At 36.2% G+C, this 144,179-nt stretch overlaps 3 protein-coding genes across 7 annotated transcripts in view; all 3 read left to right on the plus strand.

The window, feature by feature from the left end:
- The first annotated feature begins 39,726 nt into the window (after positions 1 to 39,726).
- On the plus strand, positions 39,727 to 62,999 carry SULT1E1 (sulfotransferase family 1E member 1). Its single transcript, XM_007086910.3, has 8 exons — positions 39,727 to 39,807; positions 46,530 to 46,694; positions 49,430 to 49,555; positions 50,696 to 50,793; positions 54,374 to 54,500; positions 56,395 to 56,489; positions 60,427 to 60,607; positions 62,526 to 62,999. Exons 2-8 carry the CDS (start codon positions 46,541 to 46,543, stop codon positions 62,636 to 62,638), a joined length of 894 nt encoding a protein of 297 aa, XP_007086972.1. The 5' UTR covers positions 39,727 to 39,807; positions 46,530 to 46,540; the 3' UTR covers positions 62,639 to 62,999.
- A 4,661-nt stretch (positions 63,000 to 67,660) lies between these two features.
- Positions 67,661 to 112,672, plus strand: LOC102969965 (sulfotransferase 1 family member D1). Of its 4 annotated transcripts, none has more exons than XM_042984418.1 (9): positions 80,559 to 80,861; positions 81,423 to 81,473; positions 89,554 to 89,711; positions 98,912 to 99,037; positions 99,845 to 99,942; positions 105,603 to 105,729; positions 107,092 to 107,186; positions 108,741 to 108,921; positions 112,357 to 112,672. In XM_042984418.1, exons 3-9 carry the CDS (start codon positions 89,564 to 89,566, stop codon positions 112,467 to 112,469), a joined length of 888 nt encoding a protein of 295 aa, XP_042840352.1. In that variant the 5' UTR covers positions 80,559 to 80,861; positions 81,423 to 81,473; positions 89,554 to 89,563; the 3' UTR covers positions 112,470 to 112,672. The 4 variants fall into 4 exon arrangements, with proteins under 4 accessions (XP_007086975.1, XP_042840352.1, XP_042840351.1 ...); XM_042984417.1 differs by having other exon boundaries at positions 81,395 to 81,473; positions 112,357 to 112,671; XM_007086913.3 differs by lacking the exons at positions 80,559 to 80,861; positions 81,423 to 81,473 and adding an exon at positions 67,661 to 67,942 and having other exon boundaries at positions 112,357 to 112,671.
- Positions 112,673 to 129,717: 17,045 nt separating this feature from the next.
- SULT1B1 (sulfotransferase family 1B member 1) overlaps positions 129,718 to 144,179 on the plus strand; it is a 25,296-nt gene continuing 10,834 nt past the window's right edge. Inside the window, exons 1-4 of one of the 2 annotated variants that reach the window (XM_042982737.1) lie at positions 129,718 to 129,751; positions 139,643 to 139,845; positions 140,368 to 140,496; positions 143,685 to 143,782. In XM_042982737.1, the coding sequence (XP_042838671.1) occupies positions 139,698 to 139,845; positions 140,368 to 140,496; positions 143,685 to 143,782 (375 nt within the window). In that variant the 5' untranslated portion in view covers positions 129,718 to 129,751; positions 139,643 to 139,697. Of the gene's footprint in view, positions 129,752 to 139,585; positions 139,846 to 140,367; positions 140,497 to 143,684; positions 143,783 to 144,179 lie in introns of those variants that run through there. The other variant, XM_007086908.3, reaches the window with a different exon arrangement.

The following is a 144,179-nucleotide window of genomic DNA, read 5'->3' on the forward strand; positions in this document are numbered from 1 at the left end:
ATTTCAGGAGTACATTAATTACTTTATGATCTCAAAATATGTTGTTTGTGGATCTTTCTTTATAAATTATATAAGTTTTATTTAAAAACATTAAAATATAGATATGATGATGAAAGGAGTTTATTTTTTTGGCATATAACCATTCATGAGTCTGAAATAATAAAAAAGGTTAAAATGAGGCATTAGGAAATGTAGATGTCACAGATAAAGTGCCTGGAAAATAAATACAATGCATTTCCTAGAAATGTTCTTAACTAACTGGCGATTATTTAAACAAAGGTAGACTTAGAACCGGGAAATTCTTTGCTAAGTACATTTCAGTGGCATGAGGTCTACAGTGTCAATATCTATTTTCAGCCAAGATTAATGTGTAAATCTGAATAAGAACATGCCGCTCTTTGAAACTAAAATATAGATGAATTAAACTGTAATCTAAAGGTAAAGTAATCACTTCACATGGGCTCTTTAAATTTGGAATCAAAATATTGGAGAGGAAAGGGCTAGAAAATTATTATCTAATTGAATTATATAGTGCAATAGAATTCAATTTTGATACTCATCAGCTAATACTGACATATCAGTTCTGACAGTTAAAAATATAATTTGGAAAACCTTATTAATACTTATCCTCCTCAGGATGTTGAGGCAAATTAAGGTCAGAAAAAAAAATTATGTTTAATTACTTAATATTTGAAAAAGAAATAGAGGCACAGAAAAATGTTGATCATGATAGATGATTAATAATGCTATGATGTCTCATGATATGAATGTGTGCACTGATCAATTGCTTACATAATGAGAAAAAAACACTTCCATTCTGAAAACATAATTCTAAAAGTGATATTTTTATATTTAATATTTATTAAACAAATGGGATTGTTAAATATGGTTGAAATTTCTAATTAGCAACCATTGATCATACCTTACCAGTAAGTATGTGACAAGTAAATGGCTAGCATGGAACCACAAAGCAGCTACTGAGGCCCCTGGCAGTCTCAATCAGAAACCAGTTTCACCTGGGGCACCTGAGTGGCTCAGTTGGTTAAGAGTCCCACTTCAGCTCAGGTTATGATCTCATGGTTTGTGAGTTCAAGCCCCAAGTCAGGCTCTGTGCTAACAGCTCAGAGCCTGGAACCTGCTTTGGATTCTATATCTCCCTCTCTCTGCCCCTCCCCCATTCACACTCTGTCTCTCTCTCTCAAAAATAAATAAACATTAAAAAATTAAAAAAAAAAACAAAACAAAACAAGAAATCAGTTTCACCAAGTTTTTGCTTTTGGACCCAGTTCTTCTATCTTAAAATGTATTTTTTTTCTGCTCTCATCGGCCCTTTCCCCTTACTATCCAGATGAAATTTGTACTATGCTTCATCCCTCCCCCCGCCAATTCAGCTGATGATCCCAAATCTTCCTTGATCTCTTGAGGCTTCATCCTCAAATTCCCCTTTTGTAACCACTTGTTTAAAGATCGGGTATTTGATTTTGTGAATAGCTAAATGGTGATGACATTCCTAAATATGCTTACATATGCCTTTTGGACTCAGACTCAAAAATCTCAAAGATGTGAATAGAGGGGAATTTAATATGTGAAAGGATTTGGGAATTTAGAAGAAAAGAACCTCAGAAATAAGATTTATAGGAGGAAAAGCAGGAGAGGAAATAAGGAAGATAAATTTTTGAGACTGGCTTATTTGGCACACTTTACAGTATCTGAGATGTCCAACTAGTATCCCAAAGGCAGAATAATTTATTTTGCTTGAAACATTTAAATGTTTGCAACATTAAAAAAAAAAACAAAACTTTCATACATAGTTCAGTAATTGTAGCCTTTCTTGATATATCAGATAACTTGACAAAACTGGTCTTCATTTTTACTGGGCTATATTGACAGAAATTGGGTTATATGTGCTTTATACAGGATATGCACTTTGATTTAACACACTTACAATTACACCCTTTTAAAGTATATGTAGCCTGCTTCATTCATTTCCTTTTGCTGTTAAACTGCCTAGCACCATAGAAATTAGAGTCTGCACAAAGCCCAACCACTAAAGTGTTATTTACTTAATATCTATTCAAAAATACTTGTTAATGATCCAGCGTGTGCAAAATATTATACTAGCTAATACAGCTAATACAGAGTAGGCAAAGATACTTTAAAATATGAGCTTTATCTTTATAAAGACCAGAGTGTAGGAAGGGAGGTAGATGAGCACAACATCAGCTGAAATAAAAGTAGAAAAAGATAAGCATTACAAGAGATGTTATCACTTCATAGAAGAGAGAAAATATATTTCTAGTTAGAATATCCAGGAAATCTTGATGAACAGAGTAGAGTCAGAACAGACACTTGATTGACAGATCGGTAGGTAGATATTTATATTGTGTTGAGAAGGTAAATCTTATGTCTCTATAAGACTGTTAGTATTAGGCATTAAAGTAATTTAGGTTTATTTATATGTATATATATGCATATAATTTGTATGTCTGTGTTATATATATATAACATTTGTATGGTCTTTATAGATATAGAGATTATATTGATAACAATCACTTGTGCTTGTGTGTGTGTATCAGAAATTTTATTAGCAAAATCCCTGAGATTTTTATTTTTATTTATTTATTTTTGTTGTTTTCTTATTTAAATTCTAGTTAGTTAACATATAGTGTAATATTGGTTTCAGGAGTAGAATTTTGTGGTTCATCACTTACAACACCCAGTACTCATTGCAAGTGCCCTCCTTAATACCCATCAACTATTTAGCCCAACCCCCCACCCACATCTCCTCCATCGACCCTCACTTTGTTCTCTATAGTTAAGATCTCTTATACTTTGCCTCCCTCTCTTTTTTTTTCCCCTTCCCTTATGTTCATATGTTTTGTTCCTTAAATTCCACACATGGTGAAATCATATGGTATTTGTCTTTCTCTGGTTGACTTATTTCATATAGCATAATACACTCTAGCTCCATTCACATCAATGTAAATGGCAAGATTTCATTCTTTTTGATGGCTGAGTAATACTCAATTATTGTGTGTGTGTGTGTGTGTGTGTGTGTGTGTATGTATATATGCCTATACATATATATACACACACATACCACTTCTTATTTATCCACTCCAGTCAATGAACATTTGGGCTCTTCCCATAATTTCACTGTTGTTGATAATGCTGTTATAAACACTGGGGTGCATGTGCCCCTTCAAATCTGTATTTTTGTATCCTTTGGGTAAATGCCCAGTTGTGCAATTTCTGGGTCATAGGGTAGTTCTCTTTTTAACTTTTTTGAGGAACTTCCATACTGTTCTCCAGAGTGGCTGCACAAGTTTGCATTCCCACCAACATTGTAAGAGGAATCCCCTTCTCTGCATCCTCATGAACATCTCTTGTTCCCTGTGTTGTTAATTTTAGCTATTCTGTCAGGTGTGAGGAGGTATCCCAGTGTGGTTTTGATTGGTATTTCCCTGATGATGAGTGGTGTTGAGCATCTTTTCACATGTCTGTTAGCCATCTGGATGACCTCTTTGAAAAAAGGCCTATTCATGTCTTCTGCCCATTTCTTCACTGAATTATTTGTTTTGGGGTGTTCAGTTTGATAAGTTCTTTATAGATTCTGGACACTAATCTTTTATCATATATGTCATTTGCAAATATCTTCTCCCATTCCGAAGTTTGCTTTTTAGTTTTGTTGACTGTTTCCTTCACTGTGCAGAGCTTTTTATCGTGATGAGGTCTCTATAGTTCATTTTTGCTTTTGTCTTCCTTGCCTCCGGCGACATGTCTAGTAAAAAGTCGCTCTGGTTAAGGTCAAAGACATTGCTGCCTGTGTTCTCCTGTAGGATTCTGATGGTTTCCTGTCTCACATTGAGGTCTTTAATCCATTTTGAATTAATTTTTGTGGATGGTGTAAGAAAGTGGTCCAGTTTCATTCTTCTGCATGTAGCTGTCCAGTTTTCCCAATACCTTTTGTTGAAGAGACTGTCTTTTTTCCATCGGATATTCTTTCCTGCTTTGTCGAAGATTAGTTGACCAAAAAGTTGTGGGTCCATTTCTGACTTCTCTAGTCTGAGAACCCATTTCTGCATTCTCTATCCTGCGGCAAAAGGTCAGAGTCCAGGTAGCTGCCCTCAGCAGCTGCCTCTGCTCCTATGCTAATGAATGGGGCAGCTCAACGGTACCCACCATCTCTTTTGTCCCTTTTCTAATTGCATCTTTTCCCAACTGCACTCTAGAAAGGGGAATAGTCTCTCCCAGTGTGAACCAGGGGATCCTCAGACCATGCTATATGCTCCCAGGCCTCTGCCCTCCTTCTCCCCAGGAGCATCTCTATGACCACCAGGCTTTGAGCTCCGCTGCATGTAAAAACTTGTGATAATCAGCTCCTCCATCGATGATTTTGGGGAGATGTTTTTCTTGTGCAACGCCCTGCACCCTGCTTTCTCTCTCTTTTTCCCTTTCTTCTGTCTCTGTCTCTCTCTCTTCTCTCTCCCTCATCCAGTCTCCCTCCCTCTGCAACACTGGCAATTCTTTTCTCCCCCAAATCACATCTGTGCACCTCCTACCTTCCACTATGTTGCCTCTTTTCTCCCACTAGTTGTGCAGTTTGTCTCTCAGTCCTCAGATAGATTTCCTGGGTGTTCAGAGTGATTTTATATTAATCTAGCTGTGTTCAAGGGAAAAAGCAAGCATAACCACTCCTACTACTCCAGCATCTTAACTCCCAGAAAGAACTCCAAGATTTTTGATAATTATATTATACTCCTTCCATGCACCTAAAAAAAAACTTAGATTGCTTACTATAATAATTATAGATATTTGTTGAATAATTAAATTCCAAGTACTGTACCTAAATTATGCCTTTAGAATTTTTTTTTAAATGCTTATGTATTTATTTTTGAGAGAGAGAGAAAGAGCATAAGCAGGGGAGGAGCAGAGAAAGAGGGAGACACAGTATCTAAAACAGGCTCCAAGCTGTCAGCACAGAGCCCGAAGTGAGGCTCGAATTCACAAACCGTGAGATCATGACCTGAGCCAAAGCAGGAAGCTCAACTGACTGAGCCACTCAGGTGCCCCTAAATTATGCCTTTTAATCCTTATAAGGACCTTATGAAATTATGTCTAGTGTATAGATGTAGAGTTTGAGTCTGAGAGAGGTTGAACAATTTGCCCATGACAAAATAGAAAGTGGCAATTTCAGGATTTGGACCCAGATATACAGTCTCAGAGCTAACACTACCGTGGTATTTAATGACTGTATTTGCAGTAGCAACTTTTTTTCATCAGTAGAAGGAGAAAATATTCAAACACAAAGCTATTACAACTGAACTACTCAAGGACACATACTTTTCTTATCCAGTTTGTTAATAGACATTGACCCTTCTTCTTAGAAATGAATAGTACTCCCCCCAACCCCCCTGAATTATTGGGTGACTGTGCTAAAAAACATACCAGACTTTGAAACATTCTGGGAACTATTTTGCCAAATATTAAATTATTCACTTGAAATAAAAAGAATTGCATCTTGATACAACTATATGGAGTGTTAAATAAATGGGAATTTAAGGAAGAAATAATGTATTATATTTATCAACTGGGTTAGCAAAACTGTATCTATTATGATACTATTATTAAAATTTTTATTTATTTATTTTAAGTAGTCTCTATACCCAATGGGGTTTAAATTCATGTCCCTGAGATCAAGAGTCACATGTTACTCCAACTGAGCCAGTCAGGCGCCCCCTTTATGATACTCTTCTTAACAATGAATGTTCCCAGGGGTCTAGGCCAAGGTGTATTTGATTCATCATGTTTTGGTAACCCTTACATTCCATTAAGTGCAAGTTACATCAGAGCTACTTTTTTAGTCTTGCAAATCAGTCTCCTCTCCATTCTCTTCAATGTAATCTTCACACCCATTCCATCTCCCTCCATTTGTTGGACTAACCTTGACTTTTTCATACTGCAGCTACAGTGAAGTTTCTAATCTTAAATATGAAACTGTCACTCTCCTGCCTAAACCCCTAAACCATCCATAATCCCTAAGACTATTTAGGTGCCTCTCCTCTGTATTCTTAACCTCTCATGCCTTCCTTATCACAACACTTACCTCACTACATTGGCCATTTACTTATTTTTTCCAGAACCGTAAATTCTTTGGAAGAAACAATAACAACAAAGGTTTCTTTATTCCATATTCTACTGCTAGGCCTTCAACAGTTTATTGAAATAATGTCCTACACTTACTCTGTTTACATTCTTACCTCCCACTCAGTTTTTTATGTACCATAATTTGCACTTTGCCTCATTATCCCCCAAAACTGCCTTCTCCAGGGTCACTAATGACCTCCTTCTGGCCAATTCCCAGTGGATACTCCTAGTCTATCCTGCTACCTTTCTGTGCAACATTTGATGCCACTGATTCTCTTATTTTCAAACAGCACTCTCTTCATATGTTATCCTTAAGAAAACATCCTTTTGATTTTCCTCTTCTCTCGCTGGTTTCTTTTGCTAGCTCTATTTCCTTAACCGTCCCTTATATATTGATATTTTCAGGGTTTTTTTTCTGAGCCATTATAGTAGATATTTCTTGTGTGTGAGTGGTACTCAACTTCTTTGGAATGCTACCTCTGTATTTTGCTGATTTCTCATATTATGACTCCTCATCTTCTGAAGGTAGAAACCTAAACCTAAAAATTTACTCTGTGAGCCTCCCTTGCTACTACAGTGAAGCATGTGACCTAGGTTCTGCCCATCACATCCACTCTCAAGGTACTATAATTGGAAATTCAGTGAACATGAAGAAGCAGGTATCTGGGGGAATTAACTTCTTAATATGATGGCTGAGGGCTCTAGCTCTTTTCTGGCAGACCTTCTGGTGTTTATTCTCCAGCATCATGTATACAAACTACCAGTCCTCAGGGGACTGGCATGATCTGTGTAAGCTTCAGTATTTCCTTACAAATACCTTGATTGTAGGTTTTAGCACTGTTCTGTCTAGTGCCAGGCCTGGATCTCTAAACCAAATTCTGTAAATTACTAAAAATCTTTCAGGGTGCTTGGGTGGCTCAGTCAGTTAAGCATCTGACTTCAGCTCAGGTCATGATCTCATGGTTTGTGGGTTCAAGCCCTGCATCGGGCCCTGTGCTGAGAGCTCAGAGCCTGGAACCTGCTTCAGAGTCTGTGTCTCCTTCTCTCTCTCCCCCTCCCCCGCTCACACTCTGTCTCTTTCTCTCTCTCTCTCTCTTAGAAATGAATAAACATTAAAAAAGTTAAAAAAAAAATCTTTCGGTGTATGTATCCCTTTCCTGCTTAAACACAGAATAGGTTTTTATGTCAGCAACTGAGAATAGTGATCAATACAGTCTTGGTTTTCTTTCTTCCTTCTCTCCTCCCTTCCCATCTTTCTTTCTTTTCCACCCTGCAATGACTCTAAAATGATCCCATGACTGCAATTTTTATTTTTATGTTAAAGACACCTGAATCATATGACCATGCAGACTTGTTTCATAAGCTCCATATCTGTATCTAAATTATGCTCTGTACCTCTCTGCTTCATTTGTTCATTCCACAAGTAAGAAATATGTGTTCACCACATGCCAACATCAGCCTAGGCTCTAGAAACCGAAAGATGAGTTAAAATCAGACTCAGTCTTGTCCTCATGAAACCTGACACTTAGTGGATCAGGAGACATGATCAGCATATATGTGGCAAAGTGCAATTTGGACAAGTGTCGCAAAGGAGAAGTGCATTGTGCTCTGGGTGCTGTGAAAGAAGTGCTTGATGTAGACAGGCGAGTAAAAGCATCTTTCCTTGACGAACTCACTTTTAAAGCTGCAGTCAAGAGAATGGGAGAGCTGAAATGAGTATCAAAGAGCATTTCTGGCAAAAACAGAACATGACATGCAGAACCTGTTGAGGGAAGATCAAGATGCAGTTGACTGAAACAACCTGCTGTTTGTTGAAGTGGAGCAGAAGGGGAGATGGGAAACAGGAAGGTGATATATGATATATGAACTTGGCCATTAAGGGATTTGTAGGCCAGTTTAAAGATCTGGACTTAACCCTGGGAACAGCAGGAAGCTATTGAAAGGTTTTAAGGAGGATTATGGTGGGAGGTGACAAGATCAGACGTATGTACTAAAAAGCTCACTCTGACTTCAGAGAAGAGAAGAGAATGCAGTAGCGGAAGAGTGAAAGCAGGTAGACCAGAAGTTACCCAAATAAGATATGATAATGTTAAATAAGAGGGTTGGTGGAGATGGAAAGAACTGGACAGATTAAAGAGACTTCATTATGTGTATTGAACTTTGCAGCAAGGATATAGAGGGTAAGGAAAATAACACATGCATGGATGTTAGTGCCCTTCACTGACACCGTGAACTCTGGAAAAGATCAGGAAAGCCTTACAGGCATGTCAAACCCAGTAAGCCTAAAAAGAGCATGTCGCCTTCTGCCTGATACTAGCTCTTGTTTCTCTGGATCATTCCCTCGATTGTTCAGTTCAGACACACCTCTGTCTCTTTTCCAGCCACCAATCTAGCATTAAATGGTTTTGAGTCTACCTACCAAATGTTCCATTTCTAGGTGAGCTGCCATCATCTCACTGGAAGAGTCATCTCTTCACTCTTGTCACCGCCTTGAATATTGTTTCTGTCTGCTCTGTGTTCCACACATTAGCCTAACAAGTCTCAGAAATGCAAAGCTGACTGTGGTGTCTGTCTTATTAAAACTCTTCTTTCCAATGGCTCCCCATTGTTTATAGGAAAATCATTAATCACCTAAACTCACCTATAAATCCCTGCATGATATGAGTGTTGCTGACTTCTTTAGCCCCACCTCTCACCAACCAGCATACTCATCCTTTTCTGAAGAATACAACCACTGAAAACTTCTTTTGTTTTCACGAATGCATGAAGCTCTTACCCCTCCATCCCTATGCATGTTATTTCCTTCACCTGGAATATTTCCATGTTATATACTTCCAATACATCCCTGCTCTTCCTGGCCTACCCCTGCTCTGTCACCACTTCCCCTCCACTATTTAAGTGACTTTTCTTTGAGGTCTTTTGGACAGTGTTTAATTTCCACATAATCAGCATTGTATTATATTGGCACCATGTTTTAAATTTCTACTTACACATTTATCTTCCCTTCTCGATTATGAATTATTTGAGGGCAAGGACAGACATCATTGTTTCATCAGCAACTTACAGCACTTAAAATATAAATGGAACTGAAATTGAATTAGCTATTCAACCCTAACCCCATAGCCTTGACATAAACTCAAGGAAACAAATAAAGACATGTATGTAGGTAATAACATTTATTTGAGTATTTTGAGGTCTAGTACCTAATGATTTTAAATATCTAGGATCTGATCCATTGATGATACAAATGTCTAGACAAATAAAATTAGTAATATTTTTTTTCAGCAAAGATAAAATAATTCTTATGATAGTCATATATTTGATTGTATGTATTCACGTATTTGATTATGTGTATTAAAGTATTTTGCTATGATCTTTAGTGTTTGACAGGTTACTTTTCAGAAAATTTTAATAAGTCTGCTTAATACTATTTCAGTCCAGATATCGAGTCCCTACCTGCCTAATTAAAGATAATTTATTGCAGGACCTATTTAGTTTTCCCTTTTATTTTATTTATTTATCTAAGCATATTATGTTGCTCTTTGGTGCCACCTAATAATCAAAGGTGATACTCCTTCTGAAAAGAAAGGAATCAAAATAAAAATAGATCTATTGTCCTTTCTCAAATCTATAGGGTAGAGAGGGGATTTAGTCTCCCTTGGTTGTCTCTGTGTGTGTGTAACAGAGACAGAGAAGACGAGGAGGATAAGGAAGTGGAAGGGAGAAGTGGCAGTACTTTGTAGTTTCCCTAGTCCATTAATTTATTTTTTTAAGTTATTTATTTATTTAGAGAGAGCATGAGTGGAGGAGAGGCAGAGAGAGGAGAGAGAGAGAATCTCAAGCAGGCTCCGCACTCTCAGTGCAGAGCTCCACGAGGAGGTCAAACTCACAAACCTTGAGATCATGACCTGAGCCAAAACCAAGAGTCAGACACTTAACTGATTGAGCCACTTAGGTGCCCCAGTCCATTTATTTAACGTTGGTTTGCTACCACAACTCTTTCCCAGACACAAAATTTAAATATTTTCATTTAGAATGGTTGGAAAACACCTAACCTGAAAAACAAAACTTGGAACCTCTTCAAGACTTGTAGCATCTTTCACAAAAGTGTGTGGAGTTAAAATAAATCTTGAAGTCTGGGTTTCCTCTTAGCTTTCAATGTTTCTTCTCTGATGCTTCCATTAAGAATCCTTAAGTTTTACCTCCTCCTACTGGAACTAAAGACAATATCACTTGTAACACCATCAGAAATTAAAATATCAGGGTGCCTGGTGGCCCAGTCAGGTAAGCCTTGGACTCTTAGTTTCAGCTCAGGTCATGATCTCAGAGTCGTTGGATTGAGTCCTGCATTGGGATCTGTGCTGACAGCATGGAGCTTGCTTAGGATTCTCTCTCTCTCTCTCTCTCTCTCTCTCTCTCTCTCTCTGCCCCTCCTTCACTTTCTCTCTCCCTCTTTCTCAAAAATAAATAGATAAAGTTAAAAAAGAAATCAAAACATTAGCAATTATTTTTTCTTTGAATATTTAATAAACCTCTGAAACTGTCAAATCTGATACTTATTTTCTCTAAGTACTAAATGGCTTAAGTTTAAAGACCATAGTCTTATTTAATTGCTTATTAAATTATTACATTTCTTAATGTTATAATATAGCATTCAGTAATCATTAATGAAATGTAATCAAAATCATGTTATTGATGTCTTCTTTTTATTTCTTGCTGATTAGAATCATATTTGTCAGGGATGTCTCCATTTCATGTATTTTTTAATTTACTGGCAAAAACAAAGGTGTTTGTAGATGTCTTCATCACTTTCATTTTATAAATCAGTTGTTCTTATTTGCAATATGGTTTATATATGTGATACTTTTATCTCAGTTCATTTTGCTTTGATTTCTTCAATTTTAATCTTTATTTTTTTTTAAAAAGTTGTTTGCTTTTGTTTTTCTGCTCTAACTACTCTTTCATTTTCTGCTTTTACTTGTATTTGAGTTCTGCATACACAGAGTTTATTCTGATATATTTTTCTTTTTCTAACTTTTAAGTTGAATTATTATCTCATTAATTGTCTAATAGCCTTTTAATCTTAGAACAGAAAATTCATATTTATGGAAAAATTGTGAACATAGATTTCTCATATACCGTATGCCCAATTTTCTCTTCTATTAACATCTTGTGTTCGTATCATGCATTTGTTACAGTGAATAAACTAGTATTGATACATTATTATTAACAGAAGTCCACATTTGATTCAGATTTTCTTAGTTTTTACTTAGTGTGTTTTTTTCTGTTCCAGAATTCTAGCTAAGGTACCAGATTACATTTAGTTCTTATGTCCTATGTCTATGGAAGAGCTATTCTGACAGGTCTTCTTGGCTGTAACAGTTTTTTCCTTTTTGATGACCTTGATAATTTTTAGGAGTAACTCTCAAGCTATTTGTAGAATGTCTCTCAATTGGCATTTGTCTGATGTTTCCTCATCATTAGAGTGGAGTCATGAGTTTTGGGAAGGAGCAGCACACAGGTCAAGTGCTATTTTCATTTCAGCATTTCAAGGATGTACACTACTAACATGATTTATCACTGTTGATGTTAACTTTAGCAAATACGACAACATGCTTTGGATCTCATCCCCTCCTGAGTTTCTGATTAGACTAGGGAAGACCAACAAGTTCCCAGGTGACCCTGACACTGATACTGCTAGTCGGGGGATCCCACTTTGAGAAATTTGTAAAGGAAAAGAATGAATTAAGGGCAGAGCCTGGCCCATAAAAGATAGTGAATTTTACTTCCTATACATTATGCCTCAATAAGCCTGACTTAAACAAACAAAATAAAAAAGAATTTTAGAATATTATTTAGTAACACAACTAGTATGAATTCTGGGACAATCATCATGGCTCTCTTACCTTATAGGTGAAGGATGTTGTGTGCATTCCTATCATTTCTGTGACTCTATTTCCTTACATACCAAATGTAGATGATAATTCTGTTTACTTGATAGAGTTTTCCGAGGGTTGAAATAGTACTTGGCATATGGTAACATTCAATCTATGTTAGCTAGTAATATAAATCGGTGGTAATGTCTCATAAAAATGAGAGGGAAAACTATTAGGTGAGTATGTTTTCCTAGTAAACCTCAGAAAAAGAATAAATCTGATATCTTTTTATTTTTCAAAGACAATCAGGGCTAGCAAAATGATAGGCCAGATTATTAACAATGGTTCTACTCTTAACGGAATGAGAGATCGTGATCTGAGGCAAAGTCAGATGCTTAACCAACTGAGCCACCTAGGTGCTCCTAGTCCACATATTTTATTATATAGAATAATTTTATTACATACAGTACAAATATTTCCTTAAAAATACTGACTTCTCTGTGTTTGATAACATGATTGAGATACTTATTTTTTATATTCAAGTCTTCTTATGATCTGATAATATTTTGTTTTAGTGTATCCTAGAAATGAAAATAAACAAAACAGTTTTAGGAAACATGTATTTCCACCCACTAATAGAGCACTAATATATTTATAAATCATACAAAATACATATCTTCAATGAAACCAGTTAATCACATTTTTACTAAGGTAATCCAAGAAATCTTTGATGGAAAAATAAAAATTGAACGGGAAAATTACGTTTAACTTATATTTCTAATGTCTTAAAAATAACATCAACTCTATAAATCACACTGTTCCCTTTCTAATCAGTCATGCTAGTAATAAAACACAGAAATGGCTCTGAACATGATAAATTGATTTATTGCATTTTAAACCATTTTCTTAAAATAAAGGGTAATTTAAATCCTATTTTACATCTTTACTTAAGATTATATTGCATTAATCTTAATGCATTAAAATGAATTTACATGAAAGATTAGTTATATCATGGCATAATGTCTAAGAAACATTCTTTTACATTCATATAACATGTTATGAATATTTCAAAATTCAGTTACATCTTCTAGTGTACACCAAGCCTTCCAATAAGAAGGACAAAATTTGGGGGAGGAGCCAAGATGGCGGAACAGCATGGAAGCTTTCTGTGTGTCTCCCATCCGTGAAATACACCCAGACCAACACTAAACCATCCTACACACCTAGAAAACCAATTGGAAGATTAACACAACAAACTGCACAACCTGAACCACAGAATTCAGCAGGTACGTGACACGAAGAGCTGAACTTGGGAAGCAAGAAGCCCCAAAAGTTAGGGAACCACTTTGCGAGAGGAGAGAGGACCGAGACTGGGGGGGGGGGGAGCATATGGGAAAAGCATCCCTCCCCAAAAGCAGCTGGAGAGAAAGTGGAAAATTGGAAACAGCCACAGGGACTAAACTAAAAAGGGAGAAAGGAGAAAGGAGAGGGTTTAAATTCCATTAAGACTGTAAACAAAGGGAGCACAAAGGCTGCAACCCCGCAGCTTGATACCTGGTGGTGCTCTGGTGGGAAAGGTGAATCCCCAGGAACAGAGTGGGGTCCAGGAGGTTCTTGGGCCACACGGGGAAAAGCGGTTCCACTGCTGGAAGGACATTTGGTAGAGACTGTTGAAGCCACCTGATCCCAGCAGACCCCAGAAGGCAGCCAGATTTGCTGGTCCTGGGACAAGGTTGTTGAGGGTGAAGCCTGGTGTCAGATGTGTGTTGCGATTTTCCATCGCCCCTGAAACGCTGAGGCTACACTGTCTCGCGATTTTTTGGGGGGGCGGGCTGGCACCTGGCTGCAGTCTCGGGGCACCAGCAACAGCAGGATCCAGCAGTCGTTCCTGGGTGCAGCTGACATTTGGCCATTGCTCATTCAGCCATCGCTGGGTGAGACCCTCCCGCAGAGGGGCGTAGCGGGTCAAAGCCGCAGTCCTTCTGAAGTAAGGGGCCGGGGAAAACAGCCGCATCTGAGACAAAACTTGGGAGAGAGGTACTGTCTGGGGCCTACTCACGGAGAATGGAAAAGCAGGGAGTGGACGAGAGCTGAAGACGGAAGACCAGTGCACGACTGCTCTTCCGGGAGAACAGACTAGGTGGCTGCATGGCACCATTTTTCACCTCTCCCGCGCATGCGCATGCGGACGGACGAACACTGCAACAATCCACCCCAGTAGGCTAGCAGCACCATCTAGGGGAGAGCGGAGCTGTTACACCGAGCCCTGCCCAACTAGGCCAACTTTGCTCTTCAAGAACTAACCTCACCGCCAGCTTAATCTATGGACTATAAAGAGCTACAAGGACTGACCTCTAGGGGAAAATAAAGCAATTTCAGTCCTACTTCAATCTATTAGCAGGTTCATCTGTTCAATTTTTTTTTCTTTCTTTCTCCTTTTCTCTTTAAAATTCTTTTCTTTTTCTTGAATAAAGAAAGAGAAAAAACTCATTTTTATTTTCAATTTTTATTAAAAATGTCTTTAATTTTTTACTATATTTTTTACTTTGTGTAAATTTTTTCAAATTCTACTTTACTTCCATCATTTTATTTTAGTCTGCTTCAGTGTACTCACCTTTTCAAATTTTCAAACAATTTCCTTTATTTTCTTTTTCTTTTTTTCTTTTTCATTTTTTTTCTTGAATGCAGAAAGAGAAAAACTTCATTTTTACTTTCAATTTCTTTTAAAAATATTTTTATTTAATTTTTATTACTTTATTTTTTGCTTTTATGTAAATTTTTTCAAATTCTATCTTACTCCCATCATTTTGTTTCAGTCTACTACAGTGTATTAACTTTTTCAAATTTTCAAATGATTTCTTTTTTTGTCTTTTCTTTTTTATTTTTTTATCTTTTTTCTTAAATACAGAAAATGAAAAAATTCATATTTCTTTTTAATTTTTATTAAAAATATTTTCTATAATTTTTTCTACCATATTCTCTACTTTTGTGTATTTTAGTCTACTTCAGTGTATTCATTTTTTCAAATTCTCAAACGATTTCCTTTTTTATTTTTCTCTCCCCCCACATTTTTTTTGGTTTGTTTGTTTCTCTAATCTGTCAAACCACTTTCTACACCCAAACCAAAACACACCTAGGATCTGACATCATCTATTCAATTTTTGTGTGGGTGTGTTTTTAATTTTTAATTTTAATATTTTTTCATTTTAATTTTTTAATTTTAATTTCTCTACCACATTAATTCCTTTTCTCCCTTCAAAATGACAAAACGAAGGAATTCACCCCAAAAGAAAGAGCACAAAAAAATGACAGCCAGGGATTTAACTAACACAGACACAAGCAAGATGTCTGAACCAGAATTTAGAATCATGAAAATAAGAATACTAGCTGGAGTCAGAAATAGATTAGAATCCCTTTCTTCAGAGATAAAAGAAGTAAAGAATAGCCAGAATGAAATTGAAAATACTATAAATGAGATGCAATAACGGATGGATGCAGTGGCGGCAAGGATGGATGAGGCAGAGCAGAATCAGCGATACAGAGGACAAACTTATAGAGAATAATGAAGCAGAGAAAAAGAGGGAGATTAAGGCAAAAAGCACAATTTAAGAATTAGATAAATCAGTGACTCATTAAAAAGGAACAGCATCAGAATCATAGGGGTCCCAGAGGAGGAAGAGAGAGAAATAGGTGTAGAAGGGTTATGTGAGCAAATCATAGTGGAAAACTTTCCTAACCTGGGGAAAGACACAGGCATCAAAATCCAGGAAGCACAGAGGACTCGCATTAGATTCAACAAAAACTGACTATGAACAAGGCATATCATAGTCAAATTCACAAAATACTCAGGCAAGGAGAGAATCATGAAAGCAGCAGGGGAAAAAGTCCCTAACCTACAAGGGAAGACAGATCAGGTTTGCAGCGGATCTATCCACAGAAACCTGGCAGGCCAGAAAGGAATGGCGGGATATATTCAGTGTGCTGAATCAGAAAACTATGCAGCCAAGAATTCTTTTTTTTTTTTTTTTTTTTTTTTTAATTTTATTTTTTTTTATTTTTTAATATATGAAATTTACTGTCAAATTGGTTTCCATACAACACCCAGTGCTCATCCCAAAAGGTGCCCTCCTCAATACCCATCACCCACCCTGCCCTCCCTCCCACCCTGCCCTCCCTCCCACCCCCCATCAACCCTCAGTTTGTTCTCAGTTTTTAACAGTCTCTAATGCTTTGGCTCTCTCCCACTCTAACCTCTTTTTTTTTTTTTTTTTTTTCCTTCCCCTCCCCCATGGGTTTCTGTTATGTTTCTCAGGATCCACATAAGAGTGAAACCATATGGTATCTGTCTTTCTCTGTATGGCTTATTTCACTTAGCATCACACTCTCCAGTTCCATCCATGTTGCTACAAAAGGCCATATTTCATTTTTTCTCATTGCCACGTAGTATTCCATTGTGTATATAAACCACAATTTCTTTATCCATTCATCAGTTGATGGACATTTAGGCTCTTTCCATAATTTGGCTATTGTTGAGAGTGCCGCTATAAACATTGGGGTACAGGTGCCCCTATGCATCAGTACTCCTGTATCCCTTGGATAAATTCCTAGCAGTGCTATTGCTGGGTCATAGGGTAGGTCTATTTTTAATTTTCTGAGGAACCTCCACACTGCTTTCCAGAGCGGCTGCACCAATTTGCATTCCCACCAACAGTGCAAGAGGGTTCCTGTTTCTCCACATCCTCTCCAGCATCTATAGTCTCCTGATTTCTTCATTTTTGCAGCCAAGAATTCTTTATCCAGCAAGGATGTCATTCAAAATAGAAGGAGAGATAAAAAGTTTCCCAGACAAACAAAAATTAAAGGAGTTAGTGACCACTAAACCAGCCCTGCAAGAAATATTAAGGGGGACTCTCTGAGGGGACAAAAGACGAAAAAAAATATATATATATATATAAATATATGTAATATATGTAATATATGTAATATATGTATATATATATATATATATATATATATATAGCAACAAAAGATTATAAAGGACCAGAGAACACCACCAGAAACTCCAACTCTATAAGCATCATAATGGCAATAAATTCGTATCTTTCAGTACTCACTCTAAACATCAATGGACTCAATGCTCCAATCAAAAGACATAAGGTAACAGAATGGATAAGAAAACAAGACCCATCTATATGCTGTTAACAAGAGACCCACTTTAGACCTAAAGACACCTACAGATTGAAAATAAGGGGATGGAGAACCATCTATCATGCTAATGGTCAACAAAAGAAAGCTGGAGTAGCCATACTTACATCAGACAATCTAGACTTTAAAATGAAGACTGTATCAAGAGATACATAAGGGCATTATATCATAATCAAGGGGTCTATAAACCAAGAAGACCTAACAATTTTAAACATTTATGTGCCAAATGTGAAAGAACCCAAATATATAAATCAATTAATTACAAACATCAAGAAACTCATCGATGGTAATACCATAATAGTAGGAGACACCCCACTCACAGGAATAGACAGGTCATCTAATCAAAAAATCAACAAGGAAACAATGGCTTTGAAGGACACACTGGACCAGATGGACTTAACAGATATATTCAGAACATTTCATCCTAAAGCAGCAGAATATACATTCTTCTCCAGTGCACATGGAACATTCTCTAGAACAGGCCATATACTGGGACACAAATCAGCCCTAAGTAAGTACAAAAAGATGGAGATCATACCATGCGTATTTTCAGACCACAATGCTATGAAACTCTAAATCAACCACAATAAAATTTGGAAAGGTAACAAATACTTGGAGACTGAAGAACATCCTACTAAAGAATGAATGGGCTAACTAAGCTGTTAAAGAAGAAATTAAAAAGTATATGGAAGTCAATGAAAATTATAGCACCACAACCCAAAACCTCTGGGACGCAGCAAAGGCGGTCATAAGAGGAAAGTATATAGCAATCCAAGCTTTCCTAAAGAAGGAAGAAAGATCTCAGATACACAACCTAACCTTACGCCTTAAGGAACTGGAAAAAGAACAATAAATAAAACCCCAAACCAGCAGAAGACAGGAAATAATAAAGATTAGAGCAGAAGTTAATGCTATCAAAACCAAAAAAAAAAAAAAAAGAGCAGAACAGATCAATGAAACCAGAAGCTGGTTCCTTGAATGAATTAACAAAATTGATAAACCACTAAGCAGTTTGATCAAGAAAAAAAAGGAAAGCACCCAAATAAGTAAAATCAAGAATTAAAGAGGAGAAATCACAACCAACACAACAGAAATAAAAACAATAATAAGAGAATATTATGAGCAATTATATGCCAATAAAATGGGCAATCTGGAAGAAATGGACAAATTCCTAGAAATAGATACACTACCAAAACTGAAACAGGAAGAAATAGAAAAATTTGAACAGACCCATAACCAGTAAGGAAATCAAATTAGTAATCAAAAATCTGCCAAAAAACAAGAGTCCAGGGACAAATGGCTTTCCAGGGGAATTCTACCAAACATTTAAGGAAGAGTTAACACCTATTCTCTTGAAACTGTTCCAAAAAATAGAAATGGAAGGAAGACTTCCAAACCCTTTCTATGAAGAGCTTGATCATTAGCCTGATTCCAAAACCAGACAGAGACCCCACTAAAAAGGAGACATATAGACCAATTTCCCTGATGAACATGGATGCAAAAATCCTCAACAAAATATTAGCCAACCAGCTCCAACGATACATTAAAAAAATTATTCACCACAACCAAGGGGGATTTATACCTGGGATGCAGGGCTGGTTCAATATCCACAAAACAATCAACGTGATTCATCACATCAATAAAAGAAAGAACAAGAACCATATGACCCTCTCAATAGATTCAGAGAAAGCATTTGACAAAAGACAGCCTCCTTTCTTGATAAAATCCCTCAAGATAGTAGTGATAGAAGGAGCATACCTCGAGATCATAAAAGCCATATATGAATGGCCCAATGCTAATATCATCCTCAATGGGGAAAAACTGAGAGCTTTCCCCCTAAGGTCAGGAACAAGACAGGGATGTCCATTCTCGCCACTGTTATTCAACATGGTATTGGAAGTCTTAGCCTCTGCAATCAGACAACACAAAGAAATAAAAGGCATCCAAGTTGGCCAGGAGGAGGTCAAACTTTCACTCTTCGCAGATGACATGATACTCTATATGGAAAACCCAAAAGATTCCACCAAAAAACTGCTAGAACTGATTCATGAATTCAGCAAAGTTGCAGGATATAAAATCAATGCACAGAAATTGGTTGCATTCCTATACGCCAACAATGAAGTGACAGAAAGAGAAATCAAGGAATCAATCCCATTTACAGTTGCACCAAAAACCATAAAATATCTAGGAATAAATCTAACCAAAGAGGTGAAAAATCTATACACTGAAAACTATAGAAACCTGATGAAAGAAATTGAAGAAGACAGAAAGAAATGGAAAAAGATTCCATGCTCCTGGACAGGAAGAACAAATATTGTTAAAATGTCGCTACTACCCAAAGCAATCTACATATTCAACGTGATCCCTATCAAAGTAACACCAGCATTCTTCACAGAGCTAGAACAAACAATCCTAAAATTTCTATGGAACCAGAAAAGACCCTGAATAGCCAAAGCAAGCTTGAAAAAGAAAATCAAAACAGGAGGCATCACAATCCCAGACTTCAAGCTATACTACAAAGCTGTAATCATCAAGACAGTATGGTACTGGCACAAGAACAGACACTCAGATCAATGGAATAGAATAGAGAACCCAAAAATGGACCCAAAAACGTATGGGCAACTAATCTTTGACAAAACCAGAAAGAATATCCAATGGAATAAAGACAGTCTCTTCAGCAAATGGTGCTGGGAAAAGTGGACAGCGACATGCAGAAGAATGAACCTGGACCACTTTCTTACACCATACACAAAAACAAACTCAAAGTGGATGAAAGACCTCAATGTAAGTCAGGAAGCCATCAAAATCCTCGAGGAGAAAGCAGGCAAAAACCTCTTTGATATTGCCCGCAGCAACTTCTTACTCAACATGTCTCCAGAGGCAAGGGAAACAAAAGCAAAAATGAACTGCTGGGACCTCATCAAAATAAAAAGCTTCTGCACAGGGAAGGAAACAATCAGCAAAACTAAAAGACAACCAACAGAATGGGAGAAGATATTTGCAAATGACATATCAGATAAAGGGTTAGTATCCAAAATCTGTAAAGAACTTATCAAACTCAACACCCAAAAAGCAAATAATCCAGTGAGGAAATGGGCAAAAGACATGAATAGACACTTCTCCAAAGAAGACATCTAGATGGCCAAGCGACACATGAAAAAATGCTCCACATCATTCATCATCAGGGAAATACAAATCAAAACCACAATGAGATACCACCTCACACCCGTCAGAATGGCTAACATTAACAACTCAGGCAACAACAGATATTGGTGAGGATCCGGAGAAAGAGGATCTCTTTTGCATTGTTGGTGGGAATGCAAGCTGGTACAGCCACTCTGGAAAACAGCATGGAGGTTCCTCAAAAAAATTAAAAATAGAACCCCCCTATGACCCAGCAATTACACTACTAGGTATTTATCCAAGGAATACAGGTATGCTGTTTTGAAGGGGCACATGTACCCCAATGTTTATTGCAGCACTACCGACAATAGCCAAAGTATGGAAAGACCCCAAATATATATATATATATATATACACACACACACACATACACACATACATATACACACATACATATACACACACAATGGAGTATTACTCGGCAATCAAAAAGAATGAAATCTTGCCATTTGCAACTACGTGGATGGAACTGGAGGGTATTATGCTAAGTGAAATAGTCAGAGAAAGACAAAAATCATATGACTTCACTCATATGAGGACTTTAAGAGACAAAACAGATGAACATAAGGGAAGGGAAACAAAAATAATATAAAAACAGGGAGGGGGACTAAACAAAAGAGACTCATAAATATGGAGAACAAACTGAGGGTTGCTAGAGGGGTTGTGGGAGGGGGATGGCCTAAATGGGTAAGGGGGATTAAGGAATCTACTGAAATCATTGCTTCACTATATACTAACTAATTTGGATGTAAATTTAAAAAAATAAAAAATTAAATAAAAAAAAGAAGAACAAAATTTGGCAATGTTAATCTCTATTTTGAGAGCAAAGATATTTAATATTTATTATTATTTCATTTGGAAAATACATTGACTTTCAAAAACATATGTAAATCACCCATAGTAACTGGTAATAAATTTAAATAATACAAAAATTTATCACTTGTGATTGAATCTCTACAAAGCTACTTTTTGTTTAATAGACAAGTTTTAAAAAGAATTCCTAGGTTTACAGAAAAATTTCACAGAGGGGCACCTGGGTGGCTCAGTCAGTTAAGTGTCCGACTTCAGCTCAGGTCATGATCTCACAGTTCATGGGTTTGAAATCCACATCTGGCTCTGTGCTGACATCTCGGAGGCTGGAGCCTGCTTCAGATTCTGTGTCTTGCTCTCTCTCTGCCCCTCCCCCGCTCACAATCTGTCTCTCTCTGTCTCTCAAAAATGAATAAACATTAAAAACAAAATTTTAAAAATTTGTAAAAAAATGAAATAATAAAATAAAATAAAATAAAATAAAATAAAATAAAATAAAATGTATTTCAGATCTCTCAGTCCTCTGTTCAGATCCCTGTGATGAGTTCTCCCAGAATAGCCCAAGAAGTTGCAGTGGGCTGCATAACCTTCCATCTGGCTCCCCGTCTCTCTTACCTCACTTTCTCCTTGTCCCTTTTTCTCCTAGATCCATAGTAACCTCACTATTCCCTAAGACATACTTGGCACGTCCTTGACTTGGCACATTTACACTAGCTGTGACCTCTTTTCTGGAGTGCTCTCCCCCATAATACCTTTTTGGTTCACTCAACTCATTCAGATATCTGTTCAGATGCTACCTCCTCCAAAAGGACCTGACCACCATATTTAAAACAAACTCCTCACCCTACACCCTACTATCCTTCCTTAGTTTAAAAATTAATGCTAATGACTATTTGACTTTCTGAATGTTTACCGGTTTATTTGTCTATTGTCTGCCTCATCCCAACAGATTGTGGGGATTTAGGCTTATTTTTGGGTGCCCACTATGCCCTTAATAAGTACATGTGAAATGAATCAAGTGAAAATAATGTCTTTCCATCTGTGTACTAAAAATGATGGGATATTAAAAACCAGCTGGGAGACAGCCACTTCAACCTTGCCACAAAAGTTGTACTCTCAGTAGAATAAATATTGGTGCTGTTATAAATTTTTAATACCTATATTTGTTTATATAATCTGAAAGTAAATGTGAAATGCCTATAGCAGAGATCAGAGGTACTATTAATTATGGTGATAATCTTCCTATTCTCCCTTTGCCCCTTCTCTCTGCCTTTCTCCTGAAGCAATGTGACATGAGCAAGATAGACTGCAAATGCAAAGGCAATTTCTCCTTCTACAGGAGAAGAACCCACAACAAGTAAGCATTTGGGAGTTTATATACATGTCAACCTTCTCTGGTACTGAGAGATGAAAAGAAGTTTAGTCTCCCCAGTCTAAACAAATTATAACTGGGAAAGGAAGAAGAGGGTTTCAAGGTACTTATCCTTTGGAATGTAAAAGACCCAAAGTCCTGAAGTTTTGCAAACCCAGGAAAGTTTCCCCATTCCAGATTTTGATTCTATTCCACTTTGAAATGTAAACACATAAATCCAAGGGAGAGTTAATCTCAGTTCTAACTATCTATTCAGCCATCTTTTAACTTCTAAACCTTGTTTGTTGACCTATGTCCAAGATTTCTTTGTTCAGAAAGCCGTAACCAAATGTATACAACCAAAATATAAAAATATTTTCTCTAGTGTCCTTCCATCCAGTCATCTTTTTATCTATTCTCTTTTCTTCTGCTGAGTAATTTTATTCCATCTTGTCTACAAGTTCTTCTTAATTTCCCAGGGAATACACTAATATACATCCCCACATTCAAATCTATACCATCACATTATATAAATCCAAACAATTAGATAAAGCAAAGCCAGTATTTGATGCCACTCAATTTTGTATCTTTTTTCAGAGGGTCTTTAGAGATCAATTTGCAAATATTTACTTGTATGTATATATATACTAAGACACATACATATATTAAAAAACATACAATGTTTTTGTTTATTTTACAATAAGGAGAACACATTGTATGAATTGTTTCCCCCAGTTTTTGTCATTTTTGTCACTCAAGAATATCCTGAAGAAAATTTATTTCAATATATATACATCACTATTTTTTTAGTACTAAGTCATTAGACATCTTGTATCTGTTCTCCCTCTTTTTTTTTAAAGATGGAAAAGGGGCAGAAAAAGGAAACTATTTGCAAATAATGTATTGTTTCAGGCAAGGTGGCCTTCCTAAGAGGAATGAAGGGCCTATGGAGTGGGTAACCTCACTAACAAGTGATAATTCCAGTGCTAACAAGGTAATTCCAGGTTGACTGGTTAGAGTTACATTCCAGGGAGGGGGCAGGGTTGAAAGTACAATTAGCTTAGGTAGCAAGTCTTAGTTTGCTGAGGTGGTATTTAGTACAAATGATTCCATTCTGAGCCTCATATCTCCTTTTTGACATGAGGAATACCCTGAAATGAGAAAACAATCAAAACCCTCTTATCGTCTACCAAGTTCTAGCAAGTTTGTCTCAAAAACTAGGCATTGCTGATGAAAATCTTAATGTGTAACTGATCAAGGATGAGGAGAATGAAGACATTTACTCTTCTTCTCTGTACTCCTTTGTACTTTGCCATTATGATAATTGACACTTTCTGCTAGTGTTATCATAGGGTGACTTTCTTAAAGGTAGTATCTACCTCTGATCACACTATGTGTGTCCAGTGACTAATATGATGTCTGGTACTTAGTTGATGCTCAGAAATGGTTTCTTGAATTAACTTTTAAATAATCGTTTGAATTGCATCAACTAATGAATCTTAGATTCATTCCCTCTCAACAGAACTTTAAAAAACAACAGAAAACTAATAGAATTGACTACCTTTAAATTTTCTGATCATTTTTGTTTTTTGTTGTGCCCTCAGCTAGAAATTCAAAAATGAAATAATGTTGCCTAGTCAACCTAGTTGCAGTTACTGGTATGTGAGAGCAGAATGATCCTGTACTGCCGGTAACAAAGACTCTCCTTGACCAAACTTCAGTCAGGCTCCTCTGAGCCCTCTGCTCAACGAGGCCTGGTCTTGGGCTTCATCTCAGTGCTTGTGGCATCTAGTCTTGGCAGGAATCCTGCTAAGTCAATTTAGTAAGAAACCCCCATCCTCAATATCTGATCATTCTCAATATCTGACCAATCTATCCCGTCTATCTATCAAGGTAATATCTGACCGTCCTGGTTACCTTCAGCCATAATTTTCTTTGGTCATTTTAGCAAAGAATTGCATTCTACCCTCTTAGTAATTTTCCATCTATTGACCCCCTCTCCCATAGTGCTCCTTTTAAATCCCCGTCTTTCCTTGCTGTATTGGGAGCTGGGCCCAATCTGTCTCCCTTACTGCAAAACCCTAGTGCAGTAATCTCCATACCCATTGCAATAGTCCTGAATAAAGTTTGTGTCTGCCTTACAGTCTTTAGCAAGTTTCATGAATAATTTTTTCTTTAAAATTAGCATAGCCTAAAGGCTCAGAAAATTCTGGAGTTGGTCAGGTGGCACAAAGTTTTCAACAGTAAATTCTTTCTTTCTTTCTTTCTTTCTTTCTTTCTTTCTTTCTTTCTTTCTTTCTTTCTTTCAGGCCCCATGCCCAATATGGGGCTTGAACTCATGACCCTGAGATCAAGAGTCACATGCTTTACTGACTGAGCCAGCCAGGCACTCTCTCTACTTCTTCATATAGAAATGTACTACATGAATAAAACAAATAATTCAAATAATGAAAAGATACAGTTTTTACACTCAAAGAGCTGGTATTTATATAATTAATTAACCAGGGACCTTTTCTTTTTATAGTGATACTGCATCAATTTTGTTCAAAAAGTTCTCAAATAATGAGACTTTAGTAAGATCCTAAATACTCAAAGTTTAGGGTGCCTGGGTGGCTCAGTCGGTTAAGCATCTGACTCTTGATTTCAGCTCAAGTCACAATCTCATGGTCATGAGATTGAGCCCTGCATCAGGCTCTGTGCTGGGCATGGAGCCTGCTTAATATTCTCTCTCTCCCTCTAAATTTGTCCCTCCCCTTCTCTCTCTTTTTCTCTCAAAAAACAAAAACAAACAAAAACCTCAAAGTTTAAAATTTTCATATTTATTCATATGCCTTCTTTTTCTACAATATATCACAAAAGAATAATATTTAATTAATAGGAGATTATTTCTAAGATTATTTTTTGATTATTTTATTTCATCTATTAAAATATTTTTGGTTTCTAATTTTTTATACAATGACTCTGTAGGCCTTTTTAAATTAAAATGTAAATGTGGGGGAAATCCGTATAACATTTGGTGCCAACTTGTTTAAGATTGGCCAAATATGATAGTGAGGAAGTAAATAGAAGAAGGGCAAGGAGAATAGGACTGGTGACTGCTTAGTAACCACCATCAACCTCTACCTTCCAAGATGAAAGGCTGACTTTGACATGCAACTGTCAGTGCAAGAACTTGTAAATAATCATGGAACCACCTATTAGAAGAGATAATGAATTAAAGCAGCTATTTACAAAAGGACAATAACGGCAAGAACAACAAAGGTGAAATACGCCTACCCGTACTGCTGGAATAATGTAAGACTTCGTGAAAAAAAAAATCATGAAGCCTACAAAAAGATGCAAATTAAGACTTGAGTAATTAAAAGATTCTATGATTTTACACAGGAAGACACAAACTCAGACACTTGACAATTTTTCCTAAGTTAGCTAATAAAGCATTCAGTCTAAGTGCATAGCTCTTTGATGGCCTGGCTTAATCCATTGGTAACATTTTAAATATCCAAAGGAACAGATAGAATCCACTCCCTTCAAACAACTTTCCATAAATATTGCTTATCACACCCAGCCTTTTGATAAATACTGGACAGCAGAGAATTCAAAGTTACTATCTTTGACAGGTTAAATTTAATTTGTTTTCTACTTGAGCAAGATGTGGAAGCAAGCATGGGGAAGAGAAGGCAGTATGTTCTAACTAGGAAAGAGAGAACATGGAGCTCTTCCCAACCCCTCATACTCCCCACACTTGTTTGTTCGGTTAATGTGTATGTTACTCATATTAAAATAACATGTGTGATGCTTTTCAGCTTACAAAAATTTTAATAATAATTGCTCCTTTCCATTAGTAGGGGAGATAAGTGTTATTGTACTTTATACTAAGAAATATTAGTGAAAATAATTACCTTGCATCGTTCAGTTCATAGTAAGCATAGCCCCAGGATCTGGCCTGTTCTCATTCACTATCCTGTGTTGTATGGTATTCTATGGAGGGCTCTGTGAACTTTTGAACAGATAACTACATTTCATTCCTTATGTCAGTGTATTTACAATTTTGTGACATTGCTGACAATATTGAACTGTAATTGCTGACAATATTGAAACTTTCCCAAGTTTCTGGAAAGAGGGGAGGCTGAAGGAATCTCCTCACAGTTTTGTGTCTTGGAGAAGGGCTTATTGCAAAGAGACACTCTTCCCCATAGGAATAAGATAAAATGCAAAGATGTCCTCTTGTTTAAGGGCAGGGCCAGACACAGACTCTCCAGTTTCCTATTCTTTGCCATGTAAATAATCAGGTGAACTGGTTGTCCAGATAACCAGTAGGAACAAAATAGTTGTTAACTAAACTTTGGTTAAGATTCCCTCCATCCCCCAGGACTCTGAACTTTCTTCTACCCTCAATCTGAATTAATTCACAAGAGCTCACTCTGAGAATAGATAGGCTGGTCTCAGGCTAAACATTCTCTGATCTTCTATTCCCAACCTCTCACCCCACATCACCAAGCATGACTCTTTCCAGCCTCCTTGACTTTTTTGTGTGAAAGAAAAACCCTGTTGTGTGACTCCTCCCCCCATTCTCAGCTTTACTGAGGCATAGCTGACAAATACAAATTGTATATATTTAAGGAGTGCAATGTGATGATGTGGTATAAATAAACACTGTGAAATGATTACCGCAATCAAGCTAATTGACATGTCTATCACCTCACATAGTTATCCCTCCTTTGGTGTGTGTATGGTGAGAATACTGAAGATCTCCTCTTTCAGCGAATTTCAAGTATACAATACAGTACTATTTGCTATAGTCACCATCCTATACATTAGATCCCAGAATTCATTCATTTTGAAAACTGGAAGCTTGTACCCTTTGACAAACATCTCCCCATTGGCCCCTACCTTCCAGCCCTCCCCCCACCCATGTAACCACTATTCTATTTTCTGCTTCAATGATTTCAACTTTTCAATTCCACATATAACATCTACCCTACTTAACTCTTAAAATGCTTACTAATCTCATGGTCAGAATGTTCTCCCTATTGCAATAGTACCTCCCCTGCCCCCGCCAGACCTCCTAACTCCTGACAATAATTCTTTCAAATAAAGTCCCTTCTTACTAAGTCCAGATTTGTTTCTGGTTTGGGGGATTCTTTTTGACATTGCATGATTACAATTGAGAAAGAACATTCTCCCTGTTACTGCCTGAGTAAATGCTTTTTTTGAAATATTAATCTGACCTTGATATTCCCATGTTCTTAGCTGTGAGTACTGGATTAATTGCTGTTGCCCAATCTTCAAAATATCAGTCCTGAACTTTCATAGCCTTTTATAGCTTCCCACTTCTAAGTACATATACCTTACATTTCTTAGCTAAAAGAAGAAATTTCAATGTATTGTAGAAGTACATTTTCTTTCTCAAATCTGTGTAAACACACATAACTACTAGATTACTTTAGTGCCTTCTGTATTTTACTAACATGCAGTGTTCTTCCCTTTATCTACATCACATACATGACCTATGTTGATGTGACTATTATTTATTTAATCAGATGGGATCATTTGGAAAAATTTAACTTTATTTTCAGGATTCCTTTTTTAGTTGGCATTTTTTTTGAAAGAACAGACAACTGCAAAACATCAATACTTACAATGAGAAAAATTAATTTCTTGCTCATGCTGCTTGAGGGCGGCAACTCAATTATGGCATAGCTGTGCTCTGCTAAATTTCACATGTCTTCTCATTGGGGGACTGAAGGTGAAAGAAGAAGTATTATCCAGTATATTATGTTCTTATAGTAAAGGATTAGAGCAAGAGTGACGTCCAAAACGCATACAGATATTCCAGGCTTTTGTTCAGACATAGCCTATGTCATGTCTGCTCACATTCAAGTGGACAAAGCAAGTTACATTGTCAATTCTAAGATCATTGGAGTAGAGAACAAGATTCTACCTGCAACCAGTTACCTCGGGCTGCCATAGCAAAGGACTATAAACTGGAACAGAATTTTATTCTCTCCCAGTTCTGGAGGAGGATTTTAGAAGTTCAAAATCAAGATGTCAACAGGGTCACGCTTCCTTTGAGACTGTGGGAAGAATCTTGCTTCTTCCTACCTTCTGGTGACATCCATCAAGACTTTGTGTTCTTTGGCTTGTAGTCCATAATTCCAGTCTCCACCTTTGTCTTCACATGGAGTCCTTCCCTCTTATCTTTACCATTGTATTCTCATAAGGATATTTTCATATTGGATTGAGGGCCCCCTCCTCACTACAGTAAGATATCTTGACTAGTTGCATTTGTAATGACCCTAAGGTCACATTGTGAAGTACTAGGAGTTAGAAATTTAATATCGATTTTGGGTGACACAATCGAACCTATAACAGGTAGAGAGGGGAATACCTTCTTATAAATAAATTATAAATCTACCACCATTTTTGTTCCTTCTGCTCTGTCCCTGACCATTCAAGAGTCTAACTACAAAACTTATCAGAAATTGAGGAAGTAGAGAATGGGTTGAGATTCAAGATGGAATCCTTTCCTAAGAAGTGGCTGAAGTAGTAGAAAGTGGGCTGACTGCAGAGTGCAGAACAAAGCAGAGATCCACAGCTGCCTGGACAAGCATAAGTATAAGCCATTTCTGTGACTTTAGATCTTTAGTACTTGCCCCTCGAGTACCAGTCCCCTGGTATTGTTGACTCTAAGAAAGATTCCTGGGGGACAATTCAAAAATAAGGATTATACCCAAGTCTCTGCACATGGAAGCAAAACCCTCTTGGTAGGTGAGAATGATTCTGATGCTATAACTTGCCCATTTCAGAACTGACTGAATTCTAACTAGGTGATCTCATCAGAGAGAGAACTAGTGAAGAAAAAGAGAGAGGACATGATGCAGCAAGTCAATGTCTTTAAATGTTACCAGGTGCTACCAGGCTTGAGAATTATTGGACAAAAATAAGCAATTGGGATAAATCTAAAAAGCAATATCCTCCCACCCCACAAAAGGATTTCTTATGTATCAGCACAGAAATCCAGCAACAAGAATCTGATAGAAGTCCCATAAGAATAAAAAAAGTTTTGTTTATTTTTGAAAGAGAGAGAGAGACAGAGTGTGAGTGGGGGAGGGGTAGAGAGAGAAGGAGGCACAGAATCCAAAGCAGGCTCCAGGTTCTGAGCTGTCAGGACAGAGTCTGATGTGGGGCTCGTGGGGCTCAAACTAAACATCTTGACCTAAGCTGAAGTCAGTCACTGAACCAACTGAGCCACCCAGGTGCCACCTGGCCTAAGTCTTTCTGGTTTCCATAGCTGTGACATCTTCCAACTCCCTGAGGCCAATCCTGCCAGGAATAAGGGGGAAGTGGGAAGTGGAGGGACAAAGCTAAGGATAGTGAGGGAGATTGGGGGTACTCAGTTGCTATAGTCCTTTGGCACAGGGGTTTATAAATGAGTTCTTGGATTAGTCAGTTTAGGTTCAAAAGCCAAGTCAGCCACTTAGTGGCTATAAATTTGTGCAACTTGACTAACCTCACTGGCTTTCTCTCTTTTTCTTTCTTCCTTCCTTTCTTTCTTTCTTTCTTTCTTTCTTTCTTTCTTTCTTTCTTTCTTTCTTCTTTCTTTTTTTGCCTTAAAGTGAGGAAATAGTACTAATTCATAAGGTTATTGTAAGGATGAAATGAGATAATCTATGTAAAGTACTTAGCATAGTTTTGAGATGCATTAAGCCTTGTGAAACATTAGATATTATCATCATTATTTAGCTATGATTTAGCAGCTTAACAAACCAAGTAAGTGACTTTTTCTTATGACCAAACACCTGCCTTATGTCCCAGATTTCTCATTTTTTTTCACATATCAGAATCTTCATCTAATTTCTTCTCATATAGAAATTAGACTTGCTTTTTTTTTTGTCACTCTGGAAATTAGTCCTGCTTCTGAGCTCCAGGTAGTAACATCTCACCCACCTCCTTACCTCTTTCTTAACCTGTCTGGTGACTATTGATTACTGTCTGACTCTTAGAATACCACCAACTCTCCCATTCTCCAATTCCTGACTCCTGATACCCACATGTATATTACCTATTACACCATGCTCTCCCAATTCCACTGTCCTAGCACCTTCTGTCTATCTGATGTGTCGTTGTTATCATTTACTTTATCAAGATATCTAATTCAAATCTAAATCAGTTTAAAATGAAGAATATACTTTCTTGAAAGGGTTTATGATTAGCCCATATTCTCCTTCTCTTTACCCTGAAGTTTCTTCTTATAGCTAGAATCCAGTATCACAGTATCATCATTCCAGTATCCACCTGCTGACCAAGTCTCAGAATATAGTTCCAAGACATAATCTATATGCTAAATGTGATGATCACAGATAACTATACATAAACTGAGTGGCATATAGTAGGTATTCTGTATATTTCACGACTTCTTCTTCCTCCTGTCATTGTTGCTGCCACAGATGCATGAGTAAGGAAAGAGCCCAATTACTATACATAGGTTAACATGGTACCAGTAACAAGGTTGACTTACTACAAAATGCATGTACTATTAATAGTTTTTCAAAATGTTTTCTAATTTGCCAAGGATTTGGAGTAGAGAGTTCAGGAAGGGGTAAAATGAAACAACTTAAACCTACATATCGGTATCATTTTCGAGAATTAGATCCATTTAGGAGGAAAGGAATGAAAACAATAAAAGAAAAATAGGATTTCACAATTTTCCCACCAGCTGATACTTGCTTGAATTCAAGAGAAAGAAATTCCCACAAAATAAAGGGATTCACAAAAAATTAGGTCATAATATGAGGATTTTCAAAAGTCTTTACAAAATTGTCAGTACCATTTTTAAAGATATAGTAATACAGGGGCGCCTGGGTGGCTCAGTCGGTTGAGCATCCAACTTCTATCTCGCAGTTTGTGAGTTCGAGCCCCGCATCGGGCTCTGTGCTGACAGCTCGGAGCCTGGAGTCTGGAGCCTGCCTTGGATTCTGTGTCTCCTTCTCTCTCTGCTCCTCCCCCACTTGTGCTCTGTCTCTCTCTGTCTATCAAAAATAAATAAAATTAAAAAAAAAAAGATATAGTAATACTATACTAATTATGTGATGATGGCACAGGTAGTAAAAGAATATGAATTATAGTCTATTTTACATGTAGTTTATTATTTTTTAAATGAACAAGGTTGTTGGGGCACTTGGGTTGCTCAGTCAGTTGGGCGGCCAACTCCTGATTTCAGCTCAGGTCATGGTCTCACAGTTGTAACCCCCATGACACACTCTGTGGTGAGTGTGGAGCCCGCTTGGGATTCTCTCTCTGCCCCCTTCTCTCTCTGCCTCTCCTCTGCTCATGCGCTCTCTCCTCTCTCTCTTTCTCTCTCTCAAAATAAATAAATAAACATTTAAAAAAATGTACAAGGTTGTTAATTGGATAAATCTAATTTGGAATTAACAATGTAATATATAGGCTGAGAACTCCTGTTTTTAGCATTGAAGCTAACTAATAATTGGATAGCAAGAATATATCTGATGGGAGTGACAATGAAAAGATAAACTAATAAATTTGATATTGACAAAATATGAATTCAAGATTTTCTTCTACTAAGATTAAACAAAGATGCAAATTATTTTAAAATTCCTGACATTTAAGTATCCAGCATTTCAAGGTACCCATATGCTCAAATAAATGCTACTTAGAAGTTAGTGCTTATGTCTTTCTTTTGTGTTAAGATTCCCAGGGACTTTTCATGACTGAGAGATTATTGTGATCACTTTTTCTAGGCTTGAGGAATATGAAAAAGTGAGGCTACATCAATGTATTAAAGCAGTCATATCCCTGGTTTCAGCTTTGACATAGAAAGAGCATCAGTCACACCATCCTTCATCCTTGCAACAATGGCAAAAACTGAACTGGAAATCAGCAATTCTTCTTAGATTTATTAGAGAAAGGAGGTCACAGGGAAGACTGCAGCTCCCAAAACTGGAGAGACAGCATGCATAGAATGAGAGCAATTGAGAGTAGAAGCCACTGGAACCTGTAACTGATAGGAAAAATTACATGATAACTGATGTAATGCTGGAGACTGAGTGTGGATTAGTTTAAGACTTAAAAACTCCTGGGAGCTCCATCTTAGAAAGGCTCCATGCTTTGGGGAGTTTTATTTCTGGGAGTCTCACTAGCTTATCATGATGAATAAATGGAGAAAAATACCCTTGAGCTTCAGGCAGAGGGAGGGGGAAATAACCATTTAAAGATAAACCTAGAGTGTTCTCCACCACACAGTCTTACTCACTATGGAAAAAGATATTATCAGAGACTTATCTAACCTGGAAGAAGGGAAATACTCAACTACAGTCCCTCTGGCCTTCCTGTCTCATAAATGAGGTGAGGGAAAGACAACAGTGGAGATAAAACAAGGATGTTAGAGATAATTGAAGTCTGTGACACTATAGCACACAATGTCCTAAACTGAGAACACTGGATGTTGGTGACAATGTGGATCAATGGTAATTTTCATTCATTGCTGGTGGGAATACAAAATAGTACAGCTATACTGAAAGTTTCTTACAAAGCTAAATGTAGTTTCACCATATGATCCACCAACTGAACTCCTAAGTATTTAACCAAATGAGGTAAATATTTATGTCCACACAAAAAATTGCACATAAATGTTAATTAATACCAGCTTTGTTCATAATAGCAAAATTGGAAGCAGCCAAGATGTCCTTCAATAGGTGAGGATATAAACAAACTATGGTAACATTCAGACAATTGGATAATACTGAACAATAAAAGGAAATTAGCTGTCAAGTCACCAAAGACATGGAAGAATCTTGAATGTATATTGCTAAGTCAAAGAAGCCAGTTTGAAAAGGCTACATAACTGTTTAACTCCAACTACATGATATTCTGGAAAAGGCAATATTACAGACAGAGTAAAAAGGTCAATGTTTTCTGAAGTTCAGGGGAGGGGACACAGAATTGTTAAGTAGAACACAAGAGTTTTTAGGGGTTTGAAACTATTCCAAATGATACCGTAATGGTGGGCATGTGACATTATGCATTTGTCAAATCTCATCGAAATTTATAATACAAAAAGTAAACCTTAATATAAACTATGGACTTATTTAATACTAATGTGTCAATATTGGTTCATGAATTCTGATAAACGTACCACATTAATGCAAGATGTTCATAAATAGGGAAAACTATACAGGGGAGAAGAGTTGTATCAGACCTCTCTGTACAATCTGCTCAGTTTTTTTAACGTTTATTCATTTTTGAGAGACAGAGAGAACAGAGCGTTGAGTGGGGGAGGGACAGAGAGAGAGGGAGACAGAATCCAAAGCAGACTCCGAGCTCTGAGTTGTCAGCACAGAGCCTGATGTGGGACTCAAACTCACTGACCACGAGATCATGACCTGAGCCGAAGTCAGACACTCAACCGACTGAGCCACCCAGGCATCCCTCAATGTTTTTGTAAGTGCAAAACTTCTAAAAAATAAAGTCTGTTAATTATAATAATTAAAAAAAACAGTCACACTCCCACCTATTTTCTCACAATTAGTGTTGAAAACTTGTCATTTATGAAATAGACCCTCAAACTCCACCCAGAAGAAATAAGTGTGTGATTCAGAAGGAAAACAAAAAGCTCAGTGGTCACAAATAAGGAACAACAGGTGTCTTAGCTTTTTGTCACACAGATATGCCAATCTCATATTTGTTTTTAGTGTTTTGGAGAATGACAGTGGTATAATATCAACTCTGCCTAATTTCTAATGGTCAAGATAAACACTGAAAAAAAATAGGTGCTTATCTAGGATTTTTTTTTTCTGGAATGAGTATACACAGGAGGAAAGCTTAGGCCAAGGACTCAATCATTTTGTAACTTCTGTACTCATTGATCATGGAGAAGGATGAAGGTTAGTTAAGGTGGCCATTTTGCCTATTGTTTTATTTTGATCAGCAAGTAAATTCTCATCATTTACAAGGTTTTCTTTTCAAATTTTTATTTAAATTCTATTTAGTTAAGGGGAGCCCGGGTGGCTCAGTTGGTTAAGCATCTGACTTCGGCGCAGGTCATGATCTTATGGTTCATGACTTTGAGTCCCACGTGGGACTCTGTGTTGACAGCTCAGAGCCCGGAGCCTGCTTCAGATTCTGTCCTCCTCTCTGTCTGCTCCTCCCCCATCCATGCTCTGTCTGTCACTATCTCTCAAAAACGAGTAAATATTTAAAAAAAATTAATTCTATCTAGTTAACATACAGAGCAATATTGGTTTTAAGAGTAGAATTCAGTGATTCATCATTTACATACAACCCCCAGTGCTCATTATAAGTACTCTCCTTAATACCCATCACCCTTCCAGCCCATCACTCACGCATCTCCCTCCATCAACCCTCAGTTTGTTCTTTATCTTTTAAAGTCTCTTATGGTCTCTCTCTCTTTTTGTCTTTACCATATGTTCACATGTTTCATTTCTTAATTCCACATATGAGTGAAATCATATGGTATTTGTTTCTCTCTGACTGACTTATTTCACTTAGCATAATACCCTCTAACACTATCCACATCAATGCAAAAGGCAAGATTTCACTCTTTTTGATGGCAGAATAATATTCCATTGTGTGCAATGTGTGTGTGTGTGTGTGTGTGTGTGTGTGTGTGTGTGTGTATACCACATCTTCTTTATCCATCCATCAGTCAATGAACATTTTGGCTCTTTGCATAGTTTGACTATTGTTGATAATGCTGCTATAAATATCGATGTGCAGGTACTCCTTCAAATCTGTATTTTTCTATCCTTTGGGTAAATGCCTAGTAGTGAAATTGCTGGATTGTAGGTTAGCTTTGTTTTAAACTTTTTCAGGAACCTCCATACTGTTTCCAGAGTGGCTGCACCAGTTTGCATTCCCACCAACATTGTAAGAGGAATCCCCTTCTCTGCATCCTCATCAACATCTCTTGTTCCCTGTGTTGTTAATTTTAGCTATTCTGACAGGTGTGAGGAGGTATTTCAGTGTGGTTTTGATTTGTATTTACCTGATGATGAGTGGTGTTGAGCGTCTTTTCACATGTCTGTTAGCCATCTGGATGACCTCTTTGGAAAAAGGCCTATTTATGTCTTCTGCCCATTTCTTCACTGAATTATTTGTTTTGGGGTGTTCAGTTTGATTAGTTCTTTATAGATTTTGGACACTAATCTTTTATCAGATATGTCATTTGCAAATATCTCCCCCCATTCCAAAGTTTGCTTTTTAGTTTTGTTGACTGTTTCCTTTACTATGCAGAAGCTTTTTATCTTGATGAGGTCTCTATAGTTCATTTTTGCTTTTGTCTTCCTTGCTTCTGGCGACATGTCTAGTAAGTATTGGCTCTGGCTGAAACAGGGAAGTTTCTGCCTGTTTTCTCCTGTAAGATTCTGATGGTTTCCTGTCTCACATTTAGGTCTTTCATCCATTTTGGATTAAGTTTTGTGTATGGTTTATGAAAGTGGTCCAGTTTCATTCTTCTGCATGTCACTGTCCAGTTTTCCTAACACCATTTGCTAAAAAGTCTGTCTTTTTTCCATTGGATATTTTTTCCTGCTTTGTCAAAGATTAGTTGACCATAGAGTTGTGGGTCCACCTCTAGGTTTTCTATTCTGTTTCAATGAATATGTATCTGTTTTTGTGCCAGTACCATAGTGTCTTGATCACTATCACTTTGTAATATAGCTTGAAGTCTGGAATTGTGATATCTCCAGATTTGCTTTTCTTTTTCAAGATTGCTTTGGCTATTAAGGTCTTTTGTGGTTTCATACAAATTTTAGGATTATTTGTTCTAGCTCTGTGAAAAATGCTGCTGTCATTTTCATAGGAGTTGAATTGAATGTGTAGATTGCTTTAGGTAGTACGGACATTTAACAATGTTTGTTCTTCCAATCCATGAATATAGAATGTTTTTCCATTTCTTTGTGTCATCTTCAAATTCTTTTATAAGTGTTCTTTAGTTTTCAGAGTACAGATTTTTTTTTCCTTTTTGGTTAGGTTTATTCCCAGGCATCTTATGCTTTTTAATGTAATTATAAATGGGATCGATTCCTTGATTTCTCTTCCTGCTGCTTCATTATTGTTGTATAAAAATGAAACAGATTTCTGTATGTTGATTTTATAACCTCAACTTTAATGAATTCATATGTTAGTTCTAGCAATTTTTTGGTGGAATCTTTTGAGTTTTCCACAAAGAATATCATGTTGTCAGCAAATAGTGAAAGTTTGACTTATTCCTTGCCAACTTGGATGTCTTTTCTTTTTGTTGTCTGATTACTGAGGCAAGGACTTCCATATTCTGTTAAATAATAGTGGTGAGAGTGAACATCCTTGTCTTCTTTCTGACCATAGAGGAAAAGCTCTCAGTTTTTCTCCATTGAGGATGATATTAGCTGTGGGTCTTTCATATATGACCATTGTGCTGTTGAGGTATGTTCCCTCTATCCCAATCTTGTTGAAGGTTTTTATCAGAAATCAAAAAGTATTGTGTCAAAAGCTTTTTCTGCATCTATTGAGAGGATCACATGGTTCTTATCTTTTCTTTTATTAATGTGGTGAATCACATTGATTGATTTGTGAGTATTGAACCACTCTTGAAGCCCAGGAATAAATCTCACTTGATGGTGGTGAATAATTCCTTTATTGTACTGTTGGATTCAATTTGCTGGTACCTTCTTGAGAATTTTTGCATCCATATTCATCAGGGATATAAGCCTATAATTCTCCTTTTCTAGTGGGGTCTTCGTCTGGTTTTGGAATCCAGGTAATGATTTGTAGAATGAGTAGTAGAATGAGTTTGGACGTTTTCTTTCTATTTCTATTTTTTTTTTTTTTGGAAAAATTTCAGAAGAATAAGTATTAACTCTTTCAAATGTTTGTTCACATTCCCCTGGGAAGTCATCTGGCCCTGGACTTTTGTTTGTTGGGAGATTTTTGATTACTGATTCAATTTTTTTTGCTGATTATGGGTCTGCTCAAATTTTCTGTTTCTTCCTGTTTTAATTTTAGTAGTTTGTATGTTTCTAGGAACTTTTCCATTTCTTACAGATTGCCCAATTTGTTGGCATATAATTTTTCATAACATTCTCTTATAATTGTTTATATTTTGTGGTATTGTTTGTGATCTGTCCTCTTTAATTTGTGATTTTATTTATTTATGTCCTTTCTGTTTTCTTTTTATTTACAAGATTTTCTAAGGCTTCAGTCTGTTTTGGCTTTTGGAGGTTGCCAACATCACATGACTAGAAGCATTTGAGCATCCCTGCAACCACTTGTTTACAAGTGAAAGATAAGAGAGAGAGCATGAAGGTTAAACCTATACTGGTTAGCTTGTATTTGTTCTTGACTTTTTGAATAAAAGGTTATTTTTGGTAAAGAATAAAGGAAGTCTCACAGATCTTTATCATTAAAAAATAATAGGGGCACCTGGGTGGCTCAGTTAGTTTAGTGCCCAACTCTTGATTCCGGTTCAGGTCATGATCTTACGGTTCATGAGATGGAGCCCTGTGTTAGTCTCTGTGCTGACAGCACAGAGCCTGCTCGGGATTCTTTCTCTCCTTCTTTCTCTGCCCTTGCCCTGTTCATGCTCTCTCTCTCCCTCTCTTTCTCTCTCTGTCTCTCAAAATAAATAAACTTAAACAAAAATAATTAAAAAATTAAACTATGCCACAAGGTTAAAAAGTATAGTCTATATTAAATTTGTATATTTAATAATTAAATGTTTTAACACATACATTTTATCTAACTCAAAAAATACAAAAAATAAAATGACCAACTTCGCAAAACCAAATAAATAATATAAAATCTAAATTTGAGTCTCTGATTATTCCTGCTGTACCTTGAAAAGCCTCATTTCTCAGAAACCACTCATCTGTTCTTTTTTAGCTTTGGTAGGGCTAGGTATGAATGCTGCCTATAACTAAGGACTATGGTTTTCTTAGCTTGTTATGTCCCTTGCACACATTAGCCACTTTCATTCAGTTAATATGTATTCAATGCATAGCCTGCTGAATGCCAGACATAGTGAAAACCTTGTGTCTAAATCAGTTATGTGCTAATAAGGAAGCAGGACAAATAAAGTTTAATTTCGGCACAGTGGAGAAAGTGTTACGGAGGACAGTGTAGGGTTTGAAGGTGACTCTAAAGGATATTCAGTTCTGCAAGAGTCACGGAAGGCCTTTCAGAGGAAATGCCATCTCATTAAAATCAAGAGACAAAGGAGAAGTAATCAGGTTTGAAACTAATAGGTTTGAAGGTACTGGTGAGGGTAGAGGGGTAGGAGCAAGGAAGAATTTCCTCAACTGAAGACAAAGCAGGTGCAGAGAGCTGCAAAGAAGAAAGGTGAAGGGTTCTTGGGCTGCACAAACCTTTGACCTTTTATTTTTTGCATTCTCATCTAAATTCCATTGAGATTAATGATTAACTTTACATGGAAATTCCACACTATACGTTAAGCGTGTGTTTGGGAGTGAAGAGAATTTTAAAATAATAGCTCAAAGGTGAGTGATGTCTACATTCTTTCCTTAGCTGTCATCTGTTTTCAGGGTTGCTTCAGAGTTAAAGGCAAACATCTTAAGCAGGATGTGTTTTCCAATTGGCTTGTTAGAACACAACCAGGTACTACAAAGCCTTCTTAAACAGTTCTCAGGAAACGAAGCTGGGTCTCCCGATCCGGGGTCCTCACTGCCCTCCTGTCTTTTCCTTCTCTTTTTCTTCTCTCACTCCTCTAGGAAGTTTACTTTTTTGAAGGTCAACCTCATTTTATTATTTGCCGGTGTGTGTAAATAAAGGACCCCCCCTTCCAAGTTCTCTTATATTTTTCTCCAAACCCTTTCTCCTTCATTTTCCCAGTCACTTCCTCTCCCTCCCTCTCCCCCACCCACTGATTGCTATTGGCAAATTTAGGAATTTGATTGTGAGCCAAAAATGAAAAATAACAGCAGAGGCTTTTTAACATCTCTGTATGAATGGGAATGACTCTGGCTAAGTGCATCAGCTGATATGTATACATATTTGTGATACTCCAGTGAATCACAGACTCCAGAAGACCAACCCCCGCAAATTTATCTCCGCCTCCTTCTCTGGCATGGAGAATAAAAGCTCACCGGAAACATCCCAAATGCATAAGTGGTTCTCATCTTTTTTGGCAGCCTAAAACCTGAGTGGAGTTTAAAGAGAACTAAATTGGACCATCCAGTTTCCTTCCCAGGATCATCTGGACAGGTTGTATTTTTATTTTTATTACTGATATTAGTATTAAAATTTTAGATATAAAAAGTTTAGGTGCAAATTATATATCACAAAACTGTTAAAAAAGGAAATATAGAGAGAATAAAGTCTATATTAATACTTTAGTTACATAATAATGTAAAGCATTTTAAAGCCTTTTTAAATCCTTTGTTTGTCATTAAAAATAAATCTTGCATTACATAATGCTTTTCTGTTTAAATAATTTTAACACAAAACTACGGTTTTTGTTACCTTGTAGGTCCTGAATGCTGGACATGTTCTCCATTTCATTAATAAGGAAACAGAGCAAGCAGAGTAGAAACAGTTAAAATGAAGAGTGACTTCTAATCTGGTGATCACTTCTGTGAAATATGTCAGAACCAGTCTCATAGTACCATGGGCCTTATAAACATTATCATTACTTTTAGGTGAGATACATCAGAAAAAAATACAGCATATATCCAAGTCCTTAGTAAATAGTTGCCAGGTAGATTTTTGGCAGCATAGTACCTATTTTATCTAGGAGTCCTTAATTAAAATTGGAAAGCGCAGAGAGATTTGATCTAGCAATTAAATTTAACAAGTATTTTTTAGCATCTGCTTTGTGACATAGTGCTGAGGCTGGGGTGGATTGATGGAGAAAAGGATATTCTCTGCTTTCAGCCATTTTAACCAGATCCAAGTAAGTAGAAGATGATGAGGATTGAGCAAGCCCTATACATCTGCACTGCCCACAGTTTGCTCAACACTTAACACTGTGTCTGGAAATGAGGTAGGCACTCACAGAGTTTATTTGCTGAATGAGAGTCAGATTAAGGGATGGAAGAGGGGAGGATAGAAAAAGGGACAAAGAAAACAGGAAGAAAAGAAGAAAAAAAGAGGAAAAAAAAGAAAAATTCTTTCTGAATTCAACTGAGTTTATAAATCACAGTCTTAACAATTTTTTGTTAGTGTTTCTAGACCACAATAACCTTTATAATAAGTTAGAAAATAAAATTGACAATTTCTAACTGAAATACATTTTTAAGAAAGAAGAGATCATCTAGAGGGTAAGTCCATATATTGTGATAAGAGATAATTTGCCAAAAGAAGTTAACAAGAAAATAGATATTACTATATGCCTCTTCACTTAACCCTGAGACCAAAATTGACCATGAAGGGGCAGCTAGAAGTCAGCCAAGTGCTGAATGATAAATCAGCTACTCCCAATCGACTGTAAGCCAATTTTTGCAAACTAGGCAGAATACCAAGAAAGTTGTTCACATTAATAAACAAATCAGTAGGTTGGGCAAGGAACACCTTTATACACATTTCTTCTAGTGAAAGATTTCTATTTTCTGACAACAAAGAAGGAACAAGGTGACACCTTGTTAAGGAACAAGGTGATTTATTAACAAAACTGATTTTTAATCAAAATGTCATAATTCTGGTGAGATTACATCTAACACACTTGAGAGAGAGGTCTTGAAAGAGTTGAGTTTGCCAATAGGAACTGGAACTTTTTCCCTTTTAAGTTAGAACATGCAGGACTAGTTATTCTGTGGTTTCCAAAACATATATTAAGCCATTCTTGAGTCAAAAACAACAATTGAAAAAATTTTTCATTTTGTCTCTCTTCTGGTGTGTAATCTGAGGCCGAAATGAAATAAATGCTATAGTGGGTTGTCCCAAAGAACTTTAGTGGAGTAAACACCTAGAAGTCACATTGTGTAAAAGTCACATTGGATATTTACAGATTTTACTCCCCAGTGAGAAAACAGATAACTGATCATCAGTTTTGCCAGATAATTTTATATTTCTGAAATATATTCTTGGGAATTTTGACAACACATATTTTCCCTGGTTTGAAAGGAGATATTACTATGTAATGTGTACTGTTTCTAACTTAGGTCATAAGTGTCTGGCTCCTTGTCATGAGCCAGCTGTGAAGGTACACGTGCAGGTTGTGTCTTTCCACATTGTCAGCTTTATTGAATCATAAGGCAAAGTTAATCATAGTCATAAAGCAGGTTTGGGATTCCAAACTCAATGTCATTTCCCCATATGATTAAACTTGGCTTCTTACACAGCACACCGAGCAGAAGAGAAGACACACCACACAACCAACAAGGCAAACAGAAGGGTGTGGGAAGTCAACGAACCAAAGGCAAAATCAGTTAAAGCTTCAAAGCTGAGCTTTGGTCACGTCCAGGTCAGCACCCGGCACGTATTGCCTATTACGTTCAAGAGGTGAAGGACCTCAGCTCTGTTCAGAAATCAGTCAGGCAGAGCCCTCGGAGGCAGCTGACTTTTTTAAGTGGTCAGAGGTAGAAGGGTCATGTCTGAAGAGTCTGACAGTTTGTTGCAAAAATCCTCCCCTTTTCAAAGGGTCTTGAGACCCCTGCAGACCTCCTCTGCTTCTGCTTGTTAGCAGTTCTGGGTGTCAGCTGATGCTGGTCTGGGCGGTATCTTGGCTGGGCTGCAGTACCCTTAACCGCTTCTGCCATTGCTTGACACAGGCTCTTACTTGACATGACAGACTCCATCTTGCTCTCTACGCTCTATTATCATATGGATTTGACACAATAACAATAGGGACTCATGCTTATTAAGCATTTATAATGGAAATTTATACTTCAGTTGAGGTAAAATAATTTGCTAAGATTATATAATTTCAAATAGCACAGCTAGGATTTAAATGAGGTGGTCTAAGGGCAACTGGGTGTCTCAGTCCATTAAGCATCTGACTCTTGATTTTGGCTAAGGTCATGATCTCATAGTTAGTGAGTTTGAACCCCACATTGGGCTGTGCTCTGACAGCATGGAACCTGTTTGGGATTGTCTCTCTCCCTCTCTTTCTGTTCCTCCCCTGCTCACACTCATACTCTTGTTGCTTTAAAAAAATAAATAAATAAAGTTTAAAAAACAATTAAAAAAATAAGCAGTGTGGTCTACTTTAGGGCCCACACTCTTAAAATTATATTCTATTCTTTGTTATGTACACATTAATCATCTAAATTAAAATGAATATATAAACTTTTAACACATGTATTTCTCATTATATGAACACATTGAAATATTTATGCTACCATATCAAACATAAGGCAAAAACTTGACACATTTGATTTTATGAGCAATAAACTTCTATACAACACTATTAAAAGAGTTTAAATATTACTGGCGTATAAAACAGAAAAATAAGCCATACTTTCAATATAAAATCAACAATAAATTACTAGCTAAAAAATCAGTTAGGAAAAAGTAACACCCTTGATAGACAAAATGGATCAAAATAATTAAAATAACCAATAAATTTATAAAAGATGAAAACAAAAAGTTATAAAATATCTCTGAAACACAGTTTTAAAAACATATATTTTCAATTGTGAAAGATTATAACAAATAATTTGCAAATACTGGTGAGCACGTGAGAATATAGGCAATTTCATATAGTGTGCAAATTGGTATAATTTTAGTGATTAAAAAATATTTAACAATATACCTTTTATTTTGGCAATTCTATTGTCACTGTGAAGATAATTGTGAAAAACATAGAGACATTCATTAGAGTGCTACTTATATCTAAAAAAAGTTGGGAAAAACAAGAATTTCCATCATTAAAGAATTGTTTTCTATATTACACCCATACTATGGACTTCTATGTGTAATTTATAAGAATAAAAACAGAATTTATATATTAACAGCAAAATGCTCACATTATATAGTGAAATAATAGAGTACAAAATGAATGTAAAATATAATAAAATTAGGGGCGCCTGAGTGGCTCAGTCAGTTAAGCGTCCGACTTTGACTCAGGTCATGATCTTGAGGTTCATGAGTTCAAACCCCTCGTTGGGCTCTGTTCTGATAGCTCAGAGCCTGGAACCTACTTTGTATTCTGTGTCTCCCTCTCCATCTGCCCCTACTCCACTCACACTCTGTCTCTCTCTCTCTCAAAAATAAATAAACATTAAAAAAATAATAATAATACAAATTAAATTAGGTACATAAGTGTATAGGTTTTATATACATTTAAATATTTGGAAGCATAAATATCGTGGTATTAGGAGCGATTATCTTTAGTTTGGATAAAGAAAGCACTTTCATTTTCTTTATGTTGTTTAATTTTTTTCACCAATTATGTGTCAAAAATAAGGATATTTCGGGTGCCTGAGAGTGTCTCACTCAGTTAAGCATCTGACTTTTGATTTTTGACTCAGGTCATGATCTCATGGTTCGTGGGATTGAGATCCATATGGAGCTCCATGCTCACAGTGTGGAGCCTGCTTGGGATTCTCTCTCACCTCTCTCTGCTTCTCCCCCAGTTTGCTTGCTCACTCTCTGTCTCTCTCTGACAAAATAAATAAATAAATAGATAGATAGATAGATAGATATTTATATATGCACATTTACATGTATACATAAAAATGTGCACTTTTGCCCTTCCTTGCGTAAGAAAAATATGGTTTCTGTCTTCAAGGAGTCTGATGCAGGACAGACTTAACCTAATTAATGACGTCTGCTTTTTGAGGTAATTTTATGACATATAAATAAGATTTTAAAATAAAACTTTTCAAATCTGGCACAAAGTAAATGCCTAGTAAAGAACATCCATTTCCTTGGTGGTTGTAGAAAGAAGAGATTTTCACTTTTTATAGGAAAGCCAGTTGGAAAGCCAGTTTCATATTCAATCAGTAGTTGGATAGGCTTTGAAGGAGAGCAGTGAGCACAAAGGAAAAAAAATGAGGGAAATGACAGGGACTGAATCCATGGAATTAGTGCCAGGTGCTAGTGATTGGGAGTTAGGAAGCAACGTCTGAAAGTCTCCATCTGTAATGTGCAGGCTACAAATATAGTGGGGAAAACATGACTGGAAATAGCCTTTAGAAGTCAAAGGTCTATTCATTTGGTTTGGTTTGTAAGACTTCTCTTCCTAACAGTTTACCATCAGGTATTTCTTATTTTAGGTGAATCCATTTGTCATGGTAATTGCAATTTCATTTTTCTCTTTATTTTTTTCTTAAGTTTATTTGTTTATTTTGAGAAAGAGAGAAAGAGAGCAGGGTGAGGGGGAGGCAGAGAGGGAATCCCAAGCAGGCTCTGCACTGTCGGCACTGAGACAAATGTGGGACTCGAACTCACAAACCATGAGATCAAGGCCTGAGCTGAAATCAAGAGTCAGACACTTAGCAGACTGAGCCACCCAGGTGACCCTCGTTTTCTCTTTATAATGCATCTCTCATGAATTGGGATTCTCTATATTGAAGGAAACACACTGAGTGGTTAAAAGAACTGCTGCCTCCAGAAGGCTCCTGTTATACTACAAGGTCTCTGAAAAAGACAATAAAAGCCATAGCAGTTACAAATGTATAAGTGTATCAGGCAGCTTTTTAGCAAGAGTGAGGTATATGCAAAATGGGAGAGGGAGGTATATGCAAAATGACCTCCAAAGACTGAAGGAACTATAAAACCAAAGAAAAAGGCCAAGTCCAGCTTGACAAGAAATGGCTTATTAAGAGGACTTACAGATAAAAGAGTATGTTGGGCCACACAAGACAAGTAGATCTCTGTAACCCCACCTCCCTTAAGATTTGCTTTTGTAACGCTACAGGCTGGGAGCACTGCTAGGGGACCATCCAAGAGGAAAATGTTTAAGAATAAGTGTGTGTCACAGTCATGTCTCCAGAGTGGATCAAGGACATTTTGCCCTAAGGGTATACTTAAGGGTAGGAGGTGATGTGCTCAAGAAGGCTTCAGGTCACAGAGACGTCATCATGGTGGATTTGCATTAGTCTGGTTCACACAGATGAATAAAAAGGAGATCTAGAGTGGCTAATATCAAAGATGGACGAAATTTGTTGAGATTCTATATCACAAACAGAATGGAGAAGAAAAGATAGTAGAAGAAGTTGAGTCAATGAAGGAAAGTTTGCTTAATTAAAAATTCTATGACCAACCCTGAACACAAAATGGGTTATCATGGAATCAGGAAATGAATTATCTGTGATAACCATCTTGTTTACCCTTATAAGTTTCAGACAAGTCATTCAATGGAAATATCCACTACTTTACTAATCAAGTGAAAGAGAAAATTAAAAGTAATGTGAGAGGTCCCAGAGGAATCTTCTATTCCCTCAGGAATCCATGTCTTAGAAATATCCATTACAGTTTCATTAATTTTATCTTCTTTTATGTACACTCATTGAGCATTTGAATTTTTTCATTAAATGAAACGTATTCAGGAACTAAGGAAGCTATATGGCAATAGCTATTGAATGTTACCATCAATCTTTATTGTTATTTAATGTATACATATTTAATCAGAGTGATTATCTACCAAAATATTGTTGTATTTTTGAGCATATGCATCTTTTTATATACCCCATCAATTTGTACAGAAATAGTGTTGTTGTGTTATCCTTCATCATGGAATTTTCTATGTCAAATATTGTATATAAATATAATATAAATGCATCACATTATTTTTATGTAGTTAAACACTTTATAGTGCCTTGTACTTTCTTACTCTTTTTATATGTTAGACTTACCTTCTTAATAGGAGAGATTCTTAAAGCACCAAGACTATATTATATATTCCTTCAATATGTTTTTTACCTTAAATGCTCAATAGCTAAGAAATGCTAGAAACCCAATAGAACCTCAGTTAGAGCTATTATTAATGTTAATATATTTTAAAGTACGTATAAAGTGGAAAACATACATTTTTTTTCTTTTAGTGTACCGCTTTATGATGGATTCTTCCAAATCTTCTGACTATTGTGAATACTTTGGCAAAATCCATGGAATTCTAATGTATAAAGATTTTATAAAACATTGGGATGATGTGGAGACATTCCAGGCAAGACCAGATGACATTGTCATTGCCACCTATCCTAAATCTGGTAAGTCTCCTTAGTATGTCAATGTCGTTCTCTTTTCACCTAGAAATGACAAACCCACCTTGAATAGTAAATATTAAGCTGTTCACTTCTACCACACTCATTTTTCATGTGAAAGATACAGTAGTTTAGACATAGAAAAAGTGGAATATCAGAGCTGTATTCGAAGAGCACAATCTGTACCTATAACCTGAGTAGCACATTGACAGATAGGTATGGTTGGCCACTTTAGAAAATTATGTAATATAAATGGATGAATATAGAATCATAACTAAAACCTTAAACTACCAACTGTGTTTATCTAATGTCATTATTGTCATCACATAAAAGTATAAGCAATTTTTGCAAACTTTTAAAAAATTCTTTTTCAGCTAACTAGCTCTTTTTCTCTAAGGCTATCCCCCAAACTCCTTTTTTAAGCAACATCTTTTTTTTTTCCTGAAATTAGCTCATAGTTCTGGAGTTTTACAGCCATAGATCTTTAGAAATTAGGAAGATCTGATCCAGACTTCTCTGGTTGCTACATTTAAACACTTACACATGTTAAGCACTGAATATGTCTCACTTCATTGTTATTTTACCCTTCCACCAGAGGAATTCTTCTAAAACACAATCCTGATAATTGTGCAACATTGCCTGTACAACATTGGCTTTCTAAAACTTATCAAAAGCTCAAACTCTTTAGTATGAACTATAAGGAATTTTCTGCTTGCTGTCTGCTTGCCTTGGCAGCCTCCTCCCCACCTATCTCTTCTTCAATTTAGGCTTTATAATCTATTTCCAATTCTTTTCTTCACCACTATATTAATCTTAAGTATGTGACCTTTGATTGAAAAAAAAAAGACAGTTCTGCTTGGTAGAACCAGTCTCTGACTCACAAAACCAGTGAACTAATGCCAATAATGTGTTAAGGCTAAGTTCAATTCTCATGTTGTCTTGAAGGCATTTCTTGTTGAAACATCACACCAGCAGCAGCACACTGAGTTAAATGTTCCTCCTTTGCAGTCCTTTGAATTCCTATACCCATCTGTATTACAGCATCTTAAGAAAAAAGAAGTGTTGTAATTATCAGGCATTGTTTGCAACTCTCAAAAGCACATCTGAGCACTAGAAGGCAAGGGTTCAATCTATTCTTTTCTGTATCCTCTGAACGGGGACTCAAGTTGAGGCATAAGAAGCTATCAGTAAAGTTTGTGGCTAAAGCGTGCTTCAGTGTATCTTCTGTTATTCAAGTCTCTTTACCTTTTTTTTTTCTTTTTTCAAAATTAACATTTTGTATTTTGGCACAGTATTTACAGATATCTATTAGACAGAAAAGGTAGTCTAAATCCTCCTGTAATATCAGCATAGTGACCATATCTTATTTAATTGTGTATTCTTGGCATTTAGCATAGTGACAAGCTTGTACTCAATATATATGTTGAAAACAATGAATGAATGAATGAATGAATGAATGACACCTTCTTACTCACATTATCCCAAAAAATGTAGGGACTGATTATTCTCACTGGCCTGCCTCTTCACTATTTCTTTGCATGAGTTTTCCTTTTCTGTTTTCTCATTTATTCACTTAGCAAGTATTTATTGAGTTCCTGCTATGTGACAAGTGTAATATTAGCCACTGGAGATATAATGGTGAACAAAACACACCTAATCTCTACCCTCTCAGTGTTTATAATCCGATGGTAAATATAAATAAAGTGGCAGATACAATACAGTATGAAACTGCTTTGGGTGAAGGAAGTCCAGTAGGGTATTGCGACAACATATAGAAGGAGCACCTCACTTGGAGCCTTTCAGAGGCTTCTTAGAATGAGCAAAGCAAAGACCTGAGAAGTTTAGCTCATAGAAGAGGGTTCCAGGCTGAAGGAATAGCACATATGTGGATGTGGGAGAGTCTGAGAGTATGCTTTCTCTCTGGCTTCTTCAATTCTTTCAGTTCTTCCTTCTAGCCCACCTGCATTTAGTCCATTCTTCAAGACTTACCTGAAAGCTTTCTTTCTCCATACTCCAGTAGTCATCTTTTCTTTCTTTGAATTAAGCTCAGCATTCAGTTGTGTATTATTTTCCCTTGTACGACTTTAGTTGCCTTAAGCATATTTATTGTTAACTTGTCCTAGAGGTGAGGAACTATGTCTTATTCTTCTTTGTTTTTCCTGATAATGTTTAAATACAATGCTTTCCCTGCAGGAATATTTTGATAAATCAAGCCTCCCTACTTTTTAGATGTAAAAATTTAAATCCCTAATTGTTATCAGCTTGCATAATGTCCCAATTAATCATGGACAAATTTGGACTCCTACCATGGGCGTGTCTTACTACAATATTCATCCTTATTTCTTGAGACTATTTTTGGGTCTTACAAGAGTAAGTATTAGAAGAAATATTTCTTGAATTCCATGGCTTTTCTTTTTTTTAATGCTTCTTTTTTTTAAAGTTTATTTATTTTGAGAGAGAGAGTACAAGCAGGGTGGGCAGAGAGAGGAAGAGAGAGAATCCCAAGCACAGGGCCAGACGTGGGCCTCAATCTCACAAACCGTGAGATCATGATCTGAGCTGAAATCAAGAGTCAGATGCTTACAGATGGAGCCACCCAGATGCCCCAAGTTCTGTGGCTGTTCTATCTTTCAAATAATACTGCATTGGTACCTTCCTACTTTATCCAGCTATAAATCCACTACCTGCATCATCAGCCCTGCATTGTCAGTGAGACACTAAGGTTTGTCTAATTTTTACAGGTACAACCTGGGTTAGTGAAATTGTATACATGATCTGCAAAGAGGGTGATGTGGAAAAATGCAAAGAAGATGTCATTTTTAATCGAATACCTTTCTTGGAGTGCAGAAAAGAAGAGCTGATGAATGGTAATATTTAAGTAGATTTTTAAAGGTGTTTACATATATTTTAAAGTGTGGCTATAGCAGGTGCAAGAAAAGAGAGAGGAAGCAAGAGTGACAATTAGTATGATGTCCTCTACATGGAGAGTACATAAATTTAAATTTAAATCTTGACAGAGTTTATGGTATAGCATTTGTCTGATACAGAGTGAATAAGGATAGCTTTTATATGCCTTCAGTAGAGTCTAGTAATATGTAAGCATTTATCCTTATATGGCTGAATGTGATAATACTTTAAACATTAGAAAAATATATGTAAATTTTCAAGGATATATCCAAAATGATATTCATCAGAGGTTCTTTAAATATTGTGAAAAATTAGAAACAACTTAAGCGTTAATCAAAAAAAGGAATAGCTTAATGTGATACAATAACACTATGAAATCATTAAAAAAATTAGGTTGGCCTATGTTCCTTGTAGTTTCGATATAATATGTTAAGGAAAAATCAATTAGAAGATACTAAAAATTCTGTCTGCATGTGTGGTATTTAGATGGCTCTGAGACTGGGCATAGAGATATACAGTTGACCCTTGTACAATGCTGAGGTTAGGGATGATCACCCCTCACACAATAAAAAAATCTGCATATAACTTTTGACTCCCCCCAGATTTAATTACTAATGGCCACTATTGGATCAGAAACCTTGCCAATAATGTAAACAGTCGATTAACACATATTTTGTATGTTATACATGTATTAATATATTGTATTTTTATAATAAAGTAAGCTAGAGAAAAGCAAATGTTACTAACAAAATCATAAGTAAGAGAAACTACGTTTAAGTATTGTACTGTAAAAGAATTCATATATAAGTGGACCTGGGAAGTTCAAACACATGTTGTTCAAAGGTCAACTGCATTTATATGGAAGGCTGCTCACCAAAATATTAATACTTATTTTTTCCAATATGGTGAAATTGTAACTTATCTTGTTGTTTTCTCTATAATTTCCTCTATGTAAACTTCTATGATAGTGAGTATGTATTATTACTATGAATACAATATAGAATCTTAAAGTTACTTCTATTTTAAAAATATCTATAAAATCCACATAAATATTTATAATTTTGGAAGTTGTATATAACCTTTAACTTTTTAAAAATCAGGAGTAAAACAATTAAAACAGATGGCATCTCCTAGAATAGTGAAGACTCATCTGCCAGCTGACATTCTTCCAGCCTCATTTTGGGAAAATAACTGTAAGGTAACCAGAGTCTAGTATTCTTAAAACTTCATCCAAGTTGGGGCACCTGGGTGGCTGTAGTCGGTTAAGCATCTGACTTTGGCTCAGATCATGATCTCACAGTTCATGAATTTGAGCCCCGCATCAGGCTTTCTGCTGTCAGTGCAGAGCCTGCTTCAGATCCTGTCTCCCTCTCTCTCTGTCCCTCCTCCGCCTTGCACAGGCTCTCTCTCTCAAAAATAAATAAACATTAAAAAAAAGTCATCCAACTCAAAATAATTTTGCAATGATCAAGTCAGGTAACATCCTGTGTCTTATACACATTTATTTGTTCTTTCATCGAACCTACAGATATTTAATAAATATGGATTAATGTCAGTGTAGTTAGAGTCTATATTTCAACTCCAACTCTAGAGGTTATTTGGAAAAAAACAGGTAAACTCCAAGCCACTCCAAGGTATTCATCTGCAAGGGGATAATAATAGTATCTTCCTGGTGGAGCTGTTACAGGGATTAAGTGAAATAATGCTTGTTAAGTGCTTAACACGGTATCTAGTATATTATAAACATTTGGTAAATGGTAGCTACTTTTGTATTTGTTACTAATGATTGTATTGAATGTATTCCTTTTTGCAAACTATTGTACTTGGCATGTTGAGGCATTCAAGCAAACTGGAAAAAGATAAACCAGACAAGTATTATATAATAATTATTTACTGAGTATCTATTGTGTGCCAGCAATGTAAGGATTAATAATACATGTGCAAGCCTTGTCTTCATGATCACATGGTCCACTGGGGGAAAGGGACAAATAAGCAGATGATGCAGTAGGTGTCACAGGTCAAGTAAGAGAAGTCTGGCCCAGATATTACAGTAAGGCAGGTATTCAAGAACAAGTAACATCTCAGCTGATATTTAAAAGATGTATTGGAGTTAGTCTATACAATCCCAGAGGCAACCCTAATGATGATCTGAAACAAGTTCATTTCAGTTGCTAGGTTGACTATACACATTGGCTGGATAAATGAAGGGAGATAAGCTAGGGCTTGATCACAACAGACACTGAAGTTAAGTTAGGAAGTTTGGACTCTATTTGGTGGTAATGAGGAGTTACAGACATTTTGAGTTGATGATTGATGTGATCAGTTTTGGTTTTTACAGAGAATGATATATAACCCTAAAACATTACGTCTTGGATTATTGATGCTGTTTCTCAACACCTTTCTAGCTTTCTTTAGGATATACCACAACCCTATATGCTACAAGTATGAGATATCAAAGTACTATACGCAGTTGTAATAACAAAATAGGGGGTTTATCACAGTCAGGAAACATTTCTATTTTGTACTCTAATGATAGCTGGTGTGTTTGACATTTTTCTGGAGATCCATGGTCCAGAATTCTGAAAGTTCTAGTTTCTTGTTTGTTGTTTAACTTTCATCAAAAGCAATCTTAGATGGAACATGTACATCCTGCTGACATCATTCATTACATAAAGTTTCTCTCATTAGACCATTTATATATTTTTTGGGAGATGTGTAATCACCATTTTTTCAAGAGATTTGACCAAGTTACCTCTTTTTCTTTTGGAGAATGGGTTGTGGCCCCTTCAGGTCTCAAATGAAAATAAATACAATCCATTTACAATAGTCTTAGTCTTCACTAAACTATTTAGCATTCACAAAACTGGCTATCATCTCAGACATCAATCAAACAGTTAGATAGAATCATGTCCTGAGCATTTCTGAGGTAATTCACTGGGGGACAAGAAGATAGATGGATAGGGACTATTAGTAAAAGTGTATTTACAGTGATGAACCAGAAGCTAAAAGAGAATTTTAAAAAGTGAGGGGAAAGGGAGTCAAACTGACACATAAAAGAAACATTGAGGACAATAAATTTCAGATCTTGGAATTGTTCCAGGACAGATATATTGGGGAAAACTGATAAGGAAGAAAGAAGGAGTAGGAATTTCTTGGAAGAAAATGATGTCCCAGCATAGGTCTTCAGAAGTGAAACCTTTAGAGTGCTGACATTATTTGTGATTTGGTCATAAAAGTGGTTAGCTGTGGTAAACTAAAGGAAATGATCAATGAATACAAGAACTTAGTGAATTAGATGGTTTATGCATACAGATACTAAAGTTACACTGGATGATGACAAGATTGGGAATGGAGAGTAATACAATGAGGCAGATGTTCATATTTTCAATTAAAGCAAGGGAATCACCACAAGCTTTAGCTGGGAGAGGTATGAAGTATCACAGGAACAGGGGTGTTTCAAGTGTAGCATTTTAAAGTGGATTATGATCCCAAGAGAATTGTGGGTAAACTAGCAACTTCGTCTGGAGAGTGATACAGGCAAAGCCCTATCTTTTAGAAAGACCTAGATTTCCCTCCAAGACAGGAATAGCATGCATGGCAAAAACTTTGGGGTATAGAATAGTATCTGTCAAAATGAAGATAAGATAAACTAAATGGGAGTTTAGGGGGAAGAGGGATTGCTTTTGTTATCCCCACCCCCTATCTGAGAAAATAAAAAGCCTCATGAAGACCTGCAACCAAGCTTTAAAGTAATGGATAGTATTTTGAGATGTAGAGAATATTCAAGACAGAGGGAACAGCATGAAGAAATGCAAGGGGTAAAAATCTGAAGTAAATTCATGCATACAGTGGCAATGAGTTCTATTCAGCTAATATGCAAAATGCAAGAAGGAGAGTGTTAAATTACGTTGGAAAAGTTCAATATGGCTATTTATAGTTTTCATAAGAAAAGAAAATTCACCTTTTTTCTGCAGTTATTAGAGGTTTTTATAGCAGGACTTTAAAAACGAGAGCCATATTTCTTAGAATACACTACAAGAATTCTTTAAAATTGTTTGCAAATGTAGAAACTTGAAGAGTTAAGAAAAGTTAGTGAGCCCAATCAAATCCAGTAAACAAGTGGAGAGTCATGAACAGCCTTCCCTGATGGCAAGGCTCAGGTTCCTGAGGGCAGAAGTGGAGACCACAGGAATGCTGAAGTTTCCTTTTGCAGATCTTTTCCTGCAGCACTGTGTACTGGACCTAGAAAATACCGTAAAGATCAGACGCAACTCACTTGCTTACTGGATAGAAAATTTATATCCAAAACTGGTGCTTTGCACAAGATGATAGAACTTTTTAGTGCCAGACTGGCAATTAACCAAGGCTTCCTGACTGCTCTTTTCCGATTGGTGTTTCTTCTGCATGTAGTACAGAAACTCAACACGATGTTAGTGAAGATTACGTTTTCACTGTGATCAATGTGCATTTAAATAGACCCCCATTAAATACGTTTGTTCCCTCCAAGACTGCATGAATGACTGCATTTGTGACATTAAAATGAGTTATTATACATGAAAATGGCATACAAAATGAAAAGTGAGAACAGGCACTGAATAACTGTGCAAAAGATACTTTCACTTCAGGTTATTGAATTTTTCTTCTTTATAATTTTGTATATTTTATATACTTTTTACAATGAATATGTATTATGTTTGTGGTTGGAAAGATAAATGTTTCTTGATGAAACTATGTTTGAAAAAAATCAAGTGACGTAATATATAATGTCATCCTTTTAGATGATCTACCTTTGCCGGAATGCCAAAGATGTCGCTGTTTCCTTTTATTATTTCTTTCTAATGGTAAATGCCCATCCAGATCCTGGATCTTTTGAAGAGTTTGTGGAGAGATTCATGGATGGACAAGGTAAGACACCTTCTTTACTTGGAATTCTTTCAAAGTAAATGATACAAGACAAATGACGTCTCTGAGCAAATATTTTTGTTGTCTGTTGTGGTCTGCTATCTTCTCTGATCCTTAATTAAAACAGAAATTCTAGAAGACTTTGAACTTTAGAACAAGCACAGTGTTTCCAGATGTGGATGGAAAATGCAGAATCTGGACACTCCAGTTCAGTGCCTAAAAATAAATATATAAAAGTGTTTTTGGAGGTTGGAGGTAACCATTTTCCTCTCTAAGACTGAGATTCAGTGTCCAATTCTGTATCATTTCTTTTTATTAGAAAAAGTATCTCATAGCATTACAACTCTATTGAATAAGGGGGCAAGGAAATAGAAAAGGGAGAGAGTGCCCATTTGTTTCCAAGGAAAATTTCAAGTGCTTTGTTGGATGAGCATTCACGAAGAAATCTGAGTATCTACAAAGTTCTTTTTCTTTTCACCCAGGGTACAGTCTGAATGTTTTAACTAGATTTCTCAGAACCATACAAGAGTTATTACAGCAGAAATTCTGGGAAATTTTACCTTTTAATTAACTCCAGACTATAGCAACTATTTAAAGTTGAGGAAGAAAGGATTCAAGAAAGTCTAGTATTTTCTAAAGAAGACCATTCTGATACTGTCATAATAATTGCAAAAAAAAATGGTAATAATGTCTTTATATCCATAGAAGGTAATATTGACTCAATAAAAGTGGAATATATGTACTTTATGTTTGTTGCTGTATTTTGGAAAAATTTATGCTAACCATCACAAATTAAACATATGTCTAAAGATGGTCAAAACCCATATTGTAAGTCAGAGAAAGATAATGTTGTACCTCTGCAAATTGGATGAAAAGATCATCCAATTATCCAATTATATACATATACATATACATACATATATACAATATTTTATGTTAAGAACAATTGTCAGTAGAGTCAAAGGACAGAAGTGGTGGACAAAGACAATGCAAAGCAGTATACCTTGACTCACACAGCATTATATTATTTGGTCAGCTTTTTATTGGGTGAAACACTGGGATATGCATGAGAAAAGAAAAGGGAAGAGAGACCACTTTTGAGCATATCACATCATCTTCAAAATGTTCTAACTTTTTTGGGGTGCCTGGGTGGCTCAGTTGGTTGGACATCCGACTTTGGCTCAGGTCACGATCTCACGGTTCATGGGTTGGAGCTCCACTTTAGGCTAGGAGCCTGAAGCCTGCTTCAGATTCTGTGTCTCCCTCTCTCTCTCTGTCCCTCCCCTTGCTTGTGCTCCATCTCTCTGTCTCTCTGTCTCTCTCAAGAATAAATAAAAAAAGTCTTCTAACTTTTTAAAAATGAGAATAGCACTAAGAGTCCCTAAGAAAACATCTCTACCATATAAACTGCAAGTAATATAATAAAAAGTTATATAGTTGCCAGTTTTAATTGTAAAAGCTAGTTTTATGAATAGTAAATTTCAACCTGGACTGAATTCTCATTATAAGATCATTAATAGTTTCATTAACTCAACTCCCTTCACTGACAACTTGATTTCACACACACACACAAATACACACGCACGCACACACGCACACATTTCAAAAATGCTCTTATAAGCTGTGAATCAAGTTAATCAGATAATTAACCATAAACCATGTCATAAACCATGTCATAATGTTGAAAGTTTAGAATGTATTTCTGTACATGGATTGTTCAACATACTTTGCCTCTCTTGCTGCAGAGAAATTTGCCTAAGATCTGTGACTGACCTCTATTTTTCATGCCATGATCATTTATTTATATTTATTTGTGGTTACTATTGTTTACATACTCATTTTCAAGCTTTATAGAGATGATAGCATGCCCTTAAATTGCTTTTATGTCTAACTTTAGTGCCTTATGGTTCCTGGTATAAACATGCAAAGTCTTGGTGGGAAAAGAGGAAGAATCCACATGTGCTTTTTCTCTTCTATGAAGACATGAAGGAGGTGAGAAATTGAAAACCTATGGACTATTGTACACCTAAGACTTAGCTAACTGGAATTAAACACTTTTAAAAAGAAAACATATGGGCAACTTAATAGTTTCTAAAATATTAACACTTGACAAGACTCTAGATACAAAAATATGTCTTTAAATAGAAGATTCAGGCATCTCCAAAAGTTATAATAATTCAGATACATTAACACAGATTTGAAGCTATTAAATAGAACTCTTCCGTGAATAAATATATTTAAACTGAGTCTCAAAAAATTACCAAAGATAAAATTTGAAAGAACTTGAGTTCACAAAACAACAGCAAACACAGACACACACACACACACACACACACACACACACACACACACACATACACACACACAGATATGAACACATAAGGAATCACGATGGACAAGAAGTGTCAACTGCCTCCAAATCTATGGGTGTTGGAATTATCAGGTAAACCCTATAAAATAATTATTCTTAATATGTTTAAAGAAATAAAAGAAGAAAAATATTTTACAAAGAAAGAAGAGGTTACTAAAATTGACTTAGCAGATTTGAAAAAATATAGCAAAATAGAATTTCTAAAATAATTTTTAAAAATTAAAAAATTAAGAGATGATTCATATAACAGATAGAACATGGCTAAATAGTGAGTTAGTGAAGTGGAAATGGAGCAGAGGAAATTACATAGAATGTACTACAATGAGATGAGTAGAATACTTTAAAAATAGAGTGATAGATATGTGGGATAGTGATACGATTCCACATCTATCAACTCAAACTTCCAGAAGAAGAGAATAAACAGAATGTCAGAGCAGCAATATGCAAAAGTATGATGATCTCAAATTTCCTCATAGTGTATTTTTTCTCAACTTCATTAGTAATCAGGATAACACAAAATAAAAGTCACTATGAGATGGCATTTCACGCACCAAACTGACAATTAACAAGTCAGTTAATGTGGACCATTGAGAAGTACCATATTACTGATAGCAGTATAAGAAGATACAGAAGATAAGAAACACTATGGAAACAATTTGTCATTATCTAAGAAGGGCAACCAAACAGGATTTAACACTCCCAAATGCCTATGTATATACTCTTGAGAAACTCTGGTTTGTGTACATTAGGTTATATGTACAATAATCTTCAAAGCAGCATTCTCCATAACTATAAAAATTGGAAACAACCCAAATATACATAGGCTCAAGAATCATGATATATGCTCTTGTCCTACAATTAAGTATGATATCGGAATGAAAAAGAGTAAACGTCAAATATGCACATCAATTGGGCAAAACCAAATCATATATTGTCTGTGGATAATATGTGTATGTTTTAAAACTATTAAGTAAGGCACAGGGTTGATTAGATCAGTTTTAGAACGGCAGGTTTTATGTTGATGTTTTTTGTTGTTTATGGGAATGGAAAGTGGAATGAATGAAGTTCAAAACTTGCAAATGGAAGAACTCTAGAAATTTTGAGTATTCTATTCCATAAATTGAGTAGTAGGTTGAAGCACAAATGTACACAAATAATTTTTGCAAAAATAGACAAATCCCGGGTTTCTTTATTAAGAGAAATGTCTTTTCTTCTCTCATTCTTTATTAGCACCAAGAAAGCAATCAATAGTTTCTTGCTCACATCTTTGTACAATTATTAAAATCCATGTTGCAAAAATTCTAGAGTTGTTTTGATCAGAACAAATTTAAAATAAAATCATACATAATATTTTAGAAACTGAAGTGTTATTTCTTTATAGAGTTTAACAGTATAACAAATTTGAAAAAGAGAAACAACCATGATATGTAGTTTATTATATTGCCTAATATTATGGCCTATAAGTAGAATATTGAAAAGAGTAAATTTATTATTATTTTTTTTTATTTTTTTTTATTTTTTATTTTTTTATTTTTTTTTAATATATGAAATTTACTGTCAAATTGGTTTCCATACAACACCCAGTGCTCATCCCAAAAGGTGCCCTCCTCAATACCCATCACCCACCCTGCCCTCCCTCCCACCCCCCATCAACCCTCAGTTTGTTCTCAGTTTTTAACAGTCTCTAATGCTTTGGCTCTCTCCCACTCTAACCTCTTTTTTTTTTTTTTTTTTTCCCTTCCCCTCCCCCATGGGTTTCTGTTATGTTTCTCAGGATCCACATAAGAGTGAAACCATATGGTATCTGTCTTTCTCTGTATGGCTTATTTCACTTAGCATCACACTCTCCAGTTCCATCCATGTTGCTACAAAAGGCCATATTTCATTTTTTCTCATTGCCACGTAGTATTCCATTGTGTATATAAACCACAATTTCTTTATCCATTCATCAGTTGATGGACATTTAGGCTCTTTCCATAATTTGGCTATTGTTGAGAGTGCCGCTATAAACATTGGGGTACAGGTGCCCCTATGCATCAGTACTCCTGTATCCCTTGGATAAATTCCTAGCAGTGCTATTGCTGGGTCATAGGGTAGGTCTATTTTTAATTTTCTGAGGAACCTCCACACTGCTTTCCAGAGCGGCTGCACCAATTTGCATTCCCACCAACAGTGCAAGAGGGTTCCTGTTTCTCCACATCCTCTCCAGCATCTATAGTCCCCTGATTTCTTCATTTTGGCCACTCTGACTGGCGTGAGGTGGTATCTGAGTGTGGTTTTGATTTGTATTTCCCTGATAAGGAGCGACGTTGAACATCTTTTCATGTGCCTGTTGGCCATCCGATGTCTTCTTTAGAGAAGTGTCTATTCATGTTTTCTGCCCATTTCTTCACTGGGTTATTTGTTTTTCGGGTGTGGAGTTTGATGAGCTCTTTATAGATTTTGGATACTAGCCCGAAAAGAGTAAATTTAAAACTCACACACAAAAAATTTATTAACTAATCTAACCATTTCAACCTTCCCACCCCAGGGTCTATGTTCACTTATTCCCTATTTTGGTTGATAATGACCATGTTGAAGTCTCCTCCAAATTTGAATCAGTAAGGTGCCTAAGAATGAATAAGTTAGTTTTCCTTTGTTTCTACAATGTATCAAGTAGAAAGAGAATAAGATATATTAATATTATATATAGATATACAAACTTTTTGGTAGAAGATAGACAAGTAAATAAAATTATGAGAATAAAGACTTATATGGGAATTTATAGGAGCAAAAATAGGGTTAGCTCACTCAAATTGGATTAGTCCAAAGAAATTATCCCAAAGAAGGTGATACTTGAGCTGAAGCTTTACAGGCAAGCTGTAATTTTTAGAACAGAGAATTTGAAAATTGCATTCTTTGTAAAGGGAACTATACACCAGAGATAAGCGTTATAGTTGGTATTGCGAATAGTTGCGTTGGATGATTTTCCTGGATGGTAGGGCACACTATAAGAGTGACATAGGAATGGGGATGTTTATAGCTATGGTTCGTTCATATACATCTGATGTTCCATCTTGACTATTTGAGTTTTTATAATTTTTCTTAATCTTTTTGGTTACTTTGCTTCTCAGTATGTACATCAATAAATTAGAGAAAAATGAAAACTGTGTACATATTTTTAGCCCAAAAGTTAATCTGTTATAGGTGAGACTATAGTCTTTGAGCGTGTATATTCATACTGTTAGATAATAGCTGTTGAGCATGTACTAAATAAACATCAAGAACTATAAAAAATATTTTATAAACATGAGCTAATTTAGTTGATTCTAACAATCTTTAAAGCATCTTTTATATCTACATCATGGATAAAATAATAATGCCTAGAGAAGTTAGAAAAAATTCCACCTCTCCAAGAAGTGTTTTGTTTTTTTTTTTCACTTGAAACCTAATTTGAAGCCAATGTCAGTGGGGAAAAAGAGGTTCTCTCTCTCTCTCTCTCTCTACCTCTCTCTCTCAATCCAAATAACAATATATTTAACTTTAGTAATTAAAGTTTCGAAATTTTTTTTTCTCTAGGATATCAGAAAAGAGGTGATAAAAGTGATACAATTTCTGGGAAGGAAGCCATCAGAAGAGCTTGTGGACAAGATTATACAACATACTTCATTCCAGGAGATGAAGAACAACCCATCTACCAATTATACAACACTACCAGAAGAAATCATGAACCAAAAAGTTTCTCCCTTCATGAGAAAGGGTGAGCTCGTCCTGCAATTTGCCCTGATTGCTATAGGAAGTCACAAGTTGAAATAGTTACCGGCAAACACCTGTTGAAGTTATTCTAGCCTGTGGACCCAGCTTGTTTTCTTCAGAGCTCTTTTACATTTGAGTGATTTTTGTATTGAGTTACCAGTTCTATAGAGGCATTAAAACATTGGCATTTCTGCTGCTGCTGCTACTACTACTAAATTGCTACTAATTGATTGCTTAGTATATGCAGCATATTAAGAAAGGCCAGCAGCCACCCCAGCCTTAGTACCAGCATTAATTCCAGACCCTACTAGCAATCCTTTATAAAGTCTGTGGGCCTTGGTGCTGCACCATGTACATTATATAAATGTATATGATTTTAAAATTCTAATTCTCTTTAAATTCAAACTAGACGCTCAAGAAAACTTCTTTGTTACCTCACTTTGAGATGAGGAAACAAGCCTGGAACGATGAGCTTTACCTTCACGAAGTGGTAAACATTTTTCAAGACCAAGTGGCAAATATACAAACTCCTCAAATTGTACACAATAAATGTGTATAGTTCTTTGTATATCAGTTCACCTCATTAAAGTTGTTTTAAAAGATTAAGTTTCAAAACACTTGTGGCACATACAGCTTTGTTTAACCAAAAATATCAAAATACAATGAGGTGACATTCTATTGAGAGGAGGAATTATCTGATGAGATATGGTCAGTTTATAAATCCAAAGGCATATAGAATATGCAGAGTATTGGGACATCGGTCTTGCTGATATATGAAGCAGAACAGAATAGAGAAAATCTTGCTCTTTGAAGGAAACTTTCAGTGAGAGGGTCAGGAATTTTTAAAATAATAGGAATAGCAAACCCACCACTGGCACCAGTAGAGAGCCCCTGAAAAGAGAGTTAACAAATGGATTATATTTTCATTGTTTAGTTCTCAGATAATCTCAGTCTTCTTTTTCATAGTGTCCATGTGTATTTTTAAGATAAAATGATGGACTTAAAATAGTAGTCATGCTTGTAGAGGGCTGCATACTGCTATAACCTCAGACCCTACTCAATTCTCAGGACACATATTTTCTATCTTTTTGGGTTAATTATGAAAGTTTAGACCTCCTTGAGCTAAGGGGACAAGGGAACTACTAATTTAAGATACTCCTTCTCCCAGGGGAGGGTTGGATGTAATGGAAAACAAAAGAGCCTGCTAGACTTGCAATAACACAAGGCTGAGAAATGTTGAGAAGCTTAACTATCAGCAGGAGCAAAAATTGAGAGGAAGCAAAGGATATAAAAAAATTCTGAATAAGAGTATAGAATTAGAATTAGTTGAGGGACAACTTACAAATTCATGCCTTGGATACCTAGTGTTGTCATTAACCAGGTTATGGAAAATTACACAAAGAAAACACAGTTTTGTGGGAAGAAAATGCATTTAATTTTGAACTAGTTGAATTGGAGACACTTACATGGAATCCAAGTGGCAATATCAGATAGGCAATTGGATATGGAGACATAAGCCTGGATTTGAGTTTTAGTTTGAAGATGATATTTCATATCTTGGGAGTGGGTAAAACATGGATCTCGTCTTAGAAGTACCGACATTTCAGAGGAAACTGTAGAAGAAAAATTAAGTAAAGTAGCACAAGAGAGAAGAGTCAGAGAAAGAAATTTGCTGGGTTTTATTTGTTTGTTTTTTAATAATCAGGACAAATATTTCTTTGCTCAAATGTGTGTGTGTGTGTGTGTGTGTGTGTATAATATATATATATTATATATATACTATTTATGGTATATATTTTATTTTTATAATTGAATATTATAAGAATAAAATTTGATTAGGTGTTAATGAATATAATAAATGTTAGAGAATGTCATGATTCTGGCTGGACAACATATTTACTATGTTTTCTCTTTTGTTGCAGGGATTGCAGGAGACTGGAAGAATCACTTTACAGTAGCACTGAATGAGAAATTTGATATACATTATGAGCAGCAAATGAAAGGGTCTACTCTAAAGTTAAGAACTGAAATCTAAGAAGGGTTTTCTTAATATATCTAAGGTTAAAGCTTTCTTCTCATCGTTCCTCACTTTTTTCAAATTTTGGATTGGTAGAGAAGGAATCATATGAAGGATCATGATTAGATTCACATGATTATTGAAATGTTCATATAAAAACAAGATTTTTGTCCAGGCTATGGTCTTTTTTGTTTTCTTTCTTTTTCTTCCTTTTTTTTTTTTTTACAAATATTGCACAAATATATAACCTATAAATTACTACAAATCTATGATCTATGTGTATGATGTAGGAACACACAGTTTGAATTGTCGAGTTAAAAATAACCAAAAATGTCCATCAATGGATGAATGGATAAATAAGATGTGGTATATATATATACAATGTAATATTACTCGTCAATAAAAAAGAATGAAATCTTGCCATTTGCAACTATGTGGATGGAACTAGAGGGTATTCTGCTAAGTGAAATTAGTCAGCCAGAGAAAGACAAATATCATATGACTTTACTCATATGAGGAATTTAAGATACTAAACAGATGACCATAAGGGAAAGGAAGCAAAAAGAATATAAAAACAGGGAAGGGGACAAAACATAAAAGACTCTTAAATATAGAGAACAAACAGAAGGTTGCCGGAGGGGTTGAGGGGGGGGCTAAATGGGTAAGGGACATTAAGGAATCTACTCCTGAAATCATTGTTACACTATATGCTAACTAACTTGGATGTAAATTAAACAATATATAAATTTTTTAAAAAACCCCAAAAAATAAAAGTAGTTAAATATCAAAAAACAAAGACAGTTCAAATTCTTTATGGCTACTTTTTTTTCATTTAGTAGTATATTTAGTATGTGCATATGCTTCTATATACATATATGCATAAATAAATGTTAATAACTGTGCATGGACTTTGAAGACCTTGGGAGAAAAAATTAAAGAATAAATACATTTGGAGGCATAACTATACCTTTTGTATTTTCTTTTATTTTCTGAAAAATGGCCTACTTTGGAATTTATCTTAGTCTAATATAAGTTTTGGGAAGAACTGGACTGATTTCTAGATGTCTATAAATAATCCCAATGAGTATTATTTATGCTTGAATGTCTTTAGCTAATTTGAAATATTTATGCTCTAGAGGTCTTTCTGCCCTATATATACAATGCAATGAATGTAAGCTCTGTACTCTTTAAAACTCCTAAAGAATGTGATATTTGCCAGTAAAACAAAACAAAAACAAAAGTAAGAGAAGAAGAATTGTTATTTGCTATTTAAACAATGTTGTCTTGGGGCGCCTGGGTGGCTCAGTTGCTTAAGCATCAGACTTCAGCTCAGGTCACGATCTCTCGGTCCGTGAGTTCGAGCCTCCCGTCGGGTTCTGGACTGATGGCTCAGAGCCTGGAGCCTACTTCCGATTCTGTGTCTCCCTCTCTCTCTGCCCCTCTCCCGTTCATGCTCTGTCTCTCTCTGTCTCAAAAATAAATAAAACTTAAAAAAAATGAAATAAATAAAATAAACAATGTTGTCTTGGCTTGTATCTTATTTTTCTGTATTTTGTTGATGATTTTTTCATCAATAAATGAAATTTTGCCATTTGTGACAACATGGATGAAATTTAAAGGCATTATGCTAAGGAAGTCAGACAGAGACAAATACCATATGATCTCAGTTATATGTGAAACCTAAAAAAATAAAATAAAAAAATAAACAAACAAAAACAAAAGGTCATAGATACAGGGAACAGACTGATTACCAGAGGCAGAGCTGGGGGTAATCAAAATGGGTGAAGGTAGTCAAAAGGTATAAACTTCCATTTATAATATAGTCATGGGGATGTAGTGTACAACATGGTGACTATAATACTGTATTGCATATTTCAAAGTTATTTAAAAGTCTTCATCGCAAGAAAAAATTTTGTATGTAACTGTGTTTGTAACTCTGCATGGTGACAGATGTTAAGTAGGCTTATTGTGGTGATCATTTTGTAATATACACAAATATCAAATCATCATGTTGTACACCTGAAACTAATATAATGTTATATGTCAAATATATTTCAATTTTCAAAAAAAGTCTTTTTAGTATCTGGAAATAAAAAAATTAATTAAGAAAAAAAGCTGACATGACATAAATATACTCAGCTCCATGGGCAGACCCTTATGGCCAAAAAAAAAAGAGATCATCTGTCTTTGGCTACAATGGAGCTGAGGTATCCTGCCAACAACCATGCAAGTCAAGCATCTTATGTCTACCTAGGCACATATATATATATTTGTTATTAGCAAGAGTTTGAAAAAAGAAACTCCTTACTCATTTGCCAATGAAAATATTTTTTTCATTTATGTCAACTCTTGAAACCATTGAACATTAACTAAAACTTCTAGTACTTTTGTCCAAATCTGTGAATATCAAAACCAAAGTTGTCTACAAAGGGCCACATTTATTATAGACACTTTAGAGCAACTGCTTATGGGGAAAATATTAAACTAGTCTCCAACTTAGCCACCATTTAGGGAAGTTTTATGAAAAGAAATTGTATTAGTCAGCTTTACTAAGAAATGAAACAATCTCAGACTTCTTGTTAACTACAACAAAGGGTTATTCCTTGTTTGTGTTGCTTTTGAGTGCCACATGGTTCCAGGCTTTAGACAGGCTGAGACTTTGACATATGTGTTTTTCATTTTGGGGCCCAGGCTGAAGGAGCAGTTCCTTTAGGGGACATGTTCACTCTCAAGGTAGACAAAAAAAGAACAAGAGATCCATGGTAAAATACAATGTCTCTTAAAGCACCATTGGCATCTTCTCACTTCTACTCACATGTAATTGGTCAGAGATCACGGCTTAAGTCCAAAGTTATTGGGCAGGAAAATATACTGCTTTCAAAGGCAAAGTACAGGACAGTGAATATTTGCCCACATTAATATAATCAACTTCCATGGCCTTCTCTCAACTTTTTACAGCCCTTTATTATCAAAACTGTTGGCATTGATTTGAAATCCTGCAGGAAGAATTGTATGATGAAGAGCTCAAGAACTCCCAATTTTGCTCTTAACTCCGTGCCATAACCTAAAACTCAGTTATTCATTCTCATCTCACAGGAAGGCCTGTGAGAGTCCCAATGTTTGGGCTGAAGTGTCAGAATTGTTGGCGACTCCTTGACAGTGACAAAAACATTGAACTGATCTATACCTAAATGATCATTCAGAGTACATACTACATACATAGTAACATAGTTATAAGAAACTAGAGATTTATGTTTTGAGATATCTTGCCCTAAGTTTCAGTCTTATCTGATCAGGGTAGTATTGATGAAATCTACTGATGTGTTGCTGCCAACCCTCAAACACTTATAGTCTCATTCTATATATAATTCATCTTTAATGTATGTCTCTCTCTATATCTTTCTCTCATATATACAGATAGATAGATAGATAGATAGATATACATTTGGAGGCATATATATATATATATATGCACAATATCATGCAAACTTTTAAAACTTATTTCTAAACAATATTTATTTATAAAATGTATCCCTACAGAAAAGAATATTTAAAATACTGTTTCAGCAATCAACTTGACAATGCTTTTTAGACCAATAATAATTAGGGCTTGGGAAAGTAAACCCTTTGAGTAATGGGGCAAGTTTACTAGGCTGGATACCTTTCATTTACCCCTCCAGGTTCCATCGTGTTTTCTGCCTTGGGAGGTTGAAGTGTATGGATTACATTAACAGGATTTTGGGCTCTCTGGCTTCTATTTGGCAGGAGATCTGAAGAAGAGAGGAGAATAAAGTTAAGCGGATTATTTCCCTGGACCTTTCTCATGAGGTCAAATTAAGTGGGATGCATCCTTCAATCAAACTAACCTGAAAAGTCTCATCCCTGAATTCCCTTGTTTTCATTAATGGCATGCTTTCTTCAGCTATATCTAGTAACACTAGGTCCTGAATCCATAAATTGCAATTTTTCTGGAACATAAATCTTCAATCTCATGCAAGGGAGGCATGAGAAGAGCCTGAGCATCATATTCTAGCTGCAAGACCTGTGGAGAGGCAAACTGGAAATATTTTCCCCTGCTTTTCAGACTAATCTATAAATGGTATCTAATTTTCTCCAGATGTGTTGCCTTCCTGTAATTCTGTAGCAGTGTGATATTCAGGTTGTTTCTTAGTTTCTTCCCTGAAGCAGACTACAAGATAAAATCCTTAATCAAGATTTTCCAACTGGAGCCAAAGGAACGGTTGGATGTTCACAGAGGATGATAATATAGAATAATTATATCTTGGGGCACCAGAGTGGCTCTGTCGGGTAAGCATCTGACTCTTGACTTCAGCTCAGGTCATGGTGTTATGGTTCATGGTTTGGAGTCCCGGGTCGGGCTCTGTGCTGACAGTGTGGATCTTGCCTAGGATTCTCTCTCTCACCCTCTCTCTCTCTCTCTGTCCCTCTTCTGCTTGTGCTTCCCCCCCCACCCCTCTAAACTAAATAAACATTTAAAAAACATCTTTATACTTTGTTGAATGAGAGGTTGCAATTTCAAATTCCATTTCTGTACAGTTTGATAAACTCACAGCTCTAAATAACTTTGCCCTGTGTTAACAGCATGATTTCAAGACCTAGAAACAAAAAGGAAGCATGTCATATATAGGTGATCATGTGGAAAATGACAAGAGTTTCAAGTCAGTTTTTTCTATTTGGAAACAGAATTTTTATCACAGTCACCACTATTGGCCCAGGGCTTAAAAAAGTGATATAGATCTGGCTCTGGATGGTAGAGGCTTCATTTAAGGAACAGAAGATATTCCAACTTTTCTTGGCTTCATGTTCTTTTCCCTTTGCTCTGACACAGGCAACATGTTCCTGCTGGTCTAATTTGCCCATGGAGTTCTAGAGGTACAAATAAATCACCTTTAAGTGAGAGTTTCTAATAAAAGCACTGGAGCCATGAAATAGCATCTGTGTTATGCTTTTATGGTTGAAATTAAAAGCGAAAGTAAAAGAGCCTCCATTTACTACGCATAATTATTGGATAGTGTTCATTCCAGATTCCATGGATTTCCACAGGCTCTTTGTTTCCATCTATCTACCACCACATGTAACAACAAAAAGCCTTCCCTTAAGCATTTAATACTTAACCTGGTAATAAATAGACTTTGTACAGCTAATTATCAACCTCATATAGCCCTACAGATTTCATCTTTTCTTCCTAATGCATAAGACAGATTATCTTGGTTGACTGAACAATATATAGAGGGAAATTTCCAGTAACCAATTTCTGTAGAAACAAACTCTGGGCCTCTAGTTCCTCAAGACAAGCATCTGGTAAGTGATTTATCAACTCTCTCTTTAAAGTATCAATATTTTGTATAAAACTAAGTTTAACAACTGAAAAATTAGAGAACAAGAAATGGAGAATTCTCGTATGGATGTTTTGCTGTGAAATGGGAACTATCTGGGGATTCTTAGGTCCAGATTTTCTATCATAAATTCAAAGCATTATTTTTCATATTTAAAATTGTATTGTCTGAAGAGGTAGTCTGCTCTACTAATTTTAACTTTGTAAAGCTAAAACTAATTTTAAAGATTATTAATCTTCCACCTCAGTATTTCTGTTTATCTCGAAGGAATATTTATCTCAAAGGAATATCTCAACTACTTGGTTGAGTTCTTTAAAAATCTGTGTGTAAGAATATGGAAATCCGATCTAGGTAAAGATACAAGTCTGCTTTTTTGTACTTCTTGAAATTACCAAAGAATTGTATTGTATAGATGTTAGATAAATGCATTTTCCATTGATGACTGCTTTATTTCCTTTTTCAAAAATAATTTGACTATATGGCATGTTTTTCACTACAATGCATATATGATCTTTTTTATCTTTAAATTAGAGAACCACTACAGTAATGTGTTCTTCAGTTTCTACAAATTTATTACTTTCCTAAAGGTTTTGAAACAAGATTATTTTTTCATGCGCACTCTCCTACTGTCACTTTAATGAAAAACTACTTCAGAATGGTCTCTTCTATATCCCTTTGACTTTTACCTTAGATTTATTATTTAAGCAATATTCTAAAAACCCCACATTAGTACAGAAAACCTTAATAAATGAAGAGTCACTTGATATCACTAAATGTTTATTGTAGTAATGAGATTATTTAGCATTGTATTTTAACAACTGATGAAAAGAACTTAATACATTTTAAACCTAAATATTTGAAATTAGAATGATTCTAGTAAGTCAGATTAATTTATTTGGGCTAATGCCTATGACCAGTCAATACAGGTTTTTTCAACGCATAAATGTTTACAATCACGTTTTTTTAAAAAGAAAGATATAAATATTTTCTTCAAGATGTGAAAATTAGAAGCCAATGTTCTGAAAATGTTCCAAAATTATATTTTATTTTAAACCATTAAAATAGATTTATTAGCTATCAGCATGAATAAAGCTATACTGAACTTTAAAATCACTATATTCCCAACTGAAAATGGGGATAATATAGTTGAAGGCTGTATGATCATATGATACCTAAATTTCCAGATATACTAGAAGAGGTATTTTATATGGTAAAAAAAAAAATTCATTTGGGGCCACATGACTCATTTAGTGTTTCATGATGGCTCAGAGTATGCAGAGGGTATTTTCAGCAACAATTAGACCCTTTGTTTTCTCTGGAATGTTGGCAAGTGTATCCTTCTTCATTGCATCTAAGAACAACTTCCTGTTGTGTTCTGAAACTTGACAGAAATAAACTTGAAAGAGTTTGGAACTGATTTCAAAAGTCAATAGGAAGTAGCTATCCAAAGCCTTTAAAAGTTTGAAGAATACTTTCAAGGGTGTGTGTCCGGGCAGAATCTAAGATGTCGCAGTTGAAGATGCACACCTGAGTTAAAGTCATCTCCTTCTAGGAAAAATTAAAGCTTTATGAAACTTCACAATGCACACATCTAGCGCTCGCTTTGGCAAAACATACACAGGTACATTCATCTCATTGCATCTCATAGCACCACATCCTGAGAATAGATTTTAGAGAGGAGGAACAGTGGAATAACACTGATCTTTCCTAGAAAAGAGTAATTCTTTGTTTTGGAAAAGGTTTGGTGATAAGAGATCTGACATTGCCCAGGTAATTTTCTTTAGGTCTGATTCATCCCACTATAGGCCACTTTGCCTTTGTCAATGTGGGTTTAAGGCTTAATCTAACTCCAGTTTTGTCAAGTTAGCAGAAATCAATGTTTTCAGCCTATATAAATATCATTATTTCTCAAAGACATTGAATTTTGTATCTTATTCTCCAAAGAAGGTTGTGCTAAAAGTTACAGTACCCATAGAAATTATAGATGGACAAGAAAGAAAGAAACATATTTTAAAGGAGAGTAATGAAATACTTTCGTTAACAAAAGTGCTCAAATTGGTTTAAACATTAAAAGGGAATAAACATATGTGTGTGTGTGTATATATATACACATATCTTTATATATATATATATATATATACACACGCACATATGGATTTTTAAAAGGATGAATCGAGAAACAGAGAAAAAATATAGGCTAAGAAAAAGTAATGTTATTGTCTAATAAGATAGATTCAAAACAAAAAAGATCAAGAGTTAGCTAAATCTATGTTAATAAATATTATATTCCATAATGAACACAATCACAATTTTATAGTTCAGAGAGCATAATTTCAGAGTAAGAAGAAAAACCCATTTACTGTGTATGTTAAAAGTTTTGAGAGAAATTGATAGAAATAGATATGCAGAGGTAAATCTTACACAACATTAATCTATCTGAGAGATTATATTAAAATATTTTGAAGATTCAAAAATATATTGACATTGAATACATTTGTATATATGCATATATAAATATATACATTTACATATATATACAGATTTATACATACACATATATACACTAAATATGGACACCAACAGATATACCAATAGATATATCTTATACTACCAATAGATAATACAACTTGCCACAAAATGATCATTTTGATCATTTTGGTCACAATCAAATGTAAAATATAAAATTTATGATGTTTGAATTCTCTAAACCAGCAAATTAACATAGAGAATCTAATTAAAAATTTTAAAATGAGACAAGTTAAATTTGCAAATTAAAGCCAAATCAAATACATTTTCTTTATAATAATCGATTGGGTTAGTAATCATACAATTAAATACAAATTATTTAGTAAATAATGAAAACTGGAAATATTTGAGCCTCTTGGCTTTGGCCAAAACTAACCAGTGACAAATTCAAAGCCTTAAATGTTTTGGGGTGCCTGAGTGGCTCAGTTGGTTAAGCAACTAACTCTTGATTTCAGCTCAGGTAATGATCTCTTGGTTTGTGAGACTGAACCCCATATCGGGCTCTGTGCTGACAGCATGGAGCCTGCTTAAGATTCTCTCTCTCCCTCTCTATCTATGCCCCTCCCCCACTCTCTCTCTCTCCCTCACTTTCTCTCTCTCTCTCAAAATAAATAAACATTTAAAAAGTTATTTAAAAATCCTTAAATGTTTTCATATTAAATTAAAGACAATTAATTATTCAACTGAAAAAAAAAAAAAACACCAAAAAACAAAGAAAGAACAGGATGGTGTCCAGAATCCATAAATCTATGTATGATTTTTTTGAGTATAGATGACACACAGTGTTACATTAATTTATACACAGGTGTACAACTCATTGATTTGACAAACTTGCACATTATGCTATGTTCACCATGTGTAGCTGCCATCTGTCACATCACATCTCTATTAAAATGTCATTGCCTGTTTTCTTTATGCCGTGCCTTTTACTCCCATGATATATTCATTCCCCCTTCCCTGTTTTGCCCAACCCTGCATCTCTCTCCCCTCTGGCAACCATCAGTTCTCTGTATTTATAGATCTGATTCTGCTTTTTGTTGTTTCTTCTTCTTTTTTATTTTAGATTCCACTTTTGAGTATAATCATATGATATTTGTCTTTCTCTGACATATTTCACTTAGCATAGAACACTCTATGGTCCATCCATATTGTCTCAAATGGCACAATCTCATCCTTATTTATGGCTTAGAAATATTCCATTTTCTATTGATGGACACAGATTGCTTCCATATCTTGGCTGTTGTAAATAATGTTGCAATAAACATAGGGGATAAGCATATGTCTTTTCAAACTAGTGTTTTCATTTTCTTTGGTAAAAGACTCAGTAGTGGAATTATTGGATCATTTTTAATTTTTTGAAGAAACTCCATATGGTTTTCCACAATGGATGCACGAGTTTGCATTCTCACCAACAGTGCACAAGGGTTCTTTTTTCTCCACATCCTCACCAACACTTGTTGTTTCTTGCCATTTTGGCTTTAGCCATTCTAATTGGTGTGAAGTAATAGCTCTTGTGGTTTTGATTTGCATTTCCCTGATGATTAGTGAGGTTGAGTATCCTTTCATGTGTCTGTTGGCCATCTGTATGTCCTCTTGGGAAAAACATTCAGGTCCTCTGCCCATTTTTTAATCAGTTGGTTTGTTTTTTAAGTATTAAGTTGTATAAATTCTTTAAATATTTTGGATATTAACCCCTTATTGAATATATCATTTGCAAATATCTTCTCCCATTCCATAGGTTGCCTTTTTGTTTTCTTGATGGTTTCCTTTACTGAGCAAACACTTTTTATTTTGATGCTGTTCCAATAGTTTATTTTTGCATTTGTTTTCCTTGCCTAAGGAGATACATCTAGAAAAATGTTACCATGGCTGATGTCAGAGAAATACTGCCTGGGGTTATGATCCTTCACTTCGTTATGTACATGTTGTTTGACTTTGGGAATTTCTCATAACATCTCCAACCCTTGGTTCCCTTTTCTGGAAAATAGGGGTAAATAATATCTATCTCATATATTGCTAGAAAGGTAAATTATTATTATAATTTTTTGTGGTTAATATTTTATTGATCTTTACTCTGTGTCAAGCATTGTTCCAAGTACTTTACTCATTTAATTCTTACAAGTATCCAATGTGATGAGACATAAAATAATTCCCATTTTACAGTTGAAGACAATATAGTCAAAAAATTTACAAAAATTATTCAGAATCACACTTGAAAGGGCCTTTTGAAAACTGGCTCCAATCCATTGTGGGTGCTCCATAAATGTTTATTTCTCCACCTTCTTCCATCTGCCTTTGCCTACTTTTGATCGTACAAAACAGGAAACATTTGCTCAACCTTCTAACCAACTCTGCCAAATATTGCCTATTTCTCTGCGGGAGAAATCCAAAGCTCCTACTTTTTAGGTGAAATCATACAGCATCATGGTGACAGAAAAGCCACATTTCAAAGAAAGAAAGACAAAATCAAGTTAAAGAAAAAAACAACCCACATACAAACACAGACATACACAATTCTATTTTCAATGAAGATACATGCTTGTTATCCTATTCCTAACATGTATATCATTTACACTTACAAACAAGAAGGCCCTATTATAAAGCAGAGTTGTATATACTTTCAGGAACTGAGATAGTGATCTCACCAATCTCTTCCATTGCTATGGTATTAGAGAGCTGTTTTCTGGATTTAACAAGGCCCTGGGGATGCCAGATGAAGAATATAATTAACTCTTTACCATAAAATACCTATGTTAAAAGACCCTGACAATAAGAGTGCCTGGTAGCAAATGGCATCCATTACTTCCTATGTACAAAGAATTGCCTGAGGATATGAAATAATAGGGTACATTCATCTTGTGAATATCTGTATGAGATGGAGGAAACAGGTAATTGCAATTATCTCCACTTAAATACTAAAGTTGTTAAGCATTTTTAAAGCTAATGGCTTGCTTAAGACAAATTATAGTGGCATCTGAGTTGCCTAGTCAGTTAAGCATCTGAGTCTTGGCTTCAGCTCAGGTCATGATCTCACGGTTTGAGTTGGACCTCCACGTTGGGTTCTGTGCTGATAGCATGGAGTCTGCTTGGGGTTCTCTCTCTCTCCCTCTCTCCCTACTCTTCCCCACCAGCTCCAGCTCTCAAAAATAAATAAATAAATAAACAAACAAACAGACATTTAAAAAGAGAGAGAGATTATAAAGCAGAGATTAAATATAAAAACTTAGACCTTTATCTCTTTCTGTGGGACTAAATCAAAGATAGAGAATAGTTCTCTAGATGAAAGAGAATGTATTTTTTTTCTGATTTGAGACAGTGTTAAAATTTTTAAAAAGCGTGAATTTTGAGGGGCCCCTGGGTGGCTCAGTCAGTTGGGCCTCCGACTTCGGCTCGGGTCACGATCTCGCGGTATGTGAGTTCGAGCCCCGCGTCGGGCTCTGTGCTGACTGCTCAGAGCCTGGAGCCTGTTTCGGATTCTGTGTCTCCCTCTCTCTCTGACCCTCCCCCATTCATGCTCTGTCTCTCTCTGTCTCAAAAATAAATAAATGTTAAAAAAAAAAAATGTTTTTTTAAAAAGCGTGAATTTTGAGATTATGATGGTATAAATGGTGACCATATGATAACACTTTTAGAAATACATGCCCGACAGTGTGCTGCATTTTCTTTTTCTTTTTCTTTTCTTCCAAGTTTTTATTTAAATTGAAGTTAGTTAACCTATAGTGTACTATTGGTTTCAGGAGTAAAATTTGGAGATTCACCATTTACATAGAACACCCAGTAGCATGATGCATTTTCATACACATTATTTCATTTATGATATTTTTTCAAGTTTTTATTTAAATTCCAGTTAGTTTCATTTATGAGCTTATGACAATGACGTTAACACAATGACAATGATTCTATGAAATGGATGCTATCTGGTCAGATGAAGAATTCTATGCCCAAAAAAGTTCACTTGCCCAAAGCTACTTAGTTGGTAAGTTCTAGATTTTTCTAGCAGTGGCCTTTCCAGAAACAAAGCTGAGAGCTTTCACTGTTGGATGAGTTAATTTCCAGGATGTGAAATCTGGTTTTACCATTTAGAAGTTTTGTGTTATAGGGCAGGTTGCATAAACTCTGAAAATTTCCAATGATAATATCAATTTCAAAGCTATTATTAAGTCAGGTGGAGATATATAATATGAAAATTATAATGACTATAAACGCTCATAAATATTAGTATTTTTCATGTATTATGCCTTTCATGTATTAGCCTTAATCCATGCTATCTTAGCCAACTAAATTTGATAACATAAACTAAGATCATTTATAGGATACAGTGTGTGGGAAAAGAACATAGGTTCATTTCTATGTAGACAGCAAACAAAAGACAACAGTCAAAAGGCACATAATTGGATAATTTATTACAGACATAAACTGCCAAAAGTCATGTGAAAAATACAGAATATTGTTTGTATTACTTTTGAGATTTTATAAATAAGAAGCTTTTATAAATGTACGCTTTGAAGTTTGATAAAAGCAAAGCAGCATTTTAACTAGCAGTATCCTAACAGAATTTTTCAGCAATAGAGGAGTGTTGTGGTAAACATGTTCCTTTCTTGTTTCTACTGTTATGACCTAAAACATATAGTTGGGGGGCACTGGGTGGCTCAGTAGATTAAGCCTCCGACTTCATTCAGCTCAGGTCATGATCTCACTGCCTGTGAGTTCAAGCCCCACGTCAGGCTCTGTGCTGACAGCTGAGAGCCTGGAGCCTGCTTCAGATTCTGTGTCTCCCTCTCTCTCTCTCTGCCCCTCCCCTGCTCGACTCTGTCTCTCTCATAACTAAAATAAAAACATAAAAAAAAAATTTTTTTTAAACATATAGTTGGTAACCAGAGAATATTCATTTTATTTAGAATTGGAGAATGTTAGGGGTGAAACAAACCAGAGTGACCATTTTGTGTATTTCCCATATTTTTTAGACAGGTAAAACCTGGCTCAGAAATAGGAGGTAAGTAACTCAGGTTTATACAGTTGGTTTGTGAAACAGTTCAAATGCCACACCTCAGATTCCCAATGCTGTGCTTGAAAAGCCCCACAAATACAGCATTTCTATTGCTAAAATAGTTTAGTCTTTACACATTTAAAAAGGAGTTCATAAAATCTGTCCTGTTTAGGTGTGTTGAATATCGGGGTACCTGGGTGACTCAGTTGGTTAAGCGTCCAACTCTCGATTTCAGCTCAGGTCATGATCTCACGTTTGCTGAGTTCCACCCCATGTTGGGCTCCACATTGAGTGTGGAGCCAGCTTGGGATACTCTCTCTCTCTCCCTCTCTCTCTCCCTCTTTCCATCTCCTCTGTTTCCACTCTCCCTGTCTCAGAATAAATACCTTTTAAAAAAGAATCTGAATATCAAAATATTATCACTTTCTAGGGGAATAACGTATTGATTATTGTGATTTTAATATTAACTTTTTTTGTGATTAAGACACATCATATCCTTAGGTACAATATTTCATTATTTTAACTCATTAATAGGCATGAAAGCCAATGTTTGGTTTAGGTTAACACAGACTAACATTGACTTTTATCAGTGTGAAGAATATTAAGTAGTTTCCGAGGACTTATAATTATCTTCCAGAGGAAGTTATATTTCAAGGGACATTTTGTTTACATCTATTTAATTTACTTGTTATTAATAATTATATTTGATTTAAATTTTTTTTTAAAAAGAGTATGCCTGGGTGGCTCAGTCAGTTAAACGTCTGACTTCAGCTCAGGTCATGATCTCAGGGCTCCTGGGTTTGAGCCCCGAGTCGGACCCTCTGCTGACAGCTCAGAGCCTGAAACCTGCTTGACATTTTGTGTCTCCTTCTCCCTCTGCCCCTCCCCCACTCACGCTCTGTCTCCCTCTCTCCCTCTCTCTCTCTCTCAAAAATAAACATTTAAAATTAATAATTACATTTGAATTATCTACAAAAACTTCATTAAACATTAGACAAAGTCAGCCATTATTCCAGTCTATTCTTTTGGTGTAGTTGACAGACCTTGTAAGAGACAATATGAACTTATTTCACTAGTAAACCCAGGTGGAATGAAAGTTTTATATCTAATGCTGAAACGTCTAAAGACATGTCTGTTTCAATTAAAACATCAACATTAAACTAACTTTTATATCAAATATTTTCCCAGACCATGTGAACTTAAAAAAACATGTAGGTTAGTTTCTATCTTTCTGAGAGGTTTAGAAAACCAAATCCTTATAAGCACTTGTCTTCAACTAAATAGAACTCTTTCAGAAATTAGTTTTAGCAATACCATCCAGAGGTAGAAACATATCACATATTTACAACATATACGCGTGGACATACACCCAAACACACAGACATATAGACCTTATTTCTTTTTTATTCTCAAGTTACTTAATGTACAGTGTAGTCTTGGCTTTAGGAGTAGAACCCAGTGATTCATCTCTTACATAGGACACCCAGTGCTCATCCTGAAAAGTACCCTCCTTAATGCTGGTTCCCCATTTAACCCATCCATTACATTTTAAACACATAATAAGATGTATAACTTCAAAAGACAGAGAAAGAACCGACATTCTTCCAAGAAGCACTTTAATTTCTTAAGGCCAATGCTTTACAAGCCTTTAGAGATAAAAAGGGGAAGGTTTTTGTTTTGTTTTGTTTTGTTTTGTTTTTTCCTGGGAAACAAGGTTTTTATCTGTGGCTACAGCCACAACTGGGCAGCAGGGCAGGTGGGAACACCCAGGCTGGTGAGTCCAGCCAAGCTGCCAAGTTGTCTCCCACCTTCAGCAAACAGAGCACAAAGGTGTTCAGGGACCGGCTGAGGGCATTGGTGCAGCAGTAAAAGCAGCAACACTCAACCTCAAGTCAGGTACCTGGAGGGTCATGGAAGGTCCCTGCAGGATGAGGGAGGACTAGAAACCCGGGGCTGGGACTCAGAAGCCTTAGGAACAGGGAAAGTTTTCCAATGGTAAAGGAATAGGTGAATTCTGAATTGCCTGCACAGCTGACTTTTGTTTTGCAAAAGGATTTGTGAGTTAAGGATAGTTTTTCTCAATTCCTCGAAGAATTGGGTGGTAACTTAATTGACATTATGGATTGATTCACCTATCCAATTATATTATCTTCAATTTGCTTCTTTCCCTCTGCGTACATAGTTTTAATTTTAAATATTTCTGGCAATATTGAATAACCTCCATCAGGTGTCAGATGGGTCCCTAAAGAGAATGAAAAAAAATATTACTTTCTCAAAATCCAGAGTCACTTATAAAATAAGAAAAAAGCAAAGCAAAGCAAAACAAAACCTTGCATGTAACAGGCAGGCAGAAAGCCAAGCACAGTTATGCAAAATGAGACCAGTGAGAAGGCCAAGGCTGTCCCTGGGACAGAAAGGTTCAAAAAGCAATGGGTTTGGATTTCGAAAGGAAGGGTCAATGTAACATTGCATTTTGCAATCTCTAGTGGGCACTACAGAGACTCGGGAGAACTGATTTTGGTAAGAATTTTTACCTTTGGTGGGCTTCTTCTGGTTTTTCAAAGATCCTCTCTATTGGCTCTGGTATTTGCCAGAGTTTTCCCTTAGTTGTTTCAAGGAATAAAGTAACCATTTACCTGAAAAATCTCTCAGTTTTGTCCTGTCTAGGAGAGGCCCATATAGGAGCCATCCTTTGGAGGCAGATCTAGGGGTGTCTGTAAGGCCATCCACTGAGATTTTTGTTTACAGTTATGTAGTCTCTTCAGGAGAAACAATTCAGACAGAGGATCACACTGGGGGAGCAGCAGGAGTTAAGTCAGTCATAGAATCTTTTGTTTCAGGCACTTCTTGCATCTTTAATTTATTGTTAGCCTTTTGTAATCTTTTAATGAAACTATTTTGAACTTTTTTAGCCTTGTGGAGGCTTCTGCTTGCCAATTAAAAGAGGTATTCAGTTCTGTTTGAGAACCCTTACTTTCAAGTGAGCTTCTTAAGTCATCTTATCTGATCGGAACGATCCACGTATGGCCACTTTACTTCCACATTGTCTTTAGTAACATTTTTCCATCTTGCTAGACATCTGGAACATTCTGGAACTATAGTTCTTAGACATAAAATAAGCAGGTAAGCCAGAAGGAAGCACACTCAATTCTCTATATACAGAGGATCCCATTTCTTTCAGCTAGGTTTTGGGTTTCTTGGAGCCAAACTAATACTTAAGAGGGACTTGTCAAGGGGTTGGGATTTAGTGAGGTGTTTTGCAGTGTGCCTTATTGCATGGAAACTTTCTTGAGGTTGGTTGGTGACCTAGTGTCAACCTAACTCATTCTGTGACAAATTTATCCTAACACAGAGTCTTTGAGTTAGGCAGTGAGTGCTCTAACAGCTCTTAAATGCTCAACCTATGCCCACTAAGTTTTGCAGCTTTTTGGCCTCCAAGATCCATGCTACCAATAACTTTTATTTACATAAAACAAGACAAAAAAACATGTCCACCTTAATACACCTGCAGCAACCAAAAAATGTCATTCTGGACTGGTCAAGAGAAGGCCCCGTGCATACCACAAGCAAACCCCAACGTGGGCTTAACCAGCAGATGCCCTTCAGGAGACTTTGGACAGGAAATTGGGAAAGGATTCAACCAGCAAACTCCAATAAATAAGGGCCTTGGACTGGAACTGGGGAAGGGATTCCAACATGGACTTGTGGACTAAACCAAGGGCTAAGAACTGGTGTTCTGCTCTGTTAGAGCCTCCTGTCAGAAAGCCAGTTAGATCAGTAGCTTGAATATAAGAACAGAGCTAAAACCAAGACTTACCAGGAGCCCTCAGAAAGGACAAAAAAAACAGTGGACTCAAAGACTCAAAGGGCTTGTGGGGCATCATACCTATGTTTCTTTTTGCCCCCCAAATGCCATCAAAAGTTCACTCTGGATCCCATGGGGAGCCTGAGTGGCTCAGTCAGTTAAGCATCTGACTCTTGATTTCCGCTCATGTCGTGATCTCATGGTTCGTGGGTGTGAGCCCCACATCGGACTATGTGCTAACAGTGCATAGCCTGCTTTGGATTCTCTCCCTCTCTCTCTGTCTGCCCCTCCCCTGTTCATGTTCTGTCTCTTTCTCTCTCTCAAAATAAATACATACACATGAAACAATTACAAAACTAAAACTAAACACTAAAAAATAAGAAGTTCACTTTGATCCCAATGCTACCACCAAATCGGTTAGGAAACAAAGTTCAACCAAGTAAATTTTAAGATCTAATTTGTTAAATGATTCATGAATTGGGCAGCATCCCATCTATAGCAAATAGAGAGGAGCTTTCTCATGTTGTTATGTGTGAGTTTTCTAAAAAGATTTATAGTTAAGGTAGGGCCTAGATAACACAGTAGGGAAAACATATTTAGGAGGAAAGAAATGGCCTCAGATTTAAACGTTTTGAATTTGTCAAACAGTCAAGACATTCATAGAAATGTTCAGAATATATAAGTCTTTGTCAGCCTGGTGATGTTGACACTAATACATGTAAGTCACATATCGAGGGTGTTTACAGAGTAGATAAGAATGCTGACACTAGATTTGAAGTTATCACATTTAAGGTGTGACCACTCATTTATCTGTCCTTTATGTATGAATTCTAGTTATCATTTTTCTCTTACTACTTAATTCTTCATTCCTTATCACTTTACCATGTTCTATATTTCCTCATGGTACTTATCTCCATATAGTATGTCTATTCTTATTTTATCTAACTCCACATTGGCTCCATAAGAGTAGATATTTCATTGAGAATGTTCCTGTAGTATCCACAATATGTTGGATAGTACAATACAGACTATACTGTGGTAGGGTCCCCTCCCTAAGGAAAGAAAAAAAAAACAAAACAAACCTCAAGGCAACCTTGCTACTTGACAACGTCCCTCAAGACCTTGTAACATGAGATCACTTAATCAGACTATAAGTTTGTGTGTTTCCATATATGGGAGACAAAGAAGCAAAAAAGATATAAAAAAAAAAACTACACCACGTGGCATTCTGGGCTCAGTTCTTTGGGTACGAACCCAGCTGAGTGGGGCTGGCAGGAATAAAGTTGCTTCCCGGAAAGAAAAGCCTCAGTGTTATGACACTCTGTGCGAGAATCCTGCTCCATTACTTGGGGGCTCTCATCCAGGATTTGGAGATGGTGCGTTTCCACCTCCTTTGCCACTAGGGATGCGAACCTCAGGGCGCCTGGAGAGGTGGTTCACCAGGCACCAGTGGACTGCTCGATCCGCAGGAGACTAGCCCTTCCAGCGCACGGAGGCCAGAACTCTGTGTGTGCCAATGGAACCCTTGAAGCCCAGGAACCAGTTCAGAGAATACCCGTCACACTGGTAGGAACCCGGGTTCATTTTGTCAGACCTGCCCCTAAGAGGCGGAAGGGGAGCCTGATCACCTCCCAGACTTGCCCTAGTAGTTCCACAAGGGAGGAGGAATGAAGCTGCAAATCTAAGGCTTTGGGTGTTGGGCGGCAGGTTGGAGTCACCATGTGACTGTGTATGGGGACTTGTGTCTCCTTCATTTCCTGTGTCAATGACTATGATAATTAGAGCCAACAGTCTCTGGTTAGTCTACCTCAGAACGGAGACTTTAAGAAATATTCCCAAGCAGCTGCTGAAACTCCTTTTGTTTTGGGGAAGTTCCCTGTCTTCTCCGGACTGACATGGACTGCCTAATTCTACTGGTGGGAAACAAAACAAAAGAAACCTGGAGTCTGCTCCTCTGTCTGAGTTGACAAGATTTAAAAGTGGGAATTCTCTTTCTCTGCCTTGTGCTGGCACCTTGTCTCTTCTGCCTTCCCTTCCCTCCCTCCTGCTTCTGCACCACCTGGGGGGAGGCCTACATAACTGGCTCCTCAATGCCTCAGGCACCATCAACTCCTCTTCCCACCCGAGATGTTGAGAAGTGAAGACCACCGAAGACAGATTTCCCCACTAACATTCCAGGTAAAAATTAACCATGGGGAACAAATTGTCTTAAGTGGACTCAAGTAAAGCATATTCAGTGTTTAAGTTAATTTAAGTTTGTTGATTTGAGATAGACAATGTTTAACAACATTAAAAAAAATTATTCTACCTAGATTTGCTGTAGGTCAAATAAGCTCATGTTATCTCTGTTCCAATTTGTTAACAAAAGGATGATTTAAAGTGATGGTTAATTTTGTCTGTCTCAAAGTTTTCATGGGTAATTGTTAAGATAGCTTTCAAAGTCTTTGGTAACCTAAAACTTTAAAGCTTTGCTTGCATGATAAATTGAGATTGAGTTTATTGGATATCTAATGAGATAAGAGGTGGAAGCACTAATTACCAGATGTAGGTTTGTGCTTCTGACTTGTTGCAGAAAAAAAAAAAACTAAGGATATTCGGAACTATTGAAAAGCATGCTTTCTACTTAATGGATTCATAAGTTTGCCATCTAAAAAAAAGTTCTGATGTAACATAGAGTTCACAATTGGTCAGTACTTAGTTCACTGGTACCAAGGTTTCTAGAAGTTAAAATTCTGCTACATGTAGTTAAAACTGGTAAAAATAAGACAAGCAACTCTATGTAGACAAGTAAGAGATGTAAAAGAAAGATATAAAAAATGAAAATATATTTTTTTTGAAGGTAAAAGAAAGTAATTTTGTCCTACATGAGACTGGCTATTTGGATAAAAATGGCTTGGGACAAAATCTAAATGCAAAGAAAAGTTGTAGAAGGCTCGTGAAGGAAAATCTTTAAAAAGAAATTTTATGTGTGGTCAGGATGGACTAAGGTTAAAATAAATGGATTTTAAAAGTACACAGGGTTAAGATTAAAATTCTTCCTTTGATCCAAAGAATGGGGAAATGATGGCAATACCTTTGGTCCCAGCCTCCAAATCCTCCACATTTGTGTTGTTTCTGTTTAGCAGAGGAGTGGATGCCTCTGCCATATGAGGGATGGATAATATATAAAGGGCTTTTACTAAGATACATGGGAGCCATTTTACTAAACTTAGCCCACTGTATGCCAAAAATGGATATCCACATGGCTGAAGCATATTTATGTGGGCATTGTTGGAAAAGGCAGGGGAATAGACCTTGACTTTGGCTCTTTAAGCCCCTCCCTCAACGGCAATAATCGATATGCAAGTTATTGTTGGGCCATAATAGAATTAATGCACCCTATGACAACCAAGAAAAGCTTGCTTGGTCACAGTCCATATGCCCAAGGTCCTACAGGCAGGAAATAGGGTGGGGGGTGGGGTGGGGCGGAAACCCTTTACATTACAAGGTTTAAGACAGATAAAAGGAGATCTAGGTAAACTTTCTGATTGGGTAAGTATATAAAGGCTTTTCAGAATATTACATATGTTTTTGAGTTGACCTGGAAAGATATAATGCTTTTGTTAAATCAGACTCTTAATGAGACAGATGGTTTGGGGAAAAAAAAAAAAAAAAAAAAAAAAAAGGAAATCTAAGACTTAGCCCTTAAATTATGCTAAATTAGCCACTATTTTACAAACATAAAATGGGAAGACCAATGGCCTTCCTACAGAGGTTGAGGGAGACTCTCATTAAGTATATGGGAATCCCCCCGACACCCCTAAGGCTGAGATGATTTTAAAGGACAAATTTGTCACTCAATCAGCCCTAGATATTCAGAGAAAATGCAAAAATTAGCTGTTGGCCTTGACGGGACCCTGAAGGAGCTCTTACGAGCTGCCAATTGGGCATATTACAAACAAAACAGAAAAGGAAACTTTAAAAAAAAAAGAAAAGAAAAGAAATATGAAGCCTTAGTTGTGGCCTTACATACTATGTCAGACTGAACTTCCCAAGGTCCTGGCACCAAGTGCCGTTTATACGGCCTTTCAGAACACTAAAATGGGAACATCCTCAGAGGGGACAACCAAAATGAAAACCCCATAAGCCATGCCCCTTGTATGGAAACAATCACTGGAGATCTGAGTGCCCTCAGGGACCTCTATCTATGAGGGCTCAGATAACCAATGTCCCTGGAATGAACTAACCAGTTCCTGGAGCTCTTCACGGTGGCTCCCCTAAACCAACTGTCTATCAGAAACCCAGAACATTGGGTAACTCTGAATATAGAAGGAAAACTGATTGATTTCCTTCTTGACACCAAAGCTGCCTCTTCTGTCCTCCTTTCCACTCCAGGCCAGCTATCCAAAGGCAGCATGATAATTAGAGGCATCTTTGAAAAACTTCTAACTAAATTTTTCTCTCACCCCTGGGATGTATATGGGGAAACCTAATTTTTTCTCATTCTTTACTGATAATGCCAGAGAGCCTCACTCCCTTGCTAGAAAGGGACATTATAACTAAATCATAGACTATGTGCTACTAACTCCAGGACAGATAAACAATTATGTGAATTTTTGAAAATTACTGGATATTGTAGGCTGTAGATCCCAGGGTTCAAAAAAATGGTTTCCTGCTATATCAGTTATTAAAGGGGACTCAATCCTACTAGTCTCCCCCACAAAAATAAACTGGGGTCTGACTTCCAGACACTGTCTCCAGCCCTTGGAGTGGTTACAAACAGAGCAGGGCAATTACTATTACCAAGCTCACAGAGCTGAAAGATTATTAAAACACAGCATCAGGACTTTCATTTCGGGAGGGACAAAACTTATCAAATGGCCCAAAGAATGTTTACGAAAAGAAAAATTGTCAAGGACAGTTCTGCAAGTACTATCAGGCTGTAAAGTATGTCTTAAAAACAAACTCTCAACCACAAACTTGCTTTCCCAGAAAATCAAGGAACTGGAGACTATCCAGTAAAGACTAACAATTAGGTTTCACTCATCTGCCAAAGTAAAAAAAAAAAAAAAAAAATTTCCAACATCTGTTTGTGCGGGTTAATGCTTTTACTAACTGGGTAAAGGCCTTCCCCTACAAGACAGAAAAGGCACATAAAGTAATAAAAATTCTGCTTTATAAAATAATACCCAGGTTTAGCTTATCTAAAAATTTACAAATTAATAATGGTAAATGGCTGCCTTGACTCTTTCTCTAGTAGAACTCCTGGCTTTTAAAGAAGTTTTACACATCAAAATAAAGCAGACTGTCTGCTTATACTCAGCAAAACTCTTAATAACACCTGATAAGCATTAGATGCCTTAAATTTTTTTTAATTAAGTTAGGGCCAAACTCTTAGAAATAGAGCCACCATTGATTACTTACTGCCACCACTTCTCCATCACCTGGGTTAAGAGATTGATTCCCTGTCATATGTTGTTTACAAAGTCAGGGTCTCTCCTAGATTATTTGACAGGTGTGGGAACTGGGGACATTATCTTAAGATGCCATTTTGTAGGTCAGTATAATCTTCACTGTGTGTTTTTCTCGTTATGTCTACTAATGTTTATGCCACCTCATGCCTGTCAGCCTTCCTGTAAAACCATGCTGTGGGCCACTCGACTGACCCTTGAGTAGACTCTAACTGCTGAACCCCTAAACCATCCCTTATCAGCTTGAAGAAGCCAGAGCAGTCATCATCCTTATTTTCTAACACCAGTTACAGGCCCTATTCCAGGGAAGAAATAAATAGGGAAAGGGTTAACATTAGGCAGGGAGAGATAAGGGACGTTCAGGAGGCAGACTGCAGCTACAAATGGGAGGCGAAGAACCAGATGGGGTTTTCCCCTTATAAAATCCCTTATGGGCACCCTCTCCCCATTATCCAGTGCATACGGAGGGATCTAAATGAGGTAGACAATCTAACCCAATCTAAGGCAGCAGTTGCGAGCCCTTGGCTGTACCCTAACCACCTTACTCCACTGGGTCAGGGAGCGATTACTTGTGAATCTGACCACAGACGCTCACCCCTTTAAACCGGGAGATGCAATATAGATAAAGAAATAAACTGTCCACCCCCTAAAAGCTCCCTGGAGGGTCCCGTTCACTGTCATTTTGTCCACCCTTACTGCAGTAAGGTAGGCAAAGTGGGTCTCTGCATTCACTACAGCAGAGTGAAGCCAGCATCTCGAAACTGGGAGTGCATTCCTGATCCATCAATGCCATGCAAGCTGACCATACAGAAGAAGCAATCTGCAACTCCAGAGGCTCTGGGAGACTGCAGCCCTGCTTAGGCACTCTGGAAGCTGACTAATCTACACATGGCAGAAGCTTGAGGAATTGACAGTCCAGTGGAACAAAAGACTGTCCTTATTTTCTATATGTTTCCTTACTGTGATGCACTGTCACACCTAGTTTCTTTATTATGATTCTTGCTCTGTTCTTTGCCATAGGATCAGCAGAGGCCGACCCGGCCTGGCTAAAAATGTGATGAGAGATTTCCGTGAACACTCACCTTCCTTTTGTGGATAGGATACTTTGTTGGTTGGACCAACATGGGAAAACAATGGCCATAAGAGACTAGAAAAGTAGATCCCCACAAACCTTAGAGTAAAACAAAATACCCCAGTCCTCAGTCCTACTGTCGGGGTTTGGCTTCTTAAAAGCTCAATTATTGGGGAAAAAGAACTGTCTTGCCTAGTGGGGAAAAAGTTCATCATTGTCTCTGTTCAATACTTAACATGCCTAAGCCAAACTTTTATAAGTCAACTGCCCGAAAAACCCAATAGTGGGAGATCCCAGATCACCTTGAGCCAGATTCCCCAACCTTTGTCTAACTTCTCTCATCTCTGAGAGACCTGGGACAATGTCAACACAGCTATCAAATGGCAGGCCCCAGGTGGACTATACTAGATATGTGGGAGGACAGTGTATATAAACCTCTAAACCAAGATGATGCCCTTTGACCCTAAATAGAGGGGTCTGAGCACCAAAGGGGGGACTGTGGTAGGGTCCCCTCCCTAAGGAAAAGAAAAAAAAATCCTCAAGGCAACCTTGTTACCTGACAACATCCCTCGCGACCTTGTAACATGAGATCACTTAATCAGACTACAAGTTTGTGTGTTACCATATATGGGAGACAAAAAAGTAAAAAATACACAAAAAACTATGCCACCTAGCATTCTGGGCTCAGTTCTTTGGGTATGGAACCCAACTGAGTGGTGCCGGCAGGAATAAAGTTGCTTCCTGGAAAGAAAACCCTGGGTGTCATGACTCTCTGTATGAGATTCCTGCTACAATACTATAGGAAAACAACAACAACCATAACAAAACAAAACAAAACAAAAACCCACAACACTAACATATCAATGGCTTAACATAATGAAGAATTATTTTTTCCTGTCATGGTCTAAAGAAAGGTGGGAAGGTCACCTCAATCATGGCAGGACTAGGCATCTGAACACACAGACTAGAAAGGCTCCCTGGCCATGGAAGAAAGGACTGGAGGGTCAAGGAAAAGTTTTACGTCACCCACAGCCCAGTAACCAAAACTTAGTCACATCTTCCCAATCTAACTTCAAGGGAGACTAAAAAATACTCTCTGTGCTTGGAAAGAGGTAAAAGTATTGTGAACACATAGCATTTTCTCTGCCCTGGCCCTTGACTATAAATAGTACCAAAGGTACCCAGTACTTCCCAGCAAATACTATTTTTTAAAAAATCAGAATTTGTTATTTAGCAACAGAGGAGGGTGGACAATGACCAACTATGAACTTTTAAAACTTTACATTTCTTATTCTTTCTTTTCACAGGCAGATATCCACAAAAATTTGCAAATAATGATAGGAAATACAGTAGTACCAATACCATCAAATCATAACCCAGTGCTGTCATAAATTTACTTTTGAGGTATAGCAAACACAAGATTCAACTTAATACTATCTATTGTATTGGAACTTTAGGGTATTTATAAATCCTAAGACTTTTGGTAAAAGCAAAATAATAATAAAAAAAATAATAATGTTTACTTACTCTTAACACAGAGCCCACTTTGGATCCTCTGTCCCCCTCCCCAGCTCTCACTCTCTTTCTTTCTCTCAGAGATAACCATTTAAAATAATAATAATAATATTTAAATATATACTCCTCCCCCATGATGCTCAGGAACATCTCAGAACCACTAACACATTACCATCCTTTCAAACTAGGTCAGAACTATTGCTAACTCTGTGCATAATGGTGGGTCAGTGGATTCTCCTATTCTGAAGGAGAACAGACAGAAACGCAGTTATATCCCAGACACAATCACGCAGAAAAAATACTGAAGTCTCTAGTTTCTTACAACATAATTTGGCAAAGTATTTACACACTCCAACCTCATTAACACTCTAGCCTTCTCTCTCCCATTTTAGGGTCTTTGCACGACGTGCTCTTTCCTGGTTGGAAAGTTCTCTTCTCAAAATTAACACTTGCTCCTTTCTCAGGGGAAACATTTCTAAGCAGCTTGATTCTGTCAGTTTCCCTCTATTTATGGAATATATCTCTGCTTCATAGCACTTACCATCAACGAAAATTTCAATTTATTGGTATGATTGTTTGATCAGTATCTTTCTTTCCCACTCTCTTCGAAGCACCATGAAGATAGCTGAAAGTTTTTATAGTAGTTAGATTCTCCAGTGCAGTGTGTCCCAGATATTAAACAATAATATCCAATTGATACTTTTGAATTAATTAATTAATTTTGCTCTCTCAACATTGTCCTTTATGTTAGTATGTACAAGGGTAGTGAAAATCAAAATAAAACAAGTAACAAAATAATAACACCTTGTTCTAGAAATCAAACAAAAACCTGGTAGCTAGCCAAGCAAGAACTTGTACACTTTGTCCTTTGTTACACTTTGACAGAGTGGAGAACATAGCTGGGATTACTCTGGGTAGTATGGACATTTTAACAATATTAACTTTTACAATCCATGAACACAAAATATCTTTCCATTTATTTGTGTCTTCTTAAATTTATTTCATTAATGTCTAATAGTTTTCAGTGTACAGTTCTTTTACTCTTCGGTTAAATTTATTCCTAGATATTTTATTATTTTTGGTGCAATTATAAACAGATTGTCTTCTTAATTTGTTTTTGATAGTTTGCTAGCATATAGAAACACAAAAGTGTTTTATATATTGACTTTGTATACTATAACTTTATAATCTTTTAAAATAAAAAGTATTTGCATGAGGCAGGGTAGGGGTGGAGTGAGGAGGATTTGAAAAGGAAAAAAAGATAAGAAATTGCACATGAGAAAAGGAACAGGTTTAATTATATCCTTTGACTCCGGGTCCGGAGACTTCTGATTTTAATTCTTGAAGAGAAGTTCAGCAGCTGCCCGAGGGCTCAAGAAGCCTGATAAACCCACGCTGGTTACATAGTCTCTGTTTTTCTAGCACTTTAAAGAAAAATAACCCCTTAGGCTCATGCTAAATTGGGGAAACAACAATGTGTTTCAGAGTAGTGCTTAGGATATATTTCAAGCTCTTCCACTTATATATGATAGCTAAAGAGAGATAAAAGTACTTTTATTAGAACCATGCTGAGAATATAAAACTATACATGATGTCACTGGTGTTACAAAGTGCATTGGAGCGATGTATCTCCAGTGCTACACCTACCCCAAGCTTGTTACTTTCACCCAGTCTTTTGTTGTCATTCCCTTCTTCTTCCCCGCCCTCCCTCTATACATACTTTCATTCTTGTGGTCTGTTAAATATAATTTAGATGGAATCATTTGCCAGTCTCATCTAGTAATTTAAAGGAGGGAAGTACTACCTAAGGCCACTCTTCAGTTTCTAGTTTACAGCCTGGGTGGCTCAGTCAATTAAGCATCGGACTCTTGATTTCAGTTCAGGTCAGAGTCTTGTGGTTGGTGTGGTTACTCTCCCTTTACTCCAAAGCCCAGTACTTTTACTATCTATCCCACAAATCTCGGCCTCAATTGTCCAATGGACATGTTGATGGTATTTAATGTATAAACAGCACATATGAGATACATAGTGTAAGACCTATGAGTTTTTATAATACTTTGTTTCTTCCACTGATTCATAAGGCACAGTAATGTGATCTAAAGCTGCTGGATCTATAGTAATGAAATACTAATTTATTTAATAAAATATCAATTTATTTTACTTTGATTACCGCTATTAAAACAAATACTTCTTAACATGCTCCTTTTTGTTTAAAATCTAGTTTCTGAAAAATGGACAAGGAGCTGGATGTCTTCAGGAGGGAGTTAGTGGATGTTCAGGGTGTCCCCCTCTTCTGGAGCATTGCTGAGGAGTGGTCCCAGGTGGAGTCATTTGAGGCCAGACCAGATGACCTTCTGATCGCAACCTACCCCAAATCCGGTAAGATCTTTTTATTTGTTTATACTCACTGATTGGTTATCGATCTGTATGTGTAAGCCCACTGATCTCATCACTAGTGAAGGGAACACAGCAGCAGTTGCTGGGACAGTTTTGTCTGAAATCAGAGAAAACTCACTTTCGATTCTAAAAGATCTGCCACTGAGTAGGGGCTAATCTGAGGGAAAATTAATGCCATTGTCTTATTTTCCTTTTTAAATCCAAACAAAAATGATGAAAACTGCATATCTAGAATGATTTAGGTACATTAGATTATTTACATATTTGTATTCCTTCTATGCATTTTAATGTTTATATTATTCATTGTAGTATTTTAAACATATTTGGTAAAATATTTTATTATTTTAAACACTTTATTATTATTTTAAACACATTTAGAAATGTTTTGCTATAATGTTAAACAGCTGCTGACCTCAGCGTTAAAAGCTGCTGACCTTCTCTGATCTCAGAAAAAAGAACTTAAGATGACTCAATAAGAATCACTAATTTTTATTTCTCCAGATGTTTTTATGACAGTCTTCCAATTCATCCAGTGATAGATATACAGAGAAATATCAGAGAATGAGTTTTTATTGCCTTTTATCCACTTAATTTACTTGAGCCCATAATCAATCAAGTGTTCCAATTGCTAAATTCTCTAATGTCAACTTTCCTTTATATTTCTGCTCCATTTCTTTTTTTTTTTATATAACTTTATCTATTTATTTTTTTGTGAGGGAGGAGCAGAGAGAGAATCCCAAGCAGGCTCTTTGCTGATGTCAGCACAGAGTCTGACACAGGGCTTGAACCCACAAACTGTGAGATCATGACCTAAGCCCAAATCAAGAGTTGGTTGCTTAACTGACTGAGCCACCCTGGCACCCCTTTCTGCTTCATTTCTGAAAGGAATTGAGAAAGAGAAGGTTTTAATAATTACATTGACTACTAATTCTCTTTTTATTTTATAAATGTTGAAATTACTTCATAGGCCTATGTAAAAAAGCCTGGGAGGAAACACCTGAGTTTTTGGAGATTCTAATGCCAAAATTATAAACACTGCATGAGAACAAAGAGCTCTTATCAGAAAACAAAAAATGTACAATACAGACCTTTGTAGGAATAGAAAACAAGCCTATTTTGGCAAAAGCTAGTTTTTTCTTTCTTCTTACTACTTGCATTGCTCTCTAAGCAATTTAGCAGACCCAAATTGTTTGGAACGAAAACTACTTTGCATTTCCTGGTTGAGGCGCAAGTTTAGAAAAGGTAGGGCAATTACTAAAAATATACATGATCTTTTGTTTTTGCTATTAAAAAAAATATATTCACAAGCAGAAAACCATTTGGATGATCTTTGGAAAGCACCATTATACAGTGCTTCATTTGTGAAAGTGCTTTTTGAAGCTGGATTTCTTTGGACGTAGTGAAAGCTAGGTGGCTAGCTGGCTACATGTAAAGTAATTGAATACTCTGTGGTCACGTTTTGTCTTTGATTTTTTTTCCCTTTACAAGCTGTTGAAAATGTGTCTTAATGTTATTAATATATCAGTTCCCTGTAAATTTTGAGAAGCCGAGCTAACTTATTCCTTACATGAGGCAAATCATGTGCTTTAAAAAAAAAATATGGAAAATAAACATTTCCAATTTTAAGCATAGCAAAAATGGTACTTTCCATCAGATCTCAATGGCCACAGTTTGAATCATCCATTGACAGGAAATAAAATGTGTTATATTTTGGAATTTAGGTCTCTTCTTCCCCATGAATCTTTGCTTAAGCCTAACCCAGATCAGGCAACAAAATTTTCAAGGATAGTATTAATTTGACTCACATTTTTCTTAACACTGTAATTGTCTGTGTTAGAAGGATGAGAGAGAGAGTCTCATACCCATGATTCAGGGACAAGAAGCAGAAAGAATTGTCTATAAGAAAGAACTAAAAAGGAGGCCGAAAGTACTCTCAATTATGGAACCAACCCAAAGGTGCATCCTTGTGCTGTGGTAGGGTCCCCTCCCTAAGGAAAGAAAAAACAAAACAAAAAAACCTGAAGGCAACCTGGCTATAGGAGTACATGACAAGAATCCCTCCCGACCTTGTAACATGAGACCACTTAATCAGACTGCATGTTAGTGTGTTACCATATATGGCAGACAAAGAAGTAAAAAATATACAAAAAACTACACCACGTGGCGTTTGGGGGCTGTTCTTCGTGTACGAACCCAACTGAGCCATTCAGGCACTAATAAAGTTGCTTCCTGGAAAGAAAAGCCTCAGCATCAAGACTCTCTGTGCGAGAACCCTGCTACATTTCTTGGGGGCTCTCATCTGGGATTCAGAGAGGGTGCATTTCCACCTCCCTTGCTGCCCAGGATGCTAATCTTGGAGCGCCAGGAGAGGTGAGCTCGCCTGGCATCAGCGCGCACCTCGATCCACAGGAGATTAACCTATCCGGGCACTCCGGGGCGAGGACCCGGTGTGAGCACAACCGAACCCGTGAGGTCCAGGAACCAGTTGGGGGAACTCCACCCATCAGACTGGTAAGAACCTGGGGTTCATTTTGGCAGACCTGCCCCTAAGAGGCAGAAAGGGAGCCTGATCACCTCCCAGACTTGCCCTAGTAGTTCCGCAAGGGAGGAGGAATGAAGCTCCAACTCTAAGGCTTTGGGTGCTGGGGCGGCAGGTTGGAGTCACCATGTGACTATGTATGGGGACTTGTGTCTCCTTCGTTTCCGGGGTCAATGACTATGATAATTAGAGCCAACAGTCTCTGGTTATTCTACTTAGAACGGGGACTTTAAGAAATATTCCCAGGCAGCTGCCAAAACTCCTTTGTTTTGGGGAAATTCCCTGTCTTCTCGTACTGACATTGACTGCCTAATTCCACTGGTGGAAAACAAAAGAAACCTGGAGGCTGCTCCCTTGTCTGAGCTGACAAGATTTAAATCTAGGAATTTTCTTTTTCTGCCTTCTGCTAGCCCCTCACCTCTTCTGCCTTCCCACCACATCCCCCTCCTGTTTCTGTACCATCTGGGGGGCAGCCTTCATTACTGGTTACTACTTAGTTTTCACTGGTGAATAAGGCTTCTAAGAGTTAAAATTCTACTAAATGTAGTTAAGGCTGATGAAAATAAGGAAGACAACTCTGTATGTAAAAGAATAGATGTATAAAAATATATAAAGAATAAAAATACATTTTTTGTTGAAGGTAAAAAAAAAGTAATTTTGTTAAATGAGACTGGTGGTTTGGAAAGAAAAGGGCTTAGGTCAAAATCTAAAAGCAAAGGACAGTTGTAAAAGGTTTGTGAAGAAAAAATCTTAAAAAATTTTTTTTTTGGTCGGGAGGTCTAAGGTTAAACCTTTAAATTATGATAAATTAGCCACTGTCTTACAGACACAAAATAAAACCCTGGTGGCCTTCCTGGAAAGGTTAAGGGAGGCTCTAACACCGCAGAGACTGAGACGTTTCTAAAAGACAAATTTGTCACTAGATTGGCCCCAGATATTCGAAGAAAACTGCAGAAACTGACTGTTGATCAGGAAGGCACCCTGGAGGAGCTCTTATGAGCTGCCAATTGGGCATATTACAACCAAGATCAAAAGGAGAATAAAAAAAACAGAAAAGGAGGCTTAAAACAAAACAAAACAGAACAGAAAACACCAATCCCAGGCCTTAGTTGTGGCCTTACATACTATGTCAGACTGAACTTCCCGAGGTCCTGGCACCAAGTGCCATTTATATGGCTGTTCAGAGCACTGAAAATGAGAATGTCCTCAGAGGGGACAATCAAAACGAAAACCCCATAAGCCATGCCCCTTATGTGGGACAATCACTGGAGATCTGAATGCTCTCGGGGACCTCTATCTATGAGGGCTCACATAACCAATGTCCCTGGAAGGGACTGATGGGGCCTGGGGCTCTTCATGGTGGCTCCCCTAAACCAACTGTCTATCAGAAACCCAGAATGTTGGGTAACTCTGAATATAGAAGGAAAACTAGTCGATTTCTTTCTTGACACCAAAGCTACCTCTTCTGTCCTCCTTTCCACTCCAGGCCCACTATCCAAATGCAGCATGATGATTAGAGGCATCTCCAGAAAACATAACTAAAATTTTCTCTCAGCCTCTGGGATACATATGGGGAAAACTATTTTTTTTTTTTCATTCTTTCTTGATAATACCAGAGAACCTTACTCCCTTGCTTGGAAGAAACATTATAACTAAACTACAGACTATAGTGTACTAACTTCAGAACACATAAACAGTTATGTGAGTTTTGGGGAATTACTGGATATTGTAGGCTATAGACACCAGGGGACAGGAAAATAGGTTGCATGCTATATCAATTATTAAAGGAGACTCAACCCTACCGACTCTCCCAAGAAAATAAAATGGGGTCTGAATCATAGACACTGTCTCCAGCCCTTGGAATGGTTACAAACAGAGCAGGGCAGCTCACAGAGCTAAAAGATCATTAAAACACAGCACCAGGCCTTTCAGTGAGGGAGGGACTTATCAAAAGGCCCAAAGGATATTTGCTGGAAAAAATTTGTAAAGGACAGTTTACCAAGTAGTATCAGCCTGTGAAGTATGTCTTACAAACAATCCTCTCAACCACAAACTTGCTCTCCCAGGCAATCAAGGAACTGGAGGCTATCCACAAAACACTGACAATTAGGTTTCACTCATTGCCAAGGTCAAAGGAATTCCTACATCTGTTGGTAAGGGTTGATATTTTTACTAACTGGGTAAAGGCCTTCCCCTGCAGGAGAAAAAAGGCACAAAAAGTAATAAAAATTCTGCTTTGTAAATAATACCCAGGTTTGGCTTACCTAAACATTTGTAAATTAATAATGGTAAATGGTGGCCTTGACTCTTTCTCTAGTAGAACTTCTGGATCTTGGAAAAGTTTTACACCTCAAAGTAAAGCAAACTGTCTGCTTATACGTGGCAAAACTCTAAATAACACCTCACAAGCGTTAGATGCTTTAAAAAAATATTTTGAGTAAATTAGGACCAAACTCTTGGAAATAGAGCCACCATTGATCACTTGCTGCTCCTGCTTTTCCATCACCTGGGTTATAAGATATTCCCTGACATAAATTGTTTACAAAGTCAGGGTCTCTCCTACATTGTTTGACAGGTGTGGGAACTGGGGACATTATCTTAAGATGTCATTTTGTAGGTCAGTATAATCTTTACTGTGTGTTTTTCTCGTTATGTCTACTAAATGTTTATGCCACCTCATGCCTGCCATCCTTCCTGTAGAACTATACTGTGGGCCAATCGACTGACCCTTGGGTAGACTCTAACTGCTGAACCCCTAAACCATCCCTTATCAGCTTGAAGAAGCCAGAGCAGTCATCATCCTTATTTTCTAACACCAGTTACAGGCCCTATTCCAGGGAAGAAATAAATAGGGAAAGGGTTAACATTAGGCAGGGAGAGATAAGGGACGTTCAGGAGGCAGACTGCAGCTACAAATGGGAGGCGAAGAACCAGATGGGGTTTTCCCCTTATAAAATCCCTTATGGGCACCCTCTCCCCATTATCCAGTGCATATGGAGGGATCTAAATGAGGTAGACAATCTAACCCAATCTAAGGCAACAGTTGCCAGCCCTTGGCTGTACCCTAACCACCTTACTCCACTGGGTCAGGGAGCGATTACCTGTGAGTCTGACCACAGACGCTCACCCCTTTAAACCGGGAGATGCAATATAGATAAAGAAATAAACTGTCCACCCCTTAAAAGCTCCCTGGAGGGTCCCGTTCACTGTCATTTTGTCCACCCTTACTGCAGTAAGGTAGGCAAAGTGGGTCTCTGCATTCACTACAGCAGAGTGAAGCCAGCATCTCGAAACTGGGAGTGCATTCCTGATCCATCAATGCCATGCAAGCTGACCATACAGAAGAAGCAATCTGCAACTCCAGAGGCTCTGGGAGACTGCAGCCCTGCTTAGGCACTCTGGAAGCTGACTAATCTACACATGGCAGAAGCTTGAGGAATTGACAGTCCAGTGGAACAAAAGACTGTCCTTATTTTCTATATCTGTTTCCTTACTCTGATGCACTGTCATGCTTTCTCACTATTATTGTGATTCTTGCTCTACTCTGTGCTGTAGGATCAGCTGAGTCTGGTCTGGCCGGCTGGAAATGTGGTGAGAGTTTCTGTTAGCACTCACCTTCCTTTTGTGCTTAAGATACTTTTTTGGTACCAACATGGGAAAACAATGGCCATAAGAGACTAGAAAAGTAGATCCCACAAACCTTCGAGTAAAACAAAATACCCCAGTCCTACTGTCGGGGTTTGGCTCCTCAAAAGCTCAATTATTGGGAAAAAAAAAACTGTCTTGCTTAGTGGGGAAAAAGTTCATCGTCATCTCTGTTCAATACTTCACATGCCTAGGCCAAAGCTTTTATAACTCAACTGCCTGAAAAACCCAATAGTGGGGGGCCCCAGATCACCTTGAGCCAGATCCCCACCGCTTGTCTAACTTCTCTTATCTCTGAGAGACCTGGGACAATGTCATGCAGCCATCAAATGGTGGGCCCCAGGTGGATTATACTAGATATGTGGAAGGACAGCCTATATATAGTACTTCCCTCAATCTGGGCATGGTCATATGTGCTGGAAACTATTCATCCATCTTTCTTCCTGCTCCCACTTGCCAGAGGGAAACATTTGGGGGTCAAAGTGTATGGGGACAGGGCGACTCAAATGAAGTGGTGTGTCTTACAAATAGGCGATTAAAAATATAATAAATGCCTCCCGAGCAATAATCCACTATTATGGCCGTGCCACTAGGGAGAGGATGTGTCCTGGGGCTACTGCCCTCCCATTTACATGCCAAACCGCATAATCAGACTACAAGCAGTTATAAAAATTATAACCAGTAAAACTCCCAGAGCTCTTAACTTACTAGCCAAGCAGCAAACCAAAATGTGCAATGTTATCTATCAAATATTGCTCGGACTTAAATTACCTGCTTGCTTCTGAGGGAGGTGTTTGTAAAAAGTTTGACCTAAGCAACTGCTGCCTACAACAGATAAGGAGGAAAAAGTCATAGAGGAGATCACAAATCAAATGAGAAGGATGGCTCATGTCCCCATCCAGACCCAGAACAGTTAAAATTCCAGGGAGTTATTTGGAGGATGGTTTTCAACTTCCAGGGATTCAAAACTCTCATAAAAGTTATTGTCCTAATTCTGGGAAGTTGCTTACTCCTACCTTGCTTAACTCCTCTGGTTGTACAGTCTGTCTCCCGTCTCACTGAGGCCACGATTTTAAAAAAGACAGCCACTCATGTAATGATGTTACGGAAATATAAACCTCTAAACCAAGGTGATGCTCTTTGACCCAAAATAGAGGGATCTGAGCATCAAAGGGGGGAATGTGGTAGGGTTCCCTACCTAAGGAAAGAAAGAAAAAAAAAACAACTGAAGACAACCTGACTATACACGTAGGTGACAACATCGCTCACAACCTTGTAGCATGAGATCATTTCATCAGACTGTATGTTAGTGTGTTACCATATATGGGAGATAAAGAAGCAAAAAATATACAAAACACTACACCACGTGGCATTTGGGGGCTCAGTTCTTTGGGTACAAACCCAACTGAGCCATGCGGGCACGAATAAAGTTGCTTCCTGGAAAGAAATGCCTCGGTGTCACGATTCTCTGTCCGAGAATCCTGCTACAGTGCAGGTCAAACTTCCAATGTCTATGCAGTGCATGGATCATTTAATGTAATTTTTAGTTTCTAACCATAATTATTCAATTTAAAGACTATCATTTATTGCACATTTGGTAAAGAGGAAAGGGATGGGAACAGTTAAGAAGATATTTTTCTCCAAACTTATATTTGCTTTCTAAAAAAATTTATTTATTTCAAGAGAGCGTGTGTGCATGAGTGAGCAGGGGAGGGACAGAGAGAGAGGGAGAGAGAGAGAGAGAGAGAGAGAGAGAAAGAGAGGGAGAATCTCAAGCAGGCTCCAGGCTGTCAATGCAGAGCCTGATCCAGTGCTTGATCTCATGAACCATGAGATCATGACCTGAGCCAAAATCAAGAATCCAACGCTTAACTGACTGAGCTATGCAGGCGCTCCATATTTGCTTTTTTAGCACAACCTCAAGAAACTGATCATTGAATGCTTTAGACGATTAAATATCCTTACATACAGACTTGTGATAATTTTACCTTCCTATAAATGCATCATAAGTTGAAAATGTATTTTAAACCCCTAAACCACTAAACATCATAGCTTACCCTAGCCTACATTAAATGTGCTCAGAACACTTACAAAGCCCGCAACTAGACAAAATCATCCAACACAAGACCTACTTTGTAATAAACTGCTGAATTTCTCATGTAATCTATTGAGTACTGTACCGGAAGTTAAAAATGGAATGGTTGCCTAGGTACAGACTGGTTGTAAGGGAATCTGTTTTTTACCCCCATTCAGAATGGGAGCTGAAGCTGCACTGTCCAGCATCTGGCCAGTATCTGTAGATATCTGAGAGCATCGTATTGCTGACCACTAGACCAGGAGATCAAAATTTTAAATTCAATGTTGGGTTTCTACTGAATGCCTCTGAGTTTCACACCATCATAAACTCAAAAAAAATCATAAGTCAAACCATGATAAGTAGGGGACCATCTGTAGTCTCATAAAGATCTGAGTGACTCGATCTACTCTGCTCAGTGAGGATGTATTGTCTTCTATTTATGAGTAGCACACTAGTCACCACAGACACAATTCACAAAGTTATCTTTGTATCCTCTCTTCACACCTCCACCAAATGTTGAACATTTTTACCTCAAGTATTCTTCAGTCCCAAAGCCTAGTAATATCTTTTGATATTAATAAGAAACGTACAAATCGAAATTGGCCACTTCCCTCTCCATTCCACTCAGGAGGGTTTGCTACATAACTTACCTCCTGTCTTTTGCATTATCCATGTTTTACTTACTTTTCATGACTTTCTTTATAATTATTTTAGTCATATTTACTCTCTCTCACACATCACACACACATATACACAATACATATGCATATGTTCAAGTAGATGGTGCTGTCTCCTATAAAAGGGAGAAGAGAGAAAGGGAATGGGAATGAAGAGCACCTTTCTGTTTCCTCTACCTCTATTGACTCTCTTATACTGTTTTTGACAGAAAAGTGTAAAGTTGTTTGATTTTTTCCCCCTTAGGGACAACCTGGATCAGTGAAATATTGGATTTGATCTATAATAATGGGGATGTGGAGAAATGCAAGCAGAACGCAATATACAAACGAGTGCCGTTCATGGAATTGATAATTCCTGGACTGGATAATGGTATTTTCCCTTAATGTTTCTTTTCCCCATAGCAATAAATCCCCCTATTGTTTTGTGGTGTCTGAAGGAGTCATGATAGAATCGATATAGACAGAACTTGGACAGTTGACTCATAAGTGTCTATAATAGAAGAGTAAGAAATGCGGCTATACCAATATTATACTCCTCTTGCACCCAAAGATAATATCTGCGTTAGAGGAGATTTTGATGAGAATACTTTTTTCTTAATAGCACAGGTGGAAGTCTTCAACATTTAAATGTTGTACAATCATTATATACAGAAAATTCAGTGTTTGATTCAATATAAAATCATGTCTACTTCTTGTTAGCTGATGTTTACAGATTCAAGGAACAGAACAATGATGGTAATGCATTATTAAAATTGTGTTAGTTATGAGCCTCAAGATTCAATTTAATCTTATAATTTGAATATAAGAAAGCTGGAAAAGGAATTTGAAATCTTCTAGTTCAATTTCCCCATATTGTAAATAAGAAAAAGAGAAAGATAAATGAAGGAAGAATTTGGATATCTTGACATGGACCTGTTGCTGTTTCCACCTCATCGAGGTACTGTATCTGAGGATATTACAGACAGTTATTGACTGTAATACATGTGAAATAAAACACATAAGTAGCCAGAATTTATCAGTTTTGATCTCATTAAAGATTTTATATGAAGTCATATAGCCATATGATCATTTCAAGCCATATAGTGAGTGGGGTTAATGTCTACAAAATCTTAGATTACATCGCCATTAACCTTTATGATTCCACATTTATAATATAGCTTAACTTTTGTGCTTGTAGGTGTGGAGGATTTGAAAAAAAAGCAGTCTCCTCGATTAGTGAAAACACACCTACCTGTTCAACTTCTCCCTTCTTCATTTTGGAAGAATAACTGCAAGGTAGCAAATTTTAAAGAAAACAAATCCTTATTTGTGTTGAAATTTCTTTTACTAATCATGCAGAAATTACGGTGGGCGATTGCAATCCCTGGATAAATAATTGCAAAAATAATAATGTGATCCCTATACCCCAAAGATTGAAAAAGACACCAGAGGACACCAGTGCCATAGATAAATAGATGTAGACTTAGTGCCCAAGCACTGAGACTCTCTCAGGTTTTCTGTTCTCTAAAATGCCTATTTTTCTGTCTAAATCCCTTCACTCACTACCTACTTTTAAATATTTTATATTTAAGTATTTAAATAAATACTTAAAATAAATATCTAATATGTAAATACTCAAACAACTATTTAATATTTAAATAACCCAATAACTGCTTATTCATGAATTCACTATAATTATAATTTACAAATATGGATTTATAATTATATATATACACACATATATACTTATATATGTATATATATATACATACACACACACATATATGGATGTGGATTCAGTTAAACTTCCTTTTTTAAATTCAAGTATAACATTTTAAATTCAAGTATAACATTAAAAAAATTTTTTTTTAATGTTTTTATTTACTTTTGAGACAGAGTGAGACAGAGCATGAGCAGGGGAGGGGCAGGGAGAGTGGGAAACACAGAATCCGAAGCAGGCTCCAGGCTCTGAGCTGTCAGCACAGAGCCTGACACGGGGCTCAAATTCACGGACTGTGAGATCATGACCTGAGCTGAAGTCGGAAGCCTAACCAACTGAGCCACCCAAGCACCCCTCAATTATAACATTTAGAAAAGTACATAAATCCTAGGCATACTGCTTGATGAATTTTTACAAAGTGAGCATATCCATGAAACCAGCATCCAAATCAAGAAATTGAACATTACTAACACCCCAAAAACTCTGTTTCTTGACATTCTGGGCAACAATCCCTGTATTCAAAGATAACTACTATCCTAAATGTTTTCACCATAAATTAGTTTGCCTGTTTTGTCTGTAATAAGAAAGTATGTAATCTTGAATATTTAACTTATTTCATTTAACACCATATTTGTGAGTTCAGTTCTTATCATGCTTGTTATCTTGTTTTTGTTTTGTTTTCTTTAATGTAGCCTGCTATATCATAAGCCACAAAATGTGGTACCTTGAACAAAAGGAACGTGTTAGAGAAGCAAATCTCAGGCCCAATTCAGACCTACTGAATCAAAGACTATAGGGATGAGGTCTAGAAATATGAGTTTTAATAAGACTTCCAGGTGAATTAGAGTCATGCTAATGTTTGAGAACCACTAATATAAGGCATTCCATTACATCTATGTGAGTATTTCACAACCTACTTACCCACAGTATTATTGGTGGTTGTTAGTTGTCAGTAATTAAATAGTACTTCAATGCACATCCTTTTTTTTTTTAAAGTTTGTTTATTTATTTATTTATTGAGAGAAAGTGAGCAAGTAAGGGGTGGAGCAGAGAGACAGAATCCCAAGCAGGCTCCACGCTGTCAGCACAGAGCCCAACATGGGGCTTGAACTCACAACTGGGGAGATCATGACCTGAGCCAAAATCAAGACTCAGTCACTCCTTCAATGCAGATTATTATTATTTTTTTTAATGTTTATTTATTTTTGAGAGAGAAAGAGACAGAGTGCAAGCAGGGGAAGGGCAGAGAGAGGGAGACACCAAACCCAAAGCAGGCCCCAGGCTCTAAGTTGTTAGCAGAGATCTCAACGTGGAGCTCAAACTCATTCACTGGGAGATTATGACCTGAGCTGATGTCCAATGCTTAACCTACCGAGCCCCCCAGGCACGCTTCAATTCACATTCTTACAAAAGTTTTCATTACACATGTGCGTACACATTTCTCCTTGGTGTTATATCTTGGGATGGAATTGCTGGATCTAGCGTATACATGTAACCAGCTTCAATAGATATTTTCAAACATATGGACCAATCCACACTTTGACCAGTAGTGCAAGAGTTAAAGTTACTCTATATCCTCATCAACCTAAAATATACCTAAAAATATTTAATTTTAGCCCTACTAGTAGATGTATGGTGGCATCTCATTGTGGTTTTATTCATATTTCCCTAATGACTAATTAGGTGAAACACCTTTACATAGCTTAAATATCTTCTTTCCTGAGGTATCTGTTCAAGTTCCTTGGCCTTTTTCTTCCGATAAGTGCTTCTTTTTTTTTGTTATTAAAGTAGAAATTCTCCATATATTCTGGATACAAGTCCTTGGATGAGATCATTGAATTTTTTTATATCCTAATTCACTCTATTTTTTTTCTTTCCTTAATAATGTCTTAAAGAAGTTGTTAATTTTGACGTTGGTCAATATATCAGTTTTTTTTCTTTATTTTTTATTTTTTGGTGTGTGTGTATTTGTTTAAGAGAATGCCTTCCCCAAAGTTATGAAGATATTTTCTCTTCTATTTAATTGTATTGGCTTTATTGTTTCAGTTATCACATTTAGACCTAAATATCTAATACCTATAAGAAAGATGTTCTTTTTTAAATTTTCTCATATAATAGTAATTCTCTCTCTCTCTCTCTGTCTTCCTCATGCATACACACACACAAACACACACTAGCATTATTTTATGAATGTTTGTTACTGGTATATGGGCATAAATCTTTTATCCTGAAACCTTATTAAATTCACTTAATAGATCTAATAGATTTTTTTGTAGATCCCATTCATTGTTCTATGTAGATGCTCATGGTGTTAGTAAATAAAAAATACAAAATATTCTTACTTCTTTTTTATGAAAGCTTTTTGCTTATTATTATTATTATTATTATTAATTTTGCCTTATTGAACTGGATAGAACCTCTAATACAATACTGAATAGGAGTGGTGAGAGCAGATGCGCTTGTCTTGCTCTTGATCTTAGAGAAAATTCATTTCGAAGTATGATGACGTCACCTGTAGGTTTTTTTGTATATGCCCTTTACCTGGCTGAGGAAGTTCTGTTCTATTTACTTTGCTGAGTTTTTATCAGGAATGCATGCTAGATCTTGTCTAATGATTTTTTTCTGTACCCATTAAGACAAATCATATGAGGGCACCTGGGTGGCTCAGTTGGTTAAGCATCCAGCTTCAGTCAGGTCATGATCTCCTGGTTCATGGGTTCGAGCCCTGTGTAGGTCTCTGTGCTGACAGCTCAGATCCTGGAGCCTGCCTTGGATTCTTTGTCTCCCTCTCTCTCTTCCACTCCCCTGCTCATACTGTGTCTATCTCTTTCAAAAATAAACATAAAAAAAAAAGACCAATCATACAGTTTTCCATTATTTTAGTCTGTTACTATGATTAATTACACCAATTGATTTTTTAAATGTTAAAACAACCTTGCATATCTTATATTTAATTATTGATTGTATTCATTTATGATATGTATTACTTTGGTGTTGTCATATTATTGAGTACAACTTGCTAATTTTTAAAAAATAATTTGTATCTTTGGGAGATAATTGAACTCTACTTTCCTTTTCATTGTAATGTCTTTATCATTAGGGAAAAACCCCTTCCTTTGGTACTATAGGGACTAATAAGATGAATTGAAGGGTATTTATTCTTTTCCAATTTACTGGAAGTGTTTGGTTGGAATTGGTACTATTTCATTCTTAATATTTTGTACAATTCACCAGTGAAGCGATCTAAGCCTGGAATTTTCTTCTTCTGGAAGGATTTTTAACTGCAAATTGAATGTATTTCATAGATTTAGTATTATTCAGATTATCTACTTTTCTTTACATGATCTTTGGTAGTTTATGCATTGTAAGGAATTGGTCCATGTCATTTAAACTGTCAAATTTGGGGGGCACCTGTGTGGCTCAGTTGGTTAAGTGTCCAACTCTTGGTTTTGGCTCAGGTCTTGATCTCACAGTTCATGGATTCGAGCCCCGTGTTGGGCTCTGCATTGACAGTGCAGAGTCTTCTTGGGATTCTCTCTCTCCCTCTCTCTCTGCCCCTCTCCAACTAGCTCTCTATGTCTCTCAAAATAAATAAATAAACTTCAAAAAAATTTTTAAAAATAAGCTGTCAAATTTTTGTAATGAAGTTGCTCATGATATTCCTTTAACATTCTTTTAATATATGTAGAATCACATTTCTCATCTTTTCATATTTTTCTATCAGTTATAGAGAGAAGGATGTTGAAATCTGACTATAAATTTTTAATTTCTCCTTGCAGTTCTGATTCAGCTACCTATAAGCAAAATTCTTCAATAAGCATATAATCAGTAAACATTTATGGAAGTGCTACTGTGTATGTACCAATATTGTAATTGTTATTATAAATGCAAACACAAATAAGACATTCTCTGCCATCTAAGAGCATGATATTTTATTTAATTCTTATGAATACTATTGAGCTTATACAAATAAGTCTGTACATGCATTTATGTGTGACTTTCTTTTTTATTCAAACTCTAATTAAAACAAAAAAATGATAAGAAAGCAAGGATATAGTTTATCATCTTAATTCCAAAGGTAAAAATCCTTAGATGTTCCCAGAAACACATGGTCTTGCTATTAAGAGAATTGGGGCATATCTTCAGGATAGCCTTCAATCTATACCGTGGGAAGTGGAAACAGTCCGCACTAAAGAACTTACATGATGATAGAATAAAATGATTGATTTGTTACCATATACTCCTGCTGTTGAAATAGGAAGTTATTGGAAATGTTTATCTCAAGAAATTGGATCAGCAATAGTCTCAATTCTTAGAACTCTATACTCAATCTTTTGAAAAACCTCTTTTTACTCTCTCTCTCTCCTTGCCCCAGAATATGAGAACTACTATCAGTGACTTGGGATTATAAAACTTCCCATTTCTTTTTCCTATCAATTGGAAGAGAAGAAGGAAGCTGATTCTAATTAGAGAAAATGAGATTTCTTCCTGAATGCATTTTCCCTTAGAGTTATGTTTACTGCATGGGTGGCTGGGACCTCAGGATTATTAGATGTACTTCAGGGGAAAAGTAGGATTATGGATTTCAGTGGACTTCCCTGAAAATCCAATTAACACTGAGACATAATAATGTCATTTCTTTTGGAGAATATGTTCAAAATTTCTTTTTTCAAGTAGACTTTAGGACTCTATACATAAAATAAATTTTAATCTCACAGCAAATCACTATAAACAGCAATAATTGTTATGTATCCATGGTCATGAACAAAATGAAGAATGTTTAATCATTATTGATTAAATGTATCCTTATAAAAATTTATTTTCAATTAAAAATAGGGCATTTTTTCAGTTTTAAAAATTTTACTTTAGCTTTCTATAAGTTTTATAATTTCTGTTTCTTTTTACATGTTTTAGTAAGTGATATAGAATAATATTTTAAATTTGAGAACAATATTAGCTCATTTTTGCTAATATAACATTTACTATAATTCTTATTATATTTGATTTTCTGTGTTTTAAGAGATGTTCTTTTCAAAAGCTAAGGAGAAACAGGGTGTGAAGGCACAAATCTTTGTGTTAAACAATACATAGTTGTGAATATTCCATGTCAGGATATATATATAAATGCTGAGATCAGGACATTGATAGGAGAAAATAAGCATTCTCGCAAGACAAGCAAGTTTACAAAATATTAAAAAATATAAATGAAATGATGATTTGCCATATCTCTCCACAGATGGTCTACGTGGCACGAAATGCTAAAGATGTGGCTGTGTCTTACTATTATTTCTACCAGATGGCAAAACTGCATCCAGAGCCTGGCACCTGGGAAGAGTTCCTGGATAAATTCATGACTGGAAAGGGTGGGTTCAACTCTTACTTTACTCAAGGTGTTCTATAGTGAAAAGTCTTTTTTTTTTTTAATAATTTTTTTAATAATTTTTTATTTTTTATTCATTTTTTAATTTTTTTAAATCTTTATTATTTTTGAGAGAAAGATAGAGAGACAGAGTGTGAGTGGAGGAGGAACAGAGAGGAAGGCACAGAATCCAAAGCAGACTCCAGGCTCCAAGCTGCCAGTACAGAGCCCGACACGGGGCTCGAACTCACAAACTGTGAGATCATGACCCGAACTGAAGTCGGATGCCCAACCGACTGAGCCACCCAGGGGCCCCTTTAATGTTTATTTTTAAGAGAGAGAGAGAGACAGAGTGTTAGCAAGGGAGGTGTAGGGAAAGAGGGAAACACAGAATCTGAAGCAGGCTTCAGGCTCCGAGCTGTCAGCACAGAGCCCGACTGGGGGCTTGAACTGTCGAGCCATGAAATCATGACCTGAGCCGAAGTCAGAGGCTCAGCTGACTGAGTCACCCAGGCTCCCCATAGTGAAAAGTCTTTTTGCAAGAAGATAGAAAGTTCAAATATAAATCTGTTATTATAAACCTAATATGTGCCCAGCACTCTACTAATGAATTAGAAAGACTATAGAAGAAACCGAATACATAGTCATCTCTTCCCTTTAAGAACTTTTAGGGAATATGTAACACAGATTTTTCAGTTATTAGTCTTGTTTCATTAGTGCTTAGTGACGATTAAGTGTTTTCATCCCTTGCTGTGCAGCCATTGTATTGTTTCGATTTTACACGTATTTCTTAGGCTCTCTTTTCTCTACCAGTCCCTTATTTTTATTACCTAGACTGAAAATTCTTGAGTAAAGATTTTATCCTTAAGGCTCTGTTTCTCTACCTGTGTATCGTCTTTCAGGGAAACATACTTATGCCAATAGTAGTAGCTCTACATATAGTTCTCATACAAACATTCTTCTATAAAAACTCTCTTTTCAAGGCAAGTCCATCTCAATGGTGTCTTGCAAATTTTTACTCCTGCTACTGCTTGGATGATTCTCTGTCCATATAATGTCTACTCATTCTTACTATTATCAAAGCCCAATTTTTCCTCTTAGATCCAAATACATTCTTCTTTCTCCAGAGCCCTTTCTTAACCTCTCCACCCCTATCATTTTCTCTCCCTCTCTTCTTCTATAAAGTTCCCTGCCACTCCTTTCCAAGTAAATTGTAAATTTAGTGAAAACAGAAGTAATTACCCCATTAGCCCAATTTCTTGAACTGATAAGCGCTTTTGTATTGATAATGATGACTTGGCATAATATGTAACAGTTCTCTATGCAAATGGTTTTAATTTTCCAAACATTGTATCTTTCAATTTAGTGGCTTTTGGTGCGTGGTATGATCACGTGAAGGGCTGGTGGGAGAAGAGGAATGATTATCGTATTCTTTACCTATTCTATGAAGACATGAAAGAGGTGAGAGGCAACTACAGTACAATTTCTCTTTTACTTTTTAACAAAAACTAAGGTTCATCTTTTTTTATATCACATTTTCCTTTCTTCTTGATCTATAAATATGACCAATCCACTATCCTATTAATTACACCTTGAAAATTGATATTTTACTCAATCCCCTATTTTTCTACTACTACTGCCTCCTGCGCTAGATCAGACAACTATATTGACTTATTTGGAGTACCTCATTTTGCTTCTATTGTCCACTGAGAGAAAATGATCCTCTTGAAAACTCAGAGTATGCCCACTCCCTTCTTCAAATCTCTCAGTGGTTTCTGTCCCTACATGAAATACAAAATCATTAAGATAATTTTGAGTTCAGCATTATTTAGTCCCTATCTCTCTCCAACCTCTTCTGGTATCACGTTTGTTTTTCTTACTAAGTGAGCTTGCCTGAAATATTTTTCCCCACTATTTTCAAATTAACTTTTCCTCATTCTTCATGTCTTAAGTTAAATGTTAACTCTCCAGAGAGTTCTTTCATGTCCATAATGTCAAATACTTCACCTTGTCTTATCTATTAAAGTCCCTTTTGCAGGGCACCTGGATGGCTTAGTCAGTTAAGTGTCTGACTCTTGATTTCAGTTCAGGTCATGATTTCACGGTTCATGGGATTGAGCCCTGTGTTGGGCTCTGTGCTAACAGCATGGAGCCTGCATGGGATTCTGTCTCTGCCTCTCTCTCTCTCTACTCTGCATGTTTGCTCCCTCTCTCTTTTAAAATAAATAAATAAACTTTTAAAAAGTCTCTTTTGCTGTTGATTTTTTCATAGCATCTACTACCATATCTTTTTAAATGATCATATGATTTTTATCTTTCATTTTGTTAATGTGGTGTATCACATTGATTTGCTGATGTCAAACTACTTTTCCATCACTGCAATAAATCCACTTGATCATGGTATACAAACCTTTCAATGTGCTTTTGAATTTTGTTTGCTAGTATTTTGTTCAGTATTTTTGCATTGATATTCACCAGAGATGTTAGTCTGTTATTTTCCTGTGCTGTTCTTATCTTTTTTTGGCATTTGGGTGATGCTAACCTTGTGAAATTGGTTTGGAAGTGTTACTCCCTCTTCTACTTTTTTGGAAGAGTTTGAGAAGGATAGATATTAATTCTTCTCTAAATTTTTGATAGGTATTCTATTCTTGATGTTAGATACACTTTAAAAAAGGAGATCAAAATTTTGAAAATTATACCTTAGGATAATAGTAGCTTGCTTTATTACCATTTGTTATTCTACCTGGTTAATTTTATTTTTGAGTGTGAAAGGTTGAATATTAACCCAAATTTTTTTGCATTTTTTGAAACAGAATTTAATCTTCTTTGTAGCGGGTGATTGCCTGGCATAACCAAGAATAGGACATGTACTTTGGAAAGCAAAGTAAACCATACACATAAAAATGTAAAATCATTTTCTCAATCGCATTGAGATATGTAGAACCATATTAAATACATTGCCTATTGCATGACTATGTCTACCTGAAATAATTCTTTTATTTTATAATTTTTTAGGATCCAAAGCGTGAAATTCAGAAATTGTTAAAGTTTCTAGACAAAGATCTGCCAGAAGAAACTGTGGATAAAATCCTCTATTACAGCTCTTTTGATGTGATGAAGCAGAATCCATTTACAAATTATACCACTGTAGCAGGAGTTCGTATGGATCATTCCATTTCTCCCTTCATGAGAAAGGGTGAGAAATCATATACTAGTTTGCTAATTACATTATAGATAGGTGGAGAGCTAAGAGCAATACTGTAGGAGATGGAAAGAGATTGAGTATGCTGACAAGAAAAAAATTAGGAACAACAGCAACAAAAACTTAGGGGAAATACGTGGCAAATAAACTCTGTAATTCCTGTAAGCCTATCATGTAAGACAGACCTTCTAATGAGAAATGGTTACTCAAGAGCCTATACATTGATAAACATGAGTCTTGGCATCCATTGCTATGTCAGAAGAATGCCTTTCATTTGTGTGAACTCTCTAGATATTTTTCACATGCCTTACAATTTTTTCTGTGGTCAGTAGCCAGCTTAAATGATGTTAGACATCATTTTTTGTTAACAAAGCTCTTGAGGGCAAAGAATAAAGATTGTGAGACATTGAATTTTCTTTCAGTGACATTTCTTGAAGCTATTTGAGAGATTATTTCTTTATATAAGATACTGGAAAAACCCATGGGTATTTTGGAAAACTAAGGAGGCCTGGGAGTTTGGGAGTGAGGGATGGAGTTATGGAGTTCTAAAATTAAAGATTTAAAAATACAAGTGTGGTAGAATTAACAAAATTGATAACATCCTGGCTAGACTTATCCAGAAGAAAAGAGAAAGGACCCAAATAGATATATCATGAATTAAAGAGGAGAGATTGCAACCAACACCACAGAATAGAATTGTGAGAATAATAATATGAAAAATTATATGCCAACAAACTGGGCAATTTGGAAGATATGGACAAATTCCTATAAATATAGAAACTGCCAAAATTGAAATAAGAAGAAATAGAAAATTTGAACAGACCCATAACCAGCAAAGAAATTGAATCAGTAATCAAAAATCTCCCAACAAACGAGAATCCTGGGCCAATGGCTTCCTAGGAAAATTCCACCAGACATTTAAGAAGAAATAGTATATATTTTCCTCAAACAATTCCAAAAAATAGATGTAGAAGGAAAACTTCCAAACTCATTCTGTGAAACCAATTGTCTTGATTACAAAACCAGACAAAGACCCCACTGAAAAGGAGAATTAGAAGCCAATATCCCTAATGAAATGGATGTAAAAATTCTCAACAAGATAGTAGCAAATCAAATTCAGCAGTCCATTAAGAGAATTATTCACTATGACCAAGTGGTATTTATTCCTGGGCTGCAGGGCTGGTTCAATATTTGCAAATAAATCAATCTGATACACCAAATTAATAAAAGAAAGGATAAGAATCATATGATTCTCTCAATAGATGCAGAAAAATCATTTGACAAAATACAGCATCCTTTCCTGATAAAAACCCTCAACCAAGTAGAGATAGAAGGAACATACCTCAACATCATAAAGGCCATATACAAAAGACCCAGAGCTAATATTATCCTCTATGGGGAAAAACTGAGAGCTTTCACCCTAAGGTTAGGAACATGACAGGGGTGTCCACTCTGACCACTGTTGTTCAACATAGTATTGGAAGTCCTAGCCTCAGAAATCAGGCAACAAAAAGACATATAAAAAAGGCATCTACATTGGCAAGGAAGAAGTCAAACTTTAACTCTTTGCAGACGACATGATACTCTATGTGGAGAACCTTGAAAAACTCCACCAAAAAACTGCTGGAACCTGACATATGAATTCAGCAAAGTCTCAGGGTACAAAATCCACATACAGAAATCTGTTGCATTTCTATACACCAGTAATGAAGCAGCAGAAAGAGAAATCAAGGAATTGATTACATTTACAATTGCATCAAAAAAACCACATGAAATACCTAGGAATAAACCTAACCAAAGAGGTAAAAGCTTTTTACACTGAAAACTATAGAAAGCTTATGAAAGAAATTGAAGAAGACACAAAGAAATGGAAAAACATTCTATACTCCTGGATCAGAAGAACAAATATTGTTAAAATGTCGATACTACCTAAAGCAATCTGCACATTCAATGCAATCCTTTTGAAAATAACACCAACATTCCTCACAGAGCTAGAACAAACAATTCTCAAATTTGTATGGAACCACAAAAGACCCTGAATGCTGGAGGCATCACAATTCTGAACTTTAAGCTGTATTACAAAGCTGTAATTATCAAGACAATATGGTATTGGTACAAAAACATAGGTCAATGTAACAGAACAGAGAACCCAAAGATGGACCCACAAATATATGGCCAACTAATCTTCAACAAAGCCGTAAAGAATATCCAATGGAAGAAAGACAGTCTCTTTAGCAAATGGTGTTGGGAAAACTGGACAGTGACATGCAGAAGAATGAAACTGGACCACTTTCTTACACCATACACAAAACTTAATTCAAAATGGATGAAAGACCTATATGTGAGACAGGAAACCATCAAATTCTTAGAGGAGAAAATAGGCAGAAACATCTTTGACCGCAGCCAGAGCCACTTCTTCTCGACATGTCGCCATAGGCAAGGGAAACAAAAGCAAAAATGACCTATTAGGACTTCGTCAAGATAAAAAGCTTCTGCACAGTGAAAGAAAAAATCAACAAAACTAAAAGGCGATCCACATAATGTGAAAATATATTTGCAAATGACATATCTGATTAAGGATTAGTATCCAAAATCTATAAACAACTTCTTAAACTCAACACCCAAAAAAGAAATAATCCAGTGAAGAAATAGGCAGAAGACATGAATAGATCCTTTCCTAAAGAAGACATCCAGATGGCTAACAGACACATGAAAAGATCCTCAACATCACTCACCATCAGGGAAATACAAATCAAAACCAGCCCTGTCAGAATGGCTAAAATGAACAACTCAGGAAACAGCAGATGTTGACAAGGATGTGAAGAAAGGGAACACTCTTATGCTGTTGGTGGGAATGCAAACTGTGCAGCCACTCTGGAAAACAGTATGGAGGGTCCTCAAAAATAAAAATAAAACTAGCTTATGACCCAGCAACTTCACTACCAGATATTTATCCAAAGGATACAAAAGAGTGCAATAAGTGAAATAAGTGAAATAAATCAGAGAAAGACAAATATCACATGATTTCACTCATATTTGGAATTTAAGAAACAAAAAATATGAACATAGGGGAAGGAAGGAAAAATAAGATAAAAACAGAGAGAGGAAAACCATCAGAGACTCTTAAATGCAGAGAACAAACTGAGGGTTTCTGGAAGGGAGGTGGGTGGGGTTATTGGCTAAATGGGTGATGGACTTTGAGGGGAGCACTTGTTGGGACTAGTACTGGGTGTTATATGAAAGTGATGAATCACTGAATTTAACTCCTGAAATAACTATTACACTATATGCTAACTAACTTGAATTTAAATTATATATATATATATATATATATATATATATATATATATATGGTAATTCAAATTAAAACTGATCTAAGAAGGAAATTTTATAGATGTCTCAAATTTGTCATTTTATCTTTCTTTTCAGGTATTTTGGGAGATTGGAAAAATCACTTCACTGTAGCCCAGTATGAGAGATTTGAAAAAGAATATGATAAGAAAATGAAAGGGTCTACACTGTCGTTTCGTTCAGAGATTTAAGAAATACTGTTCTTTCTCCAACTCCTTTACCTAACCCTTAAATTAGAAAAAAAAATCCCTTCAAACATTTAGTGAAAAAAATTCTGCATGAAATATTTCTTTACTTACTAATAGTAGTGTTTTGTAATAGAATATTCAAAGAATTTTGGAGTCTACATATAAAAAATCAGTAGTCTCTATGATTTAATTAATTAATGTTCTTACTACTCTTAAAGACAAAATAATAAAATGAAGTTTAAACCTATAAACATACCTGCTTTATTTTTTTAAGTTTATTTATTTATTTTGAGAGAGAGAGAAATAGATAGCAAACAGGGAGGGGCAGAGACAGAAGGAGACAGAGAATCCCAAGAAAGCTCCATACTGTCAGCACAGAGCCTGATGGGGGGCTTGAACTCATGAACTGTACAATCATGACTTGAGTTGCAATCAAGAGTTGGGTGCTAACTGACTGACCTGGGTGATGCCTCATTGCTTTTTTTTTTTTAATTCAAGTTCTGGGTCATTGGACTTGCAAAGAAGATATTTAGGACAGTCTTCAAGATGGATGGATTAGAACCAAAATATTCACCTTAAAAAGGCTTTAATTTCTCTTTGTTACATGCTTAGAATGATACCAGTGTAATATAAGCTTAATGACATTTTTGTGCAGAGAGTTCACTGAAATGTATTACTCTAAAATGGTTTACTATGGATTAAATTTTGGATAGTATATCAATCAGTAGTAGTCTCCTGTTATAGTTTATAGGAGTTCAAAGAAATTTAAGCCAGATTAGCACTAAGAAAAAAATACACGATGAGGTATGACCTCACACCAGTCAGAATGGCTAAAGTTGACAACTTAGGCAACAACAGATGTTGGTGAGGATGCAGAGAAAGAGGAACCCTTCTGCACTACTGGTGGGAATGCAAACTGGTTCAGCCACTTTGGAAAACAGTATGAAGGTTCCTCAAAAAAATTAAAAATAGAACTACCCTACGACCCAGCAATTGCACCACTAGGTATTTATCCAAGGGATACGGGTATGCTTTTTCAAAGGGGCCACATGCACCCCAATGTTTATAGAAGCACTATTGACAATAGCCAAAATATGGAAAGAGTCCAAATGTCTATCAACTGATGAATGGATAAAGAAGATGTGTATATACATATACATACACACACACATACACACACACACAATGGAATATTACTTGGAAATCAAAAAGAATGAAATCTTGCCATTTGCAACAAGGTGGATGGAACTAGAGGTTATTTTGTTAAGCAAAATTAGTCAAAGACAAATATCATATAACTTCACACATATGTGGAATTTAAGGTACAAAACAGATGAACATAAGGGAAGGGAAGCAAAAATAATATGAAAACAGGGAGAGGGACAAAATAAGAGACTCAAATATAAAGAACAAGCTAAGCGTTGCTGGAGGGGTTGTAGGTGGGGAGATGGGACAAGGGGCCACAGGAAGACACTTGTTGGGATGAACACTGGGTGTTATGTGTAGGAGATGAATCACTGAATTCCACTCCTGAAATCATTATTGCACTATATGCTAACTAACTTGAATGTAAATTAAAAATAAATAAATAAATAAATAAGAAAATTAACATTAAAAAAGGAAGGAAATACAGAGAAATAATTGTAAGAACATAAGAAATAGCTACAATACCAGTAGTTGATATTTACTGACAGCTTACTACGTAACAAGCACTGTGCTATACAATTTACGTGGCTATACTTTAACTGATCTTCATTCAATTCTTTATTTTTTATTGTTATTTAATTTAATTTTTTGTTTCAAGTTTTTATCTAAATTATAGTTAGATAACATATAGTGTAATATTAGTTTCAGGAATAGAATTTAATGATTCATCACTTACATATTGATCTTCATTCAATTCTTTAAAATAGGTATTCTAATTTTTCCCAATTTTCATAGTCAGTAAACTATCAGTACACACATAACAAATATTCTGTGAAGGCATAAAGAAAGGCCAATTTGGTTTCTGATCCTTTTTTATTAACTCTTATCCTCACATTCCTCTCTGACTTATTCTGTATTCTCCCTCTTTCATGTTTTCAAATCCCTGCCATTGTGTGTTAATCACACTTCATGACTACCAGCTATTTCAGATGTAAACTTACCAAGATCACTGAAAATCTTCTCTGATGAGGAAAATAACAGAAGTTCTCAAATTTCATGCATTGTGAAACAATAAGAAAAACTGCGTTGCTTCAAAAAACCTCAAGTAGGAATAAATAATAGCTATTCTTGGATTTTACTTTTAACTTTTTTTACTGTGATATATACACATAGTAGCGATTTAATAATAAATAATATGTTTTAGATGCCACAAACTGAGGTTTCAAACTTCTTTTAATCCATATTTATTTTCTATTTTGACTTACCTTAGATCTTGAAGTGCCTCTCACCTTTCTTCACATTATAGTCTTAATAATTATGACTATTTTATTTATTTTATTTTTTTTTAACGGTTATTTCTTTTTGTGACAGAGAGAGACAGAGCATGAACGGGGGAGGGCAGAGAGAGAGGGAGACACAGAATCGGAAGCAGGCTCCAGGCTCTGAGCCATCAGCCCAGAGCCCGACACGGGGCTCGAACTCACGGACCACAAGATCGTGACCTGAGCTGAAGTCGGCCGCTTAACCAACTGAGCCACCCAGGGGCCCCAATTATGACTATTTTAAAGATAGAGAAAATCACAAAGAATTTAAATGATTTTCCCCAAATCACACATTTAAGAAGTAATGAGATTTGTTCTATAATACAAATGACCAACATCGGTTTTCCAATACATGTCATTGAAATGAACAAGTGGTCATTTCAAATTTCTGCCAATATCCTCTATGTTCTGTGCTCCCTTTATTCAATGAAGATTTAAAATTGTATTTTGAATGAATCAAGATATTATCTTTGGCTTAAAATATGTTAGCATCCAGGGGCGCCTGGGTAGCTCAGTTGGTTAGGCGTCCAACTTTGGCTCAGGTCGTGATCTCACAGTTTGTGAGTTCGAGCCCCACATCAGGCTTTGTGCTGATAGCCTGGAACCTGGAGCCTGCTTCATATTCTGTGTCCCCCTCTCTTTCTGCTCCTCCCTGCTCACCTTCTCTCTTTCTCAAAAATAAATAAAACATTAAGAAAAATAAAAATACATTGGCATCCACGGAATTTTGTTTCATTTAGTTTTTGGAGAAAACCAGCAGAGAATCGGACACACTTCAGATTTCTAAAAAATATAGTCGATATGCAAATGTAGACAAAACATAATTCCTATTCAGTGCAGCACTGAAACTATAAACATGGCATGAATGCTCTGATAAGGAAAACCACGCCATGAACTACAGTAACTACATAAGCTGAATTTTCATAATGTCTCTCATTTCAGATACTTTGCCTGCTTTTTGTCATGGATATACAGGTAATTTTCAGACCACGTTGCCAGTATTTTGATTCAGAAAACATTAGCACTGCACTTGTAATTCTTGACTTAGTATAAAAATAACACTTTGGGCATAAAGGTAGTAAATACTGTCTATCTTTAGCACTCAATTGAAATGGAAGAGTTCAAATGCACTTACCTAAAATCTCCATTTGATGTAAACCATTTTATCTTCAAATGATGTGAAGCGTTTGCTTATTGATAAATACTATACTATAATTTCATCAACCAGGTCCTTTTCAACTCTCAATTATTCTATATTATAATAACTCTCAAGAGCTCTAATTTGAAGAGGGGAGATCTCAATTTATTGAAATTAGCAGTTGAGTAATTGAACTTGGCATGCACGTTCCTAGGTTTTATTTTAAAATGTGGTAGTGGGGTGCCTGAGTGGCTCAGTCGATTAAGCATCCGACTCTTGACTTCAGGTCAGGGCATGACCTCACAGTTCATGGGGTTTGAGCCCAATGTTGGGCTCTGAGCTGACAGTGCAGAGCCTGCTTGGGCTTCTCTCTGCCCCTCTCTCTCTGCCCCTCCCCTGCTCATGCTTGTGCTCTTTCTTTCTCTCAAAATAAGTGAATAAATTTTTTTTAAATGTGGTATTTATACTTTGAGTATCTTACATTCACCTGAAACAAATAAGACAGTTGCTCTGATACTATTCTAGACACACTCACATGACACTTTTAAAAGTAAAATGAAAAAGAATACATACTCAAGACTAAGACTGTAGGTGGTTGCTTTTATGTTGCAGTGAAAGATGTAGTCACTTTCCTTATGCTATTAATTTAGCAAACTAATAACCTCCTGATACGTAATTATAAACAGACCTATTCTAGTTGATTAAATAATTTTATAAAGTGTGAACTGTTTTATAAATTCAGTAACCATATAATATTATATATTATACTATGATATAATAATGTTAATAATTATATTAACTATAAAAGTATAATGCCATATTATTATATTATGCAATGTTATAATAATATGTGTGTGTACCAACCTAGGTAATATTTTAGGATGTTTATTGCTTATGCAGAGCCCAAAGAAATAAAGGGAAAAAGTGGAGCTGTTCCTATTGAAGGAGAATATGAATAAAAACATATATGATTTAAATTCATACATATTTTATTCAGAATGGCAATATTCAGAAAAATTAAAACCATATATATAAACAGAACTTTAAGGAATCATTAAATGGGACTATTTCTTTAAACCACACTTTCCTATGCTTGGTTTTCCCTGGTTTCCATCAACCAATTCATGAACACATGGATCTATGTTTCTATCACTACACTATTCATGTTAGAAACAAACAAATGCTGAGCACATGGCTCTTATCTTTGGGGAGCTTACAACTGAATAAATCAAAGACAGACATGGGACTACATATTAAGTGTTACATTGTCTTGTTCAGACATTAAATATCTCAGAAATTCTGATAAGATATTTCTTTCAGCTGTGAGAGACAGAGTACATATTGCCTGTCAGCACTGTTTTCATCTCTAGAAGGAAAGAGGTGCATTTTTCTTTTTTAAAAATATTTTTTAATGTTTGTTTATTTTTGAGACAGGGAGAGACAGAGTACAAGTGGGTGAGGGGCAGAGAGGGAGGGAGACACAGAATTTGAAGCAGACTCCAGGCTGTATGCTGTCAGCACAGAGCCCCACTTGGGGCTTGAACTCACAAGCAGAGAGGTGATGACCAGAGCTGAAGTTGGAGGTTTAATGGACTGACCCACCCAGGTGCCCCAAGAGGGGCATTTTTCTTTAGAATTTTATAAGTTACAACTTTCTAAACAATTAACTATCACTGGTCTATATGTCAAAAGATACGGACCAGGAAGATGTGGCGAGAATTCTTAGAATCAAACAGTAATAGATGTAGATCAGAATTTCCATATTAAACGTTAAATAAGACAAAGAAAGAAATGGTTAAGATAGTTTTTAAAAATTAGTAAGCTAGGAAGAGAAGGAGAGAGGAAGAGAGAGAGAGAGAGAATTCCATTTTATATATGCCAAGACTACGGCATCCAAAGAGGGAAATGGAAACTTATCTTGCATTGCTTCCAATTCTTTAGGGAGGTAAAATGTTTTATCTTTTGAGCAAGTATAGAATTACATGTGACTCCTTGAACAGTTTAAACCAAAAATAAACTAACCTTATGAATCCTGTCCATTAGTATGTCCTGTGTTTCTATTTTTCAAAATGGAAAAAAAAACCCACAGATAGTATGCTGAAGAAAGTGGAAAAATATTAAATTTTTTATCTCAACCAAGGACTATAAGAAAGACCCCATTTATAATAAAAGGGTTTATAACTTCAACAAAATGTATGGGAGAATTCCTGAAAATTTTTAACGAATATAATCACAGCCAGATTTACTTTTTTAAGATAAGAAAAAATGGACTGTATTTTATATACAAACTTGGTATAATATTTATATATAAAATATATAAACATACATAATTGATGTATATAGTTATATGTAAACACATATTAATGTATCCATTATCACAGAGAGTAGTTTTGCTACCCTAAATATCCTGTTTTGCCTATTCATCCCTTCTTCCCCACTAACCTCTGCCAACCACCAATCTTTTTACTGTCTCAATAATTTTACCATTTTCAGAATGTCATATTATTAGAATCATATGGTATGTAGCCTTTTCTGATTACCTCGCTTCACTAGGTAATAAGCATTTAATTTTCCTCCATGTCTTTCTGTGGCTTGGTAGCCCATTTCTTTTGATGGATGAATAATATTCTATTGTTTAGAGTTTAATTATCCATTCACCTACCAAAGGATATCTTAGTTGTTTCCAACTTTGGGTTATTATGAATAAAGCTGCTATAAACATCCCTGTGCATGTTTTTGTGAAGGCATAAATATTCAACTTTTTTTGGGAAAATGCCATGGAGGGTGGATTAGTGGGTCATATAATAAGAGTATGTTTAGGTTTCTAAGTAACTGCCAAATTGTCTTCTAGAGTGGCTGTGCTGTTTTACATTCTCACCAGCAATGAACAAGAGTTCCTGTTGCCAGAATTTGACGTCTTAATGTTCCAGATTTTGGTCATTCTAATCATTTTTAGTGGCATCTCACTGATGTTTTAAGTTGTATTTCCCTGATGACATAGGATGTGGAGCATCTTTTCATATACTTATTTGCTACTTGTATAATTTCTTTGGTGAGGTGTATGCTAAGGCCTTTGGCCCATTTTTGTGTGTGTGTGTGTTGTTTGTTTACTTATTTTTGAGTTTTAAGAGATTTTTGGTATATTTTGGAGAATAGTCCTTTATTAGATGTGTCTTTTGTAAATATTTTCTTCCAGTGTGTGGTTTGTCTTTTCATTCTTTTGACAGTATTTCAAAGAGCAAAATTTTTAAAATTTTTTAAAATATAATTTAATGTCAAACTGGCTAACATACAGTGTATACAGTGTGCTCTTGGTTTTGGGAGTAGATTCCCATGATTCATTGCTTACATACAATACCCAGGGCTCATCCTAACAAGCACCCTCCTCAATTCCCATCACTCATTTTCCCCTCTCCCCCCTACCTCCCATTAACCGTGAGTTTATTCTCTGTGTTTAAGAGTCTCATGGTTTGCCTCCCTCCTTATCTATTTGTAACTATTTGTAATTTTCCCCCTTCCCCTCCCCCACGGTCTTCTGTTAAGTTTCTCAAGTTCCATATATGAGTGAAAACATATGGTATCTGTCCTTCTCTGACTGACTTATTTCACTTAGCATACTACCTTACAGTTCCATCTACGTTGCTGCAAATGACATGATTTCATTCTTTCTCATTGCCAAGTAGTATTCCATTGTATATATAAACCACATTTTTCTTTATCCATTCATCAGTTGATGGACAGTTAGGCTCTTTCCATAATTTGGCTGTTGTTGAAAGCACTGCTATAAACGTTGGGGTACATGTGTCCCCATGAATCAGCACTCCTGAATCCTTTGGATAAATTCCTGCTAGTGCTATTGCTGGGTTGTAGGGTAGTTCTATTTTTAATTTTAGTAAATTTTAGTTTATCAATTCTTTCTTTCATGGATTGTGCCTTTGGTGTCATACCTAAAAAGTTGTCACCATGCCTAAGGTCATCTAGATTTACTCCCATGCTATATTCTAGCAGTTTTACCATTTTGCATTTTACATTTAGATCTGTGATCCATTTTGAGTTAATTTTTGTAGAGGGAGTAAGGTCTGTGTCCAGTAACTTGCAATTTTAAAATAAAATTTATATCACTATTCAATGACTTGCTTTTCTTTAGAAATGGTAGGGGTCTTAAAGTCTGTTTTAGCTGATCTTAAGGTGCCTAAATTTTTTTTTCTGATTAGCATTTTGCAAGTATATCTTTAGCTTCCTTTTACTTTTAGTCTTACTCTTTCTTTATGCTTTAGGTATTTTCTTGGAAAAGACTTTTACTGAATTTTTTTTCCTGATCTAGTAATCTGTTTTTTTCACTATTTTATTATTTACTATTTTTTCTTCTTCAAATTTTTATTCAAATTCTAGATTGTTAACATATAGTGTAATATTGTTTCCAGGAGTAGAATTTAGTGATTCATTACTTATATATAACTCCCAGTTCTCAACATGACAAGTATCATCTGTATTTTGATGATAAATTTAATCCTTTTTTTTACTACAGTTGCAGATACATTTGGATTTATTTCTGCTATTTTATTTTATACTTTATATTTATCCTCTTTCTCCTCCTCCCTCCCTGTCTCCTTTCTCTTTTTTCCTCATTTCTTGCTCCTTCCTCCTATTCTTGCTTCCACTTCTACTGGCTTAGAAGCTTTATTATCATTATTATTATTTTAGTAACTTCTCACAAAATTTTTCATGTTTAATTAACAAGATATAAAAAATAATCAAAAACTTGAATTCTGATTAATAGAAGGAACTTAGAATCCTATATAACAGTCTACTCATCTCTTCAAGTAATATGCTAATTTTGTATTTAAGTTGTCCCATATATTATTAATCCTATGATTCACATTTTTTTTTAGTTTTATACAATTAGAATTTGTTTATATTTACTATCATGCTTTCTCAACATTCCTTCTTGAACCTCAGAACTTTCTACCAGGATTGCTTTCTTTCTTCTCGAATTTTATTCTTTAATTATTTTTCTTATATATATATATTTTTTCTTTTATTCTTTTCTTGTAGTGAAGTTCCACTGGTGGTAAAGTCTTAGCTTTTAATTAAAGACATAAAATGTTTTTAATTTGGCTTTGCTCCTAAAGAATTATTTTGTCACGCACAATTCAAATTGCACAGATATTTTCTCATAGTGCTTCAGTATATTATTCTACAGCCTCGAGTTTTTATTGTTGCTCGTGAATTTGACTGGCATTCCAATTGTTATTTCTTTACACATCATCTCTTTTCTTGCTTTTAAGATATTTTCTTCAGGGCGCCTGCCTGGCTCAGTCGCGTAAGCATTCCACTTCCTCTCAGGTCATGATCTCGGGTTCCATTGGGCTCCGTGCTGACAGCTTGGAGCCCGGAGCCTGCTTCCGATTCTGTGTCTCCCTCACTCTGCCCCTCCCTCACTGGCACTCTGTCTCTCTCAAAAACAAATAAACATTAAGAAAATTAAGATATTTTCTTTATTTTGATATTTGCAGCTTTATAATTGGAATTTTTTAAAAAAATGTATCTTGTCTGCAATATGTTGTGTATCTTGAACCTGGGAAGTCACGTATTTCATCATTTCTAGAAATTCTCATCCATAATTTCTTTAAAGAACTGATCTCCCCTATTCTTTCTGTTTTCTCATTCTTGAACTTTTATTACACATATGTTAGAATTTCCCATTTTATCTTATTTTCTACATGTGTGTTCTCTTCCTCTTTCCTTTCGCATTGTCTCTTGCTTTGGTTCTTTTTTAGACCTGTTCACTTTTTTAGTGTTGTTAAGTTTTACTCTTTTGTTGCTTGCCCATCTATTGATTTTTTTATTTCTATGATTTTAATTTTTTTTAATTTAGTATTTTCTTATAGCTGCATAATCATTTTGATAGTTTAATTTGTATTGCTATTTTATTTCTTAAAATATTTTATCATAGTTAATTTAAACTTTCTGTGATAAAACCAACCCTTAATATGTTGAAAAACCTATATCCCATTAACTTTGTTTCCACAATCTCTTTTTCGTAGTGGATTATTTCCTCCTGTACTGTGGAATTTTATTGGGAGGTAATAATTGTGTGAACTTTATATATTGCAATCCTGAAAGACCCATATTTAGAACAGTATTCATCAGAGAATATTTGTATTTGCATTTCTCAGGCATCAGTGGCCACTACTAACTTGGGATAATATTATTGCAGCTTTAATACTTTGCAGGTCTATATAGATCATGCACATTTGATCACAGACCCACATGGTGAAGGCTTATGGTAACAAATTCTAATGGGGTGTTATTAACATTATCAACTCACAGTCTTACCAGAGAGAAACATCTTTCATTGTGGGGTTTTCCTGATTTCATTAGCTCTGCAATACTTGTGGCAATAAATTCTGTTTTATCATAGAGAGGGTTCTTTGAACATTCTTTTGCCACAGTTAAAAACCCTGGTTTGTGTTTTCATTTTCTCCTTCTGATTCCAAACAGCTGCTGGTGACTGGAGGCTACTACAAAATGGCACCAAGTAAAAGATTTTATGCATTCTTGGCCAAAAAACTGAAAAACAGGGACCATGCAAAACTTTAGAAGTGCGATGTGAAGCAGCCGTGGCTTCGGCACTGTGGAGTTTGGTGGTGGATTGTGGTGGTTCTTTTACAGCAAACAACACTCCCAAAAATGTGTCCATGAAACCACACTCCATTAGTATGCAATGGGAACGAAACTGGGAAAAGAAAAGAAACGGTTTTATATTAAGCCCAAGTTCTAACGAGTATGAATTCTTACTAATAATTATGATGCCATATGCTCTGTTCCACTTTCAGACCACAAACACTCCTCATTTAAGACAATGTCCAAAAAGAATAACATCTGTTATTCTTGTATAGTTCTGTATAGAACCTGTATACTTGTATTCTTGTATTCTTGTATACTTGTATAGAACCTGTATAGTTCTGAGGGTCAAATAACTTGCATTGATAAGCATGCTCCACTTACATCACCTTGTCAGAGATCTGTGAAAGGTTTTAACAGACCTGATAAATCAAGACCATATTTTAACTCAGCAATCCATGGTAGATTTTTCTTCGGAGAGCAAATGAATTATCTATAAAACAGAAGTTACAGTTTTTATAGCAGTGTCTTTACTAAGAGTTTCTATGTCCCAAGCACTATGGGGGTTTCAAAATTCCTGGGAACAAATTTGGTAAGAGCAAATGTGAACAGCGTAGGGAGCAATGGTTCCTGTGGATGCCTATGGCGTGTGAGTTTTGGGGGTTGGGCTGATAAAAGAAGACAGTAAAGGGGCGCCTGGGGGGCTCAGTCGGTTGAGTGTCAGACGTCGGCTCAGGTCATGATCTCGTGCTCGGTGAGCTGGAGCCCCGCATCAGTTTCTGTGCTGACAGCTCAGAGCCTGGAGCTGCTTCGGATTCTGTGTCTCCCTCTCTCTCTGGCCCTCCCCCCGTTCACGTTCTGTCTCTCTCTGTCTCAAAAATAACTAAATGTTAAAAAAAAAAATGTTTTTTTAAGAAAGAAGACAGTAAGAAAACCAGAGAAGGGGAAGAATTCAAACACACACTGACACTTTAGTTGCAAATATAGGTACATAGTAGCAATACTGGGTGTCCCACGGAGCTTTCTGAGACAACACAATGGAAAACATAAAACATAATTTCTAGGAACTGTCCTCTAAAGCAAAGGAGATGTAGCATCATTGAGGGGGAAGCCAGCTATGGTTGGCAGTTCCATGGGAATAAAGATTCCTGCTGTGGACAAAACTGAGCATAACTGCATCTGGTTTATTAAAAATTCAGCAAAATAGCTCATTTCTGTCTAGGCACTGCTCACAGGCCATATTCATTGCTCCAGCCTATCCTGCTATTGAATTAGGAAGTGAACACAGGAGAAATAATAAGTTCATACTTGCATTAGTGCTGACTACCCCTGGAGCATGGTACTAAGTGTTTCACGAATGCTTTTTGAAATTTGCACATCGTCTTTATGAATTTAGCTCAGTATTATCCCCTTTTTACATAAGACATGACTGAAATACAAAGATAGTATGTAGCTTCCCCAATGTCCAATAGAACTGGTATTTGAATCTAGTCAATTCTGCTTTGCTACACAACCCTACCTCATGCTAACCAAAGTTAGTGCTTCATAAATTATAAAATTGGCACTGGAAAAATTAAAAATGCTTCCAGGCTCTCCTGATAGAAAGGGGCAGAGACTAGGTTAGAAAGTATCTTCAGTTCTGACTTTCAGCCCTAAATCTCTAACATGATTGGCTGAAAATGGTGCAGACCAGATAGTGAAGGGGATTTAAAACTAAAGTCATGATACAACAAAACAGAGGTAATTACATCCTGGACAAAGGACACACAGACAATGTGCATAAGGTGAGGGTTTGAGTTGTAATTCACCAATCTACACTTTCTATACTTCTCCCCTTCACAGATATTTGGTGTAGTCTGGCTGTCCCAGAGAGTTACAGCTCTTCAGGAAAAGTTAAAAATGATACCAAGAATAGCAAATACACGAGCCACCTATATTTACCGAAATTTGAATCACCATTCCATATTTACTTCTTGATGGAATGTCTTTATTTTCTGAGTACATTCAGATATTTATAGGGTGTATATTCAACTTTCTCTGTCAATTAAAATACTGTATATCCAGATAACATGACATTAAGCTCTTTATTTCTTTAGATATATACAAACCCAAAAGGGTCTCCCAGATCTCAAGCTAATCTGATCTTTGGAAAGTTCAATAACTACAACGTATAAGATCACTTTAATTTTATCAAAAGTGAAATGAAAATGTCATTATTACACCCTATAAAAGAAATATATATATATATATATATATATATATATATATATATATATATAATTTCATGAAGGTAAAATAAAAGCAACCATTTGTTTTGCATTTCAAAGAGTCATAAAGCAAACATCTTAGACTAGTTGTTCTTTCATATGTTTACCTCATCTAGTTATGAAAGTCAAGACTCCTAAAAGTATTAACAATACAACTTCTTCAAAAGCAGTAAATGATAGCAATTATTTGCAAGAGCAAGTTGAATAAAAATCTACAAGGTAAGTGGTTAAGAGGGAGCAGAAAACTTTTCTAAAAACTTATTCAGCTATGAAATTATAATTTCTAAAGATATTTTTAAAAATTGGTTATATAGGATTTTTGACAAAGTTGTTGATGTATATCCAAAGAACTACTTCTCAATCTAAAATAGGCATTACTAAATATTCATTTTTTAAAAAACCTTATACCAAGTGATGTATTCAACAGAGACTCTTGCCCAACCACACACTTTCTCAGGCTGAGGATGAACAAGGTTCTGATACAGGGCGGGTGTCTCCAGCACTGTAGAGATTAGAGAAGGAGAAATGATGGGCAAAGGTTGATATTGAAGTGCAAATTACATGTAAACAGAAAATATCATTTCTATGTTTTGCTGAGACAGCTGTAAGGTCTCAGGCCAAAGGCTCATTTCCTTAAGAGAGCTTTTGTTTCTTTTTTCAGGAAATGGAAACCACAGACAGAAGTATGGACAGTGGAAGCAGCTGCTCACCTTTCCCAGGCCTGAAGGAGTAAAGAGCCAACCTGTGTTTCCACTGGCTTCTCTCCCCCACTTGGAGTAAGAGGAGGGAACGTCTTCAACTCAATACCTTAGCATTATGACGTTAATCCCAAGAGTGGGATTACCCACCTTGTATTTTTGTGAGTCAGACTGTATGTGCCTTGGACTGGTTCCCAGGAAAGCAGCTCTCTTGTCTTCCATTTCTTCCTAGAGAGGAGTGCGTGAGTGTGTGTGAGTGTGTGTGTGTGTTGAAGTTGGGTGGGGTGGAGTGCGGCTAGATGTGAAAGAAACTGGAAATCAGATAGTAGGTTTTATTTCCTTCTCAGGAGCAAGGGAAAGCCAGGATCATGTACAAAAACCATGGTTATCAAACACGGCTTTTCTCTTTGGCAACTAAGAAACTAAACACTCCTGGAGCACCCAAGATTATAACCTTTGGTGCTGAGACATTCACTTTCCATTGTTCTGTAAAATCACTTTTACTAACGATGAAAAAGAAAAAAAAAATATGTATCCATACACACAGCCCCAACCTTGTCTTGCTTAATTAAACAAACTTCCCTTTCTTGAGGAAGAAGAGAATATATTTGATTGGTGGCAGTTATATATGAGAATTTACTTTTGTGCTCACTTTCGTTTCAGTGGAGTATACCCCACAAGCAACACGTAAGTGGAAGAATTTGAACTCGTTCATCTTCCAGATACTGAAGTTCATGATCTCATTGCTGTACTATGGTCTCATTGAAGGATGATTACTTGGACTTTGGGCCAAATTAACGATTAGAGGTAAAATAAGTGTGAGGTTAATTACATGCTAGTATTTATCAAACACAATTTTCTAAATAAAATTAATCTACTTCTTATATCTAAGACTAAAAACTCCTATTAATATATCATATAACTATGGTTATTAACATAAATCTAAAAGCCTTTCATTCATCAAAACATTTAGCAAGTGCATTCAAAGGGTCGCTAGTCTATAGCACCAGCAAATATAGTTCTTTATGTTGCGCACTCTACAATTCCAGGTCATTCATATTACAGTGCACAACGTGGTGTACTTGAAAGACAATTCATTTATGAATAGGAATAAGCTCTAGGTTTTGCCATCGAAGGAGTTTGAACTAGGGTTAAACAAGTGAACTCTTGCTTTTGAAGACATCTAAAGAAAGAAGGTCCAGATTCTGCCAGCCCACTTTTGGATATTTTCATTTAGTTTTCAATGTCAATAATTTTTGTTTCTTGTAGACATTTCTTTATTTTTTTAAATTTTTTAACTTTTTTTATTTTGAGAGACAGAGCACGTGCAGGGAAGAGGGGCAGAGGGAAAGAGAGAGAGAGAATCTTAAGCAGGTTCCATGCTCAACATGGACTCTCATGCAGGACTTGATCTCACGACATGACCTGAGCTGAGATCAAGACCCCTGTGCTTAACCAACTGAGCTACCCAAGCACCCCATATTTCTTGTGGATATTTCTTTACCCAATAATGACCCTTCATTACTGTCATCTTCTTCCTCATTAAAGATGACTGAGGCATACAGGGATGTCAATATTCAGATGAGGGAAGAAGGAAATGAGGAGAAAGCATTTTGGTGACATATGTCCATGTAACCTGCTTTCACAGAGGGAAGTAGATTCATCTCCACCCTAGTCCCTGCCTTCTTAGGTAGATGAGCTATGATGACACAAGGAATTTCAAGGAAATGACTCTTAGCATTATTTCTATCACAGAAAGAGAGAGATGGCCCTTTGCTCAAGAATTTGTAGGGAAGCAAAAGTTGCTAAAAGGATTGGGTTCTCCTTTGGACTCACATATTCCTAAGTAGTGTAACTGAGAAAAATATGCATGCAGAAACCACTGGTATAAAAACAATGACATTTGGAGAACATAGATAGATATTAGGATAGTAAATTGCACACTCGTATAAGGAAAATAAAAACAAATGTCCTCCAAGTGTAGAAGGGAACTAGAAAAACATCATAATGTGAGGAAAAACTGTCATCTCTTTTGCCTTGAGTTAAATATCACAAAAATATCATTTCGAGTTTCAACATTTCTTCCCACTTTCCATTTTTGAACTTGCTCTTTAAAAAAATTAGAACATTTATTCAGTATTACTAGGTTCATAATCTGAGGCTACTATTTTTATAAACATGCAGTAAGATATACCATGCACTGTCGTCATTATAAGACTGTGGTGAAAATTTAGAGACCCTTTTCCATACCAATGCAAATATAAAAAGAAAGTATGTATTCAGCATTTCTTTGTATTTGCCTTGCATATGCTATTTTTTTAATTTTATTTTTTATTTTTTAAAATTTACATCCAAATTAGTCAGCATATAGTGAAACAATGATTTCAGGAGTAGATTCCTTAATGTCCCTTACCCATATAGCCCATCCCCCCTCCCACAACCCCTCCAGCAACCCTCAGTTTGTTCTCCATATTTATGAGTCTCTTCTGTTTTGTCCCCCTCCCTGTTTTTATATTATTTTTATTTCCCTTGCCTTATGTTCATCTGTTTTGTCTCTTAAAGTCCTCATAGGAGTGAAGTCATATGATTTTTGTCTTTCTCTGACTAATTTCACTTAGCATAATACCATCCAGTTCCATCCACATTGCTGCTATTTTCAAAAGCATAAGACACATTCTCTGTCTTCACGGAACTTATCTTCTTATAAGATAATAAAAAAAACTAAAATTTATTAATAAATGCCAAGCTATTATGCATAGGCAAATTGCATGCCACAAAAAATGACAACTTTGGGAAATATTTGTTCTATTTATGGAAGAAAAATGGTTACTGTCCTTAACATATACAGAGTTTTAAAATGACAAGAACATAAATATTTTAATAGAAAAATTGGAACAGATTAATAATAGTTTACCCACCCCATTAAAAGCAACATTAAATCGAGATAGTATAAAAAAGTCAAGCTCTGATATAATTTTAAAAATGTCAATTAAAACAATGAGATAACTGATCATTTTTGAATGTAAGATTATGAAGTACCATAAAGTTTTTCCAAGTCACTAGAATGAATAAAAGGTCCATTGGTATTCTGTTGATGAGAATTTAAACTGATAGAGACTTTACAATTACATACTTTTGATTAGAAATTCTGCTTCTAAAAATTTTTCCTAAGAAATAATTTTACTTAATAGTGAAATTCAGCATAAAACTGTTATATATAATATAATTTTATTTTGGGGGTAAAATGTGCAAAACTTTTAGAATGTTCTTTAAATACCCAAATATTAATAGTTGTTTCTGTAAGTGAAATTTAGAACAAATTTAAATTCATGTTTCTTATATCTTCTAGAATTATTTTACAATATGCCTCTTTATTTTTATAAACAGAAAAAGGCAAATATTTTATTTATTATTTTATTATCACTTTTAAGAGAAAGAGAGAAAATGCAAGCAGCAGGGCACAGAGGGAGAGGGAGAGAGAGAATACTAAGCAAGCTCTATGCCCATTACAGAACCCGACCCAGAACCGACACCAGACTTGATCTCACGACTTTGAGGTCATGACCTGAGCTGAAATCAAGAGTCAGATGCTTAACCGACTGATCCACCCAGGCACCCTGAAAAAAGCAAATATTTTAAAATGTTAAGTTCCTCTCAAATTTTTTTCTCACCTGCCATAATTTTCTAATTTATATAACACCTCATAGAATTTATTTATTTATTTATTTATTCATTCATTCATTCATTCATTCATTCATTTGCTTATTTATTTGCTTATTTATTTATTTTACTGGAGAATGACATTGAAAGAATCTAAACTTCTTAAATACTTCTGTTTAGACTGGTAAGGACCAATTTCAAAGAAAAAGGAATACATTAACTGTGAATCTTTTCTGTAAGTCTTGTTTTTAAATTAATGTTTATTTTTATTTTGGGAGCAGCAGAGAGGGAGAGGGAGACAGAGGATCCAAAGCCAGCTCCATGCTGACAACAGAGAGCCTGATGTGGGGCTGGAACTCACGAGCCATGAGATCATGACCTAAGCCGAAGTCAGGCGCTTAACCGACTGAGCCACACAGGTGACCCTGTAAGTCTTTCTTAATCTCTCTTCCATCTCTATTATTTTATGTGTTAAGCTTACATGACTTGGAAGTCATAAGTTGTTTTCTGAAGTTGATTTGTTACCCAGGATTGATAAGCCCTTAGCCAAATCATTTAGAATCTCTGAATTTCATAGGTAAAATTTGAGTTACTGACGTTAAGCATGCCCTAAATCAATAATGATTTATGAATCAGCAAGGCAAACACAATACCTTTCTTCTTTCCCTGTTATAGTATCTGGAACATGATAGTTTTGGAAACTAAGTAAATAAATGAATGGATAGATAGATTAATGGAAGAATTGACCCTGGAATATTGGTGTCTCCTTGAAAGCAAGGGCAAATTTCTATTCATGATTCTCAAAGTGTGCTTTTCAAACCAGTAGCATCAGCATCATCCTGGAGTTTGTCTGAATTACAAATTCTCAGGCTCCATCCTGGAGACTGGGGGTTGGGACTCAAGAATCTGTGTTTTATGAAGTCCTCCAATATTTGCTTCTTATTTAAGAATCTCTGACTTAGGTTACTGTTGAATTAGTATATACTGATTAGAGTTTGATGAGTTCATTGATAATGTAGTTGCCAGGCAATCCATACACATTTGAATAGAGTTTTTCTGAAATTAACACCTAGTGCCAAACTTTGCAAATTGCACTCTTTGCCATGTGTCATACAAAAGTGTTTATGTTTATTTTAATTGGTGCATGGGGTTAGTTGTCCATACTTGAACATTTAGCATTCGGACACTTTTACAAAAAGAATCTAGATCTCTAAAAATTTTGCCCTCGTTTTCTGCATGGCAAGATACGCTGGATCTCGCATCATCATCACATTACTCACCCACTACAGAGACAAAGTACTATCTTTCGTGAATTGTTGTTTATCTTAATCTCAAGCTATTTCATAAGTTGTCTATGAGGGGCGCCAGGGTGGCTCAGTCAGTTGATAGTCTGACTCTTGATTTTGGCTCAGGTCATAATTTCACAGTCATGGGATGGAGCCCTGTGTTGAGCTCTGCACTGAGCATGGAGCCTGCTTATGATTCTCTCTCTCTTTCTCTTTCTTTCTGTTTCTCTGTCTCTCTCTCTCTCCCTGTCTCTTACCCCCTCTGCCCCTCTCCTCCACTTGCACTCTCTCTCTTTAAAATAAAAAAATAATTAAAAAAATAATAAATTGTCTATTAATGTATGGGTGATTCATTTTTCCAGTTTGTCTGGGAGAGACTCAGTTTATACCTTTGTTCCACATAGTTATTCATAGTCTTACCTTTGTCTCCAAAGTGCCTTGGTTTGGATGATAAATTATAGGTCACCCTATTCATAGACATTTGCTTTTGCTACCCCAGACTTGTCATCCCTTCTCAAAGCTAATGTTGAGGATCTTTAACAAAAGACAAAGGTAAATGTGATCCTAAGTGTGGGGAGGGGAAAGCAGACAGGTTCAGAAGTAGAACCCAAATCAAAAATAAAATTTCCTTAAAATATTATATTTCATTTTAAAACCTATGTAAAATTTTATTTCTACATAATATGTATTTTAAAATTAAAAGAAATGTCTTTAAAGTAACAAATATAAGGACAAAATTGTCTACAATCTTTCAATCGGTTGAAATACCATTGTATTGGGATATGACTCAGCAAGTTGAGTCTTTTTCAGAAATTTGGCTGAATCAAACTGGAAAATAATACATATCAGATTAAAACTTCCAACCAATTTAACTTCCATATTTGGCATTATGATATTTTGAGAATCCAGGTGTTTATAAAAATATCTCTAAAAAATTAAAATATCATTTCTACTAGTTTGGTGATCATGACTAGGCCCAAATATAAATGCCCCTCTCTCCCTCTGCCCCTCCCCACCTTCTCTTTCTCTCTCTGTCTCTCTTTCTAAAAGAAAAAAAGAAAAAAATTATAAAATGTCCTTAACAATCTGTAAGTAAAATGGAGGGTCTTAAGGAATGTGCTAGTTTCCTTCTAGGCTGTTTGATTTCCCAGAACTACATAGGTATAATCTCCAGGACAAGGGCTTGGCAGTTATAGCTGGATCTATCTTGTTAAGTGGCCTTAACTAAAGGATTGATTACAGCAAGCAGACTATAAGCAAATCTTACAGAGTGGTTGAGATAAGGGTAGAGAACAGGAGCCTATTTCTGGGGCAAAGTTTCTTCCCTTCCACACATAGCTTCTTGTTTAATCTTTCTTTGTGTATAGTGACTCAGCATATAAAAATAAAATGTTGAGAAGTTGTAGAAATTAGAGTGACAGAAACCATCAGTTCTACCCTGTTTCTTCTTCCCGAAATTATTTCATTGTCAGTAAATGTTTGTATATGTTTGCCCTTTCTGCGATATTGTAAACTTACGTTTACACTTGCTTTTAGATGAAGCACACACACAAACTCACAATGGCTTTTCATCATAATCAAAATTATTATGGGGCGCCTGGGTGGCTCAGTCGGTTAGGTGTCCAACTTCAGCTCAGTCATGATCTCGCAGTCCACGGGTTCGAGCCCCACGTCGGGCTCTGTGCTGACAGCTCAGAGCCTGGAGCCTGCTTTGGATTCTGTGTTTCTCTCTGCCCCTCCCCTGCTCATGCTCTGTCTCTATCTCTCGAGAATAAATAAGCATTTAAAAAAAATGTTAGAAAACATTCTTATAAGAGGAGCAACAGGCTTACATACACTGATGCTTCAGATTTTTCCCTAGGCATTTCTCTCAAACCCTGTGAAACCCTGTGGAAACCTTCAAATCCAGGCAATCTGACTGTGCTTACTTCTGGTCACCACCCTGATCCATTTCCTTCTCTGCTTCCTGGTTCTGTCAGCTGTTGAAACAGCAGTGCCCGCCTCTGTGTGTGTGAATGTGTGTGTAGTTCAAACTTTTTATATCTTAACTGCCTGTAAAGTCACTGACTACTATATGCAGAGCCAATCCTGAACTTGCTTTTGTCCTGGCTTCAGAAGTGAGCCTCCCCAGGCTTCCCTCGCCCTGCCATCCTGGGACTACCATCAGCTCCCAGGGTTCTTTTCGGTGCCAGCACCACTGACTGAAAATAAACACTGAAAAAGGAGATTAAATCGTGAGGTAAAATTTGCTTTTTAAAATTTCTTGCCTTGAAGTTTTTGTCCTGCAGCCATAAAGCATTGGGCTTCTTTAGTGATTTCCATTTTGAACACATGTTTGCAATTTAAATGCTGTTGCCTAATTCCAGTTTTCCCACAGGAAACTCAGTATTGTTGTTGATGCTGTGCACAATCTCTTGGGCTTTCCGTGATCACATTTCTTTTTCTAGGGTCAGTTGGACTTTTCTGAAGCATGCCAGGTTTGGGGGTCTTCTTATGAAACTGCATGCCTCATAGGGGAATAAAGTTGGATTTCATTAGGGTGAAACAAATGGAAACAAATATTCTTTTCTCATTAAAAGAACCGTTCAGTTTTAATGTCAATTATCTCAGTTAGTTTCTCCTAAGAGGGGAGTTGTTTTTCATTTTTCTCTTTTTTACCATTGGTCTCTTTTTTTTTTCTTGAGAGACAGAGAGAGATAGAGAGATAGCACATGGGTGAGGAGAGGAGAAGGACAAGACGAAGAGAGAGAGAGAGAGAGAGAGAGAGAGAGAGACAGACAGACAGAAGGGGGTGAGGGGAGAATCTTTATCAGGCTCATGCCCAGCTCAGAGCCAAGGCAGGACTCAATCCCATGACCCTGAGATCATGACCTGAGTCGAAATCAAGAGTCAGATGTTCAACCAACTGAGCCATCTGGGAGCCCCTACCATTGATCTTTTTAAAAACTAATCTAGATATTGTAATTTTCTCCCTATTGCTCAAGTAGGAAGACCTGTCATGTCATGTAAACTATCATATATAACCACATAAAATTGTATGTCACTTTCTGATAGGATTTAAAAGATGTTTGTAAACTAATTTTTATAATTTTAAATATCATTCATAAACCACCTTCCAGGGTATCAGGCTCAGTGACATTAGTTACGTTATGTCTTCCAACCTGACCCCACTGCATCCATCTCCCCCTGTAATTCTGAATTCATCATTATCCATGGGTCACACAAAGGCAGTGCAATTCAGGACTACTACTCCTAGATTCCTGAATTGGTTACACCCACTTTCCAGATGTGACGAGTATGTATTCAGAATCAGCTGCTTTATTTTCATCTTGTTACTCATATACATGCTTCTCTGACAACATTTCTGCAGCACTAATAGCTTAAGGTTTTGGTCAGAGGCAAGTCTGCTTTGTCAGAGAAAAATTTCCTTACAAATTATGAACACCCTTATTTGGATGAGATAAATCAAAGTCTGTTTCTGGTTGCCACTCACTTGTGGTATGTCTTTGAGCAGATTCTCTGCACTTGATACTTAATCTCTTCCACAGAATGAAAGTGAGACTCACCATTGGGGTGGGTAGCACAGTCGATACAATTTGTTTTCTAGAAGACGTGAATTCAGTTTGATATATCATTTATATCTACCCTATATTGTTAGAGAGTAGATTAAAAGTGGTTTAAAGTCATGCTTTACACATTTTACTGTGCATACAAATTACCTTGTGCATACAAATTACAATTTAACTTTGTTGAAATATAAATTTGATTCTATGTTGAGGCCTGAGATGCTACAGTTCTAACAAGCTCTTAGGTGATGCCGATAGTACATGGTGCTTGTACATGAACTGTATTTGAATAGCAATTGTGAATTGATTACATAAATATTTTAAAAAATAGAACAAATGAATCAAAATGAATGATTTAATGAAAAAGAATGAGTGAAGACATGAATGGACCCAGGAATGATATTATAAACGTATGAAATAACATTAACCACCCACCGAGTGGGGAACGAATTTGTCCACATGATTTGTAGCAGACAGTACAAAATTGGGGGTGCTGTGTCCTCAGTATTTATTTGCTTTCCCATAATAATATATATGCATAATAAGAGCTGGTAGCGGGGTTATAGTGCTACTGAATTTTGTATTGTGGAACCAAAGAAGAAAAAGAGAGCCTTACTTACTTTCCTCAATTAATTCAAAATATATAAGCATTCGAATGATATTTGGGATCAAAAGTTACCTTTATAAAATCTGGGCAGAAATAATTGGCTAATAAATTAGTGGAACAAAACGTTTTAGGGAAAACGGTTTCATTTATTATGTGAAACTCAGGTCTAATATCCAAATATATTATGTTGCCTTCTGCTGTCACTCATTCCTGCCTGTATATCCAAATTAGGAAGTATCACTACCCCCAAGATCTTAGAAGATTCCATCTAAGTGGGACATGCAGCTTTAATCATTCACTCATTCATTTCACTCAATATCTACTTCACTCCAAGTACAGAGCTTATAGAATCTATTTCACTCCTTTCTACTTCCTGCTTCTGCTGGGTTCTTGACCAACCACATTATTTGTTCCCTTCTTGGGGCTGCTGACGTATTCCACAGTAATTCATGCTGGAGAATTTCTTCTACTAGACTCTGTTCCTGCACTAACAAGGGACTGCTAAGGCAACCAAATATTTACCACCAAATAGAAGATGATTGAGAAGCATAGAGAAGGCAACAAATTAATATGGAATATTTAATATAGTTTTCTTAAAATGCCCTGGTCACTCAGCTTTTATCGGCATCTCATCTTAGGATCTTATCTGCCTTAAATTCATGTGTCTACTTATACTAAACCTCTGCTTTTCCATCATTATACTGTTCTTCAGGCCTCCAAAGGACCCAGCTCCTTTATGAGCAGTAATAAAGATGAAAAATACTGATTATTTTTACTGTTTTCCTAGCATAAGATGCCGTATATTTAAATTTTTTTTAATGTTTATTTATTTCTGAGACACAGAGAGACAGAGCATGAGTGGGGGAGGGGCAGAGAGAGGGGGAGACACAGAATCTGAAGAGGCTCCAGGCTCTGAGCTGTCAGTACAGAGCCCAACACAGGGCTGGAACTCATAAACCATGAGATCATGACCTGAGCTGAAGTTGGTCGCTCAACCGACTGAGCCACCCAGGCACCCCAAGATACCATATATTTAAAGACAAGCCCATGATTTAGTAACTACTTTTACTGGGAGACAAAAAGACACACTAATTTTGTGTGCATACCTATTAATTATAAGATATAAAATTACGATATATAATACATGTCTTATAATGTAAAATGAAGAAATCTTTGTCCAGATTTCTTTCTTCTAGACTATTTTTCAGGGATGTGTGGAAGAATTACCTCTAAAACACCAGGCTATTGTATTAACAAGTTTTTCCTAATCAAAAACATACTTCTTGCTATACAAATTAATTTTAGGCATAACAGTTTAAGCAGCAGGTAGCTTTTAAATTAGTGATTTTGTGTGTGTAATTATACAAGTAAATATTGAAAGCTTCATCACTGTTTAAAGTTCCTTCAAGGAATTTTGGAATCACTAAATCATTTACAAAATATTTACATGATAAAAATTATATATATATATATGTATATATCAATCCATTTAAGAACCTCTAGTTGGCAATCTTTGAAGTCTAGTTATAGTTATTTTGCTAGCGACAATAAGAGTTCTTCTAAGATACTATATAATTCAGATTGCTAATTCAAACTCTATTCATGTGTAATATATACTATGTATTATTTTTTTATTACAAGAGTCTCAAAAATAAATGGAACAATAGGTTCCAAGGGTCCTATAACTTCTATGTTTTACATTTCCTTCCATTTCTAGGATTTTTACATTCTGTGGGGATGGGGGGTGAGAGAGTTGTAAAATGAGAAACAGTAGTAAAAGCAAAGCTAGAGTTTTATTTACAAAGTTCAGTGCAAAGGGGCATCTGGGTGGCTCAGTCAGCTAAGCGTCCAACTTTGGCACAGGTCATGATCTCACGGTTCCTGAGTTCTGCCCCTATATCAGGTTCTGTACTGACAATGTGGAGCCTGCTTGGGATTCTTTCTCTCTCCCTCTCTTTACCCATACCTGCATGCACGTACTTACACTCTCTCAAAATAAATAAATATACTTAAAAAAAAAACCTTCAACAAAGTTTAGTAACTCTCTGCGATGATCAATTTTATGTGTCAACTTAATTGGGCCACAGGGATCCCAGATATTTGGGCAACATTATACTAGGTCTGTGAGGGTATTTCTGGATGAGGCTAACATTTAAACTGGTAGACTGAATAAAGCAGATTTCCCTTTCTAATGTGAATGTGCCTTATCCAATTAGTTGAAAGCCTAAATAGAACAAAAAGACTTCCTCTTCCAGGGAGTCAGGGACAATTCATACAACCTGAATGCCTTGGAGCTGAGACATCAGTTTTTTTTTTGTGCCTTCACACTCAAACTGAAGCGTTGGTTGTTTTTGGGTCTCAAGCTTGCTGGCCTTCAGATTGGAACTAAACCATTGGTTATCCTGAGTCTCAGTTTGCCATCTACATGTCCTGGAACTTGTCAGTCTTTATAATTGCATGAGCCAATCCTTCATAATGAATTCTCTCTCTCTCTCCAAATATATATAAATATATTTTTATTATATATAAATAAATTTATATATATAACATATTAATTTTAATAATATATATAATTCATATTTTATATATAATTTAATATATATTAAGATATACATTATATATATAAAATATTGGTTCTGTTTCTCTGGAGAAGAGAGAATAATAATATAATATGGTCCTAGGATTCAAATTTTTTTGAAGACTTAACAGAGCAATGAGATTCTAATTTGGAGTTACTATTGTTAGTATGATTAGGATTAGGATAGTTACATCAAACAGTTTACTAAGGAATTTTTTATATGTACATTATGTACACACACACACACACACATACATATAAAGAGATTTATTATACCTAATTGGTTTATGAGGTTTTACAGGCAGACAAGTCCCAAGATCTGCAGGATAAATTGGCAAATTGGAGATCCAGAATAGCTGATGATTTAATTCCAGCCTGAGACTGGAGAAGGCATAAGAACCAGGAGAGCTGATAGTGTTTTAGCTTGAAAGCTGTCAGTTACCAGACTCAGGAAAAGTAAATGTTTTAGTTCCAGTGTGAGGACAGGAAAAAGGCTGATGTCACAGTTCAAAGATTGTCGGGCAAGAAGCATTCTCTCTTAGTTGGGGGAGGGCCAGTCTTTTTGTTTTATTCAGGCTTTCAACTTTAAGAAGGGCAATCTGCTTTATTCAATATACCAATTTAAATATTAATGTCATCCAAAAACACCCTCACAGAAATACTCAGAATGATATTTAAGCAAATAGCTGGTCATCTCATGCTACACTCAAGTTGATCAATAAAGTTAACCATCATAGCTCCTAAGCAAGATGGAGGAACAGGAAAAAAATTGAGCCCTGTGATTTCCAGATAACTGCCTTGAAGGAATCCCCAGGCCACAAGGAGATAAGAGCAGACATCCAAAAACAAAACAAAACAAAACAAAAACAAAACAAAACAAAAACAAGGCATGCAAAGAAGCAGACAAAAAAAAACATAATAAAAAATTTATTCAATTGAAAACTACCTAGAACTAATATGATGTTAGAATTAGCAAATTATGGCCTTAAAACAATCTTTTTAACTGTATTCAATATGCTCAAGAAATTGAGATAACAAAAGTATAATCATTTCCAAAATGATATTCTGGAGATGAAAACTATGTCTGAGATAAAAAAGCAATAAGTGGCATTAACATCGACTCCACATTGCAGAAGAAAAGGTCAATGACCATGAAGGCATAGCAATAGATGTTATTTAAAATGAAACACAGGGGTGCGTGGGTGGCTCGGTCAGTTAAACATCGGACTGTTGATTTCAGCTCAAGTCATGATCTCACGGTTTGTGAGATAGAGCCTTGCATGGGACTCTGTGGTGAAGGCATGGAGCCTTCTTGGGAGTCTTTGTCTCCCTCTCTCTCTGCCCCTCCCCTGCTCATGCTTTCTGTTTCTCAAAATAAACAGATAAATAAAATGAAACACGAGGAGAGAAAAGAATTTTTTAAAATGAATAAAGCATCAGTGAGCTATGAATAACTTTACGTGGCCTGAGGTTTCAGAAGGAAGAACAAGAGAAATAATGACTGTAAACCCATAATTCCAAGAAGATCAATAAATCTAAAACATGCACACACACACACACACACACACACACACACACATGCACATATACTCCCTGTGAAAATAACCACACCAAGGCATATCATCATTCAATTGCTCAAAACCAGTGATAGAAAAAAAGAAAATCGTAGTCACAAGGATATAAGGCCCAGCATAGAGAATATAGTCCATGACATTTTAATAGCATTCTACAGTGATAGCTGGTAGCTACATTTGTGGGGAGCATAGATAAGTACAGAGAAGTTGAATCATTATGTTGTATACCTGCAAATAATGTAACATTGTGTGTCAACTATACTCAAAAAAATAAATAAAAAAGAAAATCCTAGAAGCAGACCAAAAAGGCAGAGGTGTTATGTACAGAAGAACAAAGGTAAGAAAGATGATGGATTTCCTACAAGGAAAAATGAGGTACAACTGAAGTGTAATGATGAGTGTTAGATTTATTTTGCCCTAAGTCCAGATAATTCTTGGCATATTTCTGTAAAATCTGATTTCCAGTTCTAAGATGTGCTGTTTCATTTGTTTCCAAGGCTTCCAGTAAAGACCTTTGTCCTGCTTGTCACTGGGCCAGTTGCTGCTCTTGCAATCTACAGCTTTACACCCACAAAAATGCCCTTTGTATTTAGATCTCTGAACACTGAGTGTGTTAAAGGCCAATTTCACTCTGTATCAACTAACAGTGTCTTAAGAATAACATTAGTTACTCAACTTCTAATTTTTATTTTCTTTATTCTCCCAAGACTGGATTGTCAGAAAATAGCAATATCTTAAGAATTTGTACAACCTGGTATAAAAATGACTTCCCCAAACGACATCATGAGAAAAAACCTGAAGATGATTCATGGCTGTCCCATGGTCTATGCATTTACAAACAACTGGGAAAAGATTGAACAGTTCCACAGCAGACCCGATGACATCGTGATAGCCACTTACCCCAAATCAGGTGAGTTTTATAGCCTGACAAATACATATCTGACTTTAGCCTTTGTTTCCTGAAAATCAGCTTCTCTACAAAATCATTATCATCCTAAAGGTGCCTGGGTGGTTCAGTCGGTTAAGCGTCAACTCTTGGTTTTGACTCAGGTCATGATCTTGTGGTTTGTGGGTTTGAACCCTGCATCAGGCTCCATGCTGACAGTGCAGAGACTGCTTGGGATTCTCTCTCCCTCTCTCTCTGCCCCTCCCCTGCTTGTACTCTCTCTTTCTCTCTCTCTCTCTCTCTCTCTCTCTCAAAGTAAATAAACTTTAAAAAATAAATGAATAAAATCATTATCATCCTAAATAAAATTATTATTCCTGTCAGTCAGTCTGGCCATCGGCTTTGAATATATTTTGGATGAGCATTTGGGGCACAGAAAGAAGAATTAAGTTTCTAATAGAATGCAGTAAGATGGCAAACTCCCTGTAGGTACTTTTTCCCTCCAGATTCAATAATAGTTACACAAAATGTTGCCTTTCAACGCAGGTACCACTTGGGTTAGTGAAATTGTGGACATGGTTGTAAATAATGGAGATGTTGAAAAATGTAAGCGGGATTTTATAACAGTTAAAGTTCCAATGTTGGAAATGGCCGTCCCTGGACTAAGAACTTCAGGTAATTGTAAACCAGCTGGGAATTATATTTTGGTAGTATTATTTATACAACACATTAAATATTATATTTGCATTTTCCATTCAAAGAAAATGGAGTCAATTTGGTGCCATAAAATGGAAGTTTGCAAGCAGTACAATCACCAATACATATAGAGAAACTGTAGTTTAATACATTGCATATCCAGGTATGATAGCCTCAGATGAAAGAATTTTGTTGTAGAAAACAACTAAAAATTTGGTTGATAACATAAAAAATGTTCCTTATCTTTTTTTTTTTACTTTTGTTGTATAAAATCTTATAGATTGGATTAATAAGCTCATAATTTAGGATATTGCTGTAGTTAAATAAGTAAAGTACCAATGCCTCTCAAACACAAAATTTATTATTAATACAATTCATTTTCATTCCACAAATATTTTTTGAATGCTTCTAAAGAATTATGCACTGTGCTATGGGCTATAAAATGATTAGTAAATTCAATGCCCTATTCCCAAGGAGTTTACAGTAATACTGTTATTAAAAAAGTAAATAATAATATGTGAATATTATTAGGCTCATGTATCCAAAGAATAGGGCTCTATAAAAGAGAGTTTATTTTAGCTCAGATATTTAGGGAACTCTACTTTGAAATGAGACATAAAGTCATGCACATAGTTGGAGAAAACACATTTCAGGTGATGAAATAGTAGGTATGAAGTCCTAGATGCAGAAAAGACCTTGGTACAGTCCAGGGATTAAACAACAATGAAAGGGGGAAAGAAGGGCTTGCAGTTTTCAAGAAATGCTCAGTGATCTAAGAGAGGATCAGGAGTATGATGTCCTGTGGGCAAGTGAGAAGGGCTTAAGAAGTGAGACCTAGCTCTCCAATGCTGCTGGAAACCTGGGGTAGAAAGACAGAAGTATGGTGGTGAATGTTTATATCAATTTAAAGAGCAGAATCAAAATTCTGTATCCTACCAGAGTTAGTTACTTCCACAAGCAGAGAAGAACCAATAGGGAAGGTGTCATTCCTTCTGTGTGGTTGCCTGAAGTCAGAGCAAATGCTGAATCTTGGTGCTAAAAGAGTTATTCTGGGATAAGCAAACAAAGTGAGTTCAAGAGTGAGATCAGACTCCAAAGCCATAAAGAAGTATGAAATGTAAAAGCAATAGAATCAGAATAATCAGGGTGGGAGACTCAGGTATGACTAATGGCAGATGGGGGTTAAGAGTAGGGAGTGAAGCCTTGTAGCATCACCAGAGAGTGAGTAGGTGAGGTTCAGCAGGTAATAGAGGGTAAAATGACACTCAAATGGACTCTGGAGCCTGAATATGAATATGTGTGATGTCATTACATATTCCCTACATTCACATTTGTGCAATAAAGGGTTCATTTGAAGGACCTTATGTGGTAAAACAATTACAACCTAGAGGTTGAGAAATCTTTTAAGGAAGTTAGGGAGTGAAAAGGAACAACAACTATGGGAAAAACTTCGTAAGAGAAACAAACGTAAGAGTTCATGTCATGGGCATTGAGGAATAATGAGTTATGGAAGATTATGATTTCTCATTTCTATATGCTTTGTAAGGTGACTGTCACTATCAGGTCAGTATTAGCATAATGAAATACTTGGTGAATTTTGTAGGTGTATAACTAATGTTTCCAGATAAAATTCAAGATACCACATTTAATCTGAAATTCAGATAAATAGCTCTTTTATTTAGCATAAGTATATCCCAAATATTAGACGGAGGATACTTACACTAAAAGATGTCTGTTGTTTACATGAAATTCAAATTTAACTAAGATTCTTGATCTTTGTTTCCTAAGTTGGCCAAGCCTATCCACATTAAAATTAAATTAAAATTAAAATTCCTAATACAACTATGTGCCATACATTTTTCTCTACAGAACATTCATTGGTAAACAAAGCAAGCTAGATCTCTGCTCTTGTGGGATCTCCATTAGAGCGTGTGTGTTTGGGGTGGGAATGAGGAAGAGGCATGGGAACTGACAATAAGTAAATAGACAAGTAATAAACTATGAAACAAAAATAAACCTTACACAGAACATTTTAAAAGGATGTTTTAATAGAGATGCAGTGGCTTTTTAGCATATGTAATAACTTTTTGTAAACAACTGAAGCATAAGATTGTTTTGAATGAGTAAGTCAGCTGCAATTTTGAGCAGGTGTGCCTTGTATGCAAAAGGTGGGAAGATAATGTAGGATTAACAGGTAATCTAGAGGTTAGACTGGGTATAAGTAATATTGTGAAAAAATGCAAAGGACTTTTTTATTGGATATGAAACCTGAAGGAGGAGACAACAATAATTGAGATTTTAAGTGTTGGTGACTGAACAGAAAATAGCATCATTAACGGATATATCTAGGATATGGTAAAGCCACTGGGTGCATTAAAAGAATAGTAAGTTAAAAGTATAGGCCCAGCCTTTCCTAGTCTATGTCAGGAATTCTCTGAGTGTGCCTTTACCCCAGAAGTGACTTCAGACTGACCAAAGTCGCTTAAGTAGTGAGATACAGGGTGCTGGGATCTTTATAGCTCTGAGTATACAAAATAAATGGATATTTTCCATCTCAGGGAAATTCACATATCCCTTATACAAAGACTTGAAGCCAGGTTTCCCACATATTAGTTGTATGACTTTAGTGAGTCCAGCTAACACCTAAAAATTACACAACATTTTCATTTTGCATATATATACATATGACACATAAAGGAAATAATAAAAACGTAGGTGCAACAGCAGATGCTCTACAGAAATAACATTGTCTAAACCATAATAGCTGATGTGAGAATTACTAGTTATTGATATCTCTTTGAGATACAGAAAATATTTTTGTAATTATTTATAATAATGCAAAGTATGATAAAACTCCAAATTGCTAAATCCAATGCTATCACCCCTCGTTTTGGAGGTGGAGAAAATGAAACATAGAGACTAACATATTTTCAAATGTCTCATGATGAGTTCAGTGACAGACTTAGGATTCCAACACCTCAGAACTATGCCTTTAACCATGATGCAATATTGCCTCTTAGAATCCAGATAAATAAAATCTGTGATTGGTTTAAAATCTAGCAGCATTATATACTGCTCAAAAATATTTTACCAGGTTGTAGAAAATCAGGAAATGCAGGCTCCTTGAAGATTTTAATGTATCTCTATACCAAACTAAATTTTCCCAGGAATAGAACAATTAGAGAAGAATCCCTCACCCCGGCTTGTGAAGACACATCTACCAATTGATCTCCTTCCTAAGTCTTTCTGGGAGAACAACTGCAAGGTATATTCCACATTGCAAGCCAAAATTTTTTAATTAATTAATTAATTAATTAATTAATGTATTTATTTATTCTTGAGAGAGACAGAGATGGTGTGAGTGGGGGAGGGAAAGAGAGAGAGGGAGAGAGAGAATCCCATGTAGGCTCCACGCTATCAGCACAGAGCCTGATGTGGGGCTCAAACTCACGAAACTGTGAGATCATGACTTGAGTCAAAACCAAGAGTCGGTCACTTAACTGCCTGAGCCTCCCAGGTTCCCCTACAAGTCAATTTTTTAATGTGACCTTATTGTTTTAATCACACAAATAGTGATTGCTCAAATGTTTTGTTTACTTGTCACTATGAGAACTGAGCTACATAAGAAAGTGGTTAAATAAAAAATACATATATTTCAATAT

Source organism: Panthera tigris, chromosome B1 (assembly GCF_018350195.1).
Source record: "Panthera tigris isolate Pti1 chromosome B1, P.tigris_Pti1_mat1.1, whole genome shotgun sequence".
In the NCBI taxonomy this organism is placed as follows: domain Eukaryota; kingdom Metazoa; phylum Chordata; class Mammalia; order Carnivora; family Felidae; genus Panthera; species Panthera tigris.

What these genes read in the sequence shown, in the direction of transcription:
- SULT1E1 (XM_007086910.3), top strand. Translation starts at nt 46,541, where the DNA reads ATGATGGATTCTTCCAAATCTTCTGACTATTGTGAATACTTTGGCAAA. An exon ending in AAAAGAAGAGCTGATGAATG is followed by an intron (nt 49,556 to 50,695) that starts GTAATATTTAAG and finishes TTTAAAAATCAG; the next exon opens with GAGTAAAACAATTAAAACAG. An exon ending in GAGATTCATGGATGGACAAG is followed by an intron (nt 54,501 to 56,394) that starts GTAAGACACCTT and finishes GTCTAACTTTAG; the next exon opens with TGCCTTATGGTTCCTGGTAT.
- LOC102969965 (XM_007086913.3), top strand. Translation starts at nt 89,564, where the DNA reads ATGGACAAGGAGCTGGATGTCTTCAGGAGGGAGTTAGTGGATGTTCAG. An exon ending in AATTCCTGGACTGGATAATG is followed by an intron (nt 99,038 to 99,844) that starts GTATTTTCCCTT and finishes TTGTGCTTGTAG; the next exon opens with GTGTGGAGGATTTGAAAAAA. An exon ending in TCTATGAAGACATGAAAGAG is followed by an intron (nt 107,187 to 108,740) that starts GTGAGAGGCAAC and finishes ATAATTTTTTAG; the next exon opens with GATCCAAAGCGTGAAATTCA.